The sequence below is a fragment of the Trachypithecus francoisi genome, unplaced genomic scaffold (assembly GCF_009764315.1).
Source record: "Trachypithecus francoisi isolate TF-2019V2 unplaced genomic scaffold, Tfra_2.0 Lachesis_group20, whole genome shotgun sequence".
In the NCBI taxonomy this organism is placed as follows: Eukaryota; Metazoa; Chordata; class Mammalia; order Primates; family Cercopithecidae; genus Trachypithecus; species Trachypithecus francoisi.
The window spans coordinates 12,973,306-13,113,500 of NW_022681466.1; the positions used below are offsets into that span (position 1 = coordinate 12,973,306).

At 53.2% G+C, this 140,195-nt stretch overlaps 5 protein-coding genes across 17 annotated transcripts in view; 2 read left to right on the forward strand and 3 right to left on the reverse strand.

Annotated features, from left to right (window-relative positions):
- Positions 1–21,079: 21,079 nt before the first annotated feature.
- On the reverse strand, positions 21,080–23,978 carry ACTG1 (actin gamma 1). The gene is made up of 6 exons (XM_033182608.1): positions 23,840–23,978; positions 23,345–23,473; positions 23,016–23,255; positions 22,300–22,738; positions 22,038–22,219; positions 21,080–21,945 (listed from the first exon to the last, which is right to left on the reverse strand). The coding sequence occupies exons 2-6, from the start codon at positions 23,465–23,467 to the stop codon at positions 21,802–21,804; spliced, it is 1,128 nt and encodes a 375-aa protein (XP_033038499.1). The 5' UTR covers positions 23,468–23,473; positions 23,840–23,978; the 3' UTR covers positions 21,080–21,801.
- Positions 23,979–24,621: 643 nt separating this feature from the next.
- On the forward strand, positions 24,622–27,347 carry LOC117066829 (translation initiation factor IF-2). Of its 2 annotated transcripts, none has more exons than XR_004430515.1 (2): positions 24,622–26,402; positions 27,008–27,347. XR_004430515.1 is itself a non-coding variant. In XM_033182610.1 (2 exons), exon 2 carries the CDS (start codon positions 25,274–25,276, stop codon positions 26,183–26,185), a length of 912 nt encoding a protein of 303 aa, XP_033038501.1. In that variant the 5' UTR covers positions 24,622–24,714; positions 24,938–25,273; the 3' UTR covers positions 26,186–26,913. The 2 variants fall into 2 exon arrangements, 1 of the variants encoding a protein (XP_033038501.1); XM_033182610.1 differs by lacking the exon at positions 27,008–27,347 and having other exon boundaries at positions 24,622–24,714; positions 24,938–26,913.
- Positions 27,348–36,736: 9,389 nt separating this feature from the next.
- FSCN2 (fascin actin-bundling protein 2, retinal) lies at positions 36,737–50,528 on the forward strand. 2 transcript variants are annotated; one of them, XM_033182606.1, is made up of 5 exons: positions 36,737–39,563; positions 44,377–44,533; positions 49,534–49,655; positions 50,018–50,185; positions 50,275–50,528. In XM_033182606.1, the coding sequence occupies exons 1-5, from the start codon at positions 38,738–38,740 to the stop codon at positions 50,478–50,480; spliced, it is 1,479 nt and encodes a 492-aa protein (XP_033038497.1). In that variant the 5' UTR covers positions 36,737–38,737; the 3' UTR covers positions 50,481–50,528. The 2 variants fall into 2 exon arrangements, with proteins under 2 accessions (XP_033038497.1, XP_033038498.1); XM_033182607.1 differs by having other exon boundaries at positions 49,534–49,651; positions 49,930–50,185; positions 50,275–50,522.
- Positions 50,529–51,357: 829 nt separating this feature from the next.
- FAAP100 (FA core complex associated protein 100) lies at positions 51,358–64,273 on the reverse strand. Of its 11 annotated transcripts, none has more exons than XM_033182593.1 (9): positions 63,702–64,273; positions 62,792–62,916; positions 61,142–62,097; positions 60,106–60,262; positions 58,132–58,901; positions 56,962–57,098; positions 55,217–55,333; positions 52,730–52,816; positions 51,358–52,416 (listed from the first exon to the last, which is right to left on the reverse strand). In XM_033182593.1, the coding sequence occupies exons 1-9, from the start codon at positions 63,774–63,776 to the stop codon at positions 52,285–52,287; spliced, it is 2,556 nt and encodes an 851-aa protein (XP_033038484.1). In that variant the 5' UTR covers positions 63,777–64,273; the 3' UTR covers positions 51,358–52,284. The 11 variants fall into 11 exon arrangements, with proteins under 11 accessions (XP_033038484.1, XP_033038489.1, XP_033038483.1 ...); XM_033182598.1 differs by lacking the exon at positions 63,702–64,273 and adding an exon at positions 63,030–63,649 and having other exon boundaries at positions 58,546–58,901; XM_033182592.1 differs by lacking the exon at positions 63,702–64,273 and adding an exon at positions 63,030–63,646.
- A 2,910-nt stretch (positions 64,274–67,183) lies between these two features.
- The window catches only part of NPLOC4 (NPL4 homolog, ubiquitin recognition factor), a 78,686-nt gene continuing 5,674 nt past the window's right edge, over positions 67,184–140,195 (reverse strand). The window contains exons 2-17 of the mRNA XM_033182604.1: positions 137,591–137,671; positions 131,861–131,973; positions 122,430–122,606; positions 119,943–119,991; positions 118,441–118,535; positions 116,080–116,203; positions 113,618–113,797; positions 109,159–109,245; positions 105,749–105,820; positions 104,635–104,761; positions 96,190–96,350; positions 82,607–82,678; positions 79,625–79,720; positions 78,021–78,137; positions 75,824–75,926; positions 67,184–69,726 (exon numbers count right to left, since the gene is read on the reverse strand). Coding sequence (XP_033038495.1) covers positions 69,569–69,726; positions 75,824–75,926; positions 78,021–78,137; positions 79,625–79,720; positions 82,607–82,678; positions 96,190–96,350; positions 104,635–104,761; positions 105,749–105,820; positions 109,159–109,245; positions 113,618–113,797; positions 116,080–116,203; positions 118,441–118,535; positions 119,943–119,991; positions 122,430–122,606; positions 131,861–131,973; positions 137,591–137,671 — 1,812 coding nt within the window. The 3' untranslated portion in view covers positions 67,184–69,568. The remainder of the gene's footprint in view (positions 69,727–75,823; positions 75,927–78,020; positions 78,138–79,624; positions 79,721–82,606; positions 82,679–96,189; positions 96,351–104,634; positions 104,762–105,748; positions 105,821–109,158; positions 109,246–113,617; positions 113,798–116,079; positions 116,204–118,440; positions 118,536–119,942; positions 119,992–122,429; positions 122,607–131,860; positions 131,974–137,590; positions 137,672–140,195) is intronic.

Consider the following 140,195-nt stretch of genomic DNA (forward strand, 5'->3'; position numbering starts at 1 on the left):
CCTATGAGGCATTTGGAGACGGCAGAGAGCCAGGTTGTCATGACAGCACTGGCCAAGCATGCTTCAGTCCCAGGGTCTTGGCAGCCCTCCAAAAAGTAGAGTTCCATAGGCAGGAAAGAAGGGGAGCAGATTTTGGTGGGCAGCAGGTCTGCCTGCCACAGGTGAGAAGACAAGACATGGGGAGGTTCGCAGATTACCCACGGGAGTGGGGATCAGATCAAAGGCTGCCTGGCTGGGTACAATAACTGAGATCCTGCCGCACAGCTGGATGAGGGAAGAGCCTTGCTGCTACTGCTGCTGCTGCTCTAGCCCCCTCAGCAACAGCATGGATGTCACAGATGCCAGCCACCAGATGTCCACTAGCCTCACTGCCAGAACCTGTTCTATGCTGCTCCTGCTTATGGTATGAAGACGCCACAGGCTTCCAACTGAAGGTTGGAGGTGGATGCACCTGAATGGTGGAGCCTGGGCCATGTGACTGAGTCCTGACAGCAAGGGATGCTGGGAAAGTTAGTATCTACCATTTTTCTTTTTTTTTTTTTTTTTGAGACGGAGTCTCACTCTGTCGCCCAGGCTGGAGTGCAGTGGCCGGATCTCAGCTCACTGCAAGCTCCGCCTCCCGGGTTTACGCCATTCTCCTGCCTCAGCCTCCCGAGTAGCTCGGATTACAGGCACCCGCCACCTCGCCCGGCTAGTTTTTTGTATTTTTTAGTAGAGACAGGGTTTCCCCGTGTTAGCCAGGATGGTCTCGATCTCCTGACCTCGTGATCCGCCCGTCTCAGCCTCCCAAAGTGCTGGGATTACAGGCTTGAGCCACCGCGCCCGGCCCCATTTTTCAATTTATACAGAAAGATGAGTCCTGCTTTGCAAACTGGAGATTAACTTTAGGTGAGAAGGAGATTCCTTATACGTGCAGGGAGCATAAGTTGGCACAACTTTTTGGAAAGTAATGTGGCAATACATATGAGCATCCTAAAAAGGCTATAGCCTGGTCAGGGCTGGTGGCTCATGCCTGTAATCCTAGCACTTTGGGAGGCCGAGGTGGGCAGATCTCGAGGTCAGGAGATCGAGACCATCCTTGCTAACACGGTGAAACCCCGTCTCCACTAAAAATACAAAAAATTAACTGGGTGGTGGCGGGCGCCTGTAGTCCCAGCTACTCAGGAGGCTGAGGCCGGAGAATGGCGTGAACCCGGGAGGTGGCGGAGCTTGCAGTGAGCAGAGATCTCACTACTGCACTACAGCCTGGACTACAGAGCAAGACTCCACCTCAAAAAAAAAAAAAAAAGGTAGTGGCTGGAGTGGTGGGAAACCTTTAACACTCATGACATCATGACAGAGTTGAGAGTTGATTATAACCACAATCATGGCCGGGCGCGGTGGCTCAAGCCTGTAATCCCAGCACTTTGGGAGGCCGAGGCGGGCGGATCACGAGGTCAGGAGATCGAGACCATCCTGGCGAACACTGTGAAACCCCGTCTCTACTAAAAAAATACAAAAAACTAGCCGGGCGAGGTGGCGGGCGTCTGTAGTCCCAGCTACTCGGGAGGCTGAGGCAGGAGAATGGCGTGAACCCGGGAGGTGGAGCTTGCAGTGAGCTGAGATCCGGCCACTGCACTCCAGCCCCGGCGACAGAGCAAGACTCCGTCTCAAAAAAAAAAAAAAAAAAAAAAAAAAAAAAATAACCACAATCATGTGGCAGCAACTGGCTTGTCCAATGAAGAGAGTAAGTGAATCTCAGCCCAACCATCCTGCAATGAATATTTAATAACCCAGGGAAAAAAGCTTAAGTTCTAATGGCAAATGGAAAGATTAGGACATACCTGTAGTTGTCTTGGCAAAGTCTTACAAAGTATTATTTATTGAAAGCAACAAGTCAGTTGTGCAAGCCTGCCTGATTTGAAATTAGTTGGCAGGAATGTTTGGAAAATTCCTCATATTTAAAAAAACTTCCCCTTGAAAATTAGGAAAAGCCTGAAAATGAAAATACCTGGGAGAAAGCTGAAGATGGTTGGCCGAGAGATTTGAAAATGTGGGCATTCCCAGACAAGTTCACAATGATGCCGTAAATAAGAATGCTTGCAGCCTGGCTCAATGGCTTATGCCTATAATCCCAGCACTTTGGAAGACTGACATGGGAGGATTGCTTGAGACCGAGAGTTCGAGGCGAGCCTGGGCAACATGGTGAGACCCTACAAAAAAATTAAAAATTAACCAAGCATGGTGGCTCACACCTTTAGCTCCAGCTACATGGGGATGCTTGAGCCCAGGAGGTCAAGGCTGCAGTGAGCTATGTTTGCACCACTGCACTACAGACTGGGTGACAGAGTGAGACCCTATCTCAAAGAGAAAAAAAAAAAAAAAATGGAGGCCGGGCGTAGTGGCTCATGCCTGTAATCCTAGCACTTTGGAAGGCCGAGGTGGGCTGATCACTTGAGGTCAGGAGTTGGAGACCAGCCTGGCCAACATGGTGAAACCCCATCTCTGGCCGGGCGCGGTGGCTCAAGCCTGTAATCCCAGCACTTTGGGAGGCCGAGACGGGCGGATCACGAGGTCAGGAGACCGAGACCATCCTGGCTAATACGGTGAAACCCTGTCTCTACTTAAAAATACAAAAAAACTAGCCGGGCGACGAGGCGGGTGCCTGTAGTCCCAGCTACTCGGGAGGCTGAGGCAGGAGAATGGCATAAACCCGGGAGGCGGAGCTTGCAGTGAGCTGAGATCCGGCCACTGCACTCCAGCCTGGGTGGCAGAGCAAGACTCCGTCTCAAAAAAAAAAAAAGAAACCCCATCTCAACTAAAAATACAACAAAAATTAGCTGGGTCTGGTGCCACACGCCTGTAATCCCAGCTACTCAGGAGGCTGAGTCAGGAGAATCACTTGAAGCTGGGAGGCAGCTATGTCAGTGAGCCAAGATTGCGACACTGCACTCCAGCCTGGGCAACAAAGCGAGACTCCGTCTCAAAAAAAAAAAAAAAAAAAGACGAGGACTGAGGAACACAGTGTCTCAAAAAAAAAAAAAAAAATTGGACCATGAGGTGCAGTTCCTTCCAAGGTTTGAGGCCAGAAGTTTGAGACGCCCTCAGCAACACAGTAAGACTAAAAAAAAAAGGCCAGGCGCGGTGGCTCACACCTGTAATCCCAGCACTTTGGGAGGCCGAGGCGGGTGGATCACGAGGTCAGGAGATCAAGACCATCCTGGTTAACACGGTGAAACCCCATCTCTACTAAAAATACAAAAAATTAGCTGGGTGTGGTGGCGGGCGCCGGTAGTCCCAGCTACTCGGGAGGCTGAGGCGGGAGAACGGCGTAAACTCGGGAGACAGAGCTTGCAGTGAGCCGAGATTGCACCACTGCACTCCAGCCTGGGCGACAGAGCAAGACTCCATCTCAAAAAAAAAAAAAAATTGCATTGGCCAGGTGTAATGGTGTGCACCTGTACCCCCAGCTACTCAGGAGGCTGAGGCATAAGGATCACTTGAGTCCAATAGGTCAAAACTGCAGTGAGCCATGATTGCATCAATGCATCCTGTGCAACAGAATGAGACCCCATCTCTTAAATAAATAAATACATACATAAGTATCAGGTCATGGAAGAATATATCTTTTTTTTTTTTTTTTGAGATAAGGTCTCACCCTGTGGTCCAAGGCTGGAGTGCAGTGGCACAATCTTGGCTCACTGTAGCCTTGACCTCAAGAGCTCAAGTGATCCTTCTGTCTCAGCCTCTGGAGTAGTTGGGACCACAGGCACACACCACCACATCTAGCTAATTTTGTTTCTTTTTTGTAGAGATGAGGTCTTGCTATGTTTCCCAGCCTGGTCTCAAACCCTTCAGCTCAAGTGGTCCTCCTGCCTTGCCTCCTAAAGTGCTAGGATTACAGGTGTCAGCCACCAGACCTGACTGCAAGAATATATTCTTTTTTTTTTTTTTTTTTTTGAGATGGAGTCTCGCTCTGCTGCCCAGGCTGGAGTGCGGTGGCTGGATCTCAGCTCACTGCAAGCTCCGCCTCCCGGGTTTACGCCATTCTCCTGCCTCAGCCTCCCGAGTAGCTGGGACTACAGGCGCCCGCCACCTTGCCCGGCTAGTTTTTTGTATTTTTTAGTAGAGATGGGGTTTCACCATGTTAGCCAGGATGGTCTCGATTTCCTGACCTCGTGATCCGCCCATCTCAGCCTTCCAAAGTTCTGGGAAGGAATATATTCTTTATGTGTAAAATATTTTATTTTATTTTATTTTATTTTATTTTATTTTATTTATTTATTTATTTGAGACGGAGTCTTGCTCTGTCACCCAGGCTGGAGTGCAGTGGTGCGATCTCGGCTCACTGCAAGCTCCGCCTCCTGGGTTCACGCCATTCTCCTGCCTCAGCCTCCTGAGTAGCTGGGACTACAGGTGCCCACAATATTTTAAAATATACATTTCAGGACAGGCACAGTGGCTCACGCCTGTAATCCCAGCACTTTGGGAGGCTGAGGCAGGTGGATCACCTGAGGTGAGGAGTTCAAGACCAGCCTGGCCAACATGGTGAAACACCATCTCTACTAAAAATACAAAAAAAAATTAGCCAGGCGTAGTGGCGCATACCTGTAATCCCAGCTACTCGGGAGGCTGAGGCAGGAGAATCGCTTGAGGCAAGGAGGCAGGAGCCAAGGAGCCAAGTAGGTTGCAGTGAACGAGATCTCACCATTGCACTCCAGCCTGGGTAACCAACTCTGTCTCAAAAAAAAAAAAAAAAAATGTATACACACACACACACATATTACAAAGTATAGAAGGGACTTCTGCTTCTAGCCGTCATTGGGTAACTGGTATGGGACTTGCTCTCCTGCCATATACAACTAGAAAACTAGAAAGAAAAGTCATGAAGCAATCACTGTTTTTCAACACAGGACAATAGGCAGCGCAGGACCATGACCCCTAAGAGATCACAATTGATGTGAGCCCTGCAATTATCATGGTTTCCTACCTGCAGGTCTTTCTGGACTGAGACACAGAACACAGACATCTCATGAACTGAGACATGGAGACTGGAGTTTGAAGAGGCTGAAGTGATTGGAATTTGCACGGCAGAGTGTGCCTGTGTGGAGGTAGCAATGCAGATGATGAGTTACAGAAATCTATATAGAGGTCCCCTTAAGGATTTTGCTGAATCTTAAACTGTGCATATGTACAAGGAAAACCCATGAGACTCAGCAAAGTGTGACAGCTGTGACATGGAGTGAGTGACGGCTCACAGAAGACTGACAGACATTTGGGTTTCCAACAGACTTCATCAGCACTCAGGGCATAGAGTGAAGATTACGGAAGTCACCTTGGTAGCAAATCTAAACTATCCCAGAATAAACGCACAATCTAAGGTCGGGCACGGTGGCTCACGCCTGTAATCCCAGCACTTTGGGAGGCTGAAGCGGGTGGATCACCTGAGGTCAGGAGTTCAAGACCACTCTGGCCAACATGGTCAAACCTTGTCTCTACTAAAAGTACAAAAATTAGCTGGGTGTGGTGGCACATGCCTGTAATCCCTCACCCAGCCAGAAAATTTTAAAAGACTGACAATACTGAATGTTGAAAGAGAGCTACTGGAACTCTCATACATTGCTGATGTGAGTGTAAAATAATATAACCACTTTGGAAAACCATTTGACAGTTTCTTATAATGTTAAATGTCCACTTACCATATGATCCAGCAATTCCACTTGTAAGTATTTACCCAAGAGAAATGAAAGCATATGTTCACATAAAGACTTGTACATGGGCCAGGCACGGTGACTCACAGTGACAGGTACAGGTTTTCTGTTTTGCAAGATGAAAGTTCTGGAGATTGGTTGAACAACAGTGCAGATACTCAGTGCTCGACTGTATGCTCAAAAGTGGACGGCTGGGTGCGGGGACTCACTCCTGTAATCCCAGCACTTTGAGAAGTAGAGGTGGGAGGATCACCTGAGGTCAGGAGTTCGAGACCAGCCTGGCCAACATGGTGAAACTCTGTCTCTACTAAAAGTACAAAATTTGCCAGGCATGGTGGTGCGTGCCTGTAATCCCAGCTACTTGGGAGGCTGAAGCAGGAGAATTGCTTGAACCCGGGAGGTGGAGGTTGCGGTGAGCCAAGATAGGCCACTGCACTCTAGCCTGGGTGACAGAGCAAGATTCCGTCAAAAAAAAAAAAAAAGAGCCAGGTGTGGTGGCACATGCCTGTGCCTGAGTTCCAGCTATTCAGGAGGCTGAGGTGGGAGGCTTACTTGAGCTAGGGAGGTTGAGGCTGCAGTGAGCTGTGATCTTGCCACTGCACTCCAGGCTGGGCGACAGAGCAAGATCCTATCTCAAAATTTAAAACAATTTCAAAGAAGGAAAGGAAGCGATGCCTGTTGCCTACAAGCAGAATCTACTTGCAGCTCGGCCTGCCTCAGCCTCCTGGAGGATGGGACTCTGACCAGGACCGGCGCAGATGCCAGAGTCACAGCCAGTGACCCGCAGTTCTGAGGCCCCTGGCACCGCGGAGGCGTCCACCTTCCTCACTAGCCCCACGTGCTGCCGGGGTGGAGGGTCGGGGCCCACCCCTGGGCACGGGAGGTGTGGGTCTCACGGGAGGCAGATGGGAGCCCAGGGCAGGGTGCTGGAGCCCTCGGGCGTCTGGGCACGGCGAGCCTCTCAGGAGAGCCTGACGTCAGCCTCGCTCTGGGGAAACCAGGGCACGGGCACACGCGGGCGCAGAACCAACGTCCTCGCTGCTGGCCCCGCCTCGTCCCAGCCATCTGCGGCTCCCCTTGCTTCACGGCCGCGCCGTGCTCTGTCCAGGCCCAACCCTGCAGCTTCACTGTGACCCCCGCCTGCTGCATCCCGGCCGGAGGCTTGTTAGCGCTGCAGAGCTGAGCTGGACGCGTCCAGGATCTGAGGAGGGAGCGGCCCAGAGAGGGCAGGGCCTAGCCGGGCCTCCCCAGGCAGCCCTGCCATCCTGCAGCCACGAGGGGAGGGGATGCCACACATCCACTGACCCCTGCCAGGAGAGTCGGGAAATGGGCCTTGGCTGGGACCCAGGCCTACTCTGATCCCGCAGGCCCTGTAGCCCCTCCAGCCCTTGGCCACGCAAAGTGGGGGTCCCACGGGATGGGCCCGGGGGTGGGAGCCCAGCTCGGACAGACACCACCCCCTAGTTCCCCCACCCTCCACCCCAGGAGAGAAGCTGGACGCTTGCCTGGGCAACCAGGTCCAGGCCACCCCGAGGCAGTGAGGAGCAGCAGGGGCGGTGGTGAGAGGACAGGGACAGGCCTCTGCTGGCCTCGGAGGAGGAGCCCCCACTGCTGAGCCACAGCCGGGCCATTGGCTCTCCTCTGAGCATCTGTCTGGGGAACGACCGTGGAAGGAGCAGAGCCCCCTCGGGCACTGTCAGGGAAGCCAGGCTGCCAACAGCCCTGCCATCCAGGCTGCAGGTTCTGGAGCCTGGGACCCTCTAGGCTGACGTTCTCCAAGTGGGTCGAGCCCAGGTTTCCGCTGGTCCTAGGTAGGCCTCCATGCCTGAAGGTCCCGGGCTCCTCTGGACCACCTGTCCCGCCAGGGGGCAGATAGGCCTCCTGTCCCTTCCTGTTTCCGTTCTGCTCCCTGAATTCCAAGCTAAGTGTGTCCCTGGGCAGCTGGGTCTTATGACCCTGCAAGGCTGGACGGGGTCTATTTGTTCCTTCAGAGGAATCTCAGCTATTTCCTGGGAGGCACCATCTGAGCCTGGCAGGTCCTGGGTGAGGGGTGCGTGGCCCGGTGAGCGGGTCGGTCCTGTCCTCAGGGGCTTGCAGCACACCCGCCAGGGTGGCAATTATCCAAAACACAGAAAACAAGTGCCACTGAAGACGTGGAGCAGCTGGAACTCTTGTCCACTGGTGATGGGAATGCAAGATGAGGCAGCTGCTGTGGAAAACTGTTGGTTCTTCAGAAAGGTGCACAGAATGACCCTATGACCAGCAGCCCATGCCGGCCACAGACCCCAGAGAACTGCAGGCAGGGCCTTGAACACATACTTCACAAGCAGAATGTAGTAGAGACATAGACTGCAGTATTTTTCAGCTTTAAAAAGGAAGGGCCAGGCACGGTGGCTCACGCCTCTAATCCCAGCCCAGAGGCTGAGGCAGGTGGACCACTTGAGGTCAGGAGTTGGAGACCAGCCTGGCCAACATGGCGAAACCCCGTCTCTACTAAAAATACAAAAATTATCCAGATGTGGTGGTGTGCACCTGTAGTCCCAGCTACTCAAGAGGCTGAGGCAGGAGAATCGCTTGAATCCGGGAGGTGGAGGTTGCAGCAAACTGAGATCATACCACTGCACTCCAGCCTTGGTGACAGAGTGAGACTCCGTCTCAAAAAGAAAAAAAAAAAAAAAAGAGGGACAGAGGTTGCAGTGAGCCTGAGATCACGCCAGTGCACTCCCGCCTGGGTGATGGAGATTGTCTCAAAAAAAAAAGAAGGAAGGTCGGGTGCGGTGGCTCACACCTGTAATCCCAACACCAACACTTTGGAAGGCAGAGGCAGAAGGACTGATTGAGCTCAAGAGCTGGAGACCAGCCTGGGCAACATGGCGAGACCCCATCTCTATAAAATAAATAAATAAATAAATAAAATTGGCCAGGCGCAGTGGCTCACGCCTGTAATCTCAACACTTTGGGAGGCCAAGGCAGGCAGATTGCTTGAGTCCAGAAGTTCGAGACCAGCCTGGGTGATACAGTGAAACCTTGTCTTTACTAAAAATACCAAAAAGTTAGCTGGGCTTGGTGGCATGCACCTGTATTCCCAGGTACTCAGGAGGCTGAGGCGGGAAGATCTCTGGAGCCCAGAAGGTGAATGCTACAGTGACTGAGATTACACCACTGCACTTCAGCATGGGCAGCAAAATGAGACCCTGTCTCTAAAAAATACATAAATTAAATTAAATTAGCCAGGCATGGTGGCACACGCCTGTGGTCCCAGCTACTCCAGAGGCTGAGATGGGCAGATTGCTGGAGCCAGGGAGGTTGAGGCTGCAGTCAACTATGATTATGCCAATTCACTACGGCCTGTGTAACAGTGCGAGACCCTGTCCAACAAAAAAGGAAGAAAATTTGTTGTTTAATAGATACAGAGTTTCAGCCGGCATGGTGGCTCAAGCCTGTAATTCCAGTGTTCTGGGAGGCTGAGGCAGGAGGATTGCCTGAGGTCAGGAGTTTGAGACCAGCCTGGTCAACACAGTGAAACTCTGTCTCTACTAAAAATACAAAAAGTAGCTGGATATGGTGGTGCATGTCTGTAGTCCCAACTACTTGGGAGGCTGAGGCAGGAGAATCCCTTGAACCCGGGAGGCGGAGGTTGCCGTGAGCCGAGATTGTGCCACTGCCCTGCAGCCTAGTGACAGAGCAAGACTCCGTCTCAAAAAAAAAAAAAAGAAAAAAAGAAAATAGATGTAGAGTTTCAGTTTGGGAAGATGAAACAATTCTGAAGATATGGTGATGGAGGCACACTCTTGTGAAGGTAATGACTGTACATTTCAACACGATTAAAATGATAAATTTTGTGTTATGCATGTTTTACTACAATTTAAAAAAAAAATTTTTAGGCTGGGAACGGTGGCTCATACCTGTAATCCTAGCACTTTGGGAGGCCGAGGTGGGTGGATTAACTGAGGTCAAGAGTTCAAGACCAGCCTGGCCAACATGGTGAAACCCCATCTCTACTAAAAACACAAAAATTAGCTGGATGTGGTGGTGAGTGCCTGTAATCCCAGCTACTTGGGAGGCTGAGGCAGGAGAATCACTTGAACCCAGGAGGCAGAAGTTGCAGTGAGCTGAGATTGTACCACTGCATTCCACCCTGGGCAACAGAGCAAAGCTCTGTCTCAAAAAAAAAAAATTTTTTTTTAAATATTGCATAGCAGGGATGGAGATGGACAAGTAACAGAGGGTGGAAGTGGAGGAATGCGTGCTTCCAGGGAAGGACTGGGTTGTGTGGGGATGCTGTGGACGGCTGCACAGGTGGTGCACTGCACAACTCCAGGGGATGCCATTCACATAGACTATGATGCTGTATCATGTGGGAAGTATGCGCCATGGCAGTCCTCTCTGGAGGGAGCCCTGAGAAGGGCTGCCAGCAGGGAGCTGGACAGGGTGGGGACACATCCTTTCCAGCAGGAAGGGATTCCAAACAACCACCAGCAGGTGGGCAGGCCAAGCATAGCTGAGGGGAGCCATGGGAGGCCATGAGGGGCTCTGGGTATGGCAGGCAGCCCCAGCACTTGGCAGCTCACGTGCTGCACAGAGGAAAGCACCTGCCCACAGCTGTCTCTGGCTCTGAAGTTTGGGAACCACCTCTAACCAAGCAAGGGTCCTGGAAGTCAGAAAATCTCTCAATCATCGGAGCCAGGATTTACCAACATGAACCATTGAACTTCCCCCTTGGTCTCCATCCTCTATGAAAACATGAAAGCAGCTTGAAATTGCACCCAACAAACACAATGTCCATCTCTTGCCAGGGAAAGTGGGTCTGGGTAGAGGGATGCCGGTGGTGTGGACAGGTTCCGAATGCTGCAGGAAGGCTCGGCTTGGAGAGCCTTCTGCACCCCTTGGAGAACATCCTCCACCTCTGACTACCATCAGGACCCGGGGATCCTGGGGAAGGAGAGCCCTTTCTGGAGTGCCTCGAAGTCCCGCAGCATGTGTGACACTTCTCAGAGCAGGCGTCCCTTCCAGAAGTTTCTGTTAACTAAGCTGAATGGCATTGAAGATATTGAAGACTTAGGCCAGGCACGGTGGCTCACGCCTGTAATCCCAGCACTTTGGAAGGCCGAGGCAGGCAGATTACTTGAGGTCAGGAGTTCAAGACCAACCTGGCCAACATGGTGAAACCTCGTCTCTACTAAAAATACAAAAATTACCCGGGCGTGATGGCAGACGCTTGTAGTCCCAGCTACTTGGGAGGCTGAGGCAGGAAAATCACTTGATCCCGGGATGCGGAGGTTGCAGCGAGCCAAGATCGCACCGCTGCACTCCAGCCTGGTGACAGAGCGAGGCTCCATCTGGAAAAAAAAAAAAAAAAAAAAAAAGACATTGAAAACTTGAGGTGTGCCCAGATTGTGGTCTCTAAAATACCTTACCTAAGAAAGCCCAGGCCACTGGGGATGTGGCTGGTCCTCAGCTCTGGAGAGGGAAACGGACACTCCACGGAGCAGCGACGCTGTTGGTGACCGTCCGGCCAGACTTAGGCGCCAACAGACAGGAGGAGGATGCTTCGAGAACCAAGGCCAAAACTGCAGCAGATTGAAACACAAAATATGTGCAGATCGGCCCGGCCTGGGGGCTCACACCTGTAGTCCTAGCACTTGGGAGACTGAGGTAAGAGAAACCCAGGAGTTCAAGACCAGCCTGGGCAACATAGTGAGACCCCATCTCTACTAAAACAAACAAAAAAAAATTGCCAGGCATGGTGGCGCATGCCTGCGATTCCAGCTATTCACAAAATTGAAGCCAGAGGATGACTTGAGCCCAGGAGTTTGAGGCTGCAGTGAGCTGTGATTGTACCACTGCACTCTAGCCTGGGCGACAGCGTGAGATCCTGCCTGGAAAAAAAAACGCAAATTAATGAGTTCATAATAATACTATAAAAGATAGCTGGCCACTTTTGGAAGATGCTGGGCACTAGCTCATTCGTCTATACCCGGAAATCACAGGGAAGATCCCATGTGCCTTCCCTTTCCAGCACAAGCTATAGCTCAGGGGAGCGAAATTGTTGATAAAGGGGTTTCTCTTCGCATAAGAATTCCAAATAATAAACAAAGAAGGAAGGATAGGATTGGCCGGTGCAGTGGCTCACACCTGTAATCCCAGCACTTTGGAAGGCCAAGACAGGCAGATCATGAGGTCAGGAGATTGAGATCATGAGGTCAGGAGATCGAGACCATCCTGGTGAAACCCTGTCTCTACTAAAAAAACAAACAAACAAACAAAAAAGCCAGGCATGGTGGCATGTGCCTGTAGTCCCAGCTACTCGGGAGGCTGAGGCAGGAGAATTGCTGGAACCTGGGAGGCAGAGGTTGCAGTGACCCGAGATCGTGCCGTTGCACTCCAGCCTGGGCGAGAGAGGGAGACTCCGTCAAAAAAGCAAGGAAGGAAAGAAGGGAGGGAGGGAAGGAGGAGGGAGGGAAAGGATGAGAGGAGAAAAGAGGGAGGGGAGGGGAGAGGAGGGGAAGAATAATTTGTAACCACTAATGAAATAGCAGATCCTGGCAGGGATTACCAATGGCTGCTAACATCACAAAATCGGGCTCTGTGGGACTCTTTCCCTCTCCATGAAGTTGCACCCACCGTATGGTCATCTTCTTGCTAAAAAAAACAACCTGAATGAGGTTAAACAGACCAATTGGACATTTACACCTAGATCTAACAAACTATAGGAATACAAGGGGTTGAGGAACATGTCACATCAACCACAAGGATGAAATCAGCAAAATCCAGACAGGTGGAACCCTCTGGAACAAAAGATCTGCCTTCTTTTTTTTTTTTTTTTTTGAGACAGAGTCTCGCTTTGTCGCCCAGGCTGGAGTGCAGTGGCGCGATCTCGGCTCACTGCAAGCTCTGCCTCCCGGGTTTACGCCATTCTCCTGCCTCAGCCTCCCGAGTAGCTGGGACTACAGGCACCCGCCATCTCGCCCGGCTAGTTTTTTGTATTTTTTTTAGTAGAGACGGGGTTTCACCATGTAGGCCAGGATGGTCTCGATCTCCTGACCTCGTGATCCACCCGTCTCGGCCTCCCAAAGTGCTGGGATTACAGGCTTGAGCCACCGCGCCCGGCCAAGACCTGCCTTCTTCCACAAATAACCTGAAAGGAGAAAAATAAAAGAGGGTAAATCCAGCGGTTTAAAGAGATTTAAGAGACATAATGGCCAATACAATGATTGGAAACAACCAACAGTTAAAAGAAATTAAGGCTGGGCACGGTGGCTCACACCTGTAATCCCAGCATTTTAGGAGGCTGAGGCGGGAGGATTTCTTTTTTTTTTGAGATGGAGTCTTGCTCTGTTTTTTTTTTTTTTTTTTTTTTTTTTTTTTTTTTTTTTTTTGAGACGGAGTCTCACTCTGTCGCCCAGGCTAGAGTGCTGTGGCCGATTCTCAGCTCACTGCAAGCTCCGCCTCCCGGGTTCACACGCCATTCTCCTGCCTTCCGCCTCTCCCGAGTAGCTGGGACCACAGGCGCCCGCCACCTCGCCCGGCTAGTTTTTTGTATTTTTAGTAGAGACGGGGTTTCACCGTGTTAGCCAGGATGGTCTCGATCTCCTGACCTCGTGATCCGCCCGTCTCGGCCTCCCAAAGTGCTGGGATTACAGGCTTGAGCCACCGCGCCCGGCCGAGTCTTGCTCTGTTGCCCAGGCTGGAGTGCAGTGGCGCGATCTCGGCTCACTGCAAGCTCCGCCTCCCAGGTTCACGCCGTTCTCCTGCCTCAGCCTCCTGAGTAGCTGGGACTACAGGCGCCCGCCACCACACCCAGCTAATTTTTTTTTTTTGTATTTTTAATAGAGACAGGGTTTCACTGTGTTAGCCAGGATGGTCTCGATCTCCTGACCTCGTGATCTGCCCACCTCAGCCTCCCAAAGTGCTGAGATTACAGGCTTGAGCCACTGCTCCCAGCCGGTGGGAGGATTTCTTGAGACCAGGAGCTTGAGACCTGCCTAAGCCATATAGGGAGACCCCATCTCTAGAAAAAGTTTAAAAATTATTTGGGCACGGTGGTGCACGCCTGTAGTCCCAGCTACTCAAGAGGCTGAGGTAGGAAGATTGCTTGAGCCTAGGAAGTCAAGGCTGCAGTGAGCTGTGATTGTGCCACTGCACTCCAGCCTGGGCAACACAGCAAGACCCTGTCCCACAGAAAAACAGACAAAACAACAACAAAAAATTTAAGACAACCAAGGAAATTTGGACATTAGATGATACTAAGTATCAATCAATAATTGGTGGGTGGGGGGCATTATGATATTGAGATTTTTTTTCTTTTTTTTTTGAGACAGAGTCTTGCTCTGTCACCCAGGCTGGAGTGCAGTGGCTCAATCTCGGCTCACTGTGACCTCTGCCTTCCAGGTTCAAGCAATTCTCCTGACTCAACCTCCGGAGTAGCTGGAATTACAGGCCCATGCCACCACGCCTGGCTCTTTTTTTTTTTTTTTTTGAGACGGAGTCGCGCTCTGTCGCCCGGGCTGGAGTGCAGTGGCCGAGTCTCAGCTCATTGCAAGCTCCACCCCCCGGGTTTACGCCATTCTCCCACTTCAGCCTCCCGAGTAGCTGGGACTACAGGCGCCCGTCACCTCGCCCGGCTAGTTTTTTGTATTTTTTAGTAAAGACGGGGTTTCACCGTGTTAGCCAGGATAGTCTCGATCTCCTGACCTCGTGATCTGCCCGTCTCGGCCTCCCAAAGTGCTGGGATTACAGGCTTGAGCCACCGCGCCTGGCCTCATTTTTGTATTTTTAGTAGAGACGGGGTTTCACCATATTGGCCAGGCTTGTCTCGAACTTCTGACCTCGTGATCCGCCCGTCTCAGCCTCCCAAAGTGCTGGGATTACAGGCGTGAGCCACTGCGCCCGGCTTGTTTTTTGTTTTTGTGGTTGTTTTTTGAAAAAAGTCAGGCTGGGTGCAGTGGCTCACGCCTGTAATCCCAGCACTTTGGGAGCCTTAAGCAGGAGGATTATTGAGTCCAGGAGTTGGAGAACAGCCTGGACAACATAGTGAGATGCTGTCTCCAAAAAAAAAAAAAACACAAAAACAAACAAACAAAAAGCCAGGGGGGAGGCCAATCCCCGGCCGTGCTGAGCCAGGATCTGATCCTCTCAGTCCCTTTCAGCAACACCTGTCCTCCTCTGAGTCAATATATTGCTGTTGCTGCCAGGCGCAGTGGCTCACGCCTGTAATCCCAGCACTTTGGGAGGCCGAGGCAGACGGATCACCTGAGGTCGGGAGTTCGAGACCAGGCTGACCAACATGGAGAAACCCCTTCTCTACTAAAAATACAAAAATTAGCTGGGGCGTGGTGGCACTCTCCTGTAGTCCCAGCTACTCGGGCTGAGGCAGGAGAATCGCTTGAACCCGGAAGGCGGAGGTTGTGGTGAGCCGAGATTGTGCCACTGTACTCCAGCCTGGGCAACAAGAACGAAACACCATCTCAAAAAAAAAAAAAAAAAAAAAATATATATATACACACACACACACACACACACACACACACACACATACACACACACATATATATATATATATATACTGCTTGCTAAACAAAACTGAATGAAAGCCTTCCCGTTATCATCTCATGTGACCTGGAAACGTACACAGGGCTGACCTTGGGCCAGGTATGCACTGGGCTGGGGTTCGCGCCCTCCAGCGGCTGCTGCACTCCACAGAGCTCCCCTGAGGGCTGGCATGGAGCCTGGTCTGGTCTGGAGCTGAAGGCATGACCTGGTCCTCGCCAGTCAAGAGCCTGCAACAGGGCTGGCTGCGGTGGAGTGGGCAGGGGACCCCGCCAAGGCTGGGGAGTCCTCCAAGCCTGGAAACAATTTGATCTGATTGGCTTTGCTTTTAGAGTTCAGACTTGGAAAACTGGGTCCTCCAGCTCACAGTTCACCAACTAGCTGCTTCTGCACAATCCTTCTTGGTTTTCTTATTTTATTCCTCCCCAACACACCGTTCGTTCTCCCTCTCATCCTATTCTCTCCCCATAGACACAAACTGTGTGCTTGCTACATGTCCTTAGACATGCGTATAACCTAAAATATTCATTGTGATAAAAGAAATATGTAGGCTGAATACGGTGGCTCACGCCTGTAATCCCAGCACTTTGGGAGGCCGAGGTGGGAGGATCACTTGAGGTCGGGAGTTTGAGACCAGTCTGACCAACATGGAGAAACCCCATCTCTACTAAAAATACAAAATTAGCCAGGCATGGTGGTACATGCCTGTAATCCCAATTACTTGGGAGGCTGAGGCAAGAGAATCGCTTGAACCCAGGAGGTGGAGATTGCGGTGAGCCAAGATCACTCCATTGCACTCCAGCCTGGGCAACAAGAGCGACACTCCATCTCAAAAAAAAAAAAAAAGAAAAGAAAAGAAAAGAAAAGGAAATATGGAACATAAAAATTACCATTTTAATCATTTAAAAGTGTACAGGCCAAGTGCAGTGGCTCACACCTGTAATCCCAGCACTTTGGGAGGCCGAGGCAGGGAGATCACCTGAGGTCAGGAGATCAAGATCATTCTGGCCAATATGGTAAAACCCCGTCTCTACTAAAAATACAAAAATTAGCTGGATGTGGTGGCGGGCGCCTGTAGTCCCAGCTACTTGGGAGGCTGAGGCAGGAGAATCACTTGAACCCAGGGGACGGAGGTTGCAGTGAGCTGAGATCACACCACTGCACTCCAGCCTGGCAACAGAGCAAGACTCTGTCTCAAAAACAAGTGTACAAATGGCCGGGTGCGGTGGCTCACGCCTGTAATCCCAACATCTTGGGAGGCCAAAGAGGGTGGATCACCTGAGGTCAGGAGTTCGAGACCAGCCTGGCCAACCAAGCGAAATCCCGTTTATATTAAAAATACAAAAATCAGCTGGGCATGATGGTGCACACCTATAATCCCAGCTACTCGAGAAGCTGAGGCAGGAGAATCACTTGAACCCAGGAGGCAGAGGTTGCAGTGAGTTGAGATTGCACTGCACTCCAGCCTGGATGATAGAGGGAGGCTCCATCTAAAAAAAAAAAAAAAAAAAAAAAAAAAAGTCAGCCAGGCGCATGGCTCAAGCCTGTAATCCCAGCACTTTGGGAGGCCGAGACGGGCGGATCACGAGGTCAGGAGATCGAGACCATCCTGGCTAACACGGTGAAACCCCGTCTCTACTAAAAAAATACAAAAAATTAGCCGGGCGAGATGGCGGGCGCCTGTAGTCCCAGCTACTCGGGAGGCTGAGGCGAGAGAATGGCGTAAACCCAGGAGGCGGAGCTTGCAGTGAGCTGAGATCTGGCCACTGCACTCCAGCCTGGGCGACAGAGCGAGACTCCGTCTCAAAAAAAAAAAAAAAAAATACAAAAAACTAGCCGGGCGAGGTGATGGGCACCTGTAGTCCCAGCTACTCTGGAGGCTGAGGCAGGAGAATGGCGTAAACCCAGGAGGCGGAGCTTGCAGTGAGCTGAGATCCGGCCACTGCACTCCAGCATGGGCAACAGAGCGAGACTCCGTCTCCAAAAAAAAAAAAAAAAAAAAAAAAGTCCAATTCAGTGGTATCATTCAGTGGTATCAAGCATATTCACAATGTTGTGTGCAACCACCATCTCTGTCCGATTTCTTCACCCCAAAGAGAAACTATGCCACATTAAGCAGTCCCTCCCCGTCTTCCTTCCCTCCCCTCTAGCCCATACTCTACTCTCTGTCCCTATGGATTGGCCTGTTCTGGACAGTTTCTAGAACTGAAGTCATACAGTAGGTGACCTTGTGTGTTTGGCTTCTTCCACTGAGTGTGATGTTTCCAAGATCCACCCTTTTCTTTTCGTGGCTAATCAATATTCTATTTCTTGTTTTTCTTTTTTTTTGAGACGGAGTCTCACACTGTCACCCAGGCTGGACTGCAGTGGTGTGATCTCGGCTCACTACAAGCTCCGCCTCCCGGATTCACGCCATTCTCCTGCATCAGCCTCCCGTAATAACCCAGCTACTCAGAAGGGTGAGGTGGGAGGTGGGAGTATAGCTGGGACTACAGGCGCCTGGCTAATTTTTTTTTGGGGGGGTACTTTTTAGTAGTGATGGGGTTTCACCGTGTTAGCCAGGATGGTCTCGATCTCCTGACCTTGTGATCCGCCCTCCTCAGCCTCCCACAGTGCCGGGATTCCAGGTGTGAGCCACCGCGCCCGGCCGATCAATATTCTATTTCATAATGGACCACATTTCGTTTATTCATTCATCGACTGATGGACGTTGGGTTTTTCCACCTTTTGACTGTAGTGTTGCCACGAACATTCATGTACAAGTATTTGTTCAAATAATAGTTTTCAGTGTTGGGAGTATGTACCTAACAGTGGAATTCCTGGATCATATGGTAATTCTATGTGTAGCTGAAGAACTGCCACACTGTTTTCCACAGTGGCTGCCCCATTTTATATTACATTCCCACAATCACTGTACCAGAGTTCCAATTGCTCCACATCCTCACTGGTCCACTGGTTCTCTCCTTCCTCCTTCCTCCCTCCCTCCCTCCCTCCCTTCTTGTCGTGCTCTGCCATCCAGGCTGGAGTGCAGTGGCTCAATCCCAGCTGACTGCAGCCTCAGTTACCCCAGGTTCAAGTGATCCTCCCACCTCACCCTTCTGAGTAGCTGGGTTATTACAAGCGTGTGCCACCAAGCCAGGCTAATTTTTAGTATCTTTTGTAGTGGGATTTTGCCATGTTGCCCAGGCTGGTCTTGGACTTCTGGGCTCAAGCGATCTGCCTGCCTCAGCCTCCCAAAGTGTTGGGATTACAGGCATGAGCCATCATGCCTGACCCTCACTGTCACTTACTATCTTCCATTTTTTACTTTTTTGTGGCCATCCTACTGAATGTGAAGTGGTATCTCACTGTGATTTTGATTTGCACTTCCCTAATGATCCCCTAATGGTGCTGAGTATCTTTTTTATCTCCCTGTTGGCCATTTCTATATCTTCTTGGGAGAAAATGGCTATTCAGGTCCTTTGCCCATTTTTAAATTGGGTTCTTGTTGATTTGTAGGAGTTCTTTACATATTGTGGATACTAGATCCTTATTAGACATAATTTTGTGGGGTTTGGGGTTTTTTGTTTTTGAGATAGGGTGTCACTGTCACCCAGGCTAGAGTGCAGTGGCTTGATCACAGCTCACTGCAGTCTCAAACCTCGAACTTCTATCAAGTGATCCGAGTTTCTCCTCAGCCTCCTGAGTAGCTGGGACCACAGGCATGCACCACCATGCTCAGCTAATGAAAAAAAAAATTGGGCCAGGTGCGGTGGCTCACACCTGTAATCCTACCACTTTGGGAGGCTGAGGCGGGCAGATCACGAGGTCAGGAGATTGAGACCATCCTGGCTAACACAGTGAAACCCCGTCTCTACTAAAAATACAAAAAATTAGCTGGGCGTGGTGGCAGGTGCCTGTAGTCCCAGCTACTCAGAAGGTTGAGGCAGGAGAATGGCATGAACCCGGGAGGCAGAGCTTGCAGTGAGCCGAGATCATACCACTGCACTCCAGCCTGGGTGACAGTGTGAGACTCCATCTCAAAAAAAATATATATATATTTGTCTGGGCACAGTGGCTCATGTCTGTAATCCCAGCACTTTGGGAGGCCAAGGCGGGCAAATCACCTGAGGTTGGGAGATAGAGACCAGCCTGGCCAACATGGAGAAACCCCGCCTCTACTAAAAATACAAAATTAGCCAGGCGTGGTGGCACATGCCTGTAATCCCTGCTACTCGGGAGGCCGAGGCAAGAGAATCGCTTGAACCCAGGAGGCGGAGGTTGCAGTGAGCCAAGATCACGCCATTGGACTCCAGCCTGGGCAACAGAGGGAAACTCCACCTCAAAAAAAAAAAAAAAAGAAAAAAGAAAAAAGAAAATTTGTAGAGATAAGGTCTTGCCAAGTTGCCCAGGCTGGTCTCAAACTCTTGGGCTCAGATGATCATTCCATCTCAGCCTTGCAAAGTGCTGGCATTATACATAATCTTTTGGATCTGTTTTTACTTATATAAATGGAGCTGTGAAATACAGCTCGCTCTGTTCATAACCTTCATTCAACAGTGTTACTGAGACCCAGCTTCGGCTCGTCACTGCTGCAGGTGCATATCTGCCACGTCACTTACCCACCGCCCTCACAAGCAACTTGCATGTCCTGGTCCCTGCGGTTCCTCTAGGGTGTATGCCCAGGACCGGGACTTGGGAGCTGTAGGATGTACTCATTCTCTCATTTTGGCTGGAAACCTGCACTGGGCACTCCAGAAGAGCTGCAGCTTTCAACGCCTGGAGAATGCGTGGCTGTCCCTGGTCCCCGTGCCCTGGCCAATGCTCACAACTACCCGTCTCCTGATTTCTGCTCATCTGATATAAACTGGCATCTGTTTTAATGTGCATTTGCTGATGCTCAGTGTCCATGAGCATCTCTTAGTTTGTCCTGTAAGTGCAACGGTTCACAGGACAAAGAGAATTTCTGTTTTTTGCAGGTATTAGTCCCTGAGAAGAGTCATGCTGTGACGTGAGGTCACAGAACCAAGTAGGGTGGGAGCCTGGAGCTGGGGAAACTTGTAATTTGTCATGCCTGCCTCCATCCCCACCCCCACCCAGCCTGAGTGCCTCCTCTCCCCCAACCCCGTATCAGAGGGGGAGCTAGGAAGGACCACTACCTCTGCCTGGGTAAAATCTACCTCCCAACAGCAGAAATAATCCCTTGACCCGACTTAACATGAAATAGTTTTGGAAGAACATTTTTCAATTGGTAATCTCCCTTCCCTGACCCAGCCTCCAAATGACTATTCTGCAGCTGTAAGCAGTTTAGAGGAGCTATGCATTGGACTCCCAATCCCAACTACAGAGGATCACCCCTGGCAATGTGGGCAGAAAAGCTGAAAGTACAAAGGGAACTCGCAGAGCCACTTACACCAGGTGTGGCAGATACTGAGTTCCAGAATTCAATAATTAGCCAACTCCATGACTGCTGCACTCTTGACACAAAATGAAACTATCTCATATCCCGTGTGCACCTGAGGGCTGGGGGGAAGCCGCTAGGAAGGCCCCTGCAGTTTTATGCCAAATATTTACCCAAGATGTCACCAAGTTATCTAGTTCTTCCCAAAAACGGAAAAAGCCATCTCAGGACTTCCCAGCCTTACGATGCTGCCTCAGTCATTTCCAACACCCAAACTCACTAGGCCGCCTTCTTGCACTTTGTTTGGAAGAAACCGAACTGTTCAAATTATTGTAAGCCATTTTCTCATCAGTTCATGAAGCCAAGATGAGCAGCACCTTCCCCTACCCCAGACCACCCAATCCTTCCAGGTCTGGCTTGCCCAGCCCACTTGCTACTTTCCCAAAACAGGAGCCAGTCATCTGTTACGGCAGCACTTTTATTTTTCCTTACACAATGACGTGTTGCTGGGGCCTAATCTCACATAACAGTAGAAAACCAAAATTTGTTGTCATCTCTTTAAAGAATTGAGAATTGCGTACAAAAAAACCTTACATAAATTAAAAGGATGAATACATTTACAGGTGTAAATGCAAACCGCTTCCAACTCAAGGCAAGTAACAGCCCACGGTGTTCTGGCAGAAAACGTCAGCTAAGAAAACTGGGTCCTATGGCTTGGACTTTCCAACCCTGACAGACTGGCAGGGCAGAAACTGGTTCAGGAGCCCTTGCCAGCCTCTAGAGAAACCCCAGAACACTCAGGCCCTGCCACATTAATACCCTGCACAGATCAGAGACTGCTGGCCACGCAGACTCACCAAAGCCACAGACTTGTCTTCCACAAGAACGTTCTTACCTCAGCCACGAAGTGACCAAGCCACATGTACTAAAGGTTGAACTCAAAGATATGTACAGGGTATTAAACAAATACCAAGGGGAACAGTTAACTTGAATACACGGTCAAAATCAGCAACAAGTTCTACAATCCAGTGCTGATATCAGATACAAGCTTCAAGGACAATTTCTTTTCGAAGGCTTATTCCAGTTTCGTGAGGCTAGCATGAGGTGTATGCATTTGCCAAGGGCAAATTTATACTTCTGAATTAACCCATGCAGCAAATGCTACGCATCTGCTCAGTCCATTTAGAAGCATTTGCGATGGACGATGGAGGGGCCCGACTCGTCGTACTCCTGCTTGCTAATCCACATCTGCTGGAAGGTGGACAGTGAGGCCAAAATGGAGCCACCGATCCACACTGAGTACTTGCGTTCTGGGGGTGCGATGATCTGCAAAGACAGCCAGGCATGGCTTCAGCTCACACAGCGCCCCCAGTCGGGCCTCCAGAGCCAGGCAGAAGGCCACCAACCCCTCGACTCACCTTGATCTTCATGGTGCTGGGTGCCAGGGCGGTGATCTCTTTCTGCATCCTGTCGGCAATGCCTGGGTACATGGTGGTACCTCCAGACAGCACCGTGTTGGCATACAGGTCTTTGCGGATGTCCACGTCACACTTCATGATGGAGTTGAAGGTGGTCTCGTGGATGCCGCAAGATTCCATGCCTAGGGGACAAAGCCCTCCCTTAGTGGTGCTGAGTTGCCCAGGATGAAAAGAGAAGAAAACTTTAGCTCACAACACCTACCCAGGAAAGAAGGCTGGAACAACGCCTCCGGACACCGGAACCGCTCATTGCCGATGGTGATGACCTGGCCATCAGGCAGCTCGTAGCTCTTCTCCAGGGAAGAGGACGATGCGGCCGTGGCCATCTCCTGCTCGAAGTCCAGGGCGACGTAGCACAGCTTCTCCTTGATGTCGCGCACGATTTCCCGCTCAGCGGTGGTGGTGAAGCTGTAGCCACGCTCGGTGAGGATCTTCATGAGGTAGTCGGTCAGGTCCCGGCCAGCCAGGTCCAGACGCAGGATGGCGTGGGGGAGGGCGTAGCCCTCATAGATGGGCACCGTGTGGGTGACCCCGTCTCCAGAGTCCATGACAATGCCAGTGGTGCGCCCAGAGGCGTAGAGGGACAGCACGGCCTGGATGGCCACGTACATGGCCGGGGTGTTGAAGGTCTCAAACATAATCTGAGGAGGAACAAGGGACGGCTTAATCAAGGACAGGGACCCACGGCCACCCCATGCTCACACGCCACAACATGCTGCATGCCAGTGTGATGTGTGAAGCAAAGAAAAGAACGCAGGCAGAAACCAAATGAGAAACCTGGAGACTTCAGGGAGGAAATGCCGGGAGAGGAACAGAGCCTGGAACAGCGAAAGAAACACTTAAATAAATGTCAGAAATCAAGCTGGGCAGAAAATGACAAGGGAAACGACGGGAGCGCGGGCGTCAGCCGAGCCCCACCTGAGTCATCTTCTCTCTGTTGGCCTTAGGGTTCAGGGGGGCCTCGGTCAGCAGCACCGGGTGCTCCTCTGGGGCCACGCGCAGCTCATTGTAGAAAGTATGGTGCCAGATTTTCTCCATGTCATCCCAGTTGGTGACAATGCCATGCTCGATAGGGTACTTCAGGGTCAAGATGCCGCGCTTGCTCTGGGCCTCGTCACCCACGTAGGAGTCCTTCTGGCCCATGCCCACCATCACGCCCTGCAGGGATTGACCCGTCAGCCTCGTCGGCGGCACCGAGCCCACCCCGCAGCGCAGAACCCAGGAGCCCCGCGGCGCCCTCCACTCACCTGGTGTCGGGGACGCCCGACGATGGAGGGAAACACGGCTCGGGGTGCATCGTCCCCAGCAAAGCCAGCTTTGCACATGCCGGAGCCATTGTCAATAACCAGCGCGGCGATCTCTTCTTCCATTGCGACCTGCCCGGGAAAAGACGGATTCAGGCGGGCGCCTTTCGAAGACAAGTCCCACAGGCAACTAACGTTCCTCCGCGGAGGAGAGTCAGCTCTGCCCCCAACCCAGAGACACAAGCCTCCAGGACCGCAACCACCTAAAACCAGCGGCCGCGACTTTTACATAACGTCCGCGGCTCGGGACTCTGCACTGCGGCCGGGCCCCGCCCTGGACCCCCGGCACCCGCCCAGCCCCAGTCCGCCCGGCCCGGCCCACCCCGCCTATTGTTCCCGAAGGCGCGGCGAGGCCTCCGCAGCTGAAAGCAAGGCCAGCCAGGGTCGAGAGGCGCAGGCGTGAGACGTCCAGCTCAGGCCCCGGGGCGGGGCGCTTACCGGCGGAGGAGTAGGACGGTTGAGCGACAGAAGAACAAGGTGCGCGAGCTGGCGGCGGCGACTGAGACCGTCCGCGGCCTCCCCCGCCGCTATTTAAGCGGAAGCTGCGCGCCCGCGCGGCCCGGCGGCGCGCGCGGCCCCAGAACATGTCCATATATGGCGATCTTTCCGAAAGCCGGGCGCCTATTGGCCCGCCCGGAAGGGACACGTGGGACCCCGGCCCCAGCCCGCACCGCCTCCCAACGGCCCCGCCCGCGCCACCCCCGCGCGCTCGCGACCCTGCGCGGGCCGGCCATCGGGCGGGGTTGGGTCGGGGCGCCCTCCGGGGGTCGCCGGGAGGACCGAAGGGCTGACGGGCCCGGCCCCGCCCCGGGACTGTCGCGCCGTGGGGAGGGCGCGGCTGCGCCCCGAAACTGCCTGGCCGGGGCGGGGCCGCGCCGGAGCTGGGGTGGGTCCCCGAGGCCAGGGCCACGCTGCGGGGTTTTGCTCCCTGGGACGTCCCTGCGGCCTCTCCCCTCGGGCTCCACGAGGAGCCCGGGCGCCAGTGCCGGGCTGGGGAAGGGGCGCGGCGGGGGTCCCCAACACTCTGCATCCCTGGGCGCGGGGGAGCCCTCACCTCGCCGTGGTCCCCGAGCGCAGCCATGACCATGCAGGTCCTTCCACGGGGCGCCCTGCCCCGGGTCTACGTTGTTTGGGAGACCGAGACCCCTTTCTACCCGACTCGACACATCCCTGCCCCTCAAATCACAGGCCCGATTGTCCGCAGGCGCGCGCTCCGGGTTGGGCTACCCCGCCCCCTTCCGTGTTGAGGAGGTGGCGTGGAGCGAGGCCTTTGTTTCATTCTGGTCACCTGTAGACATCGCAGGGAAACTGAGGTAGACAACGGGAACCCTGACTTGCCTGAAGGTCGGCTCCGCAGTCTCGGGCGGCCGGGGGGATTCCCTCGTCTTTTTACGATGCTAGTTAAGGGCAGGGGTCAGGGCTGCGTGGGTTTAGGCACAGGCTGGTTGGGGCGCTCCCTCCTTGCCCGGAGCGGCGCCGGTGCTTTGGTTACACACCCGGTGAGGCGCCCGGCACTAGTTTCCTTGTGCACTGCAGGAATTTTCAGGGTTGGAGCGCCGGCCGCGGAGGGGTGGCAGTCAGGCCGCGCAGTGAGGCGACGGACTCGCCCGAGGTCTCAGGGCGTTCAGCTTGACTCGACAGGCTGGGGGACGGGGCCAGGGTCCCCACGCGGAGTCCCGAGCCCTGCAAGGTTAGCTCGCGACCCCGTGTTTGGGAGTGAGAACAGCGAGTCAGGGCACGGCGGCCAGCCCAGCTCACCTGCGGGCTGCAGTCACCTCGGACGCCGAGACCCGTGCCTAAGGTCCCCGTGCCCCAGGCCTCCCGGGGGTACTGAGCTCTCCAGGCCCAGACTCTCCGGGGGCCCGGGCAAGGATGTCAGGTGTTCCCTCCCGTGGCGAAGCCGGGGCTGGGCCTCCAACAAACCCACACGGAGTCGCGTCCCTGGTCAGAACCACACAGCCTGCGCGACCCCCGGGTGGGGACTTCTACTTGGGGGGGTCCCAAGAGGCGACGTGCCGCACCGTGGGACACGGGACGGGTGGGCAAGCCTGCCCCTCCCGGCCTCCGGCCTCCTCCGAAGCTCCTTTGTCTGGGAAGTGCGGGGAGGTGCCGGCCCCGGGCGCGAGTCCCCGTCCCCCACCCTTCTTCCCCACTTTGCAGACCCGAGGCCGCCAGGGTCATGGGGGCGGGGCTGGCGCCTCGAGACCCCGGGGTTCCCCGCCACCCCCAGGGCCTGAGCCGCAGGGAGGGGCGAGGAGGGGGCGCCGCCCCGGGCGGGGGACGGGGAGCGACTTCCTCCTCTGCGGCCGCGTCACGCGGCGGGGGTCAAGGTGCGGCCCAGGTGCGCGGCGGGGGGCGGCGGCGCGGCCATATTTGGCGATTTCGGCGCCGCCGGAGCCCCGCCCCCCGCCGCCGGGAAGCCCGGCCCGGGGCAGCGCCGTCCCCGCCCGCCGCCGGCCTGAGTCACGGCGGACGGGGGGCGGAAGTAACGGACGGGGGGCGCCTGCCCGGCGCTCCTGGCCTTATTTAGTCAAAGAGGCCGCCGATTGGCGCGCGGGACAAAGGGGCGGCGGCGGGGCAGCCCCGGGGTGCTGGAGTGGCCCGGCGCCTCCGAGGGGTTGGGGCGGGAGCCGGGCGTGGGGGGCCTCGGCGCCTGGGGAGTCCCGGGGCCGAGGGCGGTGGAGGATGCGGGGCTGCCTGCCCCTGGGAAGCGGGCGGGCAGCCGGAGCGAGCAGGGCGAGGCCTGGAGCCCACGGGGCGCAGGGGCCGGATCGCGCGCTGTGATTTTTCTGTTTTGCAGCGGGGCCTCGCCCAAGGTCGCGCCAGGGCCGTCCTGGGCTATGCTCTGGGAAGCCGGTGGCGCAGGCCACCACCACCCTTCTAGAACCAGTGCCGGAGAGGGCCGGGCAGCTGGGCCTGGGGAGGGGACCGCACGGATGGAACTGGGGGGAGCTGGGCGGCCGCCGAGCCGGGAGAGTCAGCAGCTGCACTTCCGCCAGAGGTGGGTGTGTCCTTTGCATTTCCGGAAGGGAGACTTGGGGCTCAGAGAAGCGATGTGATTGTTCTTTGCTAGTCCAGGGCTGGCTTTGGTGGCTTTTATTATGAACTTGTTGTGTCTTATTTGTTTCGGCCCATTTAGTGGATACGACAACAGTGGCCCAGGGAGGTGTGGCAGACTTAACCCCGGGCCTGCGCCCCCCACGGTTTGCACTGCCCCACCTCTAGGTCCTTGCTCTATTCTTTCCTCTGCACCAGCTCAGCCCCTGGACTCTGGGTCACCTCCACACCTGTTGACAGGGCCCCCCAGTCCCCACCGCCTGTCAGCTGGCCGGCTACAGACATGGGAGCTTGGGCATGGGTCCCAGTCCTAGCCTTTGCCTCTTCACTCTACTTGCCTGGAATGGCTTTTTTTTCCTTTATATTTTATTTTATTTTTGAGACAGTCTCACTCTGTCGCCCAGGCTGGAGTGCAGTGGCGTGATGTTGGCTTCCTGCAACTTCTGTCTCTGGGTTCAAGCGATTCTTGGGCCTTAGCCTCCTGAATAGCTGAGACTACAGGCATGCACCACCACGCCTGGCTAATTTTTGCATTTTTGGTGGAGACAGGGTTTCAAGTGATCCACTCGCCTGGGCCTTCCAAAGTGCTGGGATGACAGGCGTGAGCCACCTTGCCCAGCCTAGAATGTGTTATCTTCTCCCACTAAATGAAACGATGGACCCTGAACAGAAAAAGGAACCGTGGTGGAAGAACTAGCAAAACCCAAAGCCTCGAGTTTGGTCGTATTAAGGTTAATCTCTCAGTTATGCCAGTTGTCCTATGACCCTGTAAGATGCCAGGTTAGGGGACACTGGGAGTAGAGCATTGGGAACTTTCCTACTGTCTTTGCAACTTTTCTGTAAGTCTAAAGTTATCCCATAATAAAAAGCTAACTTGAATCCAAGGCAAGCAAAGCTTACCTACCCTCAGCTCACCTCCCTGTTCTCCCGCACCCTTTTGGACAGATCAAGTGCAAGATGATGGCCCTGTTTCCTGAAGCTCTTTCCAGGGCCCGGCTGACTCCGTTGGGCAGGCCTGGAGTGGGCTCTGCCTCTTCAGGAACAGTGGTCCCAAAGCTGGTCCCAGTGGGCAAGGCTGGTTTCCTGCAGCTTGGCCTGGCTGCCTCGGAGTTTTGGCTCAAGGAACAAGCCGAGGGTCCCACACTTCCGTCTCCTGGCTGGTGTCCAGCTTGGGGCTTGGTTCTCCTGCCCCACTGTGCAGACTGAAGCCCAGAAGGCTCAGCCGGCCGTCCCCCCGCCCCCACCCCTGCAGAGTCACTGGACACTCAGGCCTAGAGTCCCTCAACCCTACCCACCCCCGCTGCTCCAGGCCTTCTGGAGACGGGATTCCCATTGCAGTTTACCTGAGGCTCCCCATCCTGGCTGTGCAGCAGGAACCAAGGAGGCCCCTGGAAGAGCCCTGAGCTGGGAGCTGGACACCTGGGTTCTGGGCCCGGCTCAGCCCTGTGCCTGCCATGTGACCTCTCTGCCCCATTTCCTGTCAACAAAAGAGGAGAGGGGCCAGCGATGTGAGATGTGTGGCCCATTAGGGGCTCTGAGGCTGCTTGGCCTCCTGTGTGGACAAGAAGTCTGGGGACAGGAGGCTGTCAGGCAGCCCAGCAAACCCCCCAGGCTTCTTGCCTGATGCCCAGGGGTTCAGTTTTTGGTGATGAGTAGGACGTGCTCAGGGCCTCTGTGTGTCGTTTGTGACCTGAGACCAGGGCGCCTGTTCCTCCTCCTGTTCCTAAGGGCATAGCCCCAGGCCCCGCTGTGACCCTCCGCTGGGCCCAAGAAGAAGGCTCCTTTCCCCAGGCCTCAGTCCCTTCTGGCCTCCTGGAGCCGCGTGGAGTGGGGAGGGTCTGCTCTCCACCTGGCCATTGTGGGCCCCACCCCAGGAGCTCCTGCCCCCTCAGCCCCACCCCTTCTTCCCCAGAGGCCGCGTGTCCTGAAGTTTGTGTTTCCCCTCAGGGTGGTTCTTAGCTGCGGTCACAGATCGCGGGGGAGGAGCCAGAAGCGGAGATGAAACCAAGGAACCAAGGAGCCCCCACCCTCTTCACAGGGCTAAAGCCAGAAACCACCCAGGCCATAGCCCACCTCATGTGGCCATGCCTGCGCCCTGGCAGTGCGCATCCCGGCCATGCCTGCTCCCTGGCAGTGCGCATCCCGCGACCCTTCCCACCCCAGGGCCTCAGCTTCCACAATCAATCCCCATGTTTCAAATCCTCGCTGCTCCCAAGGCTACCTGCTGGCTGGGGGTAAAATCTAAGCCCCTTCCCCTGGTGCTGGAGGCCCACAGAGTGGGCACTGCCTGTCCCTCCACTCCTTCAGCACCCTGACCACTGCCTAGCTGTTCCTCTGCCCCCGAAGCTCTCCCACTGGCTGCCTCCTCCTGGCAGGCCCCCATGCCACCCACGACCTCTCATCAACTCGCATTGATTATGAGCTTGTTTTACCCACCCTCTGCCCTAGAGCATTGGTTCTCGGGGCACAGCATCCTTGTCCTCTACAGTGAAGCTGGTGCCCCTGTACCTGGCATAGCACCCACCCCACAGCTGCTTGTGCAGGAAGCCCAAATAGGGGTGAAATAGGGAGGGAGGGGGCGAGGAAGGCCAGGCCCATTCGGAGCTGTCTCCTTATCTCAAAAACGTGGAAGGGGCTATGACTCTAGGGCTGGGAGGGAGGGGAGTCTTTTGCTGACTCTCCCGGCGGACACTCTCCTGCCGCCTAGCTGGTCAGCTCCTCCAGCTCTCCCCGCGGCAGCAGGCCAGGGAGCGGCTGTCTTGTCCAGGGCGCGCGGGGCACCGAGGTGGGGGAATCCTGTTTAACCCGTCCAGCACCTCCTGCTCTGGCGTGCAGCTCGCCCAAAGTGCTCTGCACAGCGACTAGGTCAGGGCCTCGCCAGGTGTCCCCACTCGCGGGACGGCTGGCGCCACGCGGAAGGAGGGGAACCGGGTCAGGGCGGGACAAGGGCAAGAGGCCACTGCTCTGGGCGCTCTGTCCCAAGGGCTGCCTCTGGTATGCGGAGAATGGAGGGTGCCGGGGGTCAAGCCCGGACTCTGGTCAGGGTACCCGAGCTTTAATCGCGTCCTCCTTCCCCAGCGCGCCGCCGGGGCGGGGACAGCGGGGCGGGTGTGGCTGGGGGGTCCGCACTGCGTGGCCGCCCTGCCCGTCCCAGCCCGGGAAGCTGGGACTTGAGCGGGTCTGCATTCGGACAAGGTGAACCTCAGGCCGTCTTTCGGGCCGGGCCCAGGACTGCATGCCCTAACTTGGTATGGGGTCGCGGCGGTCCAGCCCGGCTACACGTCGTCGCGCGCCCCTTGCAGCGCCCGGCCCGCCACCCCGCGTTGCTGCGTCCCCTCCCCTCACAGTCGGCCTTTCCTGACCCCCAGGTGCTCACAGGGCGCGGGCCTGGGCTTCAGCTCCGCGCATTCCCCCGGGGACGCGGCACCGGGGCTTCGGGTGGGCTCAGGACCCGCACTCAGCACGCACTTCCCCTGCCGAGCACTGTCTGGCAGCCGGGACGCACCCCCAGGACCACGAGCTCGGAGGCCCGGGGCCGGGAGATGGCTCCCGTGGAGTGGGCCCCGCGGGAAGGCCGGGAATGGCGGGCCGGTGTTGTTCCCCCGTGGGCCACCAGGTGGGTCCCGCTATCGCCGCGAGGCCGCACCTGCCGCGCTGCCGGAGCCCGCGCTTGCCCAGAGCTCCAGGAGGGACCCCCGCTCCTCCCTCCTGCCACTGGGCGGGGCCGGCCACTGAGTCACCGCCGCACACCCGACGGTGACGGAGGCAGGGCTGCCGGGGGAGCGGCCGGTGACCTCAGCCAGGGCTGACGCGGAAAGATGGGATGGGGTCACCCATGGGCAGTGGATGAGGAGGTGGCCCGAGCCTCCACTCACTGCCCACCCCAGATGTCCGAGGTCCCTCCTGCGACCAGGGACAGAAGGCACCCACAGAGGGCCCCCAACACGAGGACCCTGGCCCTGGGTGCCGGGCGTTTTTCCAGTGCTCTGCTCCCCCAGCAGATGGTCCCTGCTAACCACCACTTCCCAGAAAAGGAAAGGGAGGGGCTGAGAGGCTTGTTGGAGGCCACACAGCAGAAAAAGGTGGCTCCTTCCAGGGCTGGAGGGTGGGACTCAGAGCTCTCATTACACACACCCGCTGGGGACAGAGGCTCCTCCGGCTTTCCCAGGACTGGGCCAGGCCTTGGCAGAGACCTCCCCAGAGCTGTGCCTCAAGGGGCCAGGTGGTTTGTGGCTGCGCTGGCTTCAGGAAAGTAAGAGGGGCACTGCCAGATAGGGGATGTCCAGTGCCACACCAGGGCAGTCACACTTCCTCCTGGAGCCGTGGGGACACAGGAAGGCCTGGGGGAGGGGCGGGGGAAGAAGACAGATGCAGGAGGCGACCCTGAAGGTGGAGAGGCCCGAGCTGGGGTCACATCATGACTAGGGAAGGACAGCGGTTGGCCCAACCCATGTGTCCACTTGGTCTGTGGGAGGGAATCACCCTAGGGAGGACCCTATGCCTGGCCCCCACACACACACACCTTGGGCTCTCTTGAAGGTTAACTGCGTCCAGCACCTTGGCAGGCCCCATTTCCTCCAGTCCTTAGGACAAGGCATCCTTTGGGGGCATCATCGAGCTGGGAAGGTGAGCCCCTGGGTCAGTGTTGAGTCAGTGTTGAGTTTGCATATCGGCAAGTGCCTTGAGCTCACACCCCTGGAACTGGCAGTTTGGTGAGGGATGGAATTTCAAGTTGAGAACTGGCCTGGGATTTTGAAGGCTTAGCCCCTGTCTCTTGCTGGCACTGCTGCTGATGAGAAATGAATGTCACTGGATTCCTGATCCAGAATCCAGGTTTTGTGTTTCTCTAAGAGCCTTCATGCTTTTTCTTGCTGATCTAAAATTGCTTAATGTCCCTGGTGATGCTTTTGCATTCATTGTCTTTGCTCTTTCCTAGGCCCTGTTCTTGGTAATTTTCTTGTATTATTTCTTTTACAATTTCTTTGTTTTGTTTTCTGTTCTTCTGTTTTGGGATTTCTGTTAATTGGGCATTATACCTTCTGGATTTATTCTCTAATATTCCAGTTTTTCTTCTGTCTCTGTTTTTAAACTTTCTAGGATATTTCCTTGACTTCTAACCCTTCAGTGGAATTTTTCATTTTATTTATTATAGTTTTTAACCTTTCAATTTTTAAATTTTTTTTTTTTTTTTTTTTTGAGACAGAGTTTCACTCTTTTTGCCCAGGCTGGAGTGCAATGGCGCGATCTCAGCTCACTGCAACCTCCACTTCCCAGGTTCAAGTGATTCTTCTGCCTCAGTCTCTCTAGTAGCTGGGATTACAAGCATGTGCCACCATGCCCAGCTAATTTTTGTATTTTTAATAGAGACGAGGTTTCTCCATGTTGGTCAGGCTGGTCTCGAACTCCCGACCTCAGGTGATCTGCCTGCCTTGGCCTCCCAAAGTGCTGGGATTACAGGCATGCGCTACCGCGCCTGGGTTTTTTTTTTTTTTTTTTGAGACAAGGTCTTACTCTGTCATCCAGGCTGGAGTGCACTGGCACTGTCTCAGCTCACTGTAACCTTGACCTCCCAGGCTCAAGCGATCTTCCCACCTCACCCCTCTCCATCCCCCAGCAGCCAGGACTACAGGTGTATGCCACCACGCCTGGCTAATGTTTGTATTTGTAGTAGACATAGATTTTTGCCATGTTATCCAAGCTGGTCTCGAACTCCTGGGCTCAAGCAGTCCACCTGCCTTGGCCTCCCAAAGTGCTGGGATTACAAGTGTGAGCCACCGCACCCAGCCTTTGTTTTGAAATTTCGAACTTAACTAGTTTTAAACATCTTGACACATTTGCTTATCATTCTCCTTCTATTTCTGAACCCTTTGGAAGCAGGTTTCAGGCACGATGCCCTTACTATTTTACTGTGTGTTTGCTAAGAACAAGGATGTTTTCTTCTGTGAGCTGGGTGACACCACAATGGTGGCCACGTGCAGAGCCCTTCTCACTGTAGAGTGATAAATGGCCCATTTCTGTTTGGTCCCAAAAGTCAGAGGTAGAGTTAATTCCTTGCCTTTCTCCAGCATGGTTCCCGGCACACAGTAGGTACTCCCTGAGTGCCTGTGATGGTCCAGCATGGTCCCGGCACACAGTAGGTACTCCCTGAGTGCCTGTGATGGTCCAGCATGGTCCCGGCACACAGTAGGTACTCCCTGAGTGCCTGTGATGGTCCAGCATGGTCCCGGCACACAGTAGGTACTCCCTGAGTGCCTGTGATGGTCCAGCATGGTCCCGGCACACAGTAGGTACTCCCTGAGTGCCTGTGATGGTCCAGCATGGTCCCGGCACACAGTAGGTACTCCCTGAGTGCCTGTGATGGTCAGTTCTTGCACGACTGGACTTGTAGGTGGACGTGGCATTACACGTGGGCAGGGCATATGCAGGCCTGTGTGTGTAGATGCAGGCGGGCAGGGACTTGACAAAGGCTGCCACCTGCAGAGCTGTGGGCTCGTCCACACCAGGTATCCATGTCCGTGGTGTGCACCTGTGTGTAAATCCAGCTGGGCTGTAAACAGTCATCTCTTTTCTGAAAGTTGATCTATTCATCACTCTAAGCCCCAAGCACCAGGGGCTCATGGGGTCTTCATGAACATTCCCCTCCTGGGCCCCGCATGTGCAAAGGTCCTGGGGCTCAGGGGTTGCAGGCTCCATCGCCCCAGTGGTTGTGGGGCATCTGGCCTTGTCAAGACACCTTTGCTTCTGCCCTCAGGGTCCCTTTGGGGACTTTTGTCCTTGCTGGGGTCCGGAGTTTTCTGGCAAGGTCTAGAGTCCTCTGCCAGGTGCTCTTCCTCCCCTCTCCTTCCAGGCACAGCCCCCCACCAGCACCTTATGATTTCACAGAAGACAAAAGCCAGGAGACTGTGTGGGCCGTCTGCCCTGACAGCTCCAAGGGAAGGCTCCAGAGCAGCCAGCCATGAACCCCAACTACAATTCAGGGGGCTGCCTGCAGGGAGGGGGAGGGAGGGGGGGATTCTCTCAGAGCAGGCAGGCGGCCACGCTGGAGAGCCCCTCCCCAAGCTCTTCATTCTAGCCCTGCCCTGCTCCCTGCCCTGCCGATGGAGCCTGTCACCCTAAACCCGGCCTCAGTAAACCAACCCAGGCCAGAGAAAGAGAAGTGCGGCCCCCTTGCCCGTGTAAGTGGAACTGCAGCAGAGCCGATAGCTCAGCCATGAAAAAATCATGAGGTCGCCAGGCTGCAGGTCTGTTCTCAGGAACAGCACCCGGGGCTGGGCCCCTGGGACCTGGTGCTGGGCCAGCAGTGAGGACATCAAGGCCTGGCGTGCCCAGCAGGGTGGCCCTCACCTGGCTGCAGGGCCAAGGGGACAACAGAGCCTGGGCAGGGGCTTGGCACGGGGACGAGGAGGAGGGTGGAGTACCTGGGAATCACTGAGACAGGGATGCCAACAGGAGTGGCAGCAGTCAGGGCCTGGCACTGAGGCAGTGGCTCCTCCGATGCCTGCAGGGAGGGCTGCAGGTGCTGCTGGCCCATGAAAGGCATGGTCCGCAGCCGCGGGGCTGCCCCAGGGCTCCATTTCCCAGTTTCCAGGGCTCCAGGCCAGCAGGGTGAGGAGCGACCTCTCCCCCAGCCACACACATGCAGGCCTGTGCCAGCTCACACCACCAGCACCAGCACTGCAGGGCACCCAGCCTGGAGCACGTGCCGGTCACCATGGCAGCAGACAGCATGCCAGCAGGAGCCAGGCTGGACTCTAGCATCCAGGATCAGTGGTCTAGGCATGGCAGGGGGGAGGGGCTGGGTCCTTCCCCTTGTAGCACCAGAGGGGCCAACTGGGTGAGAGGGAGGGGAAGGGTGACCCTGCGGCGTCAGGACTGCCTGTCCACCAGCACCTCAGAAAGGGAACGATTTCCTGAGGGCTCTCAGGAAACCTGAGGGTGGACACCAGGGGCCGGTAGGGGCGCATGGCTTCCTGGTCCTGCCCTAGCTGGCCTTGCACTGAGAGGGATGGAGGCCGAGGCTCAGGCCTCAGGGGAGGCTGTCGGGGGATTCTGATGGCTGAGGCATTCCTTGCCCTCTGGGCTCAGGTGAGGCCAGGAAGGCTGTCATAGCTGGCTGCTCCCTGGACCAGGGGACTGGGGGTACTGCTACCCCAAACAGCCTCTCGGTGCCCACCAGGACAAGGCACCGCCTCCTAGGTGCAGACCTCAGCTTTGGCCTCAGGCACACACTGGACGTGGGCTTCCACCCACCAGCGTCCGAGGTGGGTGAGGGTGGGGCGTGGAGCTCTCCCCACTGTGCAGCCTGCACAGGTCAGGGTGGCAGGCGCGTGTGCACCCCATGTGAGTGGTTGCATGGCACCTCTGGAAGTGTGCCCACAGGGCTTGGTGGGGGTCAGTGGGAGGGGTGCTCCCTGTTGCCTGAGAACACTGCAGGGGGCTAGAGTGCCCCAGCCCACCACATGCTCTTTTGAGTTGTGTGTGTCTGGAGTATGAGTGGAACCCTGGAAACTGCCTCCCTTGGGCAGTGTACAACCTGGGCTCCCTGCTGAGCAGCCCTGAGTAGGCTCTCAGGTTGGGATCCAGGATGACATTCCCAGGGTCCAGAGCTGGCCCAGCAGGCGACCCTGCTGGCAACCTTTGCCCACCCTCGTCCATGAGCACCTTCACACACACACACACCACACTCACACACATGCATGATGCTGCACCCATCGGCAGAGGCTCAGTCCATCACATAAGAACCTGGCCCTGTGCTGGGGTCCCAGCTACTCAGGAGGTCAAGGTGGGAGGATTGCCTGAGCTGAGGAGGTCGGGCTGCCATTGGCCAAGATAGCACCACTGCACTCCAGCCTGGGTAACAGAACAAAACCCTGTCTCTAAAATAAATAAAAAAGAACCAGACGGCCAGGCACGGTGGCTCACGCCTGTAATCCCAGCACTTTGGGAAGCCGAGGCAGGTGGATCACCTGAGGTCAGGTGTTCAAGATGAGCCTGGCCAACATGGTGAAACTCCATCTCTACTAAAAATACAAAAATTAGCCGGGCATGGTGGCACACACCTGTAATCCCAGCTACTCAGAGGCTGAGGCAGGAGAATCGCTTGAACCCGGGAGGCAGAGCTTGCAGTGAGCTGAGATCTGGCCACTGCACTCCAGCCTGGGCGACAGAGCAAGACTCGGTCTCAAAAACAAAACAAAAAAAAGGCTGTGCCCAGTGGTTCACAGCTGTAATCCCAGCACTTTGGGAGGCTGAGGAGGCCAGATCATGAGGTCAGGAGTTCGAGACCAGTCTGGCCAACATAATGAAACCCCCGTCTCTACTAAAAAATACAAAATATTAGCCGGGTATGGTGGTGGGCGCCTGTAATCCCAGCAACTTGGGAGGCCGAGGCAGGATAATCGCATGAACCCGGGAGGCAGAGGTTGCAGTGAGCCAAGATTCCACCATTGCACTCCAGCCTGGGTGACAGTGTGAGACTCTATCTGAAAATAATACTAATAATACAGAACCAGACTCCCCACGTCCAACAATCTCAGGCACTTATTAAGTACCTGCTGTGTGCCAGAAACCTTGCTGGGGATCCAGAGGAAACAATCCCAGCAGGTGGCTGGGCAAGAATCTGGGGTCCTGAGGTGGAGGCAGGAGGGGCTGGAATCCTTGCCAATGGCCTCCCTCCAAGGAAGCCCGGCCCAGGCACCCACCCTTTAGTCGCCCTTCCCTGGGTTCCTGAGAGTCCCCCTTAGCTCACACACCTGGGTCAGTTCCAGGCAGCCCCACCCAAGGTGGAGCTGTGGGGCCCCAGAACTCAGGAGCCGCCATCATTCCTGGCTCTGCCACTGAGAGGCTGCCCAGAGCCAGGCCCACTTAGCGCCTGGCGGCCAGTGGGCACTTCCCACTGGGCACCCGATGCCTAAGCACCCTGCCAGCCCAGGCAGCGTTAATGAGGCCGTCATGCCAATCAGAGGGACAGGCCGCCTGGGCTCCTTCACAGCCTGGCTGGGCGTTGGGGAGTGGAGGTGGAGCCAGTGTCTGTGTCTGAGGCGGGGGGACCATGGGCACAGCTGCCCCTCCGGCGTCCCCCACGACTCACAGACCAACTGAGCTGTGCCCTCAAAATCCAATGGGAGGCTGGGCACAGTGGCTATGCCTGTAATCCCAACACTTTCAGAGGCCGAGGCGGGCAGATCACTTGAACTCAGGAGTTCGAGACCAGCCTGGGCAACATAGCGAAACCCCATCTCTACTAAAAATACAAACATTAGCTGGGCCTGGTGGCAAGTGCCTGTAGTCCCAGCTACTTGGGAGGCTGAGGCAGGAGGATTGCTTGAGCTCTAAGGTAGCAGTGAGCCAAGATTGTGCCACTGGACTCCAGTTTGGGCAAAGAGCGAGGCCTTGTTTCAAGAAAAAAAATTTTTAAAAAGATCCAATGGGAAATTGAAGTGCAGGCAGCACCCCAGCTTGTGCCCCTAATCCAGACACTTCCCTGGCATCGGTACTAGGCCTGGGTCTTCAGTTCCCTTGAAACTGTGGGAGAGCGTGTGTGGGCATCGTCTCTGGCGAGGGGATGTAACCCCAGACTGCGTCTTCCTAGGATGGTGCCTGGCACATGACCTGGTTTCGCACACAGTTGGTGCCTCATAAAAGCGTGTGAATCACAGAGGCGGATGAGGCCAGTGCACAGGGAGAGGGAAGACCAGGCCCTGGCATCGTGGTGTGCACCGTGCCCTAGGGGGTATTTGAATGTGGGAGTCTCTCTGCCCCCACCCAGGTCCTGAGCATGGGGACAGTGAGGACAGGTTCCTTTTACTCCCGTGTTTGCAGGTGCCTGGCACGGCTGCTATCCAGGGCTTACAGGACAGAGGAGGAGTCCCTGAGTCTGTGCACACTCTGCCACCATGGCCCCGCCCATCTCTGGGGCCCACAGGTGCTCAGCCCAGGCCCCTTGCTTTTGGCCAGACTCCTGCCATACGGGGACCCCCATGATAGCCATTCAGGAGATGGGGGACCCAGGAGGCCAGGGGATTGACTCCAGGCCATGCCCGGAAGTGCCCTGCGGCCCCTGTTCCCACTCCCCAGGGAGATCAGAGGGTCACATGCTGTTATGAGGAAGAGGACACCGGGTTGGCCCTGGCCCAAGGTGGGCAGCTCTGGTTTCACTACTTGGCTCTGAGCCCCTGAGGCAGGTGTGGGCGTCAGGCATGGTGAGCAGGGCCCAGTGCCCCTCAGGCTCTGGGGAAGGGGTGCAGCTAGGTGGCCCAGAGCAGGGAGGTGCTGGGGACAGGTGTGACCACTTCCAGTCTCTCCCAGCCTGCTGGCTTTCATCCTCTCCCAGATTCCAAGGGTCACCACTGGGAGCATGGGGTGGACAGCGTCCCACCAGCCTCCTGGATCCACATCCGTAAAGACTCCAAAGTGAAGTGAGGCTGGCTTCACTCCAGCTCACAGCAGAGGAAGGGGCAGCCTCAGGAGCCAGCGACTTGCTCAGAGTGCACAGGAGTGTGCTGGGGCCAGGCCAGACTGGGGCCTCTGACCCTGACCCTTGCCTGCAGGGCTGCACGGCCACTGTGTTCCACCCTCCAGTGTGGGCAGCGGTCCAGTGCGCGTCATTCTGGGGCCTGAGCAGCGTGGCCAGAGGCTGGCCTGGGGTAGAGATGACCTGGCTGTAGGTTGTGGGTGGGGTCCTTGCTGTGCTCCTGGCAGCAGGAATCAGAGAAGCAGTAACTGGATCCGGCTGAGGGCCTGGTGGCCACCGAGGGTACACGCGGCGATCGGGTTGCAGCCAAGCCGTGAGCGGTCCACCGGCAGCTTCTACATCGGAAAGGGCTGGCCCAGGCTGGGAGCCCACACGGGGTTGGAGGAGGTGGGCAGGAACGAGAGAGGCCGAAAGGTGCAGGGCCATGAAGAGGGGCGCTGGGCCTACGCTGTGAGGAAACGGGTCAACCCTGCCCTCCAGCCCTGCGGGCCCTCAGGCTCTGGACTCTGTGCAATCCAGGAGTGGCTGAAATCCAAGCTCAGAGTAGTGAAAAGTACGGCTCCTAAGCTGCACGTCTCTGATCCGCTCTCCCCGCCCGCCCTCTGCTGCCCTCGGGCCCTCTAAGAGCTTCCCAGGCTGCTGCCGCAGGTCAGAGGCGGGTCAGAGCACACAGGGGGTCCATGACGCCGGCTGGGTCTGGGGGCTGTGGGCCAGCTGAGCCGACCTGGGGTTCTGGGGGACCACGGGGGCCGTGAGCACTCAGAGGGAGCGTCCCAGGCCCCTCCGGGGACCCGGCCAGCCTGAAGATGCCGACCAACGGCCTGCACCAGGTGCTGAGGATCCAGTTTGGCCTCGTCAACGACACTGACCGCTACCTGACAGCCGAGGGCTTCGGATTCAAGGTCAATGCCTCGGCGCCCAGCCTCAAGAGGAAGCAGACCTGGGTGCTGGAGCCCGACCCTGGACAAGGGTCGGCTGTGCTGCTCCGCAGCAGCCACCTGGGCCGCTACCTGTCAGCAGAAGAGGACGGGCGCGTGGCCTGCCAGGCAGAGCAGCCGGGCCGTGACTGCCGCTTCCTGGTCCTGCCACAGCCAGATGGGCGCTGGGCGCTGCAGTCAGAGCCGCATGGCCGCTTCTTCGGAGGCACCGAGGACCAGCTGTCCTGCTTTGCCACAGCCATCTCCCCGGCCGAGCTGTGGACCGTGCACCTGGCCATCCACCCGCAGGCCCACCTGCTGAGCGTGAGCCGGCGGCGCTACGTGCACCTGTGCCCGCGGGAGGACGAGATGGCTGCGGACGGTGACAAGCCCTGGGGCGTGGACGCCCTCCTCACCCTCATCTTCCAGAGCCGACGGTACTGCCTCAAGTCCTGTGACAGCCGCTACCTGCGCAGCGACGGCCGCCTGGTCTGGGAGCCGGAGCCCCGGGCCTGCTACACACTGGAGTTCAAGGCGGGCAAGCTGGCCTTCAAGGACTGCGACGGCCGCTACCTGGCACCCGTGGGGCCTGCTGGCACCCTCAAGGCCGGCCGAAACACGCGGCCCAGCAAGGACGAGCTCTTCGACCTGGAGGAGAGTCACCCTCAGGTGGTGCTAGTGGCTGCCAACCACCGCTACGTCTCTGTGCGGCAAGGTAAGGAGGGCACAGGTGGTGACCTCCTGAGGGGTGCTGGGACCCCCCCTGCTTCGGGAAAGAGGCCGTGGGAGTCTCACGGGGAGTGGCATCGTGTCTATGTGTTCACGTTTGTTCTGGGCTGGGGGTCCATGTGGGACATGTGTGGCCACTCAGGGTCGGGTGGGTGGGCCTCCGGCCATGCCCAGAGGACCCCCACTGAGGGGCGGTGGCTTCAAGGTCAGAGGCAAGGGTTGCCCGCCTTTCTCAGCATAGCTGGAGAATGTCTCAGCCAAGCCCTGGGCAGCTGCAGAGTCTGAGACTGGAGAGGTGTGGGCCAGGTGATGGGCAGTGCCCGGCAGGGGCAGGAGGTCTGACCTGGTGCCATGAGGGGCATGTGGGCAGGAGGCTGTGGGGGGCCCATATTTCCCCTTCTCTTCCTCCACCCCATTTTCCGGACTTTATTTATTCTTTGAGAGGGAGTCTTGCTCTGTCGCCCAGGCTGGAGCACAGTGGCGTGATCTTGGCTCACTGCAAGCTTCGCCTCCCGGGTTCATGCCATTCTCCTATCTCAGTCTCCCAAGGAGCTGGGACTACAGGTGCCCGGCACTACGCTCAGCTAATTTTTTTGTATTTTTTAGTAGAGACGGGGTTTCACCATGTTAGCTAGGATGATCCTGATCTCCTGACCTAGTGATCCACCCTCCTTGGCCTCCCAAAGTGCTGGGATTGTAGGCGTGAGCCACCGCGCCCGGCCGCATTTTCTGGACTTTAAAGGAAGTTAGGGAAGGGCCCAGGGCAGGGCAGGGAGCCCAGGGTAGGGCGGGGATAGCACTACCATGTGCCTGACCAGTGGAGCCTCATGTCCTCAGGAGTTGGGGGGCTTAAGGTCAACTCCAGTGCTGGAGGACACAGTGGGCAGGCGGCCTCACCCGGGGCCTGGGCTCCTGGTGGGGAGGCACCTCCCTGCCCCAGTGGGGTGTGGCCTGGCTCTCCCCAGTTCCTGGGTCACCAGTTGCCTCCCTGCGTGACTCCCTCCACCGCCTATGGGGTGAACCCCAGCAGTTCCTCCTTCCCCACCAGCTGAGCTCTGAGGCAAACGCCCTGGCCTGGGCAGTCACTACCCACCTGGGCTCCTGGCTCCATGCACCCCAGAGTGGATCTGAGGTAGTCTGAAGAGGCAAGGTGGGGAGAGCCGGGTGCCTGGAGCTCCTCCTCCCAACTCGGGTCTCTCCAGACCAGCATCAGCTGGGCAAGGAGAGCTCCCCTATCTCCTGGCAGCTCCCAGGTGCCCACCAAGCCCCTGCCCTGATGGATGTCCAGGCCCTCTGGGCACATGGATACTCTGGGGCCAGATGGCAGAGGCCCCACCCTGCACACTGAGAGGGAAGCCCGGCCATGGCTATGGGGTCCTGCACCTGCAGTCAGCGTCCTCAGGCCTGTCCCAGCAGTGACAGGGCCCTAGGAGTGAGGGTTCAACTGTGGATGCATGGTCATGGCCCTTCCTTCCCATCACAGCCCACAGTCCAGCTGCAATGCCTGCTGGCCTGGGCCTAGGCCCGGGCATGTGGCAATCCTTAGGAGGTTAAAGGGGGTAAGTGGGACAGTGGTAGTGAGAATGCTTCCTCCAGGGAGCCAAAAACACTGGACCTTTAGGTATTTGTAAGTGGACAGCTTGGGAAGCAGACTCAAAGCGGCAGCCATGGCAGTGGCCATGGCATTGGTGGTGTGATGTGGATGGTGGCATGGAGGTGGAGGTGAGGGTGGTGGTGACAGTGTGGTGGCAGCGGCGATGATGATGGTGATGGTGATAATGGTGATGGTGGTGATGATGGTGATGGTGATGGTGGTGGTGGTGATGGTGGTGGTGGTGATGATGGTGATGTTCATGATGGTGATGGTGGTGATGATGGGGATGGTGGTGATGATGGTAATGATGGTGATGGTGGTGATGATGGGGGTGGTGGTGATGGTGATGGTGGTGGTGGTGGTGGTGATGATGGTGATGGTAATGATGGTGATGGTGATGATGATGATGGTGATGGAGGTGATGGTGATGATGAAGGTGATGGTGATGATGGTAATGGTGATGATGGTGATGGTGGTGGTGGTGATGGTGGTAATGGTGATGATGGTGATGGTAATGGTGATGATGGTGGTGATGGTGATTATGATGGTGATGGTGGTGATGATGGTGATGGTGGTGGTGATGGTAATGATGGTGATGGTGGTGATGATGGGGACGGTGGTGATGATGGTAATGATGGTGATGGAGGTGACAGTGATGACGATGATGGTGATGAAGGTGATGGTGATGATGGTGATGTGATGGTGGTGGTGATGGTGGTAATGGTGATGATGGTGGTGATGGTGATTATGATGGTGATGGTAATGATGATGGTGGTGATGGTGATGGTGGTGATGATGGTAATGGTGATGATGGTGATGGTGGTGATGATGGTGATGGTGATGATGGTGATGGTGGTGATGATGAAGGTGATGGTGGTGATGATGGTAATGGTGATGGTGATGGTGATGGAGGGGTGCTGATAGTAAGACTGGTGGAGGGATGGGGACTGTATGGACCATTTTTCAGTCTCTTGATCCTCAACCACCCTGCATCTGATCCCATCGTCCCTTTCAGGGAGAATCCCCTACTCAAGACCGGCTCCCATCTCCCACTTTAGAAGCAGGAAGCAGCAGCCACTCACCTCCCTGCCTTCAACAGGGCCAAGGGTGAGGACCTGGCTACCAGGTGTTTCAGGCTCTGGATTGGTGGCCAGTGCTGTGGGGAGTGGGACATGGCATCTCAGTCCTGGGGCATGGAACCCCCCAGCTTCCAAGGCAGCTGCAGCTTGGGAGGTGCCATAGTGTCACCCCCACCCGGCCTCTGTGGAGCGGCCACATGGCAGGCCCTTCATCGAGGCATCTCCCTGGCTGGGCGGCCCCTAAGCCTCTCTTCCCCCTGGGAGGGGAGTGAGCACCCAGGCTTGCATGTATCCCTGCCATCAGCCAGAGCCTGCTCATTTCTGCCGGCAGACAGCATGGCAGGCAGTGTCTGATGCTGCCAGTAACAGAAAACTGGCCACAGGCTGGCTCCAGCAGTGACATAATCATCTGAAACGGGAGTCCAGAGCCCTGGGCATGGTGGGTTCCCAGACAGCCACCATCACCTGCTCAGCAGCTTCCCTGGGGTCCTCCGTTCTTACCTCTTTGCTGAACCACTCTCCTGGGTCAGCTCTGACCTCAGTCTGACGCCCTCACAGTCATAATGTGGCTGCTGGTGTTCCAGGCCTCACATCCAGGCAGGACCAAGTCCAGAGGAAGAGGCACTGGCTCTGCTTGTGTCTTCTGAGGAGTAAGAAAACTTCTCCCCTAAGTCCTAGCAGACACTTCTTCATGCTCACTGGCCAGAACTGAGTCCCCCAGCTGCTCAACTAGCCCCTCTGGAGTTGGGTAAAACCAGTGTTGCCCAGGCCAATGCCAACTGCACTCCTCTCCTATTTTGAGGTCATTTCTCTAGAAGCAGATGGCTGAATGAGGCAGCCCCAGACAGCATTCTGTCTGAAGGAGGTGTGGGGGCAACACTAGGGACACCAAAGTGCTGGCCCGGGAGGCGCGGTGGCGGGGGCAGCCCTGCGATGCTATGGCTTTACCCCTACTCTTCCTTCAGTGCCCGCAGGGACGGCGTTCCCACGCCCCTCATGGGCCCCTCCTCCTGAAGGGTCCTGCTACCCCCGGGCACCATGTCAGTGTTGCCTTCCACTGGGCCCAGACAGCTGCTCTTAGCTCAGTATTTACCAGGATCTAGAGCTGGTGGCAGTGGGGATGCTGTCACGAATGCTCGGCCACAGTGCAGGGGACATGCTGGGCGCTCCTCTGCATCTGATCAGTGGTGAGTGTGAGGGAGACCCCAGCCTGGGGTGTGAGGGGCAGCTTTGGGGCTGGCAGAAGGGAACAGGTCACAAGCTCTCTGGCACAGTCATAGCCTGGTGCCCTCTCCCCTGGGGACAGAGTGGGATGGGATCTGGCCCCACCCTCAGGCCCTGTGAGGCTCTGCCCACCACTCCCTCCCAGTCCCCAGCTGGACAGGCCACCAGAGTCCCTGGGCCTCGTGGGGGGGCTCCACAATTTGATACATCACTCCCAGTGGCCAGTTGCCATGGAAACAGGGAGGTGGCTTGTGGGAGGAGCCAGGGACTCAGTTCACAGAAGATCCTGGGGAGGCTCTGGTGTCTGCTGTCCCCATGCTGGGCATGGGTGCCCCTCCATCCCCTCGCAGGAACCTCAGATGGCGCCCAGGGCAGTCTTGTCCTCCCGCAGGGGTCCTGGGAGACCAAGCACAGATGGTTGGGACTTCTGCAGAGGTGACAGGGACCAGCCCCTGCCTGGTGCCTAGGGGTGCCCCCATCACCATCCCCATCCCCACCATCCCCATCGTTAGGTCCTGCCTGTGCCCACCCAGCAGCTTAGGGTGAATTATAAATAGAGGCTGGTGTAAGCCCTAGGTCAAGAGAGCAGGGCAAGGAGATTACCAGCTGATTACTGATTAGCAGAGAGTGGGGGCTGTGCCAAGCAGAAGGGCCTGGCTCCTGGGGGTGTGGAGGGAGGTCACGGCTCCCTTGGGGACAGTGTGCAGGGTCCACAGATGGCACACATGGCCCTGGGGCAGGGTTCCCAGGCTCTCTGAGAGGTGCCTTCCAAATCTTCTCAAGTCGAGGTTTCTGGATGAGACCCCCCCCTCTGGCTTCAGGGGTGCCCCCAAAAGCATGCCCCCATCCCCTGCTCCCTACCCAGGAGAGGCGTGAGGGGCTTCCCCATCTCCTCCCTCCAGGGGTCAACGTCTCAGCCAATCAGGATGATGAACTAGACCATGAGACCTTCCTGATGCAAATTGACCAGGAGACAAAGAAGTGCACCTTCTATTCCAGCACTGGGGGCTACTGGACCCTGGTCACCCATGGGGGCATTCAGGCCACAGCCACACAAGTGTGAGTGCACACATCCCTCCCTCCTCCAACATCCCCGTTACCACCATCACCATCCCCACCATCATTGCCATCCCCATGACCATCATCTCCATCTCTACCATCCCCATCACCATCTCCACCATCCCCATTCCCATCTCCATCTCCACCATCCCCATCCCCATCCCCATCTCCACCATCCCCATCCCCATCCCCATCTCCACCACCATCTCCACCATCCCCATCTCCACCATCGCCATCCCCATCCCCACCCCATCCCCATCCCCATCCCCATCCCCACCATCCCCATCCCCATCCCCATCTCCACCATCCCCATCCCCATCCACCATCTCCACCATCCCCATCCCTACCCCATCTCCACCATCCCCATCCCTATCCCCATCTCCATCTCTACCATCCCCATCCCCATCTCCATCTCCACCATCCCCATCCCCATCTCCATCTCCACCATCCCCATCCCCATCTCCATCTCCACCATCACCATCTCCACCACCCCCATCCCTATCCCCATCTCCATCTCCACCATCACCATCTCGACCATCCCCATCCCCATCCCGATCCCCATCCCCACCATCCCCATCCCCACCACCATCTCCACCATCCCCATCTCCACCATCCCCATCCCTATCCCCATCCCCATCACCATCTCCACCATCCCTATCCCCATCTCCATCTCCACCATCCCCATCCCCATCCCCATCCCCACCATCCCCATCCCCATCTCCATCTCCACCATCACCATCCCCATCTCCATCTCCACCATCACCATCTCCACCATCCCCATCCCCATCCAATCTCCACCATCCCTATCCCCATCCCCATCTCCACCATCCCCATCCCTATCCCCATCCCCATCACCATCTCCCGCATCCCCATCCCCATCCCCCATCCCCATCCCCATCTCCATCTCCACCATCCCCATCCCCATCTCCATCTCTACCATCACCATCTCCACCATCCCCATCCCTATCCCCATCCCCATCTCCACCATCCCCATCCCTATCCCCATCTCCATCTCCACCATCACCATCTCCACCATCCCCATCCCCATCCCCATCCCCATCTCCACCATCCCCATCCCCACCACCATCTCCACCATCCCCATCTCCACCATCCCCATCCCTATCCCCATCCCCATCACCATCTCCACCATCCCTATCCCCATCTCCATCTCACCATCCCTATCCCCATCTCCATCTCCACCATCCCCATCCCCATCCCCATCTCCATCTCCACCATCACCATCTCCACCATCCCCATCTCCATCTCCACCATCCCCATCTCCACCATCCCCATCCCTATCCCCATCCCCATCACCATCTCCACCATCCCCATCCCCATCTCCACCATCCCCATCCCCATCTCCATCTCCACCATCCCCATCCCCATCCCCATCTCCACCATCACCATCTCACCATCCCCATCCCTATCCCCATCCCCATCTCCACCATCCCCATCCCTATCCCCATCTCCATCTCCACCATCACCATCTCCACCATCCCCATCCCCATCCCCATCCCCATCTCCACCATCCCCATCCCTATCCCCATCCCCATCTCCACCATCCCCATCCCTATCCCCACCACCATCTCCACCATCCCCATCTCCACCATCCCCATCCCTATCCCCATCCCCATCACCATCTCCACCATCCCTATCCCCATCTCCATCTCCACCATCCCCATCCCCATCTCCATCTCCACCATCCCCATTCCCATCCCCATCCCCATCCCCATCCCCATCTCCACCATCCCCATCCCTATCCCCATCTCCATCTCCACCATCACCATCTCCACCATCCCCATCCCTATCCCCATCCCCATCACCATCTCCACCATCCCTATCCCCATCTCCACCTCCACCATCCCCATCCCCATCCCCATCTCCATCTCCACCATCCCCATCTCCACCATCCCCATCTCCACCATCCCCATCTCCACCATCCCCATTCCTCTCCCCATCTCCATCTCCACCATCACCATCTCCACCATCCCCATCCCCATCCCCATCCCCATCCCCATCTCCACCATCCCCATCCCTATCCCCATCCCCATCTCCACCATCCCCATCCCTATCCCCACCACCATCTCCACCATCCCCATCTCCACCATCCCCATCCCTATCCCCATCCCCATCACCATCTCACATCCCTATCCCCATGTCCATCTCCACCATCCCCATCCCCATCCCCATCCCCATCTCCATCTCCACCATCCCTATCCCCATCTCCATCTCCACCATCCCCATCCCCATCTCCATCTCCACCATCCCCATCCCCATCCCCATCCCCATCTCCATCTCCACCATCCCTATCCCCATCTCCATCTCCACCATCCCCATCTCCATCTCCACCATCACCATCTCCACCATCCCCATCCCTATCCCCATCCCCATCTCCACCATCCCCATCCCTATCCCCATCCCCATCACCATCTCCACCATCCCCATCCCCATCTCCACCATCCCCATCCCCATCTCCATCTCCACCATCCCCATCCCATCCCCATCCCTATCCCCCCCATCTCCACCATCCCCATCCCTATCCCCATCTCCATCTTCACCATCACCATCTCCACCATCCCCATCCCCATCCCCATCTCCACCATCCCCATCCCTATCCCCATCCCCATCTCCACCATCCCCATCCCTATCCCCACCACCATCTCCACCATCCCCATCTCCACCATCCCCATCCCTATCCCCATCCCCATCACACCCACCATCCCTATCCCCATCCCCATCTCCTCTCCACCATCCCCATCCCCATCCCCATCTCCACCATCCCCATCCCTATCCCCATCCCCATCCCACCATCCCCATCCCTATCCCCACCACCATCTCCACCATCCCCATCTCCACTATCCCCATCCCTATCCCCATCCCCATCACCATCTCCACCATCCCTATCCCCATCTCCATCTCCACCATCCCCATCCCCATCTCCATCTCCACCATCCCCATCCCTATCCCCATCTCCATCTCCACCATCACATCCCACATCCCCATCCCTATCCGCATCCCCATCACCATCTCCACCATCCCTATCCCCATCTCCATCTCCACCATCCCCATCCCCATCCCCATCTCCATCTCCACCATCCCCATCCCCACACAATCTCACCATCCCCATCTCCACCATCCCCATCTCCACCATCCCCATTCCTATCCCCAACTCCATCTCCCCATCACCATCTCCACCATCCCCAACATCCCCATCCCCACCTCCACCATCCCCATCCCTATCCCCATCCCCATCTTCACCATCCCCATCCCTATCCCCACCACATCTCACCATCCCCCCCTATCTCCATCCCCATCACCATCTCCACCATCCCCATCCCCATCTCCATCTCCACCATCCCCATCCCCATCTCCATCTCCACCATCCCCATCCCCATCCCCATCCCCCCTCATCTCCCCACCATCCCTCCCTATCCCCATCTCCATCTCCACATCACCATCTCCACATCCCCTATCCCCCCATCCCCATCACCATCTCCACCATCCCTACCCCATCTCCATCTCCACCATCCCCATCCCCATCTCCAGCTCCACCATCCCCATCCCCACCACCATCTCACCATCCCCATCTCCACCATCCCCATTCCTATCCCCATCTCCATCTCCACCATCACCATCCCCACCCCCCATCCCCATCCCCATCCCCATCCCCACCTCACCATCCCCATCCCTATCCATCCCCATCTCCACCATCCCATCTATCCCCACCACCATCTCCACCATCCCCATCTCCACCATCCCCATCCCCATCCCCATCACCATCTCCACCATCCCCTTCCCCATCTCCATCTCCACCATCCCCATCCCCATCCCCATCTCCATCCCACCACCCCATCCCCCATCCCCATCCCCATCTCCATCTCCTCTCCACATCCCCATCCCTATCCCCATCTCCATCTCCACCATCACCATCTCCACCATCCCCATCCCTATCCCCTCCCCATCCCCATCTCCACCATCCCTATCCCCATCTCCATCTCCACCATCCCCATCCCCATCCCCATCTCCATCTCCACCATCCCCATCCCCACCACCATCTCCACCATCCCCATCTCCACCATCCCCATTCCTATCCCCATCTCCATCTCCACCATCACCATCTCCACCATCCTCATCCCCATCCCCATCTCCACCATCCCCATCCCCATCTCCACCTCCACCATCCCCATCCCCATCCCCATCCCCATCTCCATCTCCACCATCCCCATCCCTATCCCCATCTCTACCATCCCCATCTCCATCTCCACCATCCCCATCTCCACCATCCCCATCCCTATCCCCATCACCACCATCCCCATCCCTATCCCCATCACCATCTCCACCATCCCTATCCCCATCTCCATCTCCACCATCCCCATCCCTATCCCCATCTCCACCTCCACCATCCCCATCCCCATCTCCACCTCCACCATCCCCATCTCCACCATCCCCATCCCTATCCCCATCCCCATCACCATCTCCACCATCCCTATCCCCATCTCCATCTCCACCATCCCTATCCCCATCTCCACCATCACCATCTCCACCATCCCCATCCCTATCGCCATCTCCACCATCCCCATCCCCATCCCCATCCCCATCTCCACCATCCCCATCCCCATCCCCATCCCCATCCCCATCCCCATCTCCATCCCCATCCCCATCCCCATCCCCATCCCCATCTCCATCCCCATCCCCATCTCCATTCCCATCCCCATGCCCATCTTCACCATCCACACTACCATCCCCATCTCCATCCCTATCTGTATCCCCATCACCATTCCCATCACTTCTGCCACCATCACTGCCTTGGCCATGAGGACTGCTGTGGCAGCTCGCTGAGAGGAAAGCCCACTGGGGCCAGGTAGCTCCTGATGGTGGCGGGTGTGTCAGTGGAGGGCAGGCTCCTGTCCCACTCCTGGGAACCTGAGGAGGATAGGGAAGAGATACCCAGCATCCCCATCTCCTGCTGTCCTGAGGAGACCTTTCGCTGCTCCCTCCAGTTCCGCCAACACCATGTTTGAGATGGAGTGGCGCGGCCGGCGGGTGGCACTCAAAGCCAGCAATGGGCGCTACGTGTGCATGAAGAAGAATGGGCAGTTGGCGGCCATCAGCGATTTTGTGGGTGAGCACTCTGCCTGCCAGGGACTGGGGTAGGGGCTGTCTCCACCCAGGGACAGCACCTGCCCAGACACCCCATCTCCACCAAGAGCTGGACCCTCCTTAGCCCGTGGAATGGCTGCTGTCATGGAGTCATACTTGCTAGTCAAGATAACCGTCTTGGCAAGGGAAACAGTTAGGTCCTTATGGGAGTGTCCTTTTCTCCGCTGCCGGGAACCCCCAGGCACCTTGCCAAGGCCGCACATGAGGCAAGGGCAGGCCTGCGCCCCTAAGTCCAGGTGTGGCACTTCCCGGGGGCCCCACCCCTCCCGGCCTGGACAGGGAAGGTGGCGGGAGGGGCAGCGCAGCAGACGCTCTCCCTGCCAGGCAAAGACGAGGAGTTCACCCTCAAGCTCATCAACCGGCCCATCCTGGTGCTGCGCGGCCTGGACGGCTTCGTGTGCCACCGCCGCGGCTCCAACCAGCTGGACACCAACCGCTCCGTCTACGACGTCTTCCACCTGAGCTTCAGCGACGGCGCCTACCAGATCCGAGGTGCGCGGCGGGCCGGGTGGGCACGCGGGAGCGGGGGTCGCAGCGGGCGCTGGGCTGGGCACCGCCGCCAACGCCGTCCCGTCCCCCAGGCCGCGGCGGCGGATTCTGGTACACGGGCAGCCACGGCAGCGTGTGCAGCGACGGCGAACGCCCCGAGGACTTCGTCTTCGAGTTCCGCGAACGCGGCCGCCTGGCCATCCGCGCCCGGAGCGGCAAGTACCTGCGCGGCGGCGCCTCCGGCCTGTTGCGCGCCGACGCCGACGCCCCGGCCGGGACCGCGCTTTGGGAGTACTGAGGCCGCGCCCGGACCAGCCCATCGCGCATTAAACTGTATCTGTCCCGCTTGAGGGTCCTGCAGCTGTAGGGGGAGGACGCCCACAGTTTTCCCCAAACCAGAGCGCGCCCAGAACCTCCCAGTGCCCAGAGACTCGGGTCCAGGAGGTGGCCTTGCCTTGTGGATGGGCAGGGTGACCCGGGCCGGTGGAGGTGGGGCGGAGGGGAGGTCTTGAGGTCGTGGGGAAGATGGGGGCAGGGAGTGGGTGGCAGACTGAGCCTGGGCGGGGCGAGGCCACCAACACCTATCACAGATGACCTCACTGGACACCACCCCTCCCCAACCTAGGTCCTCAACCCTCCCTCCCTAGCTCCTGGCAACCCCTTGCTCTCCCCTGACGTTCAGAGCAAGACACGGGCACAAGCACTGGACAAAGGTCAGAGCCAGAGGCTCCTGCCCGGGGTGGCAGAGGACAGCCCTGGAGCACAGTGGGGATGGGACCGTTAAGGGGTGCAGGCCCGCCTCAGTGGGTGGCTCACCCGGCCCCAGCTCTCCCAGCAACACAGGCCGTGGCCCCACTGAAAAGGCTGGATTTGGAGTGTCACCGGGGGGCCTTGCTCCCTGAGATGTGGCAACCACTGAGGGAGACAAACCCTGACTAGGAGCACCCCACGGACCCCTCCCACTCCATGGCGAGGAAGGCAGGGGAGAGCCAGGCAGTGGCCCCAGGCCTCCCAGACACCCCCGTGGGGCAGAGCCCTCCTCAGGGGTAACTGGGTCACAGGGAACACTTTTTCCTTGGAGGCCACCCCGGTGCTGGGGGCTCCCAAGCAGTGCCATGACTCTGGAGGGAGCCCAGTGAGAGGGTGGGAAGGGGTGAGAAAAAACAGCCGAGGCCTGAAGTTTCACAGACAGGGTGGTTTGTCACAGCAGAGAAGCACCTCAAGGCTCCTACCTGCACTCTTCGCGGACAGGGCCTGCGGCGGGAGCGGCGGGAGCACCCTCCCCAGATGAAAACACCAGCACCAGGAGGCGGGCCGTAGCCCAGTCTGAGGGAGGGGGCTGGGGGCTGGGGCTCAGGGCACCCCCAGGCCACAGCGCCACTGAGTGGCACTGAAAATAGTGCACAGTGCTGGGTACAGCCCTGGCCGGGGGCACCTAGTTGTTGAGCATTCCGGCCACAGGCCACCCGATGGCCCTTCCTTGGTGTGGCGCAAGGCCACGGGCACTTGCAGGAGCTCCCTGCATGCTGTTTTGTGCTTTGGTCTCAGGGAGCCCCTTCCCACCTCGGGGTCCCAGAGTGGGCAGCCGGGCAGGTGTGAACAGTGTGACAAAGGGTACCGTGGGGCGCCTGGTAGTGCCACCCAGAGGGGCAGCTGGTGCTCCTGGTGGTGTGGCAGCAACAGTTACAAACTTGCCCCAAGTCCAAACCCCAGAAATCCTGTTTCTCCAGCCCTTAGGGTCCAGAATGCACCGCATTGCCTCCTGGCCTCGAGCTGCTGCTGTGGTGGGAAGACTGCCCAGCAGTGAGGAAGGCGAGTGCAGGGGCTGCGGCCGCGGTCAGAGAAGGAGAGACCAGCAGAGGACGTGAAGCTGGACCGGCCAGGTTCAGAGCCCACCTTGGTTGCTCCCAATCAGAATCTGCTTTGTGCTTCACGGCCTTCAAGCACTTTCTGAGTGTTCTGCTCCCACGTGGCCAGGTCACACCTTCCCTGACGGCTCTGGCCAGGCCAACTCAGTTTTCCTCCAAAACCACAAAGGCCTGGGGGGCTGTTACAGAGGCTGGAAGCGTAATCAGAGCCGTGGCCAGGGCAGACCCTCCTGGTCACAGCAGGATGAGGCTGGGGTGGCGCAGCTGCCGGTACACCTGCAGCAGCCTCTGGGCGGTGGCGCAGGAGCTGGCCTCATCCTCTGTGCAGAGCCGGTCGCGCAGGGTCTGCACCTCCCGCAGCAGCGTCTGCAGGTGGAACAGACACAGCTCAGGCCCCCAACTGGCCCTGGGAATGTCACTGGCTGCCTCTGGGGGACCCACCATTCGCAGGACCATACTTGGGAAGTGACAGGTGGTCCGAGGATGAACACTCATCTGGAACCTTAAAACATGGGACACGCAGCCTGGCCTGGACACCCGGCCCCTCAAGGAGGATGAGGGGCAGGAAGGGCTGTGGTCACTCAGACTCTGCAGACTCCGGGTGACTGGAGAAGGGCCTGCCGACGGGCGCTCCCGGCTACCCAGGTGGAGGGGATCGCCCAGGGCACCGGGTGCTCACCTCGTGGTTGGCGTGGATCTGGCGGAGATACTGCACACGGAGATCAGGAGCGCTGGAGCCCTGGGCGGCCTGCTCTGTCACCATCGTCTGGGGGGAACACAGGGGACATGCTGGAGAGGGTGTGCCCCAGCACCTGCCCCCCACCCCTCAGAGCAGGTGACCCTCTCCTTCTATCTGCCCAGCACTGCCTCCCTGCCTGGCACCCCCCCATCCCCACCTCCCTGCCTGGCACCCCCCCAGCCGCTTTGCTGTTTTCCACCCCACTGTTCACCTCGACTTCCTGCCCTCCAGACCTGCAGGGCACAGGGCCCCTGGCCTGACAGTTTCTTGGAAATGAACTTGTTTGGTTCTTTTCTCTCCACTACTGGGCCCTTCCTTGTCCCCAAGAGCCACACTCTACTCAGATCCAAACCTGCCTGCTGCCCCCTTCTCCCATCCTGGGCTTCAGGCCACTCAGGAGCACAGACCAGCCAGGGAACTGCCTTGGCATCCTATGCAGAGACCCTGGCCTGGCCATTCACTCAGTCACGCAGCACAGCCCAGGGTGGGCTGCGGCCCCGGCTCCCTGGACTTGGATCTACATTTCCCAGATGGGCTGGGCACAGTGGCTCAGGCCTGTAATCCCAGCACTTTGGGAGGCTGAGGCACGCAGATAACTTCAGGTCAGGAGTTCAAGACCAGCCTGACCAACATGGTGAAACCCCATCTCTACTAAAACTATAAAGAAATTAGCCGGGCCTGGTGACAGGAGCCTGTAATTCCAGCTACTCGGGAGGCTGAGGGAGGAGAATCACTTGAACCTGGGAGGCAGAGGTTGCAGTGAGCCGAGATCGCCCCACTGGACTAGCAGCCTGGGTGACAGAGCTGGAGCTCTATCTCAAACACACAAATAAACAAATACAACTAAATTTCCAGATGAGCCTGGGCAGTGAGGATCCTGCAGGCTCTTGGAGCAAAGCAACTGAGACGAGATCCCAACGCCCCGAGGGGCAGCACTGGCCTGCCTGGGGTCCCAGAAGTGCTGGTAGCTGCTGTGTGCTGGGTAGGGTCCTGAGAGCACTCCTGCTCGCGGGGTGGGCACCTAGCTGTTGGGGGACACTAAGGTCTGCAGCCCGATATGAGATGTGTCCAGGAGGCAGCAGCAGTGCGTGGGCCCCCCCAGATTCATGCGGAAGCCCTAGTGCCGGCACTCAGAGCGTGGCTGCGTCTGGAAATGGGGTCTCTGCAGATGATGAAGATGAGATCGCTGGAGTGGGTTTGACCCCACGACTGTGTCCTTGTAAGAAGAGAGAAATCTGGACGCAAACCCAGGGGCTGGAGCTCTGCTCTTGGCAGGGACGGGACTTTCCTGGGGACCAGATGGCCCAGTGGGCAGAGCTTCCTCTGACAGGCAACACCTCAGCTCTGGAGATCCCCGCGGTGCCCCCAGCACTCAGGACAAGATCCCCAAGCCCAGGCAGCCCCCATCGTGGTGCTGTGAGATCACTGGGGTCACAGTGCTGCGTGACATGCTCATCAGGGTCATGGAAGTGTAGGGTGCAGGGTCCTTGCACCAAACGAAATCTTTGGGTCACGGTGCTGTGTGAGCTGACGTGTTCATTGGGACTGGCCATTGAGCCGCCTGCCGGGGCTGGGCAGAGCCACTGCTCGCAGAAGGGCCTCGTCTCCAAGCGCCACCATGGTGCCCACGGGGGTTGAGCTGGCGTCAGGCCACAGGCCCTGGGTCGCAGCGTTGGGGAGGCCTGGGCATGCACGTTGATAAGCCCAGGTGGAGCCGAGGCAGGGACCACCCCTAACAAGAAACTCCAGAACCGGTTTCTAGGGTTGCTGCAGACCCACCGTGTGGGCCAAAGCTGCGCTACAGTCCTAGCAGGTGGGTGTGACGGCTGCCCTGCTGAGGGCACAAGTAGACTTGAGCTTGGAACTTGGAGAGCTTCTTCTCAGATCTGGCAGCCGCTAGCCCAAGCTGGCTCTGGGCACAGCATGGAAGCAGCTATTCATACTGTGCCAGGGAACCCCTGGGGCTGTGAGTGGGGGGAGCTGCAAACTCCACTCTCTTGGCAAAGAAGTGGAGGCTCCCAGCACCTTGTTCTAGGATCCATGCCCAGGCCACGGCCTCTCTGTGCAGCCTCTGCCCAGCCAGAGACGGGAGGAAACCTTGGGCTGACCTCGCAGGTCACAAATACAAGCCCACTGGCCTCGTAGCCTGGGGGTGACGGCACACCTGGGGAGCAGCACTGGCCTCCTGAGAGGGTCCACCTCATGCCTCTCATCGCCCACAGCGCCACCGCACACCACTGCACAACACTGCACAGCATGGCACACCACTGCACAACATTGCACTCAGCGGCAGAGCAGGCTTAGATCTTCCTACAACTCCTGTGCAGGGAGCTGTAGACCCCGTGGCCAGCAGCTACAGGGTCCCATGCACAGACCTTAGTGAGCGACCCACAGATCCTGGCCGCCTTCCTGAGCGGGCTGACATACCTGCATGCGCCCGACAACAGCATGGTGTGCCCTGCAAATGTCAGCCAGAGAGGAGCTTTCCACTTGGATCTCCACGGCCTGGATGGGCCCGGCTGGGCAGAGGTCGGTCATGGCCACCTGCAACACAGGAGCCACCTCACTGCCTGCCTGTAGCACCCCCACCTGCCTGGGGGGGCTCAGGCTACACAGAAGCCCCCCAGCTGGCAGCACGTGAGGCCAACCCCCTGCTCTGGGCTGTCCTATATCCTGAAGGAGGCAGAGCCCAGTACCCTAGTTTAACTTTTTCACCTGAAGAAGCAGCCACCAGCCAATGGCAAGAACCTGCTCTGCACCCAGATGTGTCCAGGGAGACCCCATCCCTCAGACCTGTGGAATTCACACAGGGCCTTGAGCCAGATTGGGGCCTGCTCCAGGAGGAGGCCACTGCAGTGACATGCCTTGTGCACAACCTACATGTAGATCTTGCATGCCCTTGGGGGGCCCAGGCCTGTCCCCCCACACCAGGCATCACAGATCACCTCTGGCAGCAGAGTTAGGGCATCGCTGTGGGCACTGGGAGTTGCTAGGCCTGTCTATGGGAAACCCACCTGTCCCTTAGGAAGGCTGGCCTGAGCTGAGCTGGACAACAAAGAATGGCAAGAACAGGCCAAGAGCCAGGAAACCAGGCTTATTCTCCACACGCCACACAGGAGATGAGACGCCAGGGGCCTAGGGAGCCCAGAAAGGACACAGTCACCTGCGCTCTCCCACAGAGGCTGTCAGCACCCACCTGCAGGGCCACCAACAGACCCAGCATCCGGGCTGAAAGGGCCACGCAGCGGGCAGTCAAGGCACCCGAGGGCCGAGGCTCGATTCCAAGTGCAGACTCTGGGCCGGGCGCGGTGGCTCACACCTGTCATCCCAGCACTGTGGGAGGCCGACACGGGCAGATCACCTGAGGTCAGGAGCTCAAGACCACCCTGGCCAACATGGTGACACCCCGTCTCTACTAAAAATACAAAAATTAGCTGGGTGTGGTGGTGGGCGCCTGTAATCCCAGCTATTCAGGAGGCTGAGGCAGGAGAATCGCTTGACCCCAGAAGGTGGAGATGGCAGTAAATCAAAATCGCGCCACCACACTCCAGCCTGGCGACAGAGCGAGACTCCATCTCAAAAAAAAAAACCAAAATGAAAACCAAAACCAAAACCAAGTGCAGACCCTGAGCCCCAGGCAGCCTTGCCCGTCCTCAGGGACACACGTGTCCTGGCAGCCTGGGCTACCCTGCAAGAGCCTCTGCTGGTGGGACGTGAGGGTGTGCTGGAGGTCATGGGTCTCTGCAAAGGTGGGCATGACAGGGGCTGTAGACCAGCAGTGCCATTCGCCATTCAGCAGCTTCCGTGACGGGTCTGGAGCCCTCCAGCAGTGCAGGGGGTTAGTGGGGCTGCTGCTCCTGGGCTACAGGTGTTGCCAGCAGCACTGTGGAACCTGCTATGACTTCAGTAATGAACAGGGGAAGGGGGCCCTCATGGCGGACAGGGCTGGACAGGGCCAGTCCTCGGGGATCTGAGCTGCAAGGCCCTCCCCGCCTGAGTAGGGTCTGCTTGGCATGAGGGGAAACTGTCACATTACAGTCCTCTGGGGAGCTCGGGAGAAGGCTGCCGGGCCCCCGTCCAGGGTGAGGGATCCTCCCGAGCTCCAGCCCAGGGGCCCCACCCCAAGAACTGCTGGTGCCGAGGCTCATTTGCCTGAACCCCTGCTTGCTTGCCTCTCGGACGATGAGGTGAACGTCAGCGCCATCAGGGGCCACTCCCTGGATGGAAGACAGCGCTCGGGCCCTCACGATGTCCACAGCAGCATTCTCAGCAAGGAGCCACTGCAGGGTGGCACAGCACAGGGGCACACCTGGAGGGGAGGCACCGGCCAAGAGCTCAGCCCGATCCTAGCAGGCGGGCTCAGCCAATCCTACCAGGTGGGCATCTGCATGGCTGCCCCAAAGTGCCCTTCCCAGAGCCATCTAAGCATCCCAGCTCTCCACAGCCCCACCCTAAGCTGTGGCACAGCCAGCTGACTCAGAGAAAGGAAGGAGGCCACTGCCCAACTTCCTCTGCTGAACAAGCCCTGCGATGGGTGGGGGCAGTTCCAGTCTGTGGAAGGTGAAAACCTCACTCGGGGGGACCTGGCCATGCGCCTGGGGGCTGAGGTTGGCAGCAGGCAGCTCCGCCCCGGCACCGGGCGAACACCCCAGGGATGGCTGCGGCTGCCCTCTCTGCACAAGCCCAAATCCAGAAACCATCCAGATACCCCTCTGCAGTAGAACGGAGACATCTGCACCTGGGACAGAGGGTCTCACACACATGGGGGAGCAAAGGACAGACACGAAGAAGGGACCGCACACCCATCTCGTGGAGCTCACAAACGCCTGGTGAATGGTGCCGGGCTTTGGGTGAGTGCAGCTGACTCCCTCCCCGGGTGCCTGTGCTATGAAGCTCACAGTTTGGCTCCTTTGTGACTCTGCTGTATTTAGGTTACGCTTCCATATATAGGTTTAAAAAACAAAACTGAAAAGAAATACATGGTGAGAGGGCCCCACATAAGGCCAGACCCCAACAGCGGACGGGATGCAGGCGAAGCTCATTTCCTGAGCAGAGCTTGCTGGGCTGGGGGGCCAGGCTGCCCCACAGGAGCAGCTGGAAGAAGGAGGAACAGCCCATGTCCGCAGGCCCGAGGTGGGTGGGGTGGAGTGGCTCATGCAGGTAATCCCAACATTCTGGGAGGTCCAAATGAGAAGATCACTTGAGGCCAGGAGCTCGAGGCTGCAGCGAGGCATGACTGCACCACTGTACTCCTGCCTGGGCAACACGGCAAGTTCTTATCTCTTTAAGGAAAAAAAAAAAAAAATCCCCAAGGCTGAGCAAAGCCAATCAGTGCCACCAACCTGAGTGGCCGTCCTTCAAGGCAGCCCTGAGCAGCTCCGCTGACACCTTGATGGAAGCCACAGATGGGGGCAGGAACTCGGCCCGCAGGGAGGCGGGTCCTGCTGGCTGGCTGCCAGGCTCCCGACAAGTTTCCAGAAAAGTGGCCACGGGGTCGCGGGTGGGGCCCAGTGGGGAGGGGGCCCGTGTGTGTGGTGGGGCCAGGCCAGGGAAGCGCAGACATTGCAGCATGTCCACTGTGTGCCTGCTCAGGGGCAGGCAAACACCCTCTTGCTCAGGCAGGACGTCGGAGGGGCACTCATCCAGAAAGGGGTCCTCAGAGTCTGAAGGGGCGAGGGCCCCGCCCACCACCTCCCTGAGACTGTAGAACAGCGTGCAGGACACGGTCACAGGCAGGTCGAGCCCGCCGTTCTCACCAGGGCCCAGGGGTAGTGCCACCTCCCGCCGAGCACCGGGGCCGAGCTGGTCCACGGGGATGGTGTAGGTGATGGCCGAGCAGGCCGAGTCCAGGTCAAGGGCACAGGAGCTGGTGAGCACCTGGATGCACAGGGTCCACCCCTGGTCCAGGCTGAAGCTGCTGCTGTTCTCTAGCACGCAGGTGGCCATGAGCATGTCCTGCGTCTGCAGGCGGCTCCAGGTGGTGCTGGTGGTGCAGGAGATGGGCCTGGGGCCCGTGCCGCTTGACAGCAGTGCACAGCTCACGTTCATGGCCTCGTTGAGGCTTGTCAGGGCCTTGTTCCGCTGGTCAACCGCTTTCTTTAGAAAAGACACTCTGCGAAAGACAGACATGACCCCCAGAAGGGGGGACACCCACAGCGCCGGGTGCCACATCTTGACTCAGGCCCAGTAGGCCCCGAACCTGGCTCCACAAGCACACAGTAGGCGTGGAGCCACGCCAGAGAGGGGCCCCCGCCACAGGAACACGTCTCTCCCGGCCCCACCTACATCAAGCCTCTCTGGAAGCCTCTCAAGCCATCTGGCCTGATCTCTCCTCTTGGGCTGTAGGAGGAAAGCGGACAGAGGATGGAGCTGGTGTTCGGGGGGCCTAGGCTAATCTGCCAGGTTCGAGAAGCCCACCACCCACATGTGGGTCACTCAGGGGCCAGGTGGTGCATCCCCCCCCGGCCCCCAAAATGTTCCTAGCAGGTCTCTTTCATCCCTTGCAGCCTTTACAGCGAAAGCCAGGAGGGTGGCAGGCACTACAGAAACAGCCCTAACCACAGGGACCTGGGGTGACAGGCCCCTCACTCTCAGGACCCCAGTGGTCATGTGAGAGGTGCAGGGGATGCTGCATGCACACAGCGTGTTCTCTCTGAACGTCCCGAGGCCAGTGCTGCGGGAGGAAAAGCACACTGGCTCCTGCGCTGAGAGCAGGGAGGGTGAGGACGCAGCAGGGGATGTCTTCTGTGGCCCACTAGGGAGAAAGGGTGGGGTGCTGGGGGGCAGTCCCGGCTCATCTTCCAGAGGCAGCTGGGTAGCCTGTCACCAAACAGTGGGACGCCTGAGGCTCTCAAGATATCTTAAGAGGACAAGTAACGGCCGGGCGCAGTGGCTCACGCCTGTAATCCCAGCACTTTGGGAGGTTGAGGCAGGCGGATCACGAGGTCAGGAGATCGAGACCATCCTGGCTAACAAGGTGAAACCCCGTCTCTACTAAAAAATACAAAAAATTAGCCGGGCATGGTGGCGGGCACCTCTAGTCCCAGCTACTCGGGAGGCTGAGACAGGAGAATGGCGTGAACCCAGGAGGCGGAGCTTGCAGTGAGCCAAGATTGCACCACTGCACTCCAGCCTGGGCAACAGTGCGAGACCCCGTCTCAAAAAAAAAAAAAACAGAAAAAAAAAAGGCCAAGTAATGGCCTCTCCTGGACCATTGCCACCTGAGGACACGCAGACTCAGGACAACCCCACACAGAGACACTACCTCCCAAGGATGGCAGTGCCAGCCTCTGCCCGGCCCAAGCCAAACTGCTCACCTCTCAGAGATGTTGCCAATTCCAGACAGCAGCTCCTTGATTTTCCGGCCTGCACTCTCTGTGGTCATCCTGGCTGGGCCAGGGATCTCAGAGTCCAGGTCCAGGCTGCAGGTCATCAAGCGGCCTTTGGCGGACAGGGCCAGGAGCTTGGTGCCACCTGGTGACAGACACACAAGGGGCCTGGTCCGCAGACTGGGAGTGGCAAGCAGCGTGACACTCAGAGGTGTTTCCCCAGGCTCCAGGAAAGAAGTCGGAAGACAAGACCAGTGTCCAGTGAGGAAGAGAAGGTCCCGAGACAAAGGCGCTGTCCCCACCCTGGGCTTCTGTCGGTGGCCCCGAGCCTTGCCATCTCTGACCCCATCTGCAGCCCTCTCTTCCGCAGTGGAGACAGTCTGGTGTTTCCCTTCAAAGTCCTCCTCTCCTGCTGTGTACGTATTTTCCGTGGCGAGATTTATTAGCACGCTCCCAATGTGAGCGCACTCGGGGAAATGCCCTGGGTGGCGGTGTGTGGCTCTGTGTCTCTCACCCTGACATTGGGCACACACAGCTAAAACCCTCTCTGGCTTTTCCTGTGGAAAACACAAAACTAGAATTCCACAATGCCATCTGCCTTTGGTCCAGAGCAGACTCACAGGCAGGCCACACCATGGCACGAGCAGGCGTTTGCAGCCTTTGGAAGAAAAGGCGAGTCCAGAACAGACCTCCCCGGGCTGCTTGCCACGTAAGACCTGCCGAGGAGGCACTTGCAGCCGACCCCCAAGTTTCCTCCGAGTCCACAGCCAGCAAGCAGCACACTCAGATCCTACCAGGCCCAGGGCCACACCCTAGACCCCAAAGGCAGAACAATGCATAGACCCACCACCAGCCCCTGCTTGACCTTGAGACAAGAAGGGAGTTCACCACTAGGCTGTATCAACACCCGACGGCGCTGTGAAAGAACAAGCCCAGGAAAGGAACGTGGCCTGATAGTAGCAGACAGCCAAAAAAGACACTCCACCCTGGGCTCCCATCTTTCATTTTAGACAGCAGCTCATACCTTCATGCGTCCTGGGAGATGCGGACAGTGAGACGACGCTGCAGATGTTCAGGCTGGCTGGGCACAGCATGGGGGGCAGGCCTCCCGGGCCTTCTTCGGGCTGCTCGGGGCCCAGCACGGTGCTTCCCCGGGACAGATCCACCACACAGAGGTCAGAAGGGGTGCTGTGGTACACGCGGCCACCCCCGCCACAGGCAGCGCAGAGCACGGGGCCTGGGAGGCAGTACTCCCGCAGCTCGGGCACCAGCTTCCCAGACTCATCCCAGCTGGCCTTGATGGCCAGCATCCGGCCATGGTGACCAAGGGCCACCAGGCAGTCAGAGTGCACATCCTCGTCAGGCAGAAAATTCTCCGCAGCTTCCGCAGCCTGTGGCTCCGTCTTCAAGGCTCCTATGAAGATGACCGGCTCCTCCAGGTGATGGAGGATCTTGACAAGGGCATTTGGGTCACCAGGGGCTGACCTGGAGGTGACCAGGGCCTTCAGGATCACACAGCAGAGCTGGCCATCAGGGAGACCACAGAGGACCACAGGTGACTGCAGGAGGGTGGCATCAGCTCCAAAGAGGAGCCCGAAGAGGGCGTCCTCCAGTGTGAAGCCCCCAGGGCCCCCAAGGAGGTCACATGGCACCCTGGAGCCTGACGGTGACACACAGCACAGCACTGGAAGGAAGTGGGGGGCTGCAGGCTTTCCTGGGACCCCGGCTGGGGGGGTGTAGGTGGACAGCTCCACCTCACCGATCTGGCCTCCTGGCCGGGGGTCCTCCCCAGGACAGGGCTGCTCAAACAGCTGCATCTTCCACCGGGCGGGGCCCTGCACCAGGGTGACCAGCACACTGTCCAGCACGGTGAACGCGCACAGGGCAGCATCGGGAAGGATGCAGGCATCGGGGTCCACAGGGATCACGGGGGAAGGCTGGTCACCGTCCTCGCTGTCCCTGTCATCCCGGCTTGTAGACCTTTGAGAACAAGGGACGCATTGGTCAGGCCTGGGCAGGGTGGGATTCCCACGTTCTCTTCACCATAACCTGGCATGGAGCAGTCTGGCTCAGGGGTCCCCGCGGTGACCCTCAAGGCCGCTCAGCAGTCCATCTGCTACATGGTCTCCCACCTTCCCCACGGAGGACACGCTTGACAGGAAGTACCATACATCCAAGAGCAGCTTGAACGGACACCCCTCAGCACAGAACCGTCCGGCGGAGACCCTGGTTGCAAAGTGCACAGGCTGCCCCCTCTACAGCCTGGGCCGCCGTCAGCGGCTGCCGGCTCTGCCCTGAAGACAGGCCTGGCTGCCCGGAGCTCGCTTCCTTCCGACCCAGATGGTTTCCACTGATCACTGGCTCGGGGTCACGGTGCCTTTGCTGTCTCCTCCCTCTAATAAACACCCAACCTCGGGGGCGTGTCTCACCAGACAGGATCCCGCACCCCGAAGCAGGCTTAACCATGTGAACCCCACTTACTAAGGACTGTGAGCAAGATACTTGCAGCAAGAGTGTTGGGGGCAGGGGCTCCAGATATGGGCGGGGATGGCGGCCAAGGCTCAGAGCTGGTGGCAGCCCGGGTCCCCAAGAGCGAGGAGGTGCGGCTGCTCGCTCTGAAGCATTCCGGGGGCAGCAGGAGCGTGCGGGAGGGAGGCCGCGGGCCCGCCCTCACCTGCTCCTGCCCGGGTGGTCCAGCGACAGGCAGTAAAGGCCCCTCCGGGCGCACAGCGCGTACAGCAACCTGCGCGGCGCCAGCAGCTCCAGGTGCCACACCTGGTCGGGGAACCGGAACGCCGCCTGCGGACCGGGGCGCGGGTCAGGCCGACGCGACGCGCGGGCCCGCGGTCTTCATTTTCACGCGAACCGCCGCCCCCGCCCGGCCCCTCCCGACCCCGCGGGCCGGCGCTCACGGTCAGCAGCCCGCCCTCCTGGTCGTACACGTAGACGAGCTCGCTCCCGGTGGACAGGAAGACCTCCGCCTCGTGGTACAGCACGCGGGGCTTGCCCGCCGCCAGGCCCCCGAGAGGACAGCAGAAGCCCGCCAGGTAGCGAACCCGCGGCGCGGCGCTGGCCATCGTGAGCGCGGGCCGGTTAAGGTGAAGAGCCCCGGCCGCGCGGCGGCGGCTCCTCCTCGGAGCGCTTTACGGCAGCCCGCTGTGCGGCGCGACCTCCGCCGTAAAGCGGTCGGCGGTGCCGGGGGCGGGCGGGAAAGGCCGCGCTGCGCTCCTCTGGCTTTTGCGTAAACCCATTGATTCTCTGGGCTCTCGGAGGGCCCCTGAATCCTGCCGGAGCGCACTCCAGCCGGGGACGGGGTGGGGCAGCGCCGGCTCTTGTCATCCTAGCGATGGATCTCTGCCCTGTGCTCCGTGAGCCGCCCCCCGGCGGCCCCCACGTTCAGGGCCCAGCGGTGTGAGCCAGCTTAGGTGGAAGCGCGGAAGCACCTCCGTGGTTGAACACGTGGGGACGGGGAGTACACCACGGGTTGGGGGCAAAGGGCAAGAAAATGACTGTGAGACAGGGCAGGCACTTCCACCCTCTCCCTCCTGGCAGCTCTCCACTTCCTCCAGGAGAGAAGTACTGACCAGAGAACGCCCATGGAGGGGCCTGCGATGACGCCTCCTCCACGCCCGGAAGAGAGCGGAAACCAGGCACACCATTGACAAGTAAATGACCAAGGAACCCCGCCCCCGGTCCGCCTCCCTCCGTTTAAGAAGCCAATCTGAAGACCGCTAAGGCCAGGCACCCTTGAGGGAGAGTCTAGGGGCAGGGCTGCAAAACAGGGCTTGGAAGTTGGGCAGACATCGTGGAGTCCGGGTGCACCTGCCGGAGCACAAAGCACCACGTGCAGACGTCCTGACGGGCCTCCCTTTGAGGTTGGGGTGGGGTCTGACCCCAGGACAACGGGGATGTCTGATACTGGGTGTTGGGATAGACAGACTCAGGTGCGGCACCTGGAGTCAGTTCCTCGATCCTCTCTGTCGCCAGGGCTGCTCTGAAGGTGTTTGGGCTGGAAATGCTGTCTTTGATGCTGGGGAGTGGGGAGAGGAGGGCCAGGGGCATCCCATTTGGCCTTCAGAGTCAGGAAGTGCAGATACCGCATCGTTGTGAATTTCCCCACAGGGATCCTCCCCGGTCTTCTGACCGAATTTCCCCCACAGGGGATCCTCTGCCGGTCTTCTGCTAGTTTTAACCCTCTGAAGCCTCTTGAGTCGCTCGCTCGCTCACACACCAACTCCCATCCAGTCCTCCCAGGCCATCTCTTCCATATGGATGGAAACATGCCAAGGCTGTCCTAGAGGAGATGATCACGATCACGTGGAGAAGGAAACGAACATGGGAGGAGGCCCGGTAAACCAACAGCCTCGCCTGGCGGTTTACTCCGCTGCCCACTCCATTCTGCTCCGGGGGCTGGCAGGCTCTTGGCCCCACACCAAGCCCAGCTCCTTCTCTCTGCAACAAGATTTATGATCAATGGTCATGTGGGGGACCTTAAGCATGGATCCCAGGGGAAAGGGGGTCAGACACCAGCAAAGGGCTCAAGGCCGGCTCTCCATCAGCTGCTGGGCTGTGCCGTGCCCCACCTATACTTGGCGAAGGGTGATGAGGGCTGAGACATCCTCTCTGCTGTGGGTGTGGAAGATGCACACACTCCTAGCGGAAGCCTTCGAGACAGCAGAGCAGACCGCTGGACACTGTTTCTATGCCCAACCTGTAGGTGGTATCATCTCCCTAAACACAAATTATATGAAGGAGTCAATTTAGAAGGTCAGATTGAGAAGAGAGAAGCCATGAAGCTTCAGGCTGTGCTGAGGGTGAGGAGGGCTGGGCTTGGAGGGACCTCTCCTCAGAACAGCACAGCCCAATAAGAACACAGCAGGAAGGTGGGGGAGGGACCCAGGAACCTGAGTTCGCCCTTTTTTTTTTTTTTTTTGCAGTGGTGCAATCTTGACTCACTGCAGCCTCAACACCCCAGGCTCAAGCCAACCTCCTGCCTCAGCCTCCCGAGTAGCTGGGACTATAGGTGCACACCACCATGCAAGGCTTTTGTATTGTTTTTTTTTTTTTTTTTTTTTTTTTTTGAGGCGGAGTCTCGCTCTGTCGCCCAGACTGGAGTGCAGTGGCCAGATCTCAGCTCACTGCAAGCTCCGCCTCCCGGGTTTACGCCATTCTCCTGCCTCAGCCTCCAGAGGAGCTGGGACTACAGGCGCCCGCCACCTCGCCCGGCTAGTTTTTGTATTTTTAGTAGAGACGGGGTTTCACTGTGTTAGCCAGGATGGTCTCGATCTCCTGACCTCGTGATCCGCCCGTCTCGACCTCCCAAAGTGCTGGGATTACAGGCTTGAGCCACCGCGCCCGGCCTTTTGTATTGTTTAATAGAAACAGGGTTTTGTCATGTTGGCCAGGCTGGTCTCCAATCCTGGGCTTTTCTATTTCTAAGCAGTGCGATTTGCTTGATTTCGTGGGGGATTGGCATCCAGAACTATTTAAATTTTTTAATTTTTTGAGACAGAGTCTCACCCTGTTGTCCAGGTTGGAGAGCAGTGGCATAATCTTGGCTCGCTGCAACCTCTGCCTCCTGGCTTCAAGCAATTCTCCTACCTTGGCCTCCCAAGTAGCTGGGATTACAGGCGCACACACATCACCACACTAATTTTTTGTATTTTTAGTGAAGATGGGGTTTCACCATGTTGACCAGGCTGGTCTCGAATTCCTGACCTCAAGTGATCCTCCAGCCTTGGCCTCCCAAAAGTGGTGGGATTATAGGCATGAGCCGCTGCACCCAGCATTTTTTTTGTTTTTTTTGAGACAGTCTTGCTCTGTTGCCCAGGCTGGAGTGTGTGGTGGCACAATCTTGGCTCACTGCAACCTCTGCCCCCCAGGGTTCAAGTGATCCTCCAGCCTAGGCCTCCCAAGTAGCTGGCATTACAGGTGTGCACCACCACCTCCAGTTTTTGTATTCTTAGTAGAGACAGGGTTTCACCATGTTGGCCAGAACTCCTGACCTCAGGTGATCCACCCGTCTCGGCCTCCCAGAGTGCTGGGATTACAGGTGCGAGCCACTGTGCCCAGCTTTTATCTTGACATAGAATCAGAGAGGATGAAAGCACCAAGGATTTTCACTGGCTCTCACACAGACTGCCATGACCAGGTACTGGCTCCCTGCATGGCCCAGGCTGCTGCTGCACTTGTGCCTTCTCTGATGCAACCTCCCCGAGCCTCCCCACCTCAGCATTTTTGTTTTTTTTTTTTCAGACAAGGTCTCACCCTGTGGCCCAGGCTAGAGTTGCGATCACAGCTTGCTGCAGCCTCGACCTCCTGGGCCCAAGCGATCCCAGGAGCTGTGGGGAATCGAGTGAATTGCACTGTGTTGAAGGTGCAGGATTGGAGGCCGGATGCTGGGGGCCTACCCTCTCGCTCCTGGAGTCCAGAAGCCAGGACCCTTTGGTAACTGCCCTGTGGCCTGCTTCACCCCAGGGCCCCCTCTTCAGAAGAGTCAGGGTTTTTGTTTTTTAGTAACCACTCAAGTCAGCAATGAGTTACTGGCCAAAGGACAAAGTGGTGCTGAACGGTGGCTGCCAGGGCTCCCACCTGAGGCTCAGAGGGCACTTGTTCTAGACGCTTTCTGTGGTCACAGGGAAAGACAGCTCAAGCAGCACAGGCGTGTCGCCCCCAGGCCTCACTCCTTGCTGCACCTGTGCAGCCTGGGCTTTGTCCTTCACCTGCTGTTTGGTCACATGTACCTGTCCACAAAGCAGTGACTCTGGAACAGCTGCAGGGCTGACAGGTGGGGCAGATGCAGAAGAGGCACCCAAGGGCGGCCGGGCCGTCAAACACTGATGCACTCTCCTCCTCCTCCTAGATGTTAACACTTTAAGAAACTTATCAAGGAGTCAAGGTTGGGAGGGACTGGCTGGGGAAGTAGAATCCCCACCTTTAAATGGTCCATGCACATACACACGCGTAAGACAGTGATATCTTGGGGACAAGTTATCAAATCCCCGCACAGGGAGCGGATGCCAGACAACAGTTGAGTGCGCCGGAAGGACACACTAAGACCAAGCAGTTGCTTCAGGCGCTTTTATTAGGTTCCACTGCAGGGCTGGGGTCAATGTAATGCGAATCCAAGCCCAGTGATGCACACCTGTGAGCTGAAACAGAGCCGAAGCAGGAGCACCTGTGCCCCACGAGCAGCCTGGTTGGAAGAGACCAGGGCCAGGCCCCACCTCCTCTCTGGGCCAGGAGACTGGCAGCCGCTGTGTTCACCTGGGCAGGTGTGCACCCAGTCACCCCCACTGGGTTATGGTGCTGGTAGCATGAGAGGGTGTGTCCACACCAAGGGCAGGTGAAGATGCGAGGTGGGGCTGAGACCTCCCTCCCACAAGAGGAGGTGGCTGAGCCTCCCGGGGCCTGAACTCTTATAGCAGGGCTCACCCCCAAGCCTGTATGCTTAGCTCTGACTCTCTTTGGACAATAAAATAAAGTGCATTACTGAACAAAGAGTAACTCAAAACCAGAAGCAGACAAATCGCCAATGTTTTTTCTTTAGCTGAAAGACAGAAGAAAACATGAATGATGTGAATGCCAGAATTTCAGAGTAAGGGAAATGCTGGTGGAGGACAATGGAAACTATAATAGCATGGCAGATAAGGATGAGCAAGTGGGAGAGGAACTGGCAACGCGGCTGTCTCTAGAAGTCCGTGTCATCAGCCCCTGCCCAGTGGTGGGGAAGGCCTTGGACTCATAGGGAAGCAATGCAGGAAGCCTTGGCCACCTAGGCTCACAGCTGATCTCAGGACCAGAGGAGACAGCAGAGGACAAAACTTCAGCATGACAGCTGCTAGAAGGGAGAGCAGACAGCCCACAGTGGCCAAGCTGGGAGTTGCACCCGCAGCAGCAGTCCGCTTCAACTGGGCTCCTCTCCACCCCTCCAGATCCTCCATGACAGATCTGCCATAACCAGACCCAACCCAACTGGCCCCTGGTCCCAAGAGCAGATGAACTGCTTGGGCTTTCCACTTGGTGTCCCATGCCAGGCGGACCTGGAGGTGCCAGCCACAGTCCTGACCACTTCAGAAGCCAACAGGCAAGTGTTCTCTGTTCATAGTGCCAAGAATGTGGGAGAGTCACATGGGCTTACCCCCCGGGATGGACACAGAAGTCCCTAAGCAGTCTGTAGCTGGGCCAGCCTCTCCCGTGGGTGCAGAGCAACCCAAATGTGGCCATCATTAAGGCAAAGAAGCATCGAGATGCCCACCACTCCCCAGGTAAGAGCCGTGCCCCGGCCTGGCCACAGACGAACGCAGAGCCCACAGAGCGCACACACACACAGGACCCCACCAGGTGCTGTTCCAGATCGCCCAGGCTCCCTCCATTGGTACACTATCAACTGTGCAGTGCCCCAGAGAGGTCCCAAATGGCCCTCACGAGAGGCACAGCCCCTAACACCCTTAGCCAGGCAGTGCAGTGGGATGAAGCAGCGTATTGGGGAGGGCCAGAGCATCAACACCGGTGACCCAGCTCTCCCACCCAGGCCATCGCAGGGCAGCCTCAGGGCAGGCGCCACCACTGCTCCTGCTCAGCCCGCAGTATCTGCAGCTACTGCCAGCTGTGTGGCTTGGTAGAAAAGTCTCAGGCACTGAGGTTTACTTCAAGGGAGAACTGACTGGTGCCCCCGTTCACACTCATCACCCTGGACACAACCTCGGGGGCCTCCCTAAAGGCGGAAGGATGTGGAAACTAGTCTCTCTCACTCCCCTTCTGTGCAGTTTTTATCTTAAAAAAAAAATAAATAAAAGTCTTCTGGGCAGGAATTACTGATAACTGTTATTATAACCAATGCAGACTTTAAAATCCCACCTGGACGTCGGGTGAGAGGAGGAGGGCGGGCAGCAAACCGACCTGCAGACCTGCAGAGGGGAGCTGTGTCCAGGGCCACGGCATCCCCACCAAACAGCTACCGGAAGAGGAAAGTGGCCCTCACAGGCAGGGTGTCTGCCACCAAGCAGTCAGACAAGGGGGCAACCAAGAGCTCCCAGCCAGAAAAACGCGGGGGGCGGGGAGGCCAAACAAAAAGCATTGAAAGGAAGGAAAAGGCTGGGTGGTGGCAGCATCAGCCCCTCCCTATGCTCCCCAATTGCAGGTGCCGTGTAGAGGTGAGAGGTCCTTCCAACACAGTGGGGGGGCTTGTCAACAGGATTAGGCGTGAGGGGCCGCTCTGCGTTTCCAGTCTGGGACTGCACTCAGCGTGCAAAATACCAGCCGTGGCACCCGCTCTCCAAGGAGGAACGTGCTGAGAAGCTTCAGTGGGTCAGGGAGCCCAGGACAGCCAGCCCCTTGTCCCTCCAGGGCTGCCCACTGTGGGGCAGTTACAGGGAACACACCGAGCAACGCTTCTGGCTTCAGGAAGGGCTGGGCTGGGCCCAGTCCTAGCCAGCAGAGGGCAGGCACCCTAGGTCCTGGGGAGGCTGCACATCTCGCAGTGGCCCGTGCCCGGCTGGTTCATGAACGTGCAGTGCTGACAGGCCCACATGGCCGCAGTGGCCGTGTGTGTGGAGGCCCCGACGGCGCCGTACTCGTGGAGACCTGGGAGCTGCACGCCAACTGTGCCTGCAGGGTGGGAGAGAAACGAGCACTCATTTCTGGCCCACCAGAGACCTCCAGAGTGTGGGCACGGGGACAGGGGCAGGCAGCTGAGAGCTCCCCACCCTCCACCTCCCACCCCATGCTGGTCCTGCCCACGCAGCACTCCCACCACAGGCACGTTTTGAAGTCCTTAATGCCTTTGGCTGTGACAGACTCAGAAAAATGCCTCCTGCACCACGGGGAGTAACAGGGAGCCTGTGCTTGCTGGTTCCTTTTTGTTGCAGAGGGTGCCTCTCCTTGTGAATAACATAATTCCCTGGGAGATGTGCATTTGGGTTATTTCTAGCTTTCTTTTTTTTTTCCTGAGATAGGGTCTTGCTCTGTCACTCAGGCTGGAGTGCAGTGGCGCGATCTCGGCTCACTGCAAACTCCGCCTCCCAGGTTCAAGCGGTTCTCCTGTCTCCGCCTCCCGAGTAGCTGGGACCACAGGTGCAGACCACAATGCCTGGCTAATTTTATCTATTTTTTGGTACAGCTAGGGTTTCACCATGTTGGCCACACTAGTCTCAAACTCCTGACCTCAGGTGATCTGCCCGCCTGGGCCTCCCAAAGTGCTAGGATTACAGGTGTGAGCCACTGTGCCCAGCCTCCAGTTTTGAGCTAACATGAACAAAGTTGCCAGGATCATTCTTGTACAATTTCTTTGTGGATCTGTGTTTTTATTTCTCTTGGATAAAAACAAAGAGTGAGGCTGGGTGCAGCGGCTCACGCCTGTAATCCCAGCACTTTGGGAGGCTGAGGTGGGCAGATCACTTGAAGTCAGGAGTTTGAGACCAGCCTGGCCAACATGGCGAAACCCGGTCTCTACTAAAAATACAAGAATTAGCCAGGCGTGATGGTGCACGCCTGCCGTCCTGGCAACTCAGGAGTCTGAGGCAGGAGAATCCCATGAATCCGGGAGGGGAAGGCTGCAGTGAGCTGAGACCCTGCCACTTCACTCCAGCCTGGGCGACACAGCAAGACTCCATCTCAAAAACAAAAAACAGGCCGGGTGCGGTGGCTCATGTCTGTAATCCCAGCACTTTGGGAGGCTAAGATGGGCAGATCTTGAGGTCAAGAGATGGAGACCATCCTGGCTAACATGGTGAAACCCCGTCTCTACTAAAAATGCAAAAATTAGCTGGGGGTGGTGGCACGCGCCTGTAGTCCCAGCTACTCGGGAGGCTGAGGCAGGAGAATGGCGTGAACCCAGGAAGTGGAGGTTGCGGTGAGCCGAGATCGCGCCATCGCACTCCAGCCTGGGCAACAGAGCAAGACTTGATCTCAAAACAAACAAAAACCCACCTAGGAATGAGTCTGCCGGCCCACAGGGTAATAAATTGTGTGCTGAACTTTCTAAGACCCTGAGACACAGTTCTTGTGATGGCGGCACGGTTTTGCCTCCCACTTGTGAGGTGCGAGGGTTCCAGCGGCTTCATATCTTCACTCACACTTGACATGGTTGCGGTTTTTTCATTTCAGCCACACTGATGGATGTGTACTGGTTTCTCATGTTTTAATTTGCATTTCCCTGATGATTAATCATAGTGACTGTTCCTGCATCTCCTTTTTTGTTGTTGTTGCCCAGGCTGGAGTACAACGGCACAATCTTGGCTCACTGCAACCTCTGCCTCCTTGTTCAAGCGATTCTCCTGCCTCAGCCTCCCAAGTAGCTGGGATTACAAGCACGCACCACCACACCTGGCTAATTTTTGTATTTTTAGTAGAGATGGGGTTTCACCATGTTGGCCTGGCTGGTCTCGAACTCCTGACTTCAAGTGATCCACCCGCCTCGGCCTCCCACAAGTGCAGGGATTACAGGTGTGTGCCACCGCGCCCGGCCTGCATTTCCTATTGTGAAATGTTTCACCCTCTGCCCAGCTTCTTATGCTCTTTCTGTTTGGTTATCAACAGGCAGAATTCTTTTGCTCTTTCTGCTTGATTATCAACAAGCAGAGTTCTTTTTAAGTTTCAGACAGAAGTCATGTTGTGTGTATGTATTGCTAATACTGCGTCCCCCATCGGTGCCTTTTCATGTTTCTAACAGTGCCCTCTGATGAGCACAAGTGTTTTGTTTACATAACATATATTTATCAATTTACCTTTTTTTATGCCAGTGTTTTTTTGTGTTCTACCCCAAGGTCCTGCATCCTGCCGAAAAGAATCTTTGTGTACTCCAAGGCCCTGAAGAGATTCAACTTAATAATAACTGTTTTATAGTTTTTATTTTTTTAAGACAGGGTATCACTCTGTCATTCAGGCTGGAGTGGTACAATCATGGCTCACTGTGACCTCGACCTCCCGGACTCATGGGATCCTCCCATTTCAGCCTCCCCAGAAGCTGGGATTATAGGCGTGGACCACTCACTATGCCCAGCTAATTCTTTTTTTAATATATTTTTTTGTACAGACGGGGCTTCACTGTGTTGTGTAGGCTGCTCTCGAACTTCTGGGCTCCAGTGTCCTCCAGCTTTGGCCTCCCAGAGTGTTAGGATGACAGTTGAGACATCGTGCCCAGCCTGCTTCATAGTTTTACCTTTTACCATTAGGCCTATGACCCATCCTGAGCTGATCTTTGTGTCTGATGTATACATGTCTGTAATCCCAGCACTTTGGGAGGCCGAGGCGGGTGGATCACCTGAGGTTAGGAGTTCGTGACCAGTCTGACCAACATAGTGAAACCCCATCTCTACTGAAAATATAAAAATTAGCCAGGCATGGTGGCGCACACCTGTAGTCCCAGCTACTCGGGAAGCTGAGGCATGAGTATCACTTGAACCCAGGAGGTGGAGGTTGCAGTAAGCCGAGATCACGCCACTGCACTGCAGCCTGGCTGACAGGGTAAGATTCCGTCTCAAAACAAAACAAAACAAAACCACCCATGAGGGCTGGGTGTGGTGGCTCATGCCTATAATCCCAGCACTTTGGGAGGCCGAGGTAGGCGGATCACTTGAGGTCAAGAATTCGAGACCAGCCTGGCCAACATGGAGAAACCGTCTCCACTAAAACTAAAAAAATTAGCTGGGTGTGGTGGCGGCCACCTGTAATTCCACCTACTTACGAGGGTGAGGCAGGAGAATCGCTTGAACCCGGGAGGTAGAGGCTGCAGTGAGCTGAGATCACGCTACTGCATTCCAGCCTGGGCGACAGAACGAGACTGTCTCAAAACAAACAACCCATGAAAAAATGGCTAACATCACTAATCATCAGAGATGCAAATTAAAACCACAGTGAGATACCATCTTACACCAGTCAGAACTGCCTATTATAAAAGAGTTGGCTGGACATGGCAGCTTACCCCTGCAATCTCAGCACTGAGGCGGGAGAATCGCTTGAGCCCAAGAGTTCAAGACCAGCCTGGGGAATATAGTGAGACCTCATCTCTACAACAAATTTAAAAAATCAGCCAGGCATGGTGGCACATGCTTGTAGTCCCAGCTGCTCAGAAGGCTTAGGCGGGAGGATTGTTTGAGCCTGGGGAGGTCAAGGTGAGACTGACCTCAAGTGCCACTGCACTCCAGCCTGGGCGACAGAGTGAGACTCCATCTCAAAAAAAAAAAAGATGGGGTCTTGCCGTGTTGCCCAGGCTGGTCTCAAACTCCTAGGCTCAAGTGATCTTCCTGCCTTGGCTCCCAAAGTGCTAAGATTACAGGTGTAAGCCACTGCACCTGACCTTTTCTTTTTTTTCTTTTTTTTTGAGAGAGGGTCTCACTCTGTCACCCAAGCTGAAGTGCAGTGGCACTTGAGGTCAGTCTCACTATCTTAGTTCACTGCAACCTACGCTTCCCGGGTTCAAGCGATTCTCCAACCTCAGCCTCTCGAGCGGCTGGGATTACAGGCGCTCGCCACCATGCCCAGCTGATTTTTGTATTTTTAGTAAGAGATGGGGTTTCACCATGTTGGCCAGGATGGTCTCAATCCCTTGACCTCGTGATCCACCTGCCTCAGCCTCCCAAAGTGTTGGGATTACAGGTGTGAGCCACCGCGCCCAGCCAACCCCATCTCTTAAAAAAAAAGAAAAAAAGAAAAAGAAAAAAAACCCAGAAACATTAGTTGGGTGTAGTGGCTTATGCTTATAGTCCTAGCTACTCAGAAAGCTGAAGCAGGAGGATCGTTTGAGCCCAGGAATTGAAGGCTGCAGTGAGTGATGATCACTCCACTGCACTCCAGCCTGGGCAACAGAATGAAACCCTGTCTCTAAAAGGCAACAAAAAAGAAGAAAAAAAGACTCTGGTGTCATTGTTAGAATCGCATAAAAGGGTTGGGTGCAGTGACTCCCAGGTATAATCTCACGGCTTTGGGAGACGGAGGTGTAAGGAATGCTTGAGGCCAGAAAGTTTGAGACCAGTCCGGGCAACACAGTGAGCCCTCATTGATACAAAAAAATAAAAAATTTTTGCAGCCATGAAAAGGAATGAAATCATGTCCTTTGCAGCAACTGGATGCAGTTGAAGGCCATTATTTGAAGCAAATTAATGCAGGAACAGCAAACCAAATACTATGTTTTCATTTATAAGTGGGAGCTGAATGTGGGTACTCATGTGCATAAAGATGGCCACGCCAGGTGTGGTGGCGCACATCTGGAATCCCAGCTACTCGGGAGGCTGAGGGAGGGGAATTGCTTCAAGCCAGGAGGAAGAGGTTGCAGTGAGCCAAGATTGCGCCGCTGCACTCCAGCCTGGGAGACAGAGTGAGGCTCCATCTCAAAAACAAGAAAAAAAAAAAAGGCTGAAAAACTATTAGGTACTATGTTTAGTACTTGGGTGATGGGATCAATCATACCCAAACCTCAGCATCAGGCAATACACCCAGGTGATGAACCTGCACATGTACCCTGTGAATCTAAAATAAAAGTTAAAATTTTTAAGAAACAAACAAAAAACAACAAAACCCCAAGAATTAGCTGGGGGTGGTGTTGTGAGCCTGTGGTCCCAGTTACTCAGAAGTCTGAAGCAGAAAGATCACTTGAGCCTGGAGTCTGAGGCTGCAGTGAGCTATGATTGTGCCACTGCACTCCAGCCTGAGCAACAGAGTGAGACTGTCTCTACAAAAATAAAAATAATAAAGAATTGTATGAAAAGAAAACCTTGGCTGGGCGTGGTGGCTCATGCCTGTAATCCCAGCAGCACTTTGGGAGGCAGAAGTGGGCGGATCACAAGGTCAGGAGTTTGAGACCAGCCTGGCCAACATGGTGGAACCCTGTCTCTACTAAGAATACAAAAATTAGCCTGGCGTGGTGCCGCCCGTAGTCCCAGCTACTCGGGAGGCTGAGGCAGGAGAATCGCTTAAACCCAGGAGGTGGAGGTTGCAGTGAGGCGAGATCATGCCACTGTACTCCAGCCTGGGCGACAAGAGCCAAACTCTGTCTCAGAAAAAAAGAGAAAATGGTATAAAGGTGTTTGATATGTATTTTGAAGGCTCTGTTAATATAGGGATTCTAGTGTTTGTCCAAGGCTGTAGCAGCTGTCGGGCACTTTGGTATTCTCAGCTGGATAGACTCAGGGCAGGCACTCGGGCTGCACAGGGCACCACGATGCGTGAGGAGTCCCTGCAGCAATGCTGACAGAAGGTTCTCGCAGGTGGGGAATTGTTCAGGACTTGGTGACTGAGGGTCCTGAAGAAACGCAATGCCTGCAGTTCCTTCTGTAGTGTCCACCAGGAAGAACATGCATGCTGTAGGCTTCTCCTCCTTACAGCTTTAAGCACTAAAGGGAAATTCTCAAGGAGACCAAAAGGTCCTGCACTTCCGGCGCTTACACAAAGTTTCTGATTCTCTTAAGACAATGATGCTGAAAGTGCTCCTCGGATGCCTGGAGATTAGTATCTCTGATGTACAGATTTATAAAATTTACAGGGCTGTGTACCTAAGATGCATGGCCTGGACAACATGTATGTTACATCACTGGCAACTGCCACATGCCTGGCAGGGAGGTCGAGTCTCTAGTCTCATTGCCCACAGCAGCTGCCAGGATGCAGCTGGGGTACAGAATCCAGGGCACGACAGGCAGTGGGGAGCTGTGCAAAGTGGACTGCTCTCCAGCCCCAGCCACGGGGTACCAGGGTAGGGGGTGGGGGTACTCACTGCACAGCTGCTCTATGGTGGCCCACTGCTCAGACCTCTTCCATGTCTGGGCGAGCTCCTCATTTCTGGTCCGCACAGCCTCCAGCAGTAAGCTGATGCTGTCCTACAAGAAGCCAAAAGGAAGGTCCCACTTTGCTGTGCCTGAGGTGCGCAGCTTCCTGCTGGAACAGGTTTCTTTTTCCCCAACACTAAAACATATTTCCGAGGACATTTTAAAAATCTTGCAGGATATCACTATAAAATGTAAACTGCCACAACTTACATCTACAAACTCAAGTGCTAAATTGAACTAGAATTTAAATTCTTCCCAAATAGGCCCAAGCAGGCATCTGTGCCTCTGCCATGCACTGACAGTGCTCAACAGCCCAGACGATAGGAGCTCATGCCTCTTGTCCTGGAGGCTGGGATGGAGGGCGGAACCCTGGCTGTGAGACGTGTCCTCCTCCCTTACATTTCATCCCCCTGCCTCTTTCTCTTCTCCATCGTGTCTAGAAAAATGCACTCTCTATCCTAGCCTTCCGGGTCAAAGTGCAGGGGATTAATGCATTAAGGATGGGCACGGTGGCTCACGCCTGTAATCCCAACACTGGGAGGTGGACGGATCACGAGGTCAGGAGTTTGAGACCAGCCTGGCAAACACGGTGAAACCCCATCTCTACTAAAAATACAAAAATTAGACGGGTGTGGTTGTGGGCACCCGTAATCCCAGCTACTCAGGAGGCTGAGGCAGGAGAATCAGGAGGCAGAGGTTGCAGTGAGCCAAGATTGTGCCAGTGCACTCCGGTCTGGGCAACAGAGCAAGACTCCGTCTTAAAAAAAAAAAAATTGGCCGGGCGCGGTGGCTCAAGCCTGTAATCCCAGCACTTTGGGAGGCCGAGACGGGTGGATCACGAGGTCAGGAGATCGAGACCATCCTGGCTAACACGGTGAAACCCTGTCTCTACTAAAAAATACAAAAAACTAGCCGGGCGAGGTGGCGGGCGCCTGTGGTCCCAGCTACTCGGGAGGCTGAGGCAGGAGAATGGCGTAAACCCGGGAGGTGGAGCTTGCAGTGAGCTGAGATCCGGCGACTGCACCCCAGCCTGGGCGACAGAGCGAGACTCCGTCTCAAAAAAAAAAAAAAAAATCATATTATGAGAAACGGATAAAGCCTTCAGGAGCTCTCAGTACCTCCAGAGAATGTCTTCCGACAGATGACTGCAAAAATAGTGCAGTAGACTAGCAAGGTGGCTCTGGTGTAGAGGGAGCCTCACCTTTCACCACCTGTCCAGACAGATGGGCAGCAGATGAACCTGGGAGCAGGAGGTGCAGCTCCCTGGGCTGACTAGAGAAGGCACAGGCAGGGAAGAGGCACATAGTGCCTGATGTCAAATACCCGAGTGAGTGGTTTTGAGACAAAATACAGACACAAAATAAACTAGCAGGATACAAGAACAGCTCTAGGCTTCCTGACAGAGAAAGGCCGGGGCAGGAGGAGCCTCTCCATTCTGTCTCCTTCAGGGAAAGGTCCTGAGTCAGTGGCGGAGCAGCTCAGAAGAATGTGCTCCTGTCTCTTTGGCATTTCCTGTTGGCTTGAACAGTGAAGAAAAAGCCCAAGTTGGACCCCCACACGCGGCACAGGCAAGAACCTCCTGGGGGCTGCTGCCCACTGCCCCCGACTACCCAGAGCAGCCGCTTCTGCAAAGCACTCGCCCTCTTCTCCCCCAACGGTGTCTCTTAAAAATGCCAACTGTGCAGCTGTGCGCTTGGGGTCTGGAAGGTGGCCAAGCCTTCTGGGCCAAGGCAATAAAACCAGAGTTGATTGGGGAGGAGGGAGATAGGAGTCAAAAGCAGAGGCTGTGACTCTGAAACTGTTAGAACAGACATTTTTTAAACTGTCTAATGCTGGAGGCAGAGCTAAATCACCTCTGCTTCCCATCCTATTGTAACAGATGAAACCGTACTTCCTCACAGAGGTGCAGACACTCCATGAAAACGCTAAAGGTGAAAAAATTTATCTTTCTATCAAACAGCTTCTTGTGAAAAGCTGCTGCCTACACTCTGCCCACAGGACAAATGAGGGGGACAACATGTGACCCCAAGCTTTGACCCAGTTTTCCAGTCCCACTCTGGTCTGTGAGGAAAGAAAGCAAGACACAGGCATCTCCTGGTGGGCAAAGCCCACTTGCTAAGGCAGACACCACACTTGGGCACGCACCTGCAGAGGCATAACTTCATTGGTGACCAGGAACAGCAGGAGGTGGAAATCTGAGATGGTATCCAAGAACACAGATGAGGTATTCTGGGACAAATAGGTGGCCAAGCTATGGAAGTCCTAGAGGGACAGTAATAAACATGAATGTTCCATACAGTTCCCCAGTGCCAGACCCCAAAACAGAGCCGTTTCCTACTAAGATGCAACTCAATACACTGAATGCTGAGAGGCACCTCTCCCTCTGCCTCTGCAACCACAAACAGGATCCAAGAAAGAGGAGCAGGCAGCTGCAAAGCAAGCTCTTGCCCTCTTCTCCCAAGAAGATGCTCTCAGCACACCTGACTACCCAGATGTGCAAGAAGACACACTTCTAAAGCTGACTCAGACTGGCCAGGTATGGAGGCTAATGCTGTAATTCCAGCACTTTGGGAGACAGAGGCAGGCAGGTGGTCAGGAGTTCAAGACCAGCCTGGCCAATATGGTGAAACCCCGTCTCTACTAAAACTATAAAAAAAAATTAGCCAGGCTTGGTGGCGCGTGCCTATAATCCCAGCTACTTGGGAGGCTGAGGCAGAAGAACTGCTTGAACCCGGAAGGTGGAGGCTGTAGTGAGCCGAGATCGCACCACTGCACTCTAGCCTGGGTGATACAGTGAGACTCTGTCTCAAAACAAAGAAGAAGAAAAAAAAAGGTGACTCAGACAGAGACACAGTCAAACAGATGGAAATGCACCCTGGCCCCAGGTGAAGAGTGGGCTGTGGGAGGGGCCTGGAGCCCCTTCAGGGCAGGGAGATGCGTCTGGCTTTTCCTGTCGAGCTGTATTCTCCATACAGGGTGGCAAAGAGGGAGGAATGTGCAGGGCAGCCATGATGCAGCACAGACATCTTCAGCAGAACCAAACACAGAGCTTCAAGAGTGCACCCTAATAATTGGCTTTGTGCCTCTACGAGCACCCCAAGTTCCCTGGGCGGATGGGTACTCAGGGGACCAAAGCACAGAAGCTTTGTCAGCCACTGAAGAAAACTTCATTATAGACACTCTTTGACCACCTTCTGAAATGTCTGTTAGCAAGTTATGATTTAAGAACAACCGTGTATACACAGCCTGTCTACACAGTATGCAGAAGGCATGACAGCACATAGGATCTGGCCTGATCTGCCGGTGAGAGCAGAGGCCAACACATGAGCCACGCTGAACAGCAGATCAACACTACACATGGGAAAGCCGAGGCCAGGACGAGACGGGCGACACAGCCCCAAGGTGCCTGAGAAGGGCAGCAGGTGACCAGGCAGGGGCCAGGCCAAACCAACCGTGACGAGGCTGCTGGCAGAAGACACAAAGTGACACATTTGGGAAAATTACGAGGTCCACTGAGGATGGGACCAGTCTGAGGACGTCAGGGGCTTAGCCTTTGTGGCTGTCCATCACCCAGCCACGGGAAGGGTGTCCACCTGACCAACAGTGCCCCACAGCAGGCCCCAGCTGACCTGTCACGAGAATGCATCAGGAGCATTTGAAAGCTTGATGTTTTCTGGAAAAACAATACTGACACTAGATACGCAATCAGCAGTTACCTTAAATTGTGTTTCTAAAGACAAAGAGCTCACCTGTGTCTCACCCAATACATCCCGGTTTTCAATAGGAAATGGATTTTGCGAAATAGAAAAAGTGTAAACTGGATCCTTGGGGAAAGTTGTTGTGATCTAATGAAGAAAAACATAAACCCATGATAAATTAGGCTGAAAATGGTGTGACCAACTCCCAGCCAGCCCAAAGCATCTCCCAGAGCCTGAGTTAACGACTCCCAGCAATTCTGAGACAGTTCTAAAAGCTCTCCGAGGAAGGGAACCGTTATCTATTAGTGTCATCTCTAAACAAACACTTTGAAACTCCGCCATCTTGGAGGCAAACTACACCATATCCGGGCAGCCTCTGGCCTGTGCACTGGCCTCGACATCCTACAAAAAGGGCACTGGGACTCCCCCCGCGGCACAGCTTCCCTTCACGCAGGTTCTCTCCCTCTGCTATGGAGGAACTAAAGGCTGGTTTGACCCCTTGTCCAGGTGACAAGAAGGGAATGGAAGGGGCCAGGAGGCTGTCAGGAGCTGACTTTGCTCAAGAGAAATTTGTGTCCTTGGATTTGGAGGGCACATGAGGAAATCAGCCAGCTTTCAAGAAACAAAGCACCCTCCAGCAGCTTGCTAAGCCCCTTCTGAACGCTGGGAGCCACTCCATTGAGCTGTGGGCTTTTCCAGGCAGGGGTGAATATAAGGCCCTTGAGGAACACAGGGTTCAGCTCTCCTCTCTCTGTCACAGCTGATACCCAAAGGCCAGCTAAGTACTTCACTGGCTCAGACGGGCCTTAATGACAACAGAGGGCATTTTGCACCTAACATATAATCAATAGAAGCTACAGGGACAGTGGTTAAATGTGCAAGAATCAATAGAAATACAACTTTTATTCTTCGTGACAGACACCCCTCCCCAAAGAAGCACCCAAGCTGAGTTGATGCTGCTTTTCTCTGCAACAGAACAGCAGCAGCCGAGGTCACACCTCTTCCAGATTTAGGGGAACTATTCTGGTTCCTTTGGGACTGTTTCTAAAGAATGAGTGTGGTTCTGGTCCGTTTTCTCCATCAGCAAAGGCAGTGAGTTGTTGTTGAGCTGGCTGGCCCAGGATTTGCTGTGCCAGCACGAGCCGCTCTGGAAGGACAGCTGAGCCACCGGCAGCATGTCTGGCCTGAACTGGCCCTTCATGGGCAAGCGGTGGGGCGGGGCATGAAGACTCGGGCCCCAGTGCCACATGTCGGCTACATGGCCTCGTCACTTAGGGATCCCGGGCCTCACTTGACTCTTCCTAAAGATGAAGATGATCAGAGTACTCGCCTCCTGGGTGCCCAGCACGGGGCTGGTACACATAGTGTTGGTACACACAGTGCTGGGTACCAGGTGAAGACAGGGGAGGTGCTGACCTCCTGCAGAGACAAAAGCCTGGCCCACTCAGGCGTCTCCTTTGGGAAGGCCTAGAAATGGCGAGGGTGGCACCCCCAGAACACGTGCTAGTGAGCGAGCTAGTGGGACCGACAGAGGGTCTTGCTGGCCTTGTAACTGGCCCTTGGAGGGTAACAGAACCGAAGTCCACACAGCCCATCCCAGATGTCCGAGGCAGGGCATCAGTTCCCATCTTACACACTGAAGCCATTTCCCTACCCTACCCATCGTCTATCAGGCAGATGATGCCCCCAGAACCCACAAAGAAGCCCCAGAAACAGTGGCTGGTGCCTTTTCCTGCCTGCCCAGCCATCCCATCCCAAGGTTTAAGAACCCTGGCCCAGGCCAGCGCCTGTGACCCGGGGCTGGGCATGGAGCTTGACACCCCTCTCTGGGCACCTGCTCTCAAGGACTCCCCATGCCTCACTTCCACAGGGTCAAGGAGTTTGGGCATCACAGAGCAAAATGCTCTCCCACAAACAAGAACTTCTGAAAAACTGCACTAAGGCAAAAACTTAACTTCCTTTCTAAAAGAAGAGGAAAGGGGTGGGGAGGCTGCTCAGGGTGGAAGACCTGAGAAAGCTGGTTTTAAATCATGCTGGCTCCTCCTGGGTGTATGCTCCATCAATCTGTTTTCATCTTAATTACACCCCAGGTAGTCTAAAAACCAGATGCTTCCACGGCCTATGTAATAAATATGTTCTTGGGAGCTGTCAGTTGGAATGGTGCATCGATGGGTTTGGCTCGTGGGGACCTGCTGCTCCGAATGCAATGATATTTTACTGCCTGAATCACATGCCCATTCGAGTTCAAATGCAGCCTGAATAGATCCTGGCACAGCAGCAGCATAGCAAATGAGCTGCCTCCCGTCCACTCTAGACAGAGCTCTGGTGGGGCTGATGCACTGGCTGCTGCAAAGACTCATCTTGCCATCCTTGCTGCCCTGTGGCCAGTGGCACAGCCGTATCTCCATGACTATAAAATGCCTCCAGAAAGGAGCTGAGACACAGGGAAGATGTGGAAGAGCCAGGGGCATTTGTGGCTCCTGGAATTCCACCCAGTAAACCACGCTGATCCCTCACTCAAGAACACTGAGTCACAGGTGCGTCCCCAGGGCTCACCCTGGATGAAGTGGCCCGGACGCACTGTGGGCTGTGGCAGCTGTGCTGGGGCCAGGGCAGCACCTGCACATGCAGCACAGCTGACAGCCACACACCAAGCACAGCACATCTGGACAAGACTGCTTAATGCTCCGGTGACTGGAGACCCAAGCAATGGCGGTTGGCTGCCTTCCAGAGGCTCCCTAGCCTGGGGTCGGTGGTCCTTTGTACTTTAGTATGGGGACAGTTAACCCCTAGGTTGATGTCAAGGAAATAAAAACCTGAAACTAAAACAAAAAGCCATTAAAGCTGTGAGCACTTCAGCAACACCGCACGCTCAGTGACTCTACAACCACCCCTGGGTGCCTGTTACGGGGTGGGCACAGCACAAGGCAGAGGGTGCCTTAAATCGCAGCCTCCTCCCTTGAGCAGCCACCACCCAGCAGTCCCACCTCCAAGGTGCCCGATGGGTCCAGGCTGTGCATGGGGGACACTTACATCTATGATGAGATACTCCACAGGCAGGGGCCGGGCCAGCTGGGTGATCTCGTTGCCAAACTTGTCTACGTCCTGCAATAGTCAGAGGGGAACAGCAGTGAGCAAAGTGGTAATGATTTTCCTTTCGCATGCTTGTCTCACCTTTTATTTTTATTTATTCATTTTTTGAGACAGAGTCTTGCTCTGTCTCCCAGGCTGGAGTGCAGTGGCGCAATCTCCACTCACTGCAAGCTGTGCCTCCCAGGTTCACACCATTCTCCTGCCTCAGCCTCCCAAGTAGCTTGGACTACAGGCGCCCGCCACCACACCCGGCTAATTTTTTTGGTATTTTTTAGTAGAAACAGGGTTTCACCGTGTTTGCCGGGATAGTCTCAATCTCCTGAACTCGTGATCTGCCCGCCTCAGCCTCCCAAAGTGCTGGGATTACAGGTCTGAGTCACCGTGCCCGGCCTTCACTTTTTAAATTACTACAAATCTTATTGAAGTGTATAGATAGCACAAAGGAAAACGTGCATATTTTTGCAGTGAAACCACCTTCCACCATTTCTTGGAGCTCCTTATTATAACCACAGCCTGAGAAAGCGGTCAAGCTCTCGGGCACTAGGACTCCCCACTGGGAGAGCACATCAAATGCCTCCCCTCTACCCACGGCGCTTGGCCTGGCACTCAGGCGCGATCTGCGACAGGCAGAAGGGTCCGCATTCCCCTCAGGTTGGACCCGTACCCTGTCTATCCTCCAAAAGCACATGAAGCCTCACAGTCTGAATGATAACTCTTAGAATCTCACTCGCACCTCTGAAAACCCAACTTTCCAGAAACCAAGTACTTGGACACGAATAGAGTAAAGGCATGCACAAATGAGCGCACACACAAACACAAAGACACGGGAGCCCCACACCAATCTGTCAAAGTCTCAACTTGTTTTGCTTTGTCAGATGCACGGAACATAAAGTTTAATTATGGGGAAAAACGGCCAGCATATGTTCATTAATCATAAAATGACAATTAGATCTGATTTATGTCAAACATGCTGAGTTCAAACAGAGCTCCAGAAATAAATTCATAAGAACCAAAGCTTTTCATTAAAGATTCTGCAAGAGGGGGTCATATTTTCTATCAAAATCATCACTTAACATTATATAAATCATTCATTAAGTCATACATAAATTATACATCCATAATTTCCAATTATAGGGCCTTACATAAAAGTTTACGTTTATTGGAGCTCTAAGACCCGAAATGATTGCCAAGCAAATCTCCCTGAGGTGTGCAGGGTTGACGGGAGGCCACCCCTAGTACAACCACACCTTCCTGTGGATGTCAGGGAGCCCCGCTGTCTTCTGAGACAATCATTGCAAGCTGTTCCCAAGTCAAACCAAGTCCATTATCCTAATGAAAAGCCCCAGGCCCCTTGGCCCTGCTCCTTGCTTGAAAATTAAGTTTCTGGCTGGTCTGAAGGTGGTGAGTTATCTCAGTTGACTGTTCACAGTCAGTGACATATCCAACCCTTGTTCTACTCTCTCCCCCTTCCTCACTACTGTACTTGACTAGTCTTAAAAAATAATAAAAAAATGTTAAATTCAATGTCTGGCCTGAAATGTATCTCAGTCTCCATACCCTCACATCTTTACTCACAGCTAGAGAGCGGCTAACAAGAACTTGCCTCTACCCTCCCAGAGAAAAATGGTCCAAATATATCCAACCAATCTTTCCAGGAGAGCAGGAGAACGAACCTGTACTCTACTTCCATTTCACATATTGCTCCCGCCCCATCAGAGGCTACGTTCCTGCAAATACACAGCTCTGCTCTGTTTGCCTGCCTTGAACACTGAAATGACTTTCCACTGACATGGGTGAGGGTCGTGTGTCCTCCTTCCACGCGACGAGGGGCTGCCACAGTAAGGACAGGCTTCCACATTCTGGGCTCTGCTGGCTATGATGGGGACACTAAAGACACGGGGCCTACTGCATGAGTCCTGGGGCCTCAAAAGAGGTGGTTTCTCAATGGAGATTTGGTAGGAGGCAAAAATCAAATCCAATCAAACTAAATCACCATTTCCAAAAATACACGCTTGCCCCTACAAGAAATAACCTGCAACAACTCACACATAATTAGCCCATCTGGAATTCATCTTCAAATCTAATTAAGCTCTAATATGCAGAAACATTTTTCCAGCACCTGTTCACTTTAATCTCACCCTCTAGGGATTTTTCTTGTTAAATGCCCCTCTCTCTTTTTTGTGTCATGCTATTCTCTTTCAAACTTAACTATCCAACTGTACCTTTTCCAGTCCCAAAGAAAATAAAGGTGTTGTATCCCCCTTTCCTTCCTGGGGAAACAGGTAACTTCTACCTCTCCCCCAAGCCTTCACTCAGATGTTTTCACCAGCCAATCCCTAGGCCTACACACCATTTTAAAAGGCAATTACTTTTTATGGGCCTCAGCAAATGTCAGTTGGAATGTGCTGGGAGGAGGATGTCTTAATTCTAAGTTTGGCAGCCGTCAAAGTGTCAGCAGCTTTATCTCCACCTGGAGTGAGGCACCAGGAGGTCAGAGGTTGTGGCCCCAATGCTTCACCACCCACGCTAGAGGCCCCTTCTGGAAGTACTGGCGCCAAGGTCTTGACACCAAGAGAAATCCAGGAATCGATGTATTTGTTAGCTCAAATGCATTGGGGATGCCCGGGGCACGGTGGCTCATGCCTGTAATCCCAGGGCTTTCGGAGGCCCAGGTGGGCAGATGGCTTGAGGTCAGGAGTTTGAGACAAGACTGGACAACATGGCGAAACTCCATCTCTACCAAAAATACAAAAATGAGCTCAGTGTGGTGGCACACTCCTGTAATCCCAGCTACTCAGGAAGCTGAGGCAGGAGAACGGCGTGAACCCGGGAGGTGGAGCTTGCAGTGAGCTGAGATTGCGGCCACCGCACTCCAGCCTGGGCCACAGAGCGAGACTCTGTCTCAAAAAAGAAAAGAAAAGAAAAGAAAAGAAAAGAAAAAAGAAACCGGGTGTCTGAAAGCTTTGTTTTTCTGAGTTATCCCGTGGCGGTTCAGATCCTGCTATCATTTGTGCCCCTTCTTGCCAGTTCTTAGAAAAGCAACACATTCAGGATTTCATTTACCTTTTCTAAAGCAGGGTTGATGCCATTCAATCAATGGAATTCACTGTTGTCCTGGCACAAAGCCCACATGCTTTTGCGTGTGTGTGTGTGTGTGTGTGTGTGTGTGTATTTGGTTTGAGACAGTCTTGTTCTGTCACCCCGGCTGGAGTGCAGTAGTGCGATCTCGGCTCACTGCAACCTCTGCCTCCAGGGTTCAAGTGATTCTCATGACTCAGCCACCACGCCCTGCAATTTTTTGTATTTTTAGTAGAGACGAGGTTTCACCGTGTTAGCCAGGATGGTCTCGATCTCCTGACTTCGTGATCCCCCCACCTCGGCCTCCCAAAGTGCTGGGATTACAGGCATGAGCCACCACGCCTGGCTGAGACTCAGTTTCTTAAAAGCACCACTGCTTAGAAAATAGTCCAGTCCATGTGCAACAACACAGCACCTGTCAGCTGCACACAGAACCGGCAGCTGGCATTTCTCGGGCCAGCTGTGTGCACAGAGCCACTTGGTCCTCACAACCACACCAGTCATAGGCACTACTGCTGTCCCTGACACACAGCAAGACAGGAAGGGTTACAAAGATGAGTGAACCTCCTAAAGCGATTGGCGAGGACAGTTGGACAGCTGCGTAGATACTGGGGCCCCCACACCATGTGTGCAGGCTCCCCACCTCCCAAGTCAGTGCTGGTGCTGCAGGGCCAGGGCACATGCAGACCTCCCTCCTGCGTTTGGGGAACCTTGAAGTTGAGGCTCGGACCCCAACAGTGGTCTCACAATGAGTAAGACTCTCTCCACCTCCACTGCAAGGGAAGATGCAAAATTTTCTCTTAGACTGGGAATATACTCTAAGAAGTGATTCAGAATCTCTTCTCTTGGCAGTTTCTTAATTGATAAAGTGTCCTGAAAAATGCTGGAAGCAAACACAATCTCCTATGGGTGAAAACGTTTATTTTTAAAAGTTGTGTGCTGCTGGGTCTTGTCCCAACAAATACAAAAGTGGGTTATGGGGCTATAGCGAACAGAGCGGTTTGGTAACAACAAAGGAGTACATTGCAGGTAAGTGGCAGAGGACGATGCCCAGAAGTAAGACATGAAGAGACACAGATACCTTGGTTTACAATGAACAGTGGGACTAGGTCAACCAGGTGAACATCTGGAGAAGCACAAAGCTAGATTCCTACCTGTACCAATATCATGCATAAATGGATTATGGATCTCAAAGTAAAATTAAATCCTAAAAGCACGGAAAGAGTATGGAGGCAGATGCATAGTTCTGGGGTAAAGAATTACAGTTGGCTGGGGATGGGTGCGGTGGCTCACACCTGTAATCCCAGCACTTTGGGAGGCTGAGACGGGCGGATCACAAGGTCAGGAGATCGAGACCATGCCGGCTAACACAGTGAAACCCCGTCTCTACTAAAAAATAGAAAAAACTAGCCGGGCGAGGTGGCGGGCAGCTGTGGTCCCAGCTACTTGGGAGGCTGAGGCAGGAGAATGGCATAAACTTGGGAGGCGGAGCTTGCAGTGAGCCGAGATCCGGCCACTGCACTCCAGCCTGGGTGACAGAGCAAGACTCTGTCTCAAAAAAAAAAACCTGGTTTGCAACATACGACAAAGGGTTAATATACAAAGCCCTCACAAATGAATGCCAAAAATGATGAATCACCTTATAAATACCTAAGCTCACGAAGAGGCGACTCACAAAGAAAACAGTCAGTAAACACAGGAGACTCATTGTGGCCAAAGAAGCAGAGAGAGAGGGATCCTGGGTCTGCTTGGTTCTTGCCAGCGTCACAGGCATGAGGGCAAGGCTGGTCTGCAGCACCACCTGCAAGTGTCCACCCTGACACCTTCCCGGAGGAAATGTGGGAGGACACAGTAAACTTCAGCAACAAAATCCTAGGTCTGGGAATTCATCCCAAGCAATTTAAAGCATGCACTAAGAATGAGTTACAGGGTCCACCAAATGCTGTTCACAGCACCAGATGCCAACAAACCCCATGGCCCACTGAGTAAGCAATGCCTGGCCACAGCAACGGGCAGTGGGTTCCTCCGAGATGCCCTCTGGCCCCTCCACAGCCGCTCCTTGAAGGAATGCTGTCCTTCTTGCTGCTTCTATGCCTCCTCGGCTCCCCATGGCACTCTGACCTGCCCCACCCCAGCATTGTGTGGCCCTCGCCAGACTGCCTGTCCGAACAGCTCTCCAGATGGGGGACCCCAGCACTGTCCCTTGGCACCAGGACATCACCCTCCCACCTCTCCTAGACCCTTCTCCTTGACCTCTTTAGAGCAGCAATCCTTGGGGTTGCTCAACACCCTCTTCTTTTCTCCCACTGAACCACAGCTTGGCTCATCTACTCCAGGTTAGCTCAACGCCCTCTTCTTTTCTCCCCCTGAACCACGGCTTGGCTCGTCTACTTCTGGGTTAATTTAGGCTTTCTCCGCAATAGTCTGAAAAGGACATTATTGGCCTGTATCTCTTGCCTGAGTTTCCAGACCTGAGTCCTGGCAAATGTCTGTCCTGCTACATCTTCAAACTCCGCATGTTGGCACCTGGACTCACCATCCTCTCACACAGACCCATGGCTCTACTCTGGCACCAGTGGCAACTCTACTCCCCTAAACCAGGAACCTGGCTTGAGACTGTGCTCCTCTCTGTACGCCTGCCAGGCCTCCAAAGCTCTCAGTCCCAACACACCATCCTCGTCCCCAAGGCCACAGGGAATTGACATGTGGCCTGGATTACCAACATCACCAGCTTCTCACTGGGCTCCCCAACTCCAAACCGTTCACCACACTGCAGCACAGGATGGGTCTTCTACAGTGGGGACCTCCCCTGCCCACCCCATCCGGCTGTCAGCACCTGTCCACTGCCTCTCCTACCTGGATTTCAGCCCCACTCACTCCTCTAACCTTGCTGCCTTCTCCTGACTCAGGCTACTGGCATTCAATGCCTCGACTGTTGTAAAAGCTTCCTGCCTCCAGACTAACCCTCCTGACACCTCCAGCAGGAACATTCCAGAACCCACTTTCCATATCTCTTTCCATGGCCTCCCACTGTCCACCACAAGTCACTCCAGCTAGACTGGCTCCCGGGTACATGCTGTGCTCTCCAGGTACATGGCTTCAGCAGATTCCACTCCCCTTGGCTTCCTCTCACACACTCCAGTCAGTGCTATGAATGGCCACCTTGGCGGGCCCTGTTTCCCAACAAGACACCTCCACAGAGTCTGCAAGAAGAGGGACCAGGAGGGACCTGCTCACCATGGCGCCCCAGGTCCTAGGCCTAACACCTGACCCACGGGAAGCGCTCAGCAGATAAATGGTGTGACTGGTCCGTTTTCTCACTGCTACAATGAACTGCCCAAGACTGGGTAATTTATAAGAGGTTTAATTGACTCATAGTTCAGCATGGCTGGGGAGGCCTCAGGAAACTTACAATCATGGCAGGAGGGGAAGGGGAAGCAAGGCACCTTCTTCACTAGGTGGCAGGAAGGAGAAGCGCCGAGCAAAGCGGGAAGAGCCCCTGATAAATCCAACAGATCTTGTGAGAATGCACTCACTGTCACTGAGAACAGGATGGGGGAAACCACGCCCATGATTCAATTATCTCCACCTCATCTCTCCTTGACACCTGGGGATTACAAGTCAAGATGAGGTTTGGGTGCAGACACAAAGCCTATCCATATCACAAGGGGTGCCAGAGGTGTCCATTTTCTTCTTACCAATCTACAATATTTAATTTTTTCATAATAAACATACATTTCATTTTGTACTTAAAATGTTCCATCTTTATTTATTTAGAGACAGGGTCTCAACATGTTGCCCAGGCTGGAGTGTAGTGGTGCAATCAAAGCTCACTGCAGCCTCGAACTCCTGGGCTCAAGCAATCCTCCTGCCTCAGCCTCCTGAGTAGCTGGGGCCACAGGTGCACACAGCATAGACTGCACACATTACTGTTGAGTGCGGCGGCTCACGCCTGTAATTCTAGCACTTTGGAAGGCAAGGCAGGTAGATTACTTGAGGTCAAGAGTTTGAGACCAGCCTGGCCAACATGGCAAAACCCCTCTCTACCAGCCTAGGTGACACAGGGAGACTCCATCTCAAAAATAAGTAAAGAGGCCGGGTGCGGTGGCTCACGCCTGTAATCCCAGCACTTTGGGAAGCTAAGGCGGACGGAACACGAGGTCAGGAGATCGAGACCATCCTGGCTAACACGGTGAAACCCCGTCTCTACTAAAAATACAAAAAATTAGCCAGGAGTGGTGGCAGGCGCCTGTGGTCCCAGCTACTTGGGAGACTGAGGCAGGAGAATGGCGTGAACCCCGGAGGTGGAGCTTGTAGTGAGCCGGGTCACTGCACTCCAGCCTGGGCGACAGAGCCAGACTCCGTCTCAAAAAAAAAAAAAAAAAAGAAAGATGTCACATGAGGATGTATGAGGGTGTTAAATGTGGCACTTTCTGTACTAACCAGGAAGAACCAAAGGCCATCAACACACCACCAATTAAATACATTCTGATTTGCCCATGTAGTCAATAAATGCACTCATTTATTCTCCATAATTACAAGTCTTTGAAGTTAAAAGAATAGAAAAGAAAACAACTCTACCAGATGCAAAGAGTAGGTATCACTAAATATGTTTTCTTCATGTTTCTCTGCAGGGGCCAAGCATTCCCTTTCACAAGAAAGGTGAAAGAGAAAAGCCCCACTTCCTGCCCCTGACTGCCCCAGAGACAAGTGTGGCTGGCTGGCCCTAGTCTCTTGGGAAGCTCCTGGTCCTCACAGGACTATGTTTACATCCATGCTTTCTTTTTTTTTTTTTTTTTTTGAGACGGAGTCTTGCTCTGCCGCCCAGGCTGGAGTGCAGTGGCCGGATCTCAGCTCACTGCAAGCTCCGCCTCCCGGGTTTACGCCATTCTCCTGCCTCAGCCTCCCGAGTAGCTGGGACTACAGGCGCCCGCCTCGTCGCCCGGCTAATTTTTTTTTGTATTTTTTAGTAGAGATGGGGTTTCACCGTGTTAGCCAGGATGGTCTCGATCTCCTGACCTTGTGATCTGCCCGTCTCGGCCTCCCAAAGTGCTGGGATTACAGGCTTGAGCCACCGCACCCGGCCTACATCCATGCTTTCTAAAAAAAAAAGCTACACGTGAATGATGACACAGATGTGCCTTCAAATCACTTCTTCAACATCAGTATCTGCACAGCTCCCCTCAGCTGTCCACAAAGCTCTTCCTCGTTCTCTTACTGGCTGCATATGGGACAGGGCAAAGCTGCAGACTCTTCTCCCTCCTGAAGGACAGTCAGGAAGCTTCTACTCCCACCCCGTGTGTGAGTACATGTAAACGTATGCCCACATAGATGTGCAAATGCCTATATGTGTCTTCAAAAAACAAACAAAAAAAATTGGTATTATACTCTAGGTACAGGTGCACTTTTAATTTTACTTTCTAAGTTTTATCCCTTATCTTTTAGTGATTTGTAAACGCATACCTTTAGTAACCACATGCTATCCCAGAGTCCAGCTGTAACTTAATATCCCCTTGGGATGGGGCTGTTCAATTGTTTCCAATTTTTATTGTCAGAGACGACAATATGATGAACAGCCTTAGACAAATACTGGTGCAAGTTTTGTTTACAAGGCATATTTTACCTTCAACCTCAAAGTCCATGGGAGGACTAAAAGGATGACTTTAATGTCGGCTTTTACAGTACTCTTTGCTCCAACTGGTATTTTCCTGAAACATGAGAAATCTGTCTCAAATCCTACAGGGCTATAAACAATTCTGGGAAGTATTTCTAGCCTATTCTCACTAACAGCGGGCAAATAAGCACTCTATGAAAACAACAGAATGATTAAGGAAATGTCACATATTTCATGACAAAAGGGAGCTCCATTCCTAAGTGCAAGAAACTTATAATAACACATGGAAATAAAAAAGCAAATTTCCAACCCGAAAAGGGTATTTAAAAATAATCCTACAGAAAACTCACAGTTGATGATAAAATCCTAAAAGCACTTGCTTTACGATTAAAAGCAAGACAAAGGTGCCAGAGACATTCACTGCCATCAGTGCTGTTTGGGAGATCCCAGACAACATCGCGATAAGCCCAGAGAATGAGAAGGGCTGATGATGGAAAGGATAATACATGTAGGAAATGCGAAAGACTAAACTTATAAATAATAATATTGAGGAACAGATAGCACTTGCTGGATACAAAAATTTACCTGTTTCAAACAGCAACAGTTTAAAAATGTAATTTTAAGATAGTGCTATTTTGTAATAGGTTAAAAATAAATTAAAGTACCTAGGAATAATCTTTTTTTTTTTTTTTTTGAGACGGAGTCTCGCTCTGTCGCCCGGGCTGGAGTGCAGTGGCCGGATCTCAGCTCACTGCAAGCTCCGCCTCCCGGGTTTACGCCATTCTCCTGCCTCAGCCTCCCGAGTAGCTGGGACTATAGGCGCCCGCCACCTCGCCCGGCTCGTTTTTTTGTATTTTTTAGTAGAGACGGGGTTTCACCGTGTTAGCCAGGATGGTCTCGATCTCCTGACCTCGTGATCCGCCCGTCTCGGCCTCCCAAAGTGCTGGGATTACAGGCTTGAGCCACTGCGCCCGGCCGGAATAATCTAATAAATGATAGGTAAGACCTCCACAGAGAAAACTGAAAACCTTTCTGAGACGTTAAACAACATGGGAACGAGGCCGGGCACGGTGGCTCACGCCTGTAATTCTACCACTTCGGGAGGCCGAGGCGGGTGGATTAACTGCTGAGCTCAGGAGTTCGAAACCAGCCTGGGCAACATGGTGAAACCCTGTTTCTACTAAAATACAAAAAATTAGCTGGGCGTGGGGGCGTGGGCCTGTAGTCCCAGTCCCAGCTACTCGGGAGACCGAGGCAGGAGAATTGCTTGAACCTGGGAGGCAGAGGCTGCAGTGAGCCAAGATTGCGCCATTACACTCCAGCCTGGGTGAGAAAGAGAGACTCTGTCTCAAAAAAAAAAGAGTATAGTATTAGTTCTAGTTTAGGAAAACTGGCCAATGGAATAGAACAGAGTCCAGAAACATCCATGATTCTCCATGATTCATGGAGACGACTGATGACAGAAGCATCAAAGATTAACAGGGAAACAAAAGTTTATCTTTATTCCCAAAACCGTGCTCATATAGCTGATTATCCACATCGTTAAGAAAGAAATCAAGGCCGGGCGCGGTGGCTCACGCCTGTAATCCCAGCACTTTGGGAGGCCAAGGTAGGCGGATCATGAGGTCAGGAGTTCGAGACCATCCTGGCCAACATGGTGAAACCCAATCTCTACTAAAAATATAAAAATTAGCCAGGCGTGGTGGTGCACACCTGTAATCCCAGCTACTCGGAAGGCTGAGGCAGAAGAATCGCTGAACCCAGGTGGCAGAGGTTGCAGTGAACTGAGATCAGGTCACTGCACTCCAGCCTGGGAGACAGAGGAAGACTCCGTTTCAGGGGGAAAAAAAAAAAAAGAAAGAAAGAAATCAGAGGCCGGGTGCAGTGGCTCACATCTGTACTCCCAGCACTGTGGTAGTTCACATCTGTAATCCCAGCACTGTGGGAGGCCGAGGCAGGCAGACTGCTTGAGCCCAGGAGTTCAAGACCAGCCTGGGCAACATGGTGAAACCCTGATTCTACTAAAAATACAAAAGAGTTAGGTGGGCATGGTAGTGTGTGCCTGCAGTCCCAGCTACATGGGAGGCTGAGGCAGAAGGATCATATGAGCCCAGGGGGCAGAAGTTGCAATGAGCTGAGATCACGCCAGCCTGTACTCCAGCCTGGGTGACAGAGCAAGATGCTATTTCAAAAGAAAAATATAGGTCAGGCACAGTGTCTCATGCATGTAATCCCAGCACTCTGGGAGGCTGAGGCAGGCAGATCACTTGAGATCAGGAGTTTGAGACCAGCCTGTCCAACTGGGTAGGAGGGAGGAAGAGGAGGCAGGGGCCTGAATCCAAACCAGACAAGAAGACCCCCCAGCAAAGGGGACCGTGGTACTGAGACAGAAAGCCGCCTCCCTCCTCCTGCAGGAAGTGAGTGTTGGGGGAGACAAGAATCTGGCAGAGACCCTGGAGATACAGGAATTTCAAACATGCAGCCATTCTCCCCCCTCAAGATGTCTGTAGCTGGGTGTGGTATAATCCCAGCACTTTGGGTGGCCTCACACCTGTAATCCCAGCACTTTGGGTGGCCCAGGTGGGCAAATCGCTTAAGGCCAGGAGTTCCAAGACCGGCCTGGCTAACACGGTAAAACACAGTCTCTACAAAAAATACAAAAAATTAGCTGGGTCTGGTGGCACGTGTCTGTAGTCCCAACTACTCGGGAGGCTGAGGCACAAGAATCGCTTGAACTCCGAGGGCGGAGGCTGCAGTGGGCTGAGATCATGCCACTGCACTCCAGCCTGGGTAACAGAGCAAGACTGTCTCAAAAAAAAGAAAAAAAAAATGCTTGTAAAAGTTTTAAGGTACATGGGATACCTACATAATTAAGCTGTATGAAGCATGAGAAAAACGAGAAACTTCTGGACAGTCTGTATCTCCCAGCCTTTCAGGGCCAGTGAGACAAAGATTGAAGGAAGACTGTCACCTCACAAAGAGCGCTACCAGGTTCTCAGACGGCACCCCTAAGGGGCTACATTGTAGAAAAACAGAAGGATCAACTCATCGAAATGCAAGTCAGCTCTGACCTGCTACTTGCCGCCTGGATGGAGATGGACAGCTCACCACCACCACGTTTCCCATGGAGGAAAGGAAAGCCCTCTCTAGAAGAAGACACCCTGCTGGAGTCTCTGGTTTGTGATGCACAATGAGCACCACACCACACACACTCAGCACCCCAGTAACAAGGACGGACGGACAGATGGTCCACAGAAAACACACTGCAGCTGGAGACCCACATATGCTAACCCATAATTAGAAAAACAAAATCGGCCGGGCGCGGTGGCTCAAGCCTGTAATCCCAGCACTTTGGGAGGCCGAGACAGAGGGATCACGAGGTCAGGAGATCGAGACCATCCTGGCTAACACGGTGAAACCCCATCTCTACTAAAAAATACAAAAAACTAGCCGGGCGAGGTGGCGGGCGCCTGTAGTCCCAGCTACTCGGGAGGCTGAGGCAAGAGAATGGCGTAAACCCGGGAGGCGGAGCTTGCAGTGAGCCGAGATCGCGCCACTGTACTCCAGCCTGGGTGACAGAGTGAGGCTCCGTCTCAAAAAAAAAGAAAAACAAAATCAACTAAAACTGATGCAGAAATACCAGGTGACATGAGTTAGTATATAAGAACATTAGAAGTTAATATGGGCCGGGCGCAGTGGCTGATGCCTGTAACCCCAACACTTTGGGAGGCTGAGGGGGGAGGACTGCCGGAGGCCAGGAGTTCAAGATCAACCTGGCCAACATAGTGAGACCCTGTCTCTTTAAAAAAAAAAAAAAGGAAAAAAGAAAGAAAAAAGTTAATATAACTGTATCCCCTATGTTCAAAGAGTTAAGTAGAAACACAGGAAGCAATTAACAACTTAAACTTCTAGAATGAAAACTACAACGTCTGAGATTAACAATATGCTGGATGAGATTAACTGCAGATTAGACACTGTAGAAGTCAAGATCAATGAATGTTAAGACATAATAGAAACTATCCAAGATGAAACACTGAAAAAGACTGAAACAAAATGAACAGAGTATCAATAAACTGTGGGAAAACTCCAGGTAGTCAAATATATGCGTAACTGGAGCCCCCAAAGGAGCAGGAACCACTAAAAAGAAAAAACACTGAATAGCTGCAACTGACAGGATTCTAAAAAAAGGTCCCTAAACATCTCCCACTGTCTTCTCATCTCCACCCCCATCCTTGAGACAGGGTCTCACTCTGTCACCCAGGTCTACATGTAATGCAGTGGCACGATCATGGCTAAGGGCAGCCTTGACCTCCCCAGACTCAGGTGATCCTCCTACCTCAGCCTCCTAAGTAGCTGGGACAATAGTTCATGCCACCACGTCTATTTTTTGTAGAAACAGGGTCTCGCTATGTTGCCCAGGCTGGTCTTGAGGTCCTGGGCTCAAGCAATCCTCCTGCCTTGGCCTCCCAAAATGCTGGGATTACAGGCATGAGCCACCATGCCCAGGCCCCATCTTCTCATCTTTAGAAACTGAGACTGTCTGTGTTGCAATGGTCGGATTTGGTCTTGCTGATCTCAAATCTAGTGCATGTAGCTCCACTCCTGGTGAGAAGCCGTAATGCCATGGAAGCATGAGTAGCTAATTTCCAGCCCCAGAAACGTGACAGAAGCCTTTGGTGACAAGGAGGGTTCAACCACAGCTGACAAATGGCTGCTATAGGCAGAATGCACCCAAATTAGAAAGGTTCAAGACAGGTTGACACCATTATTTTTCTTTTTTTGTACAGAATTTTCTTTTTATACAGAATTCTTTTTCTTACCATATTTTTACCTTATAAAACACATCAGGCACGTACTGCTCACTGCTAGACTCCTTGGCGTAGCCAAGCTCCGGGGCGTCCTTGCACGGCAGCAAACACTCATCACGGACGAGTGCCATACACTGATTGGACACCTGGTACCCCTCAAAGTGGACTTGATTGTCAGGACCACCTGCAAGAGAGAGAACTTCAGAAAGAGCCTGCCAAACAGCATTCAAACCCGGTCCATGCCTGTTAACTCCTCACCTCGGATCAACAGAAAAAACAAACCCTCAAGAGTCTGTTGGGTAAGAGTTAAGAAGTGTTCAGGGCCGGGCGCGGTGGCTCAAGCCTGTAATCCCAGCACTTTGGGAGGCCAAGACGGGCGGATCATGAGGTCGGGAGATCGAGACCATCCTGGCTAACACGGTGAAACCCCGTCTCTACTAAAAACACAAAAAAAAACTAGCCGGGCGAGGTGGCGGCGGCGCCTGTAGTCCCAGCTACTCAGGAGGCTGAGGCAGGAGAATGGCGTGAACTCGGAAGGCGGAGCTTGCAGTGAGCTGAGATCCGGCCACTGCACTCCAGCCTGGGCAACAGAGCGAGACTCCGTCTCAAAAAAAAAAAAAGTGTTCAGTAGTCAGCCGGGTGCACTGGCTCGCACCTGTAATCCCAGCACTTTGGGAGGCCGAGGTGGGTGGATCACGAGGTCAGGAGTTCGAGACCATCCTGGCTAACTCAGTAAAACCCCGTCTCTACGAAAAATACAAAAAATTAGCCGAGTGTGGTGGTGGGAGCCTGTAGTCTCAGCTACTCGGGAGGCTGAGACAGGAGAATGGCGTGAACCTGGGAGGCAGAGCTTGAAGTGAGCCGAGATTGCACCACTGCACTCCAGCATGGGTGACAGTGCGAGACTCCATCTCAAAACAACAAAAAAAAGTTCAGTAGTCAACGGATGGGTGGCCACAACACAAGACCTAGACATGCATGTCAGGACACCCTGCAGCTCCACACACACTTGGCTCCACAAACAGGTGCCACCACGGACATGCTCTCTCAGAATCAGGAAAACAAGATTGTTAAACTTTTGAAAAAAAGAAAAAAAAGAAAAGAAAATACTGGGTGCAGTGGCTCATGCCTGTAATCTGAGCACTCTGAGAGGGCAGGGTGGGAGGACTGCTTCAGCCCAGGAGTTTGATACCAGTCTGGGCAACATAGTGAGACCCTATTTTTCCAATTAAAAAAAAAAAAAAAGATTATTAAACATTGCCTAACATCTGCCCCTAAAGCGAGGCTTAGCGTCATCAGCACTTGGGCTCCTGGTTCATAGTAACACCAGGGGTATAAATGGCAGATAGATCCCTAGGTTCACGGTAAGGACGGGTGGATAAATTCATCTGGAGGCAGAGAGATGGGGTAGAGGGTGGGAGAAGAGCAAGACGGAAACTCTTTTTAATACAAATCCAGTCATTGTATTGTATACACAGTAGCCTCTGTCTTACAGAAACCTACACAGCCACCACGCAGAGTCAATGCCACCAGGTGTCATCACACAGTGTGGACGTGCAGGTGCCACTCCACGGCCGTGGGCAGACCTGGGAGCCCAGATCCTCCACGGTTTCACCCTCCACACTGCCCACCCCATTCTTCTCTCCCAGTCTCCACTCCATCAAAACCTCCAGAATGACTTCATGTGGGGACAAGGGGACTACAGATCACGGCTGAGAGGTGGCAGTGTGGTCCAGTTAGACCAGGTCCCTCAAGTGAGTTGGGCAGATGATGCCATGGGGGCAGCCTAAGCCTTTGGAGGAGGCAGGCATGGGGGAGATGCCCACTGCCGCAGGGTGTGCTTCCAGAACTGAAGTTACCACTGACTACAATCTCATTATTTTTTAGGCATTTATTTATTGTTTTACAAGTAAGGTCTTACTATGTTGCCCAGGCTGGTCTCTAACTCCTGGCCCCATGTGATCCTCCCGCCTCAGCTTCCCAAAGTGCTGGAATTACAGGTGTGAGCCACTGTGCCCGGCTCTCATCATTTGTTATAGCTTTGGAGGAAAAACAAACAAACCCTCAATACCTCTATCTCAGTTTCTTTGACAAAAATAATCCTTTATGATCAGAAAACAGAAACATAGTGCACGTGGCTTTCAAACATGCATCAGAAAGCAAACCTGACGGCCAAAAAATCAAAAAAGGTGAGGGAGGAGATAGAGCTGGCCGCCACGAAGCTCTCAATGCACATAGGAGGCAGGTGATGGATGGCTTCAAAACCCTGAGTCAAACTTGCTCCGAAGGCACAGTTCACTAGCATAGGATTCTCTCCCTGCCCCAAATTCAATGCTCAGGAGGTAGCCAACCCTGTGCAAATGACCACTAATATCTCAGCAAAGACACAGGCACCTCACTCGTCCATGTGCTTGGTGGCATAAATGGCACTAAAAGAATGCAGGGCTCACAGAGAGCAGAGGCAAAGGCTGGACAGAGCACCAGGGAGCCACAGTGCAGACATCTGGTTAGGACACTGTGAAAACCTGGACTGGGCTTGGCATGGTGGCTCATACCTGTAATTCCAGCACTTTGGGAGGCCAAGGCAGGCAGATCACCTGAGGTCAGGAGTTCAAGACCAGCCCGGAAAACATGGTGAAACCCTGTCTCTACTAAAAATATAAAAATTAGCCAGGCATGGTGGCATGCACCTGTAATCCCAGCTATTCAGGACGCTGAGGCAGGAGAATTGCTTGGCCCCGGGAAGCGGAGGCTGCAATGAGCTGAGATCACGCCACTGCACTCCAGCCTGGGCAATGGAGCAAGACTCTGTCTCCAGAATAAAAAAAAACAAAAAAAAAACAAAAAAACCCCCAAAAACCCGCACTGGTGTTTAGATTGATCATTAACATGACAGGTCATTCAAGAAAGAAAAATCTAGCAGTTGAGAATAAGAGAAAAATGGAAAGCAGTACTTATAAAACTGAAGGCTGTTTATAAACAGCAAAATTGGCCATATGGATAATCTTCAAGGGTAAATTCACTGAGATGAACTGCAAACTCCCCTTCCCATGTAGAGCAGCAGGAAATACGTGTCCTGATGGGTTTGTGTAACCCTGCTGGAACGGTTGGCAGGACAAGTTAACTATCACTCCCTTCACAAATCAGCCAGTCAGGAAATCCTTACGTGGGAAAGATCACAGGGCCTACAAACAGGCAGTGACAGAAAAACCTCAGCTGCTATTGAATCTGAGATGCATTTCTGGTTTTTTAAACCAGATCCTCAGGAAGTAATTTTCACAGCCTGTAAGTTTAGAGTATGCCAGACTATGAGGAGACAGACGCCCAGCCCAGTGTGGGGGTTAGCTCTGCACTGTCCTTCCACAGGCCCCTCAGCGTCACTCGAGGAAAGCACACACTTCATCGGGGCCCTTACTCTCAAGTCTCATGCCAGAGAATATCTGTGTACAATGAAAGCAGAAAGGGGAGGAAGGACAGATGCAGAGGGAGGGGCAAGGCCTCCGCATCCCAGCCAGGACCTGAGTGCTGCCGGCAGGAGCACCACGCACCCTGTGCCACATGGCTCAGTCTGCACCTTCCTTTTTTTTTTTTTTTTTTTTTCGGAGACAGAGTCTTGCCCTGTCGCCCAGGCTGGAGTGCAATGGCATGATCTCAGCTCACTGCAACCTCCGCCTACAAGGTTCAAGCAATTCTCCTGCCTCAGCCTCCCAAGTAGCTGAGACTACAGGCATGCACCACCACACCCAGTTAATTTTTATATCTTTAGTAGAGATGGGGTTTCACCATGTTGGCCAGGCTGGTCTCGAACTCCTGACCTTGTGATCTGCCCACCTTGGCCTCCCAAAGTGCTGGAATTACAGGTATGAGCCACCGTGCCAGGCCTGGTCTGCACCTTCCTGTCTAAGGAGGGACGTGGGACAGGAATGCAGCACGTACAATTTCCAACAGCGCCACGGGGTCCTCACATGGTCACGACCAAAAGACCCTAACACAGGGGAAAGAGCACACTTTACTTGAGTTAGAAAACCTTCATCCGAGCCGTAGCGATTAAAGACATGCATGAGGATGAACACTCCTCAGTCGGCCACCACCCTCGGGAAAGGGAGACCATGACAAGTCTGAGCACCAAGAGGGGTGATTCACATAGACACGAGGAGGCTGTCACTGCCTATCTGCTTATAAATTAGGTTATTTATTGTCTCTCAGTTCTAACATCTTTCAGTAAATGCCAATTCCAGAGGCGAAAAAAGCCCAAGGATGATCTATATAATCTCTCAACTCTCAACAAGAGGTATGACTCAAATTGAAGGTGGTAGCCCCCAAGTTAGAAACTGTAATTCTAGGGCTGGGCGCAGTGGCTCAAGCTTGTAATCCCAGCACTTTGGGAGGCCGAGGCGGGTGGATCACGAGGTCAGGAGATCGAGACCATCCTGGCTAACACGGTGAAACCCCATCTCTACTAAAAATACAAAAAATTAGCCTGGCGTGGTGGCGGGCGCCTGTAGTCCCAGCTACTCGGAGGCTGAGACATGAACCCGGGAGGCGGAGCTTGCGGTGAGCCGAGATTGCACCACTGCACTCCAGCCTGGGCAACACAGCAAGACTCCCATCTCAAAAAAAAAAAAGAAACTGTAATTCTAAAACTGTGCCAGTTCTTCTGGCCCATGGAATAATTTCTCCATAGAAACAGTAATTAGGCCGGGCGCGGTGGCTCAAGCCTGTAATCCCAGCACTTTGGGAGGCCGAGATGGGCGGATCACGAGGTCAGGAGATCGAGACCATCCTGGCTAATACGGTGAAACCCCGTCTCTACTAAAAATACAAAAAACTAGCCGGGCGACGAGGCGGGCGCCTGTAGTCCCAGCTACTCGGAGGCTGAGACAGGAGAATGGCGTGAACCCGGGAGGTGGAGCTTGCAGTGAGCTGAGAGCCGGCCACTGCACTCCAGCCTGGGTGGCAGAGCAAGACTCCGTCTCAAAAAAAAAAAAAAAAAAAAAAGAAACAGTAATTAGATGGGGCACAGTGGCTCACACCTGTAATCTCAGGACTTTGTGAGGCCAAGGCAGGCAGATCACTTGAGGCCAGAAGTTTGAGACCAGCCTGGTCAACATGGTGAACCCGTCTCTATAAAAAATACAAAAATTAGCCGGGTGCAGTGGCTCACGCCTGTAATCCTAGCACTTTGGGAGGCCAAGGCGGGTGGATCACGAGGTCAGGAGATTGAGACCATCCTGGCAAACACGGTGAAACCCCGTCTCTACTAAAAATACAAAAAAAAAAAAAAAAAAATTAGCCAGGCACAGTGGTGGGCACCTATAGTCCCAGCTTCTAGGGAGGCTGAGTCAGGAGAATGGCGTGAACCCGGGAGGCGGCGGAGCTTGCAGTGAGTGAGCAGAGATTCGGCCACTGCACTCCAGCCTGGGCGACAGAGCGAGACTCCGTCTCAAAAAAAAAAAAAAAATAATTACAAAAATTGGCTGGGTGTGTTGGCATGCGCCTGTAATCCCAGCTACTTGGGAGGCTGAGGCACAAGAATCACTTGAACCCAGGAGGCGGAGGTTGCAGTGAGCCAAGATCGTGCCACTGCAGTCCAGCCTGGGTGACAGAACAAGACTGTCTCAAAAAAAAATTAAAAATAAAAATAAAAGACCCTTGATTTCACTCAGAATAAAATAGAAATTAAAACCACACTGAAATACTATGGAACAGTTCCATATCCCACATAACTCAGAATGCCCGCTACATACTTGTGTAGGCAAAAGCACTATTTACAATCATGTGAGATTAGAAGCAATTCTATTTTATAAAGAGCCACAAAACAGACAGGCACAGTTTCAATGCACACTGAATTCTCTGGGACTATAATAGTGTAAGCTGAGGTAAGGGTACACTCCTCTGCCTGGAACTGGGTGGAGAGCTGTTGAGCCTCTCAGGAAGACATGTTGCTGATGGCAAGGCCAGCTAAGAGGCCTGGACTCAGCCCTGTGCTCAGCCCTTGCCCACACAGGCCAGCACGGATCCCACTGTGCTGTCCTCACGGGTCAGTCCAGAAGCACTGACACACCTAAACGTTCGACTTTATTCTGTTTCTTTCCTACCACTTTCCCTTGATGTTACAATTACTCTGCCTTCTATTTCAGAATTCTGTGTGTCGGCAGCCTACATTAGCTGTATTACCCATCAATTTTATTTCTGCATAGAAAGGGGTATCACAAAGTGTTCTAAAAACAGGAGTTGAGTCTGATAGGCTTGGAAACTACCAGCCTACACTATTGCACCCAGATATCAGCCTACGTGTGGCAGGGGTGTGGGGATGTGACACCGAGAAGAGTATGACGATACCTTTCTCCCCGTCTGTAAATACAATGCTAGCCAGGCAGAATTCTAAATGACATGAGCGCCTTTGTTTTCTGCTCCCCTCCTGGGTGCCCAGTGACACCTGCCTGACGCCCCAGCTGCTCTCCAGCTGCCCTGAGCCTCCCACCATTACAGCACCCCTCCCCAGAGTGCCCTCACTTAACGGGTTCTGTATCGCAGAATTCCCAGACCCTCCTTCAATCCTAGCCCAAATTCCCAACCCTTCCCTTAAGCGCTCAACCCAAGCAACAATTTAGGAAAATAAATCTGACTCAACTAATTCACATGTGAAATAGTAACATGTATTAATTATTAAAATAATTAACATGTGAAAGATGCCTATCACTATTCAAAAAGTATATTCATTTCAAAAATCAATCTAAATGCACCTTACATCAAGGAACTAACTGCAGGCTAGGCAACACAGCAAGACTTCGTTTCTGTTAAAAATTTAAAAATGAGGGCCGGGCGCGGTGGCTCAAGCCTGTAATCCCAGCACTTTGGGAGGCCGAGACGGGTGGATCACGAGGTCAGGAGATCGAGACCATCCTGGCTAACACAGTGAAACCCCGTCTCTACTAAAATACAAAAAACTAGCCGGGCGAGGTGGCAGGCGCCTGTAGTCCCAGCTACTCTGCAGGCTGAGGCAGGAGAATGGCGTGAACCCGGGAGGCGGAGCTTGCAGTGAGCTGAGATTGCGCCACTGCACTCCAGCCTGGGCAACAGAGAGAGACTCCGTCTCTGGGGGGAAAAAAAAAAATCTAAAAATTAGCCGGGCATGGTGGTGCATGCATGTAGTCCCAACTACATGGAAGGCTGATGGGGGCGGATCACATGAGTCCAGGAGTCACACCAGTGAGCTGTGACTACACCACTGCGCTCCAGCGCTCCAGCCTGGGTGACAGAGCAAGAACCTGTCTCAAAAAAACAAACAAACAAAAAGACACAAAAACCTGGCAAGTTCAAGAATATGCAGCAAAGTGCAAAAACTTCTGCAGTCAGCTTGAACACTTTTCTTTCTTTTTTAAAAATATGTTTTATCTATTTTTTGTAGAGATGGGGTCTTGCCATGTTGCCCAGGCTGATCTCAAACTCCCAGTCTCAAGGGATCCTCCTGACTCAACCTCCCAAAATGCTACAATTACAGATGTTGTAATCCCAGCACTCTGAGAGGCCAATGAGGGAGAACACCTGAAGTTAGGAGTTCAAGACCAGCCTGATCAACAAGGCAAAACCCTGTCTCTACTAAAAATACAAAAATTAGTCGGGTGTGGTGGTGTGCACTTACAATTCCAGCTGTAGGCTGGGGCACGAAAATCACTTGAACTCAGGAGGCGGACGCTGCAGTGAGCCGAGATTGCGCCACTGCACTCCAGCCTAAATGACAGAGTGAGACTATCAAAAAAAAAAAAAAACCCGCTTTTTTCTTTTTGAGATGGAGTTACTCTGTCGCCCAGGGGAATATCCTTGTCCATATATACACACATATATATACACACACACACATATACACACACATACACACACACACACACATACATATATTTATTTTTTTCTTTTCTTTTTTTGAGTCTTGCCCTGTCACCCAGGCTGGAGTGCACTGGCACAAACTCAGTTCTCTGCAATCTCCACCTGCTGGGTTCAAGCGATTCTCCTGCCTCAGCTCCTTGAGTAGCTGGGATTACAGGTGCCCACCACCACATCCAGCTAATTTTTGTATTTATAATAGAGATGGTGTTTCACTATGCTGGCCAGGCTGGTCTCGGGACTCCTTGACCTCAAGTGATCCACCCACCTTGGCCTCCCAAAGTGCTGGGATTATAGGCGTGAGGCACCGTGCCCGGCCAAAAAAGTGGACTTTTAAGGACAGCACTGGCCTAGAGGAGAGCTCTGTGGAGGTCCTGATTCTGTTGTGAGTTTTGGGGTTTGTGTTCATAGTTTTATGCTGTTAAGTTCCGAATTTTTACCATAAAAAGAAAGGAGGAATTTACATCCCACAAGCCCAGTAACAAAGTCCACTATAACTAAGTTAAGGATAAAAGGCTACCAAAAAGAGGAACAAAACTATTAACGAGGTGGTAATATTTACATTACAACTGTCCCTGTTTTACCTGTAGCCACTGCAGTAACAAACTTGGATCCAAAATGTCCATCGGGAGAGAGCCGGCACATGTTGGGATGCTTGTTCTGGAAGTCTCCTGCAGTGATGCACTCTTCTGAACTTAGGAAATAGGTGTCCTAAGACAAGAGAAGCAGCCTATCAATTTTACAGCATCATGCCAAATATGTTTCTATTTCTTCATTAAAAAATAAGAACTAAGTCAGGCGCAGTGGCTCACACCTCTAATTCCAGCACTTTGGGAGGTGGAGGTGGAAGGCCCACTTGAGGACAAGAGTTCGAAACCAGCCTGGCCAACACAGCAAAACCTGGTCTCTAGTAAAAATAAAAAAATTATCTGGGTATGGTGCCGCACACCTGAACCCAGGAGGAAGCTGTAGTGAGCCGAGACTGTGCCACTGCACTCCAACCTGTGCGAGAGAGCAAGACTCTGTCTCAAAAAAATAAAAAATAAGAACCAAACTATAAAACTCAAAACCACTTTGAAACAAGTATGTGCAATCCCTAACCATTACCAATTCCTCATCTGAAACCACCCATGACTACGAAGGCCAGAAGCACTACGCAAACCAGCCGCCATGGGCTGAGCCCTGAAAGCCACTGCTTTGTAAAGGTAAGATGGGTTTAGCTCTATGAGACCAGGAGATCCGGCCTTCATTGATCAAGACAACCTTCTTGAAAAATAATGGGGCCTGAGGGTTGGGTGCAGTGGCTCACGTCTGTAATCCCAGCACTCTGAGAGGCCGAGGCGGGCAGATCACGAGGTCAAGATCAAGACCATCCTGGCTAACACAGTGAAACCCTGTCTCCACTAAAAATACAAAAAAATTAGGCAGGCGTGGTGGCGGCGCCTGTAGTCCCAGCTTCTTGGGAGGCTGAGGCAGGAGAATGGCGTGAACCCGGGAGGCGGAGCTTGCAGTGAGCTGAGATTGCACTACTGTACTCCAGCCTGGGTAACAGAGCGAGATTCCGTCTCAAAAAATAATAATAATAATAATGTGGCCTGAAAGCTAGAACCAGAGGTGCAAAGAGACCCTGAGAATGCAGGCCAGTGCCATCTGTAACCAAGCCACAGGGCCACATGCACATTCCTATCTCCACCTCACCTTATTTCGACTGTAGCGGACTGTACCCTTTCGGGTATCTTCTGAGACGAGGTCTGTAAATATCCAGCCAACCTTAATAAAAAGGAAAGTATCTTTTAAACATCTCTTTAAGATAGATGATGAATGGTTGGGTGTGGTGACTACGCCTGTAATCCCAGCACTTTGGGAAGCTGAGGCAGGAGAATCATGAGGTCAAGAGATCGAGACCATCCTGGCCAACATGGTGAAACTCCGTCTCTACTAAAAATACAGAAATTAGAGTGCAGTGGCTCATGCCTATAATCCCAGCACTTTGGGAGGTTGAGGCGGGTGGATCACCTGAGATCAGGAGTTCGAGACCAGCCTGACCAATATGGAGAAACCCTGTCTCTACTAAAAATACAGAATTAGCCAGGGTAGTGGCACATGCCTGTAATCCCAGCTACTCAGGAGGCTGAGGCAGGAGAATCACTTGAATCCAGGAGGCAGAGGTTGCGGTGAGCCGAGATTGCACCATTGCACAACAGCCTGGGCAACGAGAGAGAAACTCCGTCTCAAAAAAAAAAAAAAAATTAGCTGGACATGGCTGGGCGCGGTGGCTCACGTCTGTAATCCCAGCACTTCAGGAGGTCAAGAGGGCGGATCACAAGATCACGAGGTCAGGAGATCAAGACCATCCTGGCTAACACGGTGAAACCCCGTCTCTACTAAAAATACAAAAAAATTAGCCGGTTGAGACGGCAGGTGCCTGTAGTCCCAGCTACTCAGGAGGTTGAGGCAAGAGAATGGCGTGAGCCTGGGAGGTGGGGCTTGCAGTGAGCCAAGATCACGTCACTGCACTCCAGCCTGGGTGACAGAGTGAGACTTCATCTTAAAAAAAAAAAAAAGATTGGCCGGGCGCGGTGGCTCAAGCCTGTAATCCCAGCACTTTGCGAGGCCGAGACGGGTGGATCACGAGGTCAGGAGATCGAGACCATCCTGGCTAACACGGTGAAACCCCTTCTCTACTAAAAAATACAAAAAACTAGCCGGGGGAGGTGGCGGGCGCCTGTAGTCCCAGCTACTCGGGAGGCTGAGGCAGGAGAATGGCGTAAACCCGGGAGGTGGAGCTTGTAGTGAGCTGAGATCCAGCCACTGCACTCCAGCCTGGCAGACAGAGCGACACTCCGTCTCAAAAAAAAAAAAAAAAGACAGATGATGAATGTTTTCTGGCTTTTGCCCAGACAGCTTAAAAAGAATGTTCTCAGTCAGAAGCTCCTTTTTGTGAGCCAGCTTAATCTACATCAATGGGTTCCTCAAGTAAGATGCCAGGCCACACCCAGGGATCTCCATCTCTGTTCAGTAGAAACTGGCCACGCTCCCTCTGGTGCTGCTGCGTTAGAGATGAGTTTCTTCAGCACCAACTCTGCCCAGCACCATGCTGGATGCAAGAGACACAGCAGTGAGTGAGACCAACAGAAGGTGGGTAAAAAAGGCACTTAAACTCCCAAGAGGAAGACAGACAACAGGCAAGCAAATAAACATTTCATAGAGTAGGTCTTTCCCGACAAGCTAAGAAAAAGGATTCCTAGAGAAAGGCGCTTAAGATAAAAGGGGAAATAGAATGCAGACTTCACAGAGCTGCTCCTGGGAGCTCCAGTTCAAGGCCAGAAGGAAGCATCTGAGGGTATCGGGATCTGAAACCCGCAACCCAGCACCCCCTGCACGTTCAGTGTGGCAGTGCCTGTGTGCTGTGGGATCCTCAGGCCCGCCTCTGCCTGTGAATTCCTCCACCAGAAGCCTGTCGCAAGGCCGCAGGAGTAGCACTTGGGTCCTGGCAGTTGTCACTTCTGTCCTTGGGAAGGATCTGTGGCCCATGACTCTCCCCAGCACTACCTGACACACAACTCTTCCCATCCATCCCCAGCAGATATGACCAGCACACTGGGAGACTTTCACTGTCTTTAAAGATGCCCCAGTGAATGAAAACCCAAGGTGATGGCAACAGAGAAAATGAGACTTAAAGGATTAATGTAATTAAGCAGTAAATAAAGCAGAATCAAAATCAAACTAAGAAATATAAGGGCTTAGAAACTCATATTTTGAGCCAGGCATGGTGGCTCATACTTATAATCCCAGAACTTTGGGAGACCAAGGCGGGTGGATCATCTGACGTCGGGAGTTCAAGACCAGCCTGGCCAACATGGTGAAACCCCATCTCTATTAAAAATACAAAAATTAACCGGGCGTAGTGATGGGCGCCTATAATCCCAGCTACTCAGGAGACTGAGGCAGGAGAATCACTTGAACCCGGGAGGCAGATGTTGCAGCGAGCCAAGATCATGCCACTGCACTCCAGCCTGGGTGACAGAGCAAGACTCCTAAAAATAAAATAAAATAAAATAAAATAAGAAACTCATGTTTTGAAAAAAAGTATTTAAGTAATTTCAAGATTATGAACTATAAGACTACAACAAATTAGGCCAAAAAATTGGACCAATCTCTTTTCAACAAGAGAACTTCCAGAATTTGAACCAAAATATGACGCTAAATGAAGAGGCTGACTCCTTGTTAGAAACAGGATGTTTCTTTCCTAAGAGAGTAAAACGGTGTGTGGACTGCTCACTGACACCAGGTTTTAAGTCACATTTGCAGTCTCACCCCCTTCATCTGTAGAGAGGATGAAATAATCTAGAGATTATTTTTCACAGTCTGAGATGATTAGGAAATAAAGGATAAAACATACTTACTAATATTAAACTTATATGTTCAAATTCATGGCTCTACATGAATTTATAAAAATCGTTCCTGGGAACTTTATCAATGATGTCAGATAAACCAGATCAACAGAATAAAAAAGGAAATCCTTTTCTCGTTTTCTAACTGTTCCATGAAACTAGGAAGAACCATAGGCTCAGAGAGCTAAATTATCAACAGGAAATGAAACGATGATTGATGACGGAACAGCAGAAGCTCCAAGTGCACGCCACGGAACATGAGCGCTGCCAACGGAACGCCAACCTTGACTGTCCTCGGCTTCCAAGCTACACGAAGGGACGGCTCAGGCAGAAGGGACACACATGCACGGGGGAGCCAGCAGGGGTGCAGCTGGGGTGTGTGACTCCTGCTTCTATTTCCCACTTGAAGCAGTCCTCAAGAAGTGTGGCTGGAAGGCTGAAATACAACAGCCAGATCCGCACTGGGATTTTTTGTGTGTGCGTGTGTGCTCAAGAAAACGTTCTCATTTTAGTTTAAGTCAGAGGAACATAAAAGCTATTGGTGCCCAATAAACACACGTGAAGTTTCAAAACGTATGGTGCCTGCACCTGACCTTGTGCAGCTGGGGAGAGCCCGTCCCCAACACAGCCCAGCCACTCCCCCAACTCTCCCTGGCCTGGATGCTCAACAGAGCCTGGCCACGCCCCCTGCTTGGCTGCCGGATGCCTCAGTACCTTCCGCAGGCCAAGTTTGGCAGCAATTTCATCGACCACTTCAGCTTTTGGATCCTCAAGAAGCTCCAAGCTGTTCTGTGTACCAATCTGCAGGGAACCAAAGGGAGAAGACGGATTTAGAGCAGAGGGCTCAGGAAGCAGCACTCCAAGCCCTCCCAATTCCAGCTCCAGGTCACAAGGAGTGCTGGGGGCCTCCTAGTCAGAAAGGAGAACTACAGCCACAGATAAAACACATGCGACACGCCTCCTGGCTTCTCTAAGGTTGCGCTGTGCCTTTTACCAGGACTGCAAAACATGTGGCACACAGGGCCCAGCTGATGTGTGTGAAACGGTTCTGCATCAGGAGCGCTCAGGACTAAGGGGAGGTCTATACTCCTGCCTGTTTTAAAAGTTCCTTCATCAGGAAATGAAGTTATTTTCAAACTTCCTTGGATAAGTAGCTTCACTTCAAACAGCTTTGGCTAAATTAGGCAAGACTCAAAAACTGTAAGGTAACGTCCTTTCCCAGAAAACAGGCCTGGACAATCTGTGTGGCGCTCCACAGAGACAATGCGCTTGGCCTCACAGCTCAGGCACTGAGTTGGAGAGACACTATGAACTCCACAGACAGCGATGAGCTCATCAACCCTAAGGAAGGGAAAAGGCATTTGAAAATCAGCCACCTCCTTCCATCTGGCACAGAGCAGTCGATGAGTTGTGGCTTCGACTGGCTCCCATGCAACTGAAACCAGCCACGGGACATCACTTCCCAGACTGGACCAAGCTTACCAAAATCGTGAATGTTCACTTAAATGTAGCCTGCGGGTCATTAATAGGTATCATTTCATGCAGAAACCCCAGCAATAAGAATAGGGAAGGTAAAGGTAATCCCAAATTGAGTTGCAGTAACTGGACATATCCTTGCAAATTAGTCAAAATCTGGCAAAACCACAAAGAAGTTTACATTTGCTGGGTATTACCCATATGGAGGTCATTAATACCTCCAGAACATAGGTTAAACCACAAACTCAAGAGAAAAATCTGAGGAAAAGGAGTTGTTTAATGACATGTGGCAACATAAGCAAATTTTTGTGTGTGTATTTTTAGTAGAAACGGGGTTTTGCTGTGTCGGCCAGGCTGGTCTTGAACTCCTGGCCTCAAGTGATCTGCCTTGCCCCTACAAAGTGCTGGGATTACAGGCGTGAGCCACCACGCCTGGCCTCAATTATACTTTTTAATAGAACCACTGAGCTCTCCATGAAAGAGACTCCTTAAAAAAACTGAATGGGAATACTTTGTGCTTGGAAAAGCAGCAGACTGAGAACAGCATGTGACCTAAGGGTGGAGACTTCACTGGCGGGGTCTCTACTGCCATCTAGTGTCTCTTTTTAAAAGAACCATGGCAAGGGCCTCATGAACCACGACATCTATTGTTAGGCAAAGATACCAAAACTGTCACTGAAAATCCATATAAATACAGCCAAGAAAGACACACATTCGTGCAGGGGCCACCAGCAAGCTGTCCACCAGCTACCACCCATGCACAAGCGGCAGTTTCAGACTCTAATCAGCAACCTCTGAGAGCCGCTGCAGGGCACCCCAGCCCGCCTCCCAGTCAGGTTATTTAAATAGGAAGCCAGTCATCCAGTCATCTCCACAAGACAGTGTTAGGTGGAAAAAGTGCACATAATATAGTATACGCACAAAGAAACGAAGGATACTATGATTGTGTGTGCATGCATGTGTGAGTGTATCTGCTTACACTAAAAATGTCACACATACAAAAAAAACAAAACTAGCCAGGCTCAGTGGCATACATCGACAGTCCCAGCTACTTGAGAGAAAGATAAGAAGATCTCGCTCAGGAGATCCTCTTACAAAACAAAACAAAACAAAACAAAGCAAAAAATCAAACTTTTGCCAGGCACAATGGCTCATGCCGGTAATTCTAGTACTTTAGGAGGCCAAGGCAGTAGGATCACTCGAGGTCAGGAGTTTGAGACCAGCATGGGCAACACAGAGACCCTCTCTGTATTAAAAAAAACAAAAAATGCCGGGCGCGGTGGCTCAAGCCTGTAATCCAGCACTTTGGGAGGCCGAGACGGGCGGATCACGAGGTCAGGAGATCGAGACCATCCTGGCTAACACGGTGAAACCCCGTCTCTACTAAAATATACAAAAAATTAGCCGGGCGAGATGGCGGGCGCCTGTAGTCCCAGCTACTTGAGGCTGAGGCAGAGAATGGCGTAACACGGAGTTGCAGTGAGCTGAGATCCGGCCACTGCACTCCAGCCTGGCGACAGAGCGAGACTTCGTCTCAAAAAAAAAAAAAAAAAAAAAAAATAAAAAAAAAAAAAAAATAAAAAAAAAATAAAAAACAAAAACAACATCAACAACAACAAAAAAACGAACAATTAAAAAAATCAGGCCAGGCGCAGTAGTTTACGCCTATAATCCCAGCACTTTGGGAGGCTGAGGCGGGTGGATCACGAGGTCAGGAGTTTGAGACCAGCCTGACCAACATGGTGAAACCCCGTCTCTACTAAAAATACAAAAATTAGCCAGGCATGGTGGCGGCACCTGTAATCCCAGCTATTCAGGAGGCTGAGGCAGGAGAATCACTTGAACTGGGAGGTGGAGGTTGAAGTGAGTGGAGATCGCGCCACCACACTCCAGCCTGAGCAACAGAGTAAAACTCTGTCTCAAAACTAAAAAAAAAAAAAAAATCAAACTTCAGGAAGTCCAACTAAAAAGATTTTAGGCTGAGCATGGTGGCTCACACTTGTAATCCCAGAATTTTGGTAGGCTGAGGCGAGTGGACTGTGTGAGCCCAAGAGTTCCAAATCAGCCTGGGCAACATGGCGAGATCTGTCTCCACACACACACTATATATATATATGCGCATACACACACACACACACACACACACACACACACGCACATATATGTCAGGCATGGTGGTGCACGCTTGTAGTCCCAGATACTTGGGAGGCTGAGGCAGGAGGATTGCTTGAGCCCAGGAGGGCTGCAATTGGGGCTGCACTGAGCCGTCATGGGACTACTGCACTCCAGCCTGGGCAACAGAGTGAGACGCTGTCTCAAAAAGAAAACAGGTTTTAAATTCTAGGGGCTACCTCTAGAGGAAAGCAGGGTAAAGGGAAATGAATAAGCCTTGTTTGTAAATATGACTTTGGAAATGTGCACATTTTTTTTCTTTTTCAACTTTTAAAAATACTTCTGGCTGGGCACAGTGGCTCATACCTGTAATCCCAACACTTCAGGAGGCCAAGATGTGAAGATCACTTGAGACCAGTAGTTCAAGACCAACCTGGGCAATATAGCGAGACCCTGACTCTACCAAAAATTTAAAAATTAGCTTGCATGGTGGCATGCACCTGTAGTCCCAGCTACTCAGAAGTCTGAGGCAGGAAGATCGCTTGAGCCCAGGAGGTCAAGGCTGCAGTAAGCCATGATTGCACAACTGCACTCCAGTCTGGGCAACAGAGCAAGACTCATCTCTAAAAAATAAATAAATAAAAATTAAAAATTTCTAACATAACAGCTAATGTAAAGAATTTTACAATGAATACTCATATACCCATCACTAGATTCAGCATGAACATTTCCTATGCACTATCTGTCCCTCTAGTCACCCATCAATCCATTTTTCTATTGGATTTCAAGTAAATTACAGACATAAATGTACTTCTCCCTAAATAGTACAGCATGCGTATCACTAACTAGCATTCAATATCTGTTTAGTTTTTACTTTTGCAATAAAATGTATGTAAAACACACTATATAAATATTATACACAATTACAAAACAAATTAAAATTTATATAAATATACACACATAGCCCAGTTCCTAAAAACTGGAAATACAATGTGTAAGTGGTTGGTGGCATAATCATACTGAGAGGGCCTTCCAAGCACAGTGACTAGCTGTGTACACACCCTACAGATACACCCTCAGGACACTTCTTTCTCCTCCAAACAAATCTTAAGTTGTTTTCAGTCCTATTTTGGTGGCAGTTTTGCTATTCTGGTGACACTCTGGTGATTCGTGCTGAGGTGTGTCTGTGGCCTTCTCCATGGCCCCTAAGACAGTGACTGCTGCACAGCGGAAGAGACACAGAATGACACAAGGAGGACTGAGCACCTGGACACTACGGAGGCAATGAGCATACCTGGACACAGACAGCAGACGAGATAAAAACACTGGATCAATAGTGGCAAAGGTACCGGGTGTGTAAGAAAATATCCTCATCCTTAGTAACTGAAGTAACTATCCAATATACTGAAGGCTTTAGGAGCCACGCTCTCACTCTCCAATAACTCAGAAAATGTTGTGCATCTGCACCGGCGTGTGACAGAGGGTGCACAAACAACAGAGAAAACAGGGCAAGGCCTCACCGAAAGGGCATCCCCCACAGCCTCCAAACACAGAAACTCAGGAACTTGAATCCCGTCATGTTTACCTGAGGTGGTTCATAAATCGCAGCCACTTCAGCCCTGATGCCAAGGGGAATGTCTTTGTGCTCCGTGTACCGTCCATATAAGTACCCAAAATGCTGGTTCCCTGTCTTTCTCCAGAAGTCAAGAAAGCGGTCAGCGACGGTGTGATTCTCAAACATGATATTGTCCACATGCCTGTACTTCTGTAGAGTTAACAAGAGTGGGCTGATGAAAACATGCCATCAAAAATAAATCACTTGTTTTTCTAGCACAAACCATTCATAAGTATATTTTACCTAGTTCTTTAAAAAAACAAACCAATAGGGAGTGATGGTGCATGCTTGTGGTGCCAGATACTCAAGAGGCCGAGGCTAGAGGATCACTTGAGCCCAGGAGTTCAAGTCCAGCCTGGGCGACAGAATGAGACCCCTGTATCTTAAAAAATAATCATCTGGGCCGGGTGCAGTGGCTCACACCTGTAATCCCAGCACTTTGGGAGGCCGAGACGGGTGGATCACGAGGTCAGGAGATCGAGACCATCCTGACTAACACAGTGAAACCCCATCTCTACTAAAAATACAAAAAATTAGCCAGGCGTGGTGGCAGGTGCCTGTAGTACCAGCTACTGGGGAGGCTGAGGCAGGATAATGGCGTGAACCTGGGAGGTGGAGCTTGCAATGAGCCAAGATGGCACCACTGCACTCCAGGTGACACCAAGACACCATCTCAAAAAATAAAAAAATAGGCCGGGCGCGGTGGCTCAAGCCTGTAATCCCAGCACTTTGGGAGGCCGAGACGGGCGGATCACGAGGTCAGGAGATCGAGACCATCCTGGCTAACACTGTGAAACCCCGTCTCTACTAAAAAAATACAAAAAATTAGCCGGGCGAGATGGCGGGCGCCTGTAGTCCCAGCTACTCGGGAGGCTGAGGCGAGAGAATGGCGTAAACCCTGGAGGCGGAGCTTGCAGTGAGCTGAGATCCGGCCACTGCACTCCAGCCTGGGAGACAGAGCGAGACTCCGTCTCAAAAAAAAAAATAAAAATAAAAATAAAAATAAAAAAATAAAAAAAATAATCTGCTATTCTATTCAAAAAAATAAAAACAATAAACATTACTAAAGAAAAAAACCAGTCAGGTGTGGTGGTTTATGCCTGTAATGCCAGCACTTTGGGAGACCGAGGCAGGCAGATCTCTTGAGGCCAGGAGTTAAACCTCAAAAATTATTCAACACAGTGAAACCCTGTCTCTACTAAAAACACAAAAATTAGCCAGGTGTGGTGGCTCATGCCTGTAGTCCCAGCTACTCGGGAGGCTGAGGCAATAGAATCGCTTGCACCTGGGAGGCGGAGGTTGCAGTAAGCTGAGATTGCACCAACTGCAATTCAGCCTGGGCTACAGAGTGAGACTCGGTCTCAAAAAAACAAAAAAACGAAACAAAACAAAAATGCTCTGCCCTTTAGACCAGTTCAGAGTCCAGTGGCAGGGTGGGGAGGAGAGGTATAGGAGGGTGGAGATGGCTTTCATCTATCAATAAATTTAAAATAATTCCATTGTGATTTAACCTAAAATACAGGTTTTTACAATCTCTAGGGCAAAAAACAAACAAGTTTTCTTTTTTCTTTTTTTTTTTGAGACAGAGTCTCGCTCTGTCACCCAGGCTGGAGTGCAAGGGCGTGATCTCGGCTCGCTGCAACCTCCGCCTCCCAGGCTCAAGTGATTCTCCTGCCTCAGCCTCCTGAGCAACTGGGACAACAGGCGCCTGCCACCACGCCCAGTTAATTTTTGTATTTTTAGTAGAGATGGGGTTTCACCATGTTGGCCAGGCTGGTCTCGAACTCCTAACTTCAGGTGATCCACCCGCCTCAGCCTCCCAAAGTGCTGGCATTACAGGTGTGAGCCACCATGCCCGGCCAAAATAAAGTAGTTTTCAAGAAGAAAAAAGAAATGGAGAACACAGGAGATTTCCAAAAAAGTCAAGGAGGCCACGGAATTCTCTCTAAGGAGCCATTTTCTCCAAGGGCACAGTGGCAGCAGGAAGGCGAGGCAGCCTACTCTCAGAGGCGGGACAACGAGAGCAGAACATCCAGAAAGGCTGAACGTCCCCTCCTTCCTGAGCCACATTCTCTCCTTAAGCCAGCCTGGACGGGTGCTCAGAGCTGGTCCAAGGGGTGCCCCTTTACCAACCTTCAGAGCCAGTTTCCTCACAACCACTGAGGATTTTAAATAATCACCAGGAACATTCTGCCTCCATATGAGCCAGCAAAAAAGAGAACTGAGGGCTCATACTCCATACCTCCAAGAGCAAGAAGTCTTAAAAATGACATATTCAGTGTACCCCTTCCACAAAAGGGTCATTCAATCCATCAAACAGTACTGAAAATCCACCACGCAGATACTGATGGCACTCCACTCCAAGGGGCTCTTCTGGAAATACTCATTTCTCAGCCATGAAAACAAATCTAGACAGACAGGGAACACCTCACCTGTCTGTTCAGCGTGATGGCGCTCGGCTGGCACTTAGTACAGATGCCGTTCGGCCACGGGAGGTGCCCCTCACACCCTGACTTAATCTTGCAGCTGATGTTCTCCAGGGCAACAAATTTCCCCCTACGTAGAAGAGAAGCAACTTACTTAAACATCACATTGGTGAGAAGTTGAGCAAGAGGCTGGAAGCTACATGTTAAGTATCTTACACCTCCTGAACAGCATCTCAGGAGCCAAGCACGTGGCAGCAGCAGGGAAGATGTGCTAAGGATGTTTCTAATGGAAGCTCTACCTGCAGTTCCAGCACATTCCGAATCCTGGCTTGTCCCACACACTTCAACCATACAGAAACACACAACTGCTTTCCTACCAAACTGTGGTGTTTTTTTCACTATCTATCACTAACATGCAAGAAAGTTTGCAAGAATACTGCAGAATATCTATTGATGTCACCTGTGCCACTGAGCGGACATGAGGCTGGTACAGGTTTCATTAAATTATCAGCAACGTTGACATTAGCCCAGTACTTAGATATCTGTAAAAAATTCTTATTCATGGGAAAAATCTGATTAGGATATATAATTAAGGCATCTTCACTGCTTTAAGCTAAAATAAAAACTACTGTTGAAGATTGTCAATGAGAAAGTCCTGGACCCTACTCTGAACTTTTTCTTTTTCTCCAGCTTTACTGAAACATAAATGACCAAAAAGAAAAAAAAAATCTGTATCTTTAAGGTGGATGTGAGGTTTCGTTTTTCAGATAAAAACTATATACTTACAGTGTAAGAAATGATATTCTGAAACATGTCCACACTGTGGAATGGCTAAATTAAGCTAATTAACATATGCATTACCTCACATACTGATCATTTTTTGTGGTGAGCCATTTTTGGTATCATAGCATCTAGGAAGAAATGACTCATCACCAAATCTGCATGTTAATGGCAGCCACAAACACGCCCCCACTAGAGACTGTGTTCCTTGACCTAGACTGACAAAAGGCTGACCAAGTCTCTTTCACTACAATCAATCTGCACCCACTCCTTAGTCCAGAGAGTTCCATAGCTTTCCCCACTGACAAGCAATAGTGGGTTTCTAGTAGGTTTCTTCTGGTCTAGCATTTTTAAAAAGTCATTTTAGGATGTCAGCGGGTTGTCAGACAAAAGCTACAATCAGGCGAACATGACATCCTTCACAAAATGTTGCTGACTTCAGTTCAGCCACCATCTCCTCTTGTCGCACTGACAGGAATTACAAAATAATAGCTGAAGCCTGTTACTTTCTGGTAGGGTGTACAGAGAGCCAACAGGAGAAGGTCGTACAGGCAAGGACTTGCCATGGCTTAAAAGAAATAAAAATGATAAGTTCACCCCTCTCTGGCCACTGTTACCACCTGTGCCTACCTGGCTGAGCCTGCGGGCAACTACTGTGGTACCCTGAGGACAAGTGGCTGCAGCCCCTGCTGTGGCTGAAAACCAAGCTGACTCAGAGGCCAGACTCTAGGGAAAGGATTGCCAGGCACTGAAGTGGGGGAGCTGAGATTATCACAGGGTAGTTGTTTTTCTGAAAAGCAGAGAATGAACTCAGACCACAGATACAACAGGCCACCATCACAGATGCTATCTTGCCAGGGCGGCGTGTGTGGGGACAGCCTCTGTCCGACACTGCACTGTGGCTACGCAACCAGGTGCCTGCACAGTCACTGCCTTGCTAGCTCCCTTCTAGAACCAGGTTGGCCAGGCGAGGTGGCTCACACCTGTAATCCAGCACTTTGGGGAAACCAAGGCAGGAGGATCACTTGAGCCAAGGAGTTCCAGACCAGCCTGGGCAACACAGTGAGACCCCACTTCTTAAAAACATATATGTGGGCCAGGCGCGGTGGCTCACGTCTGTAATCCCAGCACTGTGGGAGGTCGAGGTGGGCAGATCACGAGGTCAGGAGATCTATACCATCCTGGCTAACACAGTGAAACCCCGCCTTTACTAAAAATACAAAAAATTAGCTGGGCATGGTGGTAGGCACCTGTAGTCCCAGCTACTCGGGAGGCTAAGGCAGGAGAATGGCGTAAACCCGGGAGGCGGAGCTTGCAGTGAGCCAAGATTGCACCACTGCACTCCAGCCTGGGCGACAGAGCCAGACTCTGTCTCATAAAAAAAAAAAAAAAAAAAAAAAAAAAAAAAAAAAAACCATATATGTGTACATAAAAAATAAATAAATATAGAACCAGGGTAACATTCAAAGGCGTGTGGCCCCTTCTCATCTTTACTTCTCTCATTCACACATTCAGTGGCTATAAGCAACAACTGCCAGATACACAAAAAGGAATTTACGCACAACCAGGTTATAGCAAGCTGCTTACTTGTCAGCCCCTCCAGTCAGCTTCCGGATGTAGGCATGGAAGGACATGTGCTTCACAGGAGGCTCGAGATGGTTTAGATAGTCCTCATCGAATGGCTGCCAAGACACAGAGTAAGCAAGTGCAGTCACACCTGCCGGGTGCTCCAGGCGCTGAGCCTCCGCTGTGCACAGAGGCCAGGCAGCATGGCCTCGGCAAGTCAAGGCCCACAGCCAAAGCAGGTACTGGGGTCTCCCTTACCACTCTAGGTCAGAACCAAGTTTTTCTTTTTTCAATTAATTGATTTTCGTTATTGTTGTTTTTGTGTGTTTTGTTTGTTTGAGACAGAGTCTCACTCTGTCGCCCAGACTGGAGTACAATGGCACAGCGGCACAATCTCTGCTCACTGCAACCTCCACCTCTGGGTTCAAGGGATTCTTCTGCCTCTGCCTCTCAAGTAGCTGGGACTACAGGCATGCGCCACCACGCCTGGCTAATTTTTGTATTTTTAGTAGAGACGGGGTTTCAGCATATTGGCCAGGCTGGTCTCAAACTCTTGACCTCGTGATCCACCCGCCTCAGCCTCCCAAAGTGCTAGGATTACAGGCGTGAGCCACTGAGTCCAGCCAATTTAATTGTTTTAGAGATGGGGTCTCACGCTGTTGCCCAGGCTGGAGTAGAGTGGCGCAATCAAGGCTCACTGCAGTCTCGACCTCCCAGCCTCAAGTGATTCTCTTGCCTCAGCTTCCCGAGTAGCTGGGACTACAGGTGTGAACCATCACACTCAGCTAATTTTTTAAATTTTTTGTAGAGACAGGGTATACAAAAAAAGAGTTGCCCAGGCTCAGCAACTCCTAGGTTCAAGTGATCCTCTCACCCTGGCCTCCCAAAGTGTTGGGACTACAGGTGTCAACAGCACATAGCCAGAAGCAAGTTTTTCTTTGTGTGCCAGTTATCTTTTCAAGATTAAAATGAATCTCTATTAAAAACAAAACGTTCTAAGTCAAATGAGTTTCAGGAAAATTCTGCAAAAAGAAATGCCACAAGAATGCAAGAGATGCCTCATGAAGAAAATCAGGTTGGCCTTCCTGCTGTAAATCCAGCATTAACAGCTCCAGTCAGCATTATTATGGTAACTCTCAATCTCACCAGGACAAACCAGTACAAGAGATGTGAGATTCAAGGCAAAGTAAATCAAAACAATGATAAGCACGGAAGCCGACAGACTCAGCTTTGTGTCAGATCTGAAAAGGATTGTCCAGGGAGCCTGCTGTAAATGCTGCCCCTTTATCACAGCCACACAAATGCTTCAGCCATTCATAATCAAGCGAGAAGGTCACTCCCATAAATAAAGGCTCATCCTGTGTGCAGCTTGCACTAGGGGGAATATGAGGCCCAGGGCAATAAATAGATAAGTTCTTTGAACCACTACAACCAAGTGCATGGACTCAGGGAAAGCACTTAAGACAGCTGTCTACCCGCAGCCCCCCACACCGGCCCAGAACTTACTCCGCAGAGACTCTCACCTCTAGAGGGACGCAGTGCACACATTTCCCCAAAGGGCCGTGGCGGCATCTGAGGAGAGTAATAAGGCAGAAAAAGGCAGAGCAGTGAGGATGTCGGTGTTCCGCTGCTGCCATCTCACACGTACGTCCTACTTTAACAGTGTTTCTGTGCCCACATGGAGTTATATTCCAGATGGCACATGGATGAACGTTTATATTTTAATTGTTGTTTTGTTTTGTTTAAAGACAGGCTCTCACTCTATCGCCCAGGCTGGAGTGCAGTGGTGATCATGGCTCACTGCAACCTTGACTTCCTGGGCTCAAGCACTCCCACCTCAGCCTCCCGAGGATCTGGGACTCCAGGTGTGCAGCACCACACCCAGCAGTTTACTATTTATGTTGATATGAATGAGAAAAAACTGACCCGCACATCAAACCTGTGACTTCATGGGGATCGACTGCTTAAAATGACACAAACCAAAGATAAAAGTGAACGAACTCAAAGTCAATTTATGTAGTTTTCTGGCCGAAGGTGGTGGCTCACACCTCTAATCCCAACATTTTGGGAGGCTGAGATGGGTGGATCACCTGAGGTCAGGAGTTAAAGGCAAGCCTGGCCAACACGGTGAATCCCCATCTCTACTGAAAATACAAAAATTAGTTGGGTATGGTGGCAAGTGCCTGTAATGCCAACTACTAGGGAGGCTGAGGCAGGAGAATCACTTAAACCTGGGAGGAGAAGGTTGCAATGAGCTGAGATTGTGCCACTGCACTCCAGCCTGGACAACAAGAGTGAAATTCCATCTCAAAAAAAATAAATAAAATAGTTTTTTTGGGTTTTTTTTGTTTTTTTTTGAGACGGAATTTTACTCTGTCACCCAGGCTGGAGTGCAGTGGTGCGATCTCAGCTCACTGCAACCTCCACCTCCTGGGTTCAAGTGATTCTCCTATCTCAGCCTTCCAAGTAGCTGGGATTACAGGCACACACCACCACACCTGGCTAATTTTTGTATTTTTAGTAGAGACGGGGTTTCACCATATTGGTCAGGCTGGTCTTGAACTCCTGACCTTAGGTGATCCACCTGCCTCAGCCTCCCAAAGTGCTGGGATTACAGGCATGAGCAACTGTGTCCGGCCAAGTCCATTTAAAGTGTTAAATAAATAATAAAGCTGGTACGTGAACATGGCAAAGGGCCTGAGAGCAGTGCATAAATAATCCAAGTTTGGAAAATACCTACTTCATGTGCATTTTGGGAAATAACAGAAAAAAAAAAAAGTTGTCCCATGGATTTCTGACATTTTCAGTCACAGAAGCATTGGGAGCACAACACACACAACGTGAAGGCAGCGGTGGGGTGGTGAGACGCCGGTGGCAGTCCCTCTGGGGCTCCATCAGATCCCTTTCTAAATGGAGTCGGAATTCTTAGATGCATACAGGCTCTGTGTTTCGAAACAGAAGTGGTCTCTGTACTTCCTAATAAACAGGCAGGCTCTACCTGATGACAGGTCAGAATCCACACACACACACACACACACACACACACACGCTCTCTCTCTCAAAAGCTGCTAATGAAGCAATGAAAACAGATCATGCAAGCAAGCCAGCGCCAGGCCCCTGGGAGGAAACACAAATGGAAAAGGCATGCCAGCTAATGGCTATGGCTACAAAGTGGCTCCATGCCAATGGCAGCTGAGCGCCATTTATGTTTCTCTGAGCTAAGACATAAAAGTTGCTAATGCAGCATTTGGAATCCCAGTATCTCAAAGTCAGCACCCCGTCACATCTACAGAGTGATGCATTTTGAAAACGACCCCACTGCAGAGACAACATTCGCTCAGATAAATTTCACATGGCCAAGTGTAAACTCAGATCCTTCTCACTGGTTTATTTAAAAGGAATTGCAAAAAATCTAAAACAAACAAATATATATATATAAACACTTCATATAGCCCCAGGTAAGGAGGGAATATTCCAAGGCACAGCATCTTCTGCAAGTGAAATGCTCGCTGCAGGGATGGAGAGCGCACACTAGTGTGGCAGGTCAAAATCATCCAACCACTACGAAATGAGAGACACAGCACGCACCTCGCACGGGTGCACACACAACTACCTGCTCCTTCCTTCTTCCCTCCCCTGCAGCTGCTGACTAACGTCCCACTCTGCACGGAAGTCAGCATCTCCAGAGAACATCACAGTAAAGACTTGGTGTGAGGCCCCCAACTCCCCCAATACCTTTCCAGTCTCTTTGTATCCAATGCTTCAAAAGTTTTTATGGGAACATATTTTGAGATTGAAACTGATAAAAAGCTAAAAAACAACAACAACAAAAACTGATAAAAAGCTAACAAGATAACTTGGAAGTAAAGTTTAACCTGAAGATAGTAAAACTTCAGACTTACATTTCTTCATCAGATACTTATTAAAACAGGACATATTATAAATATTTCCCTTTATTCACCCATTAAGATCACCACATGTAGGACCCTGGAATCCCATGGATCACTTACAGCTGTGGGTCTCGGCTTCGGTAAATCTTCCCATCCTGTTTGCTGAGGTACTGATCAATCTCATCCTCCACCACGTTGGGAGCGCCAAAGACCTTGAAGCCCGGTGGAGCTGACGTCTCCATTTCAGATGAGGGCCCAGCAAGGCTCGAGGGAAACAGGAACAACAAATCGCCATGCCTGTTCAAATGACAAACAGAGGCCGATGCCTTCCCTTATCACCTGAGCTTCATGGAAGCCCAACTCGGATATCTGCAAAAAGCAAATGTCAACAACCATCCCTGTAGGCCTAAATAATGAGGTTTCTAATTTTAAGACCAGAATTCTCTTCTAACATCTCCCCTATGTTTCTTGGCATTATAAAGACCAGCATGCAGGTTCTCTGGAATTTAATTTCTCTTACAATTTTACCTTAAAGTCTGTGAAGCCTCCATACGCCTAAATGATTTTGCATGCACACACAGCCACAATGGACCTGCTGGGCTTCAGGGCCTCTCCTCCCACCTCCCACCCTCTGTTTGGCCCCCACCTCCCTCAGCCATTCCTCTGGCCTCTGGGAGGCTCCCTCCTCCCCCAACACTGCATGTGCTGGCTGCATGTATCTCTACTGCTTTATTGGCGTTCACATACACACGTAAGCACAGGCACACATGGAAGCTGTCACTACCTTTTTTTTTTTTGAGACGGAGTCTCGCTCTGTCGCCCAGGCTGGAGTGCAGTGGCCGGACCTCAGCTCACTGCAAGCTCCGCCTCCCGGGTTTACGCCATTCTCCTGCCTCAGCCTCCCGAGTGGCTGGGACTACAGGCGCCTGCCACCTCGCTCGGCTAGTTTTTTGTATTTTTTTAGCAGAGACGGGGTTTCACCGTGTTAGCCAGGATGGTCTCGATCTCCTGACCTCGTGATCCACCCGTCTCGGCCTCCCAAAGTGCTGGGATTACAGGCTTGAGCCACCGCGCCTGGCCAACTGTCACTACTTTTAAAAAGTGGGATTGGCCAGGCTCGGTGGCTCATGTCTGTAATCCCAGCACTTTGGGAGGCCAAGGTAGATGGATCACGAGGTCAAGAGTTCGAGACCATCCTGACCAACATGGTGAAACCCGTCTCTACTAAAAATACAAAAAAATGAGCTGGGCGTGGTGGCACATGCCTGTAGTCCCAGCTACTCGGGAGGCTGAGGCAAGAGAATCACTTGAACCCAGGAGGTGGAGGTATCAGTGAGCTGAGATCGCGCCACTGCACTCCAGCCTGGCGACAGAGCAAGACTCCACACAAAAAAAAAAAAAAAAAAAAAAAAAACTGAGATGAGCAGAGACATGCTTTTCTACTCCAACAACCCTCATAAAATCCTCCACATATAAGGGGTCCACGTCTAATTGCTATGACAATGGCCGCACGTTCCCCAGTGAGGCTGCTTAACCACGGCTCAGCCACTCCCACACTGACAAGTATGCACACTGTCTGCCAGTTTCTGCCACCATCAACACCACCCAAAAACACCCACGGACAGACGTCCCTGCAGCTTTCCTTCTAAAGGGCAAACTCCCAAGAGTCATGCTGAAGGGTTTCTGTTTGTCTCTGAAGCTGCTGACATACTGCTTTCCAAAAAGGCTGCCACAAGTCACATTTGGTTTTCTATCGCTTTCAGTCGAAAGAGTCACGCTGCCAACTTGGTGCCAGGCTTGACTGCCATGGCAAACTGCTGACCTCGGAGGCGAACAAGCGTCTCCACTGACAGTCCACAGAAGCCGCCTGGGGTCCCAAGTGACCAGAGATGGCTGCCAACACTAACCCTCCAGGCGAGCCTAGGAAGAAAGGCTGCAGCATGTCCTCTGATAGATATTTAACTGCTGCCAACAAGACACACACAAAGGACACAGACTGAGAGGGCAGGATCCACAGCTCCAAACCAGTACAGTGAAGGAAGAACAGAGGCCTCAAGGACACATGGACACAGGGCTCAGGGCAGCTCTTCAACTAGTTTCTTCCCTCCCCTTCTTCTTCCCTCATTTGGGGGTGATGAACATTACCAAACATTATCAAGACAGAGACATCTGCTTCTTTCTCTTTTTTTTTTTTTTTTGAGACAGAGTCTTGCTCTGTTACCCAGGCTGGAGTGCAGTGGCGCAATCTTGGCACACAGGAACCTGCATCTCCCGGGTTTAAGCGATTCTCCTGCCTCAGCCTCCCAAGTAGCTGGGATTACAGGCATGTGACTGCCACCACGCCCAGATACTTACTGTATTTTCAGTAGAGACGAGGTTCCTCCATGTTGGACAGGCTGGTCTCAAACTCCTGACCTCAGGTGATCTGCCTGCCTCGGCCTCCCAAAGTGTTAGGATTACAGGCGTGAGCCACCGCGTCCAGCCAAGACATCTGTTTCTAATAGCAGATTACATATTCCTAAACACCCTCTAACTACTAATATAAAAAACTTGACTTACACACTAGATCAATTTCAAAAAATATACTCTAGGGCTGGGCGCGGTGGCTCAAGCCTGTAATCCCAGCACTTTGGGAGGCTGAGGCGGGCGGATCACGAGGTCAGGAGATCGAGACCACCCTGGCTAACACGGTGAAACCCCGTCTCTACTAAAAAAATGCAAAAAAACTAGCCGGGCGAGGTGGCGGGCGCCTGTAGTCCCAGCTACTTGGGAGGCTGAGGCAGGAGAATGGCGTAAACCCAGGAGGCGGAGCTTGTAGTGAGCTGAGATTCGGCCACCGCACTCCAGCCTGGGCAACAGAGCGAGACTCCGTCTCAAAAAAAACAAAACAAAAAAAAACATATATATATATATACATACTCTAAAATCAATTGCTGAGCTCTAAAGAAAGTGGAGGAAATCCTCAGGGGACAAACCCAGCAGTGCACTCAAGACAGCAGCCAGCAACACAGAGCTCAGAGCTGCTTGCAGGGCCAAGGCCACTCTCAGTAATTCACTCACATCTTTGGGCCTACAGCGGTTTGCTGGGCACTGGGAGACAAGGACTTGAGCTTCCCTGCCCAAAGGGGGCAACTGAGTCTGAAACTTCCACATAAATGCAGATAACCAAAGAATGCCTGAACAGCTGTGAAAAACCTACCAGCTGAAAATAGGAACCAAGGAGAAAGCCCATCTGCCTCTATCTAGCACATAGCAAAAAAAAAAAAAAAAAAAAAAGTCACCTCTGAGACTGTAAGTAAAGGCCTGCTGGGCCATGAATCTGGGGCAGAACCAGGGATGGTGACATTTGGTTCAGAAAGTCCAAAGACAGAAATTAACTTGAAGGAGTTGTAGGTCCATCACACCCCCTGTGCCAACAAAACCAAATGCAAACCTTCTCTATAGAAAAGCTGCTAAATCTGGGCCGGGCAGAGTGGCTCACACCTGGAATCCCAGCACTTTGGGAGGCCAAGGTGGGAAGATCACGAGGTCAGGAGATTGAGACCATCCTGGCTAACACAGTGAAACCTCGTCTCTGCTAAAAATACCAAAAAAATTAGCCAGGGGTGGTGGCGGGCACCTGTAGTCCCAGCTACTCGGGAGGCTGAGGCAGGAGAATGGCATAAACCCAGGAGGTGGAGCTTGCAGTGAGCTGAGATCCGGCCACTGCACTCCAGCCTGGGCGACAGAGCGAGACTCCGTCTCAAAAAAAAAAAAAAGAAGAGTAACACACTACCACGCAAGTAAGAGTAAGAGTGGGTAGAGACATAATTAACCGAGAGTTAGACTGGCAAAGACTCACAGACAGAAATTATGAGACAGAATATCAACCTCTATATGGGATATTAAATGAACAACAGAATGGAAGAAGAGGGTTAGTGACAGAGGCTATCCAAAATGACCAGGTGGGATTCTAGGACGTGGAGGCGGCAGGCGCCGAAGTCAGTGGCTCTTCCCAAATCTCCCTCCTGCAGACAGCTAGACTGCATGCCAGGTCCCACCGATGCATCTACAGCAGTGTGGGGGCAGGGATACAAGTGGGGGCAGACAGATACCAACAGTCACGAGACCCAAGAGGCAGGCTCCCATGTCTCACAGCCCTGATGGGGAGCACTCAACCACCCAGTGGTCTTCACTGGAGGCCAGTGGGCCAACGTGGCAGCAGAGCAGAAACTAGGAGAAACCAGGAGCAACATGGCACCTGTGAGTGCTTGAAGCCAACAGCCAGATTTAGGGGGAAAAAAATCAGATTATTTATTTATTTATATACTTTTGAGACAGGGTCTTGCTCTGTTGCCCAGCTGCTGTGCAGTGGCACAATCATAGCTCACAATGGTGTCGACAAAGACCCTGTCTCTAAAGAAAAAAAAAGAGGGGGCCGGGTGTGATAGCTCACTCCTGTAATCCCAGCACTTCGGGAGGCTGAGGCCAGCGGATCACCTGAGGCTGTGAGTTCAAGACCAGCCTGACCAACATGGAGAAACCCCATCTCTACTTAAAAATACAAAATTAGGCCGGGTGCGGTGGCTCAAGCCTGTAATCCCAGCACTTTTGGAGGCCGAGATGGGCGGATCATGAGGTCAGGAGATCTAGACCATCCTGGCTAACACGGTGAAACCCTGTCTCTACTAAAAAATACAAAAAACTAGCCGGGTGAGGTGGCAGGCGCCTGTAGTCCCAGCTACTCGGGAGGCTGAGGCAAGAGAATGCCGTAAACATGGGAGGCAGAGTTTCCAGTGAGCTGAGATCCGGCCACTGCACTCCAGCCTGGGCGACAGAGCAAGACTCCGTCTCAAAAAAAAAAAAAACAACAAAATTAGGCCGGGCGCGGTGGCTCACGCCCAGCACTTTGGGAGGCCGAGGCAGGTGGATCACGAGGTCAGGAAACTGAGACCACCCTGGCTAACACGGTGAGACCCCACCTCTACAAAAAATACAAAAAATTAGCCAGGATGTTGGTGGGCACCTGTAGTCCCAGCTATTCCGGAGGCTGAGGCAGGAGGATGGCGTGAACCCGGGAGGTGGAGCTTGTAGTGAGCCAAGATCGCGCCACTGCACTCCAGCCTGGGCAACAGAGCGAGACTCCGTCTCAAAAAAAAAAAAAAAAAAAAAAAAGAGCCGGGTGTGGTGGAACATGTCTGTAATCCCAGTTACTCAGGAGGCTGAGACAGGAGAATCGCTTGAACCCAGGGGGTGGAGGTTGCAGTGAGCTGAGATCATTCCACTGCACTCCAGCCTGGGCAACAAGAACGAAACTCTTTCTCAAAAAAAAAAAAAAAAAAGAAAGAAAAGAAAAAGAACAAAGGCAGGGAGCCAGGCGTGGTGGCTCACGTCTGTAATGCCAACACTTTGGGAGGCTGAGGCAGATGAATCACTTGAGGTCAAGAGATTGAGACCAGCCTGGCCAACATGGTGAAATCCCGTCTCTACTAAAAATACAAAAATTACCTGGGCATGGTGGTGGGCACCTATAGTCCCAGCTACTCAGGAGGCTGAGGCAGGAGAATCGCTCGAACCTGGGAGACAGAGGCTGCAGTGAGCTGAGATCGCACCACTGCACTCCAGCCTGAGCAAGAGTGAGACTGTGTCGGCGGGCGCGGTGGCTCACGCCCAGCACTTTGGGAGGCCGAGGCAGGTGGATCACGAGGTCAGGAAACTGAGACCACCCTGGCTAACACGGTGAGACCCCACCTCTACAAAAAATACAAAAAATTAGCCAGGATGTTGGTGGGCACCTATAGTCCCAGCTATTCCGGAGGCTGAGGCAGGAGGATGGCGTGAACCCGGGAGGTGGAGCTTGTAGTGAGCCAAGATCGCGCCACTGCGCTCCAGCCTGGGCAACAGAGCGAGACTCCGTCTCAAAAAAAAAAAAAAAAAAAAAAAAAGAGCCGGGTGTGGTGGAACATGTCTGTAATCCCAGTTACTCAGGAGGCTGAGACAGGAGAATCGCTTGAACCCAGGGGGTGGAGGTTGCAGTGAGCTGAGATCATTCCACTGCACTCCAGCCTGGGCAACAAGAACGAAACTCTTTCTCAAAAAAAAAAAAAAAAAAAAAGAAAGAAAAGAAAAAGAACAAAGGCAGGGAGCCAGGCGTGGTGGCTCACGTCTGTAATGCCAACACTTTGGGAGGCTGAGGCAGATGAATCACTTGAGGTCAAGAGATTGAGACCAGCCTGGCCAACATGGTGAAATCCCGTCTCTACAAAAAATACAAAAATTACCTGGGCATGGTGGTGGGCACCTATAGTCCCAGCTACTCAGGAGGCTGAGGCAGGAGAATCGCTCGAACCTGGGAGACAGAGGCTGCAGTGAGCTGAGATCGCACCACTGCACTCCAGCCTGAGCAAGAGTGAGACTGTGTCGGCCGGGCGCGGTGGCTCAAGCCTGTAATCCCAGCACTTTGGGAGGCCGAGGCGGGCGGATCACGAGGTCAGGAGATCGAGACCATCCTGGCTAACACGGTGAAACCCTGTCTCTACTAAAAAATATAAAAAACTAGCCGGGCGAGGTGGCGGGCGCCTGTAGTCCCAGTTACTCAGGAGGCTGAGGCAGGAGAATGGCGTAAACCCGGGAGGTGGAGCTTGCAGTGAGCTGAGATCTGGCCACTGCACTCCAGCCTGGGCGGCAGAGCGAGACTCCGTCTCAAAAAAAAAAAAAAAAAAGAGTGAGACTGTGTCTCAAAAAAAAAAAAAAAGGCCGGGCGCGGTGGCTCAAGCCTGTAATCCCAGCACTTTGGGAGGCGAGGCGGGCGGATCACGAGGTCAGGAGATCGAGACCATCTGGCGAACACTGTGAAACCCCGTCTCTACTAAAAATACAAAAAACTAGCCGGGCGAGGTGGCGGGCGTCTGTAGTCCCAGCTACTCGGGAGGCTGAGGCAGGAGAATGGCGTGAACCCGGGAGGTGGAGCTTGCAGTGAGCTGAGATCCGGCCACTGCACTCCAGCCCGGCGACAGAGCAAGACTCCGTCTCAAAAAAAAAAAAAAAAAGGTAGGTGTACAGCACCCCATGGTCCTGCTGAGGGAATGGCCTGAGTCTGTCAGGCCTCTGTAAACCACTGTGGATCGGCAGGAAATCCAGGACACAGAGGGTAATGCTGAAGTGTCTTGTGAACATGAAATCAGCAAGACCTCAGAGTGGGACACCCTACAGGTCAAGGGACCAAGTTCCTCAACAGATAAATTTTAAGAAAAGGAAAGAGATAGAAGGCGAACCTGAAGATTACAAGATATAAGACATACAAATTTCCTTAGAAAGCAAGACTCACTGGCAGTGTCTAGGGACAGACACTTAAGTAATGAAAGAGTAAAGAGCTGGGCACAGGGGCTCACACCTGTAATCCTAGCACTTTGGAAGGCCAAGGCGGGCAGATCATGAGGTCAGGAGTTTGAGACCAGCTTGGCCAACACAGTGAAACCCCATCTCTACGTAAGTAGTCCCAGCTACTCAGGAGGCTGAGGCAGGAGAAATGCCTGAACCCGGGAGGTGGAGGTTGCAGTGAGCTGGGATCACGCCATTGCACTCCAGCCTGGGTGACAGAGCGAGACTCCATCTCAAAAAAAAAGAAAGAAAGAAAGAAAAAAAGAACAGCAGATACCGTTAGGGAAATTTCTGGAGTGGCTGCCAATGCCTTATCCCCAGACCTGCTTGGTGCTTGCAATGGTGACACATAAGGTTCATCCATCAAGGCATACACTGTCCTCTGAGGTGTTCAGTATGCATTTTGTTTAATAATTACAAAGGGGAGGGAGAAAAAAATGCCAAGCAACAGGAGAGAAGGAAGGAAGGCAAGAGCAGCGGGACACAAGCATGGTTATGAGCTGAGAGTTCCTCTGGCTGAGACAGAGGGAGTGCACTCACATTCTCTTTACCTTTAGATACGGTTACATGTTCCACATTTAAACTTTAAAAAAAAAAAATTACCAGCCAGATTTGATTTAAAAATGAAAAATGTGCCTGTAATCCCAGCTACTCAGGAGGCTGAGACAGGAGGATCACTTGAGCCCAGAAGGTCGAGGCGGTAGTGAGTTATGATCGCACAACCGCACTCCAGCCTGGGTGACAGGGCGAGATTCTGTCTCAAGAAAAGGAAAAGGAAAAGGAAGGAAGGAAGGAAGGATTATCAAGATGCAAAACCCTTCAAGAAAGAAAGAAAGAAAAGAGAGTTGGCCGGGAGCGGTGGCTCAAGCCTGTAATCCCAGCACTTTGGGAGGCCGAGACGGGCGGATCACGAGGTCAGGAGATCGAGACCATCCTGGCTAACATGGCGAAACCCGTCTCTACTAAAAAATACAAAAAACTAGCCGGGCGAGGTGGCGGGCGCCTGTATCCCAGCTACTCGGGAGGCTGAGGCAGGAGAATGGCGTAAACCCGGGATGCGGAGCTTGCAGTGAGCTGGGTCCGGCCACTGGACTCCAGCCTGGGCGACAGAGAAGACTCCGTCTCAAAAAAAAAAAAAAAAAAAGAAAGAAGAGAAGAGAAGAGAAAAGAGAAGAGAGAAAAAGAATTATCAAGATGCAAAACCCTTCACAAGCTCAAAGGAAGGGTCACTCTGGAAATGAACAATAACAAGAGGTTTCATTTCACCTCATCACAGGGGTAGGCAAACAGTAGGTGCCAAATAAATCTTTGTTAAGAACAAATAAATGCTACGATTGCATATTGTGTCCCTAGATATATTAATCTGTGAATCTAAAAGTGACCAAAGTGCAAAACCAGCCTATCATTCTGGCTGGTAAACAGGCTCACAGCCAACTGCCAGCAGGTCCCAGGCCCACCACTGAGCCAGTGGCCACAGCACATGCAACCTGCAGCGTCGAGAGGAAACCTGACCACTCGCTCCCTAAGGACTGAACTGATCTAAGGGATACGTGAGCAAGTGCCCAAATGGTTTCGATGGGAGCCAGCACACGTGTTCCGTAAAGGGCCAGTCAATACTTTCAGCTTTGCAGGCCTCATGGTCTATCACAACTACTCAACTCTGCCCTTGTAACATGAAAACTGGCACCAACAACGCGACCTGGCTGTGTTCCAATAACACTTTACCAAAACAGGCAGCAGCCAGGCTGTGATAAGAGGTCTCTGAGCCCTGAAGGTCCTGAATGGCCAACTACAGGGTGGCATGGGCCACTGCACTGCCGGCACTCCTACCCAAGCCAGCAGGGCTAACGGGATTTCCCTGCACACAGCTGCGTTCCAAGTCTTTCACTCCAGACAAGCAGCTGAGTATGCAGCTCACTCCATGCCATACATGGACAGAGACAATAACTTTCTCCCCAGTGACACAAACTCCAGAATTCTGCAAAGTCAATTAAAATCTGCTCAACAGTAACGGCAGATTCAGGATAATTACTGAATCCCTGGCAAGCAACACAGTCACATGTATTCTGGTCAGCTGATAAGACCATAATGAGTGGTGTGAAGAGGAAAGAGGATAAAACTGGGCAACCTCGGACAGATCATGGGGACCTCATTTCCCCGCATTCCCTGCTTCCTCCTCAGAGGACACTTACTTGATTTTTAGCAAGTTGAGGGATTTGTTGGAGGAGGCTGTTATCTCTCCGGTCTTGTTTCTATTGATGTAAACTGAGAAGCCATTATTTTGGAAGCCAAACTCCTTTGCAACCTAAAACAAGGCCAAAAGAACAGAAATTTAATAAAATGCTAAATATCACTACATATACCATACACACACCAGACATTACTAGAAGAGTATTCACCAAATTTGGAAAGTGCTTATCATTCACCAAATTCCTCTTGCTATTTTTTTTTTTTTTTTTTTGAGACGGAGTCTCGCTCTGTCACCCAGGCTGGAGTGGGGTGGCATGATCTTGGCTTACTGCACCTTCACCTCCTGGGTTCCAGTGATTCTCCTGCCTCAGCCTCCCAAGTAGCTGGGATTACAGGCGTCTGCCACCACGCCCGGCTGATTTTTGTATTTTTAGTAGAGACGGGGTTTCACCATGTTGGCCAGGGTGGTCTCAAACTCCTGACCTCAAGTGATCCACCCGCCTCAGCCTCCCAAAGTGCTGGGATTACAGGCATGAGCCACCATGCCCGGCCAGTGGCTATGTTTGAAAAGTTCAATTTCTACTTTTGAAATCAACTGTAAAAACCCAATTCCAGGCCAGGCGCAGTGGTTCACGCCTGTAATCCTAGCACTTTGGGAGGCCACTTTGGGAGGCCAAGACAGGTGGATCACGAGGTCAGGAGATCGAGACCATCCTGGCTAACATGGTGAAACCCCGTATCTACTAAAACTACAAAAAATTAGCCGGGTGTGACGGCGGGCGCCTGTAGTTCCAGGTACTCAGGAGGCTGAGGCAGGAGAATGGCCTGAACCTGGGAGGTGGAGTTCATAGTGAGCCGAGACCGCGCCACTGCACTCCACCCTGGGTGACAGAGAGACTGTCTCAAAAAAAAAAAAGACAGAAAAGAACGAAGATAGAACAGAAAACTTTAAAGAGTGGCCAAAACCCCAAAATTTAATGAAAAACATCAAATAACAAATCCAGGAAGTTCAGCAAACTCTCCCAAGTTAGGATACAAAGAACACCACTGTGAGGCACACCAGAGTCACAATGCTGAAAGCTAGAGATAAATGAAGATAAGAAGATGGTGGAACAACAGCTTCAAATGCTTAACAGGACCAGGCACCACAGGTCCCGCCTGGAATCCCAGCACTCTGGGAGGCAGGGCGGGGAGGATCACTTGATCAAGACCAGCCTAGACAACGTGGTGAAACCCCCATCTCTACCAAAAAATTAAGCAATCAGCTGGGAAGTTGAGGTGGGAGCATCGCTTGAGCCCATGAAGTCAAGGCTGCAGTGAGCTGTGACTGTGCCAGTGCACTCCAAATCTAGGCAAAAAAAAAAAAAAGGACCAAGCAAGGTGGATCACACCTGTAATCCCAGCACTCTGGGAGGCTGAGGCGGGTGGATAACCTGAGGTGAGGAGTTAAAGACCAGACTGGCCAACATAGTGAAACCCCATCTCTACTAAAAATACAAAAATTAGCTGGACATGGTGGCGGGAGCCTGTAGTCCCAGCCACTGGGGAGGCTGAGGCAAGAGAATCACTTGAACCTGGGAGGCGGAGGTTGCAGTGAGGCAGGATTATGCCACTGCACTCCAGCTTGGGCAACACAATGAGACTTCGTCTCAAAAAAAAGGCCGGGCGTGGTGGCTCACGCCTGTAATCCCAACACTTTGGGAGGTCAAGGCAGGCAGATCACGAGGTCAGGAGATCGAGATCATTCTGGCTAACACGGTGAAATCCTGTCTCTATTGAAAATACAAGGCCGGGCGCGGTGGCTCAAGCCTGTAATCCCAGCACTTTGGGAGGCCGAGATGGGGGGATCACGAGGTCAGGAGATCGAGACCATCCTGGCTAACACGGTGAAACCCCGTCTCTACTAAAAAAAATACAAAAATTAGCCGGGCGAGATGGCGGGCACCTGTAGTCCCAGCTACTCGGGAGGCTGAGGCGAGAGAATGGCGTAAACCCGGGAGGCGGAGCTTGCAGTGAGCTGAGATCCGGCCACTGCACTCCAGCCTGGGCGACAGAGCGAGACTCCGTCTCAACAAAAAAAAAAAAAAAAAAAAAAGAAAATACAAAAAATCAGCCAGCCATGGTGGCGGGCGCCTGTAGTCCCAGCTACTCGGGAGGCTGAGGCAGGAGAATGGCATGAACCTGGGAGGCGGAGCTTGCAGTGAGCCGAGATCACACTACTGCACTCTAGCCTGGGTGACAGAGCAAGATTCTGTCTCAAAAAAAAAAAAAAAACATTGGTGCATGGTTGGGAACAAAAAAGAAATGTCAACATGTCAACTTAGAAATCTGTTTCAGGCCGGGCGCGGTGGCTCAAGCCTGTAATCCTAGCACTTTGGGAAGCCAAGACAGGAGGATCACGAGGTCAGGAGATTGAGACCATCCTGGCAAACACGGTGAAACCCAGTCTCTACTAAAAAATACAAAAAACTAGCCGGGCGAGGTGGCGGGCGCCTGTAGTCCCAGCTACTCGGGAGGCTGAGGCAGGAGAATGGCATAAACCCGGGAGGTGGAGCTTGCAGTGAGCTGAGATCCGGCCACTGCACTCCCGCCTGGGCGACAGAGGGAGACTCCGTCTCAAAAAAAAAAAAAAAAGAAATCTGTTTCAAGGCCGGGCACGGTGGCTCACGCCTGTAATCCTACCACTTTGGGAGGCCGAGGCGGGTGGATCACCTGAGGTGAGGAGTTCGAGACCAGCCTGACCAACATGGTGAAACTCGGTCTCTATTAAAAAGACAAAATTAGCCAGACTTGGTGGCGCATGCCTGTAATCCTAGCTACTCGGGAGACTGAGGCAGAAGAATCGCTTGAACCCAGGAGGCAGAGTATGCAATGAGCCAAGATCATGCCATTGCACTCCAGCCTGGGCAACAAGAGCGAAACTCCGTCTCAAAAAATAAAACAAGGCCGGGCGCGGTGGCTCAAGCCTGTAATCCCAGCACTTTGGGAGGCCGAGACGGGCGGATCACGAGGTCAGGAGATCGAGACCATCCTGGCTAACACGGTGAAACCCCGTCTCTACTAAAAATACAAAAAACTAGCGGGCGAGGTGGCGGCGCCTGTAGTCCCAGCTACTGCGGAGGCTGAGGCAGGAGATGGCGTGAGCCCGGGAGGCGGAGCTTGCAGTGAGCTGAGATCCGGCCACTGCACTCCAGCCCGGGCGACAGAGCGAGACTCCGTCTCAAAGAAAATAAGAAAGAAAAAAAATAAAACAAAACTTAGCTGGGTATGGTGGTGCACGCCTGGATCCCAACTACTTGGGAGGCTGAGGCAGGAGAATCACTGGAACCTAGGAGGCAGAGGTTACACTGAGCCGCAATCATGCCACTGCACTCTAGTCTGGGCGACAGAAAAAGACTCCATCTCAAAAAAGAAAGAATTTCTTTTTTTTTTTTTTTTTTTGAGGCAGAGTCTCACTCTGTCGCCCAGACTGGAGTGCAGTGGCCGGATCTCAGCTCACTGCAAGCTCTGTCTCCCAGGTTTACACCATTCTCCTGCCTCAGCCTCCCGAGTAGCTGGGACTACAGGCGCCCGCCACCTCGCCCGGCTAGTTTTTGTATTTTTAGTAGAGACGGGGTTTCACTGTGTTAGCCAGGATGGTCTCGATCTCCTGACCTCGTGATCCGCCCGTCTCGGCCTCCCAAAGTGCTGGGATTACAGGCTTGAGCCACCGCACCCGGCCAAGAATTTCATATTGAATGAAAATATCCTCCCAGCACTTTGGGAGGCCGAGGCAGGTGGATCACAAGGTCAGATCGAGACTATCCTGGCTAACACAGTGAAACCCCATCTCTACTAACAATACAAAACTTTAGCCGGGCATGGTGGCAGGCGCCTGTAGTCCCAGCTACTCGGGAGGCTGAGGCAGGAGAATGGCGTGAACCTGGGAGGTGGAGTTTGCATGAGCCGAGATAGCGCCACTGCACTCCAGACCGGGCGACAGAGCAAGACTCCCTCTCAAAAAAAAAAAAAAAAAGGAAAAAAAGAAAATATCCTTCACGGCCAGGCGCAGGGGTTCACGCCAAAGCAGGTGGATCACAAGTTCAAGAGTTCAACCAGCCTGGTGAAGACGGTGAAACCCCGTCTCTACTAAAAACACAAAAAATTAGCCGGGTGTGGTGGTGGGTGCCTGTAATCCCAGCTACTCAGGGGGCTGAGGCAGAGAGTTCCTTGAACCCAGGAGGCGGAGGTTGCAGTGAGCCGAGATCGTGCCACTACTCCAGCCTGGGGAACAGAGCAAGATGTCATCTCAAAAAAAAAGAAAATCTCTGGCCGGGCGCGGTGGCTCAAGCCTGTAATCCCAGCACTTTGGGAGGCCGAGACGGCGGATCACGAGGTCAGGAGATCGAGACCATCCTGGCTAACACGGTGAAACCCCGTCTCTACTAAAAATACAAAAAAACCTCGGGCGAGGTGGCGGGCGCCTGTAGTCCCAGCTACTCCAGAGGCTGAGGCAGGAGAATGGCGTAAAACCCGGGAGGCGGAGCTTGCAGTGAGCTGAGATCCGGCCACTGCACTCCAGCCGGGCGAAAGAGCAAGACTCCGTCTCAAAAAAAAAAAAAAAAAAAAAAAAAAAAAAAAAGAAAATCTCCTTCACATAAATACAGGGCAAAACCAAAACATTTTCAGGTCAAAAAAAACCCAAGGGTCTGTGACCAACAAACCTACCTGCAACAAAGGCTAAAGGATTTTTTTTTTGAGATGGAGTCTCACTCTGTCACCCAGGCTAGAGTGCAGTGGCTCACTGGGCTCACTGCAAGCTCCGCCTCCCAGGTTCACGCCATTCTCCTGCCTCAGCCTCCCAAGTAGCTGGGACTACAGGTGCCCGCCATACACCTGGCTAATTTTTTGTATGTTTAGTAGAGACGGGGTTTTACCACGTTAGCCAGGATGGTCTCGATCTCCTGAACCTCATGATCCACCCTCCTTGGCCCCCCAAAGTTCTGGGATTACAGGCGTGAGCCACCGCACCCGGCCTGGATGTTTTTCAGTCTGAAGAGAAATAACTCCAGACAGAAACAGTCTGAGGAAATCCATGGGAAAAGTAAATAAGGAAGAAACGGTGAAGATAAGCTAAGAACTTCATACTATGCAACTATCACAGTAAATGAAATATTTTGTGATTGGTTAAAAACGGAAAAACTGTCATGAGAATCCTGGACACACGCAGGTCAGGAGACCAGGGAAGAGCCAGGGATGATTCTTTGAATCAACTCTAGTCATATCTACAATTCATACTCAGTTAATACTTTTGTCTTTTCTTTTTTTTTTTTTTGAGACAGAGTCTCGCTCTGTCGCCCAGGCTGGAGTGCAGTGGCCGGATCTCAGCTCACTGCAAGCTCCGCCTCCCGGGTTCCCACCATTCTCCTGCCTCAGCCTCCCAAGTAGCTGGGACTACAGGCGCCGCCACCTCGCCCCTGGGATCAATCCCAGCACTTTGGGATTACAGGTGTGAGTCACTGCACCAGCCGTGAAATACTTTTACACTTACCTTTGGGCTCTTGGTCCTATAATTTTGAGCAGTTAGCTGTGACAAACATCTCATTCAACCCAACTATTATAGAGAAATGCAATGCAAGAGGCAATTTGGGAATAGGGAAAATAAGAAAATGAGGAAAAGAGAAAAGGTATCGATGGGAGTAACAGCAGAGGATGAAAAAGATCCTGAGGGTCAACACCCAGGCCACAGATACCTTTTTCAAAAACGTTGCTGCTGTTTCTCTCTTTGTTGCTGTGATCCGCTTCACTCCATCCGGGGACTGGACACGAATTATCTGTTGCAAACAAAACATGATGGTTACTGCACAGCCTAGTGAGGTCCTGATCTACTACCATGGCTTCCATCTGTGGTCTTTTAGCATCTGGGTCACTGAAACGTAAAGCCAAACCTCACTCTTCACCTTTCAATACCCAGCTCAATCCTTCTAGAAGATGATGCAGAGGGGTGAGATTCATCAGCATATGGGGAGATATTTTTTTTTTTTTTTTTTTTTTTTTTGAGACGGAGTCTCGCTCTGTCGCCCAGGCTGGAGTGCAGTGGCCGGATCTCAGCTCACTGCAAGCTCTGCCTCCCAGGTTTACGCCATACTCCTGCCTCAGCCTCCCGAGTAGCTGGGACTACAGGCACCTGCCACCTCGCCCGGCTAGTTTTTTGTATTTTTTAGTAGAGACGGGGTTTCACCGTGTTAGCCAGGATGGTCTCGATCTCCTGACCTCGTGATCCGCCCGTCTCGGCCTCCCAAAGTGCTGGGATTACAGGCTTGAGCCACCGCACCCGGCCTAGGGGAGATATTTTAAGAGTACTGTCCTCTCAACTCTTAGTTTCACTCAGAAAACAACTTTAATTCCTAATCACTATTTATAGAGTATATGTAAAACACTTTTTGTCTCTTCAAACTGAAACAGAAAAAAAACCCACCATGAACCATGAATGAATTGTGTTCTTTAAAAAAGATGTCTTTGGGGAAAAAAAAGAAAAAAAAAAAGATATTACTTTGTTCCAAGATCTATATACAAACATTAGATAGTCTTTAAGAGTCCTGCAATTCAAAAGAATCACAGGGAATTTTCTAATTGTTACATTTTTTTTACTTTTTTGAGACAGGGTCTTGCTGTCACCCAGACTGGAGTGCAGTGGCAAAATCACAGCTTACTGCAGCCTTGAGCTCCAAGATTCAAGTGATCCTCTGACCTCAGCCTCCCAAGAGCTGGGACCACAGATTTGCACCACCACACCAGGTTAATTTTTTTTTTGTAGTGATGGAGTGTCACCATACTGCCCAGGCTGGTCTCGAGCTCCTGGGCTCAAGTGATCCTGCCACTGTGCCGGGATTACGGGTGTAAGCCACCACGCCCAGCTATTACTTTCCCTAAAAAAGTTTTTTTTTTTTTTTTTTTTTTTTTTTTTGAGACGGAGTCTCGCTCTGTCCCCCGGGCTGGAGTGCAGTGGCCGGATCTCAGCTCACTGCAAGCTCCGCCTCCCGGGTTTACGCCATTCTCCTGCCTCAGCCTCCGCAGTAGCTGGGACTACAGGCGCCGCCACCTCGCCCGGCTAGATTTTTGTATTTTTTAGTAGAGACGGGGTTCACCGTGTTAGCCAGGATGGTCTCGATCTCCTGACCTCGTGATCCGCCCGTCTCGGCCTCCCAAAGTGCTAGGATTACAGGCTTGAGCCACCGCGCCCGGCCCCTAAAAAAGTTTTTAAAATGGCCAGGCGCGGTGGCTGACATCTGTAATTGTAGCACTTTGGGAGGCTAAGGCGGTGGATAACTTGAGCTCAGAAGTTCAAGACCTATGGGCAACATGGGGAAACCCCATCTCTCTTAAAAACACAAAAGTTAGCCAGGCATGGTAGCAAACGCCTATGGTCTCAGCTACTCAGGGAGCTGAGGCATGAGGATCACTTGAACCAGGGAGGTTGAGGCTACAGTGAGCCCAAATGGTGCCACTGCACTCCAGCGTTGGTGACAAAGTGAGACCCTGTCTCAAAAAAAGAGATTAGGCCAGGCACAATGGCTCATGCCTGTAATCCCAGCACTCTGGGAGGCTGAGGCGAGCGGATCACCTGAGGTCAGGAGTTCGAGACCAGCCTAGCCAACATGGTGAAACCCCATCTCTACTAAATATACAAAAATTAGCCGGGCATGGTGGCAGGCACCTATAATCCCAGCTACTCGGGAGGCTGAGGCAGGAGAATCGCTTGAACCCAGGAGGCAGAGGTTGCAGTGAACCAAGATCATGCATGATGCACAGCAAGACTTCATCTCAAAAAAATATTTAAACTTAAATTTAAAAAGAGATTAAAATTAAAAGCAATAAAGGTCTTTAATGGTAAAATTTAGTAGGGTTTTGAAAAAATATTTTCAGCTGGGCACAGTGGCTCACACCTATAATCCCAGCACTTCAGGAGGCCAAGGCAGGAGGATTTCTTTAGCCCAGGAGTTCAAGATCAGCCTGGCCAATACAGCAAGACCCCATCCTAATGTAGTAACGTGTGTGTACGTGTGTGTGTGCACATATGTATATTAAAGTGTGTGTGTACATATACATATATATATACATTTTTTTTTCCCATGGCAAGCTAAAAAAGTTGGCAGACCTGGAAGACTACTGGACAAAGGGAATTACTTTCTTTTTTTTTTTTTTTTTTTTTTTTGAGGCGGAGTCTCGCTCTGTCGCCCGGACTGGAGTGCAGTGGCCGGATCTCAGCTCACTGCAAGCTCCGTCTCCCAGGCTTACGCCATTCTCCTGCCTCAGCCTCCGCAGTAGCTGGGACTACAGGCGCCCGCCACCTCGCCC

What these genes read in the sequence shown, in the direction of transcription:
- FSCN2 (XM_033182607.1), top strand. Translation starts at nt 38,738, where the DNA reads ATGCCGACCAACGGCCTGCACCAGGTGCTGAGGATCCAGTTTGGCCTC. An exon ending in CAGGCCACAGCCACACAAGT is followed by an intron (nt 44,534 to 49,533) that starts GTGAGTGCACAC and finishes TGCTCCCTCCAG; the next exon opens with TTCCGCCAACACCATGTTTG. An exon ending in CGGCGCCTACCAGATCCGAG is followed by an intron (nt 50,186 to 50,274) that starts GTGCGCGGCGGG and finishes CCCGTCCCCCAG; the next exon opens with GCCGCGGCGGCGGATTCTGG.
- LOC117066829 (XM_033182610.1), top strand. Translation starts at nt 25,274, where the DNA reads ATGTCAGGTGTTCCCTCCCGTGGCGAAGCCGGGGCTGGGCCTCCAACA.
- FAAP100 (XM_033182592.1), bottom strand. Translation starts at nt 63,194, where the DNA reads ATGGCCAGCGCCGCGCCGCGGGTTCGCTACCTGGCGGGCTTCTGCTGT. An exon ending in CTTGAAGGACGGCCACTCAG is followed by an intron (nt 57,099 to 58,131) that starts GTTGGTGGCACT and finishes CCTCCCCTCCAG; the next exon opens with GTGTGCCCCTGTGCTGTGCC. An exon ending in CTGTTGTCGGGCGCATGCAG is followed by an intron (nt 52,817 to 55,216) that starts GTATGTCAGCCC and finishes TGTTCCCCCCAG; the next exon opens with ACGATGGTGACAGAGCAGGC.
- ACTG1 (XM_033182608.1), bottom strand. Translation starts at nt 23,467, where the DNA reads ATGGAAGAAGAGATCGCCGCGCTGGTTATTGACAATGGCTCCGGCATG. An exon ending in TCGGGCGTCCCCGACACCAG is followed by an intron (nt 23,256 to 23,344) that starts GTGAGTGGAGGG and finishes CAATCCCTGCAG; the next exon opens with GGCGTGATGGTGGGCATGGG. An exon ending in ACAGAGAGAAGATGACTCAG is followed by an intron (nt 22,739 to 23,015) that starts GTGGGGCTCGGC and finishes GTTCCTCCTCAG; the next exon opens with ATTATGTTTGAGACCTTCAA.